At 43.8% G+C, this 144,179-nt stretch overlaps 5 protein-coding genes, 1 long non-coding RNA gene and 1 pseudogene across 9 annotated transcripts; 5 read left to right on the top strand and 2 right to left on the bottom strand.

Moving 5' to 3' along the window:
- Nucleotides 1-25,631: 25,631 nt before the first annotated feature.
- LOC135543757 (guanine nucleotide exchange factor DBS-like) lies at nt 25,632-32,061 on the bottom strand (annotated as a pseudogene).
- Nucleotides 32,062-75,374: 43,313 nt separating this feature from the next.
- Nucleotides 75,375-80,199, top strand: LOC135543756 (solute carrier family 35 member F4). The gene is made up of 7 exons (XM_064971110.1): nt 75,375-75,446; nt 75,661-75,941; nt 76,356-76,575; nt 77,600-77,725; nt 79,326-79,518; nt 79,695-79,784; nt 79,949-80,199. The coding sequence occupies exons 1-7, from the start codon at nt 75,375-75,377 to the stop codon at nt 80,197-80,199; spliced, it is 1,233 nt and encodes a 410-aa protein (XP_064827182.1).
- Nucleotides 80,200-80,694: 495 nt separating this feature from the next.
- On the bottom strand, nt 80,695-82,614 carry LOC135543866 (uncharacterized). 3 transcript variants are annotated; one of them, XR_010456261.1, is made up of 4 exons: nt 82,313-82,614; nt 81,881-82,001; nt 81,644-81,714; nt 80,695-81,530 (listed from the first exon to the last, which is right to left on the bottom strand). It is a non-coding gene; the product is annotated as an uncharacterized LOC135543866 (long non-coding RNA). The 3 variants fall into 3 exon arrangements; XR_010456260.1 differs by having other exon boundaries at nt 81,881-82,387; nt 82,481-82,614; XR_010456259.1 differs by having other exon boundaries at nt 81,881-82,614.
- Nucleotides 82,615-96,971: 14,357 nt separating this feature from the next.
- Nucleotides 96,972-99,285, top strand: LOC135544140 (protein ZNRD2-like). Its single transcript, XM_064971546.1, has 4 exons — nt 96,972-97,196; nt 97,677-97,828; nt 98,034-98,118; nt 98,429-99,285. The coding sequence occupies exons 1-4, from the start codon at nt 97,181-97,183 to the stop codon at nt 98,872-98,874; spliced, it is 699 nt and encodes a 232-aa protein (XP_064827618.1). The 5' UTR covers nt 96,972-97,180; the 3' UTR covers nt 98,875-99,285.
- An 82-nt stretch (nt 99,286-99,367) lies between these two features.
- On the top strand, nt 99,368-101,979 carry LOC135544141 (leucine repeat adapter protein 25-like). Its single transcript, XM_064971547.1, has 2 exons — nt 99,368-100,833; nt 101,176-101,979. The coding sequence occupies exons 1-2, from the start codon at nt 100,582-100,584 to the stop codon at nt 101,458-101,460; spliced, it is 537 nt and encodes a 178-aa protein (XP_064827619.1). The 5' UTR covers nt 99,368-100,581; the 3' UTR covers nt 101,461-101,979.
- Nucleotides 101,980-105,267: 3,288 nt separating this feature from the next.
- Nucleotides 105,268-136,180, top strand: LOC135544139 (EH domain-binding protein 1-like protein 1). The gene is given in 24 exon segments (XM_064971545.1): nt 105,268-105,967; nt 114,178-114,235; nt 114,365-114,460; nt 114,616-114,669; nt 114,798-114,976; nt 115,095-115,234; nt 119,293-119,349; nt 119,490-119,697; nt 120,435-120,926; nt 121,281-121,841; nt 122,687-124,972; nt 129,748-129,853; nt 129,855-130,094; nt 130,258-130,430; nt 130,667-130,715; nt 130,825-131,391; nt 131,544-131,568; nt 131,571-131,594; nt 131,756-131,817; nt 132,515-132,626; nt 132,784-132,883; nt 133,038-133,111; nt 133,444-133,558; nt 133,707-136,180. Coding segments are annotated over 24 exon segments (5,970 nt in total). The 5' UTR covers nt 105,268-105,863; the 3' UTR covers nt 133,795-136,180.
- Nucleotides 136,181-137,022: 842 nt separating this feature from the next.
- On the top strand, nt 137,023-142,603 carry LOC135544138 (ras-related protein Rab-1A-like). Of its 2 annotated transcripts, XM_064971544.1 has the most exons (7): nt 137,023-137,110; nt 137,322-137,407; nt 139,802-139,874; nt 140,001-140,096; nt 140,190-140,285; nt 140,381-140,512; nt 141,500-142,603. In XM_064971544.1, the coding sequence occupies exons 2-7, from the start codon at nt 137,394-137,396 to the stop codon at nt 141,692-141,694; spliced, it is 606 nt and encodes a 201-aa protein (XP_064827616.1). In that variant the 5' UTR covers nt 137,023-137,110; nt 137,322-137,393; the 3' UTR covers nt 141,695-142,603. The 2 variants fall into 2 exon arrangements, with proteins under 2 accessions (XP_064827616.1, XP_064827615.1); XM_064971543.1 differs by having other exon boundaries at nt 137,037-137,407.
- The last annotated feature ends 1,576 nt before the right edge of the window (nt 142,604-144,179 follow it).

The raw sequence follows: 144,179 nt of genomic DNA, 5'->3' as shown, positions 1-144,179 counted from the left end.
TTTCCACAGTCATTGGGAAAAGCTTCAAGGTAGAAACAATAGTCAGCTTCCAGAAACAATTTCCGATAATCCCATCTCAGGGCAGGGGCATTATTTTCCAATCCAATTCCAATCCTTTAGTCTACATATTGTATTTGCAAGATAGGCTATATCAGGGACACCGGCATCAAAGGGAAAGCTATGTTATGTGAAGCATGAGCATCACAAACTGATGGTAACTTCTCTCTGTTGAGTTGTCGCTCTTTATACTTGAATTACTCTCCAGTAGATGGAGCCAAATGAAAGTTATATAGGAGTGACCTCTACCACTCCCTCATAAAGTGGCTCAGAGTAGGAGTACTGATCAAGGACCAGTTTTACCTTTTTGATTAAGATTATATGGAAAGGGGGAATCTGATCCGAGATGCAACCCGACTATGAGACGCTTTATGAATACAGACCCAGAGCTCTCAGACGCTTTATGAATACAGACCCAGAGCTCTCAGACGCTTTATGAATACAGACCCAGAGCTCTGAGACGCTTTATGAATACAGACCCAGAGCTCTCAGACGCTTTATGAATACAGACCCAGAGCTCTGAGACGCTTTATGAATACAGACCCAGATCTCTCAGACGCTTTATGAATACAGACCCAGAGCTCTCAGACGCTTTATGAATACAGACCCAGATCTATGAGAAGCTTTATGAATACAGACCCAGAGCTCTCAGACGCTTTATGAATACAGACCCAGAGCTCTGAGACGCTTTATGAATACAGACCCAGAGCTCTCTGAATACAGACCCAGAGCTCTGAGACGCTTTATGAATACAGACCCAGAGCTCTGAGCTCTGAGACGCTTTATGAATACAGACCCAGGCCCAGAGCTCTGAGACGCTTTATGAATACAGACCCAGAGCTCAGAGCTTTATGAATACAGACCCAGAGCTCTTATGAATACATGAATACCCAGAGCTCTGAGACGCTTTATGAATACAGACCCAGAGCTTATGAATACAGACCCAGAGCTCTGAGACGCTTTATGAATACAGACCCAGAGCTCTGAGACTGAGACGCTTTATGAATACAGACCCAGAGCTCCCAGAGCTCTTTATGAATACAGACCCAGAGCTCGCTTTATGAATACAGACCCAGAGCTCTGAGACGCTTTATGAATACAGACCCAGAGCTCTGAGACGCTTTATGAATACAGACCCCCAGATCTGAATACAGACCCAGAGCTCTGAGACGCTTTATGAATACAGACCCAGAGCTCTGAGACGCTTTATGAATACAGACCCAGAGCTCTGAGACGCTTTATGAATACAGACCCAGATCTATGAGAAGCTTTATGAATAAGGGCCCAGAGCTCTGAGACGCTTTATGAATACAGACCCAGAGCTCTGAGACGCTTTATGAATACAGACCCAGATCTATGAGAAGCTTTATGAATAAGGGCCCAGAGCTCTCAGACGCTTTATGAATACAGACCCAGAGCTCTGAGACGCTTTATTAATACAGGCCCAGAGCTCTGAGACGCTTTATTAATACGGGCCCAGAGCTCTGAGACGCTTTATGAATAAGGGCCCAGAGCTCTGAGACGCTTTATTAATACGGGCCCAGAGCTCTGAGACGCTTTATTAATACGGGCCCAGAATTCTGAGATGCCTTATTAATATGGGCCCAGAGCTCTGAGACGCTTTATTAATACGGGCCCAGAGCTCTGAGATGCTTTATTAATACGGGCCCAGAGCTCTGAGACGCTTTATTAATACGGGCCCAGAATTCTGAGACGCTTTATTAATACGGGCCCAGAGCTCTGAGACGCTTTATTAATACAGACCCAGAGCTCTGAGATGCTTTATTAATATGGGCCCAGAGCTCTGAGACGCTTTATTAATACGGGCCCAGAATTCTGAGACGCTTTATTAATACAGGCCCAGAATTCTGAGACGCTTTATTAACACGGGCCCAGAGCTCTGAGACGCTTTATGAATACGGGCCCAGAGCTCTGAGACGCTTTATGAATACGGGCCCAGAGCTCTGAGACGCTTTATTAATACGGGCCCAGAGCTCTGAGACACTTTATTAATACGGGCCCAGAGCTATGAGATGCTTTATTAATACGGGCCCAGAGCTCTCAGATGCTTTATTAATACGGGCCCAGAGCTATGAGACGCTTTATTAATACGGGCCCAGAGCTCTGAGACGCTTTATTAATACGGGCCCAGAGCTCTGAGACGCTTTATTAATACGGGCCCAGAGCTCTGAGATGCTTTATTAATACGGGCCCAGAGCTCTGAGATGCTTTATTAATACGGGCCCAGAGCTCTGAGATGCTTTATTAATACAGGCCCAGAGCTATGCACACGTTCATATAATGTGTTACAAGACATCATCACTTAGTTCTTCTCCCATGAAGGAAAAAGAATCAAATCTGTTCTGGATGTTGGCAGTTTGTTGTGTCTTGCACGGGTCAACATCACATCAATAAAATCATCATCATCATCATCATCATCATCATCATCAGAAGCATATCTTTTTTTTGTGTGGAGTGCAGATTGTGAATGCAGTTGTGGTAGAATCTTTGTGTTTGCAACATTCAGAATCAGATCCATTTCTGAAAGATTCGACCAAATACTGTACATGGCAATACTTCTTTTCACAGCCCATTCAGCTATATTGCACAAGCGCACACATGCATGTAAGAGTAATAAAACTGAGTAATGTACTCTGTATACTGCAGTAATGGGGGGGCATGCAGGCTGGGGGTAGGGGACATAATAATCCTGGTAAATGACATCAACATGTCATTCAAAGGACAGCTTGAATTCAAGCAAAACCCAAAGCCCTATATCAAAAAGCCAAACCAGATGCAAACATAACCTTTTTGTTGACAAACCTTCAGGAGAGATTTCTCTTCCCATTCGGATGGCTTTCTTCAATCGACAGCAGAAGATTTTGTAACACGTATTATGGCAGGGGGACTCGATAATCACCACATCCACAGATGAGAAGCTAGAGTCCTGCAGCAACAGAACATAATCCAGGGTACTTAAGGCGACATCTCGCGCTGTGGTTATAGTAAAGCCTACCATAAAGTTAGTAGGAGTTCGATTGTGCACTACCAATACACACACTGTACACGCAGTGAGAAACTGACACATTATGGATGTCTATAAGCCTCTCACCGGAGACAGCAGAATATCCTGCAAGATAAAGGAACAACACCAATATTAATTATCTCTTGCCTGAGCATCTTTCTTCTGAATGTAATGTACACCACTTGGACTGCAACATGTGAAGTGGCACTGCCAGTACTGAGGATGAGTGAGTATGCTGTCAAGACATGTGTCGATGGAGCTCCTGTCATGTGAAAGTTTACTAGCAGGGCCTGTGGTGAAGGACATTGGACAGAGGGGTTTTAAGTACAAATGCTGGGTGGGGGTTGGGTGGCCCAAAATTGAATTTAAATGTCCTCAATAAAATCCTTGATTCCTCTCATACATTTTGCTTTGTCTTTGAGATGCAGTGCCTTCGGAATGTATTCATTGACTTTTTCCACATTTTGTTACGTTACAGCCTTATTCAAAAATTGATTAAAATGTTTTTTTCCCCCTCACCAATCTACATACAATACCCCATAATGACAAAGCAAAAACAGGATTTTAGACATTATTGCTAATTCATAAAAAATGGGAGTATCACATTTACATAAGTATTCAGACCCGTTACTCAGTACTTCGTTGAAGCACCTTTGAGTTTCCCCCATTCTTCTCTGCAGATCCTTTCAAAATATGTCAGGTTGGATGGGGATCGTCGCTGCACAGCTATTTTCAGGCTACTCAAGGAACTTCAGAGACTTGTCCAGAGCCACTACTGCTTTGTCTTGGCTGTGTGCTTAGGGTCGTTTCCCTGTTGGAAGGTGAACCTTCGCCCCAGTCTGAGGCACTGAGTGCTCTGGAGCAAGTTTTCATCAAGGATCTCCCTGCACTTTGCTCTGTTCATCTTTACCCCGATCCTGACTAGTCTCCCAGTCCCTTCCGCTGAAAAATATCCACACTGTAGGGATTGTGCCAAGTTTCATCCAGAAGTGACGCTTCGCATTCACAAAGAGTTCAATCTTTTTAAAAACATTTTCCATGGTCTGAGGGTCTTTAGGTGCCTTTTGGCCCAAGCGGGCTATTGTGTGCCTTTCACTGAGGATTGGCTTCCATCTGGCCACTCTACCATAAAGGCCTGATTGGTGTAGTGCTACAGAGATGGTTGTCCTTCTGGAAGGTTCTCCCATCTCCACAGAGGAACTCTAGAGATCTGTCAGAGTGATCATTGGGTTCTTGGTCACCTCCCTGAAAAATGCCCTTCTCCCCTGATTGCTCAGTTTGGCCGGGTGGCCAGCTCTCGGAAGAGTCTTGGTGGTTCCAAACTTCATCCATTTAAGAATGATGGAGGCCACTGTGTTCTGCATAGCTTTTTTTGGTACCCTTCCCCAGATCTGTGCCACGACACAATCCTATCTCGGAGCTCTACGGACAATTCCTTCGACCTCATGGCTTGGTTTTTGCTCTGACATGCACTGTCAATTGTGGGACCTTATATAGACAGGTGTGTGCCTTTCCAAATCATGTCCAATCAATTGAATTTACCACAGGTGGACTCCAAGTTGTAGAAACATCTCAAGGATGATCAATGGCAACTGGATGCACCTGAGCTCAATTTCAAGTCTCATAGCCAAGGATCTGAATACTTAGGTAATACTTAATAAGGTATCAGTTTATATATATATATATATATATATATATATATATATATATATATATATATATATATAAACTATATATATATATATATATATATATATATATACATTTGAAAAACTGTTTTTTTTCAACTGTTTTTGCTTTGTCATTATGGGGTACTGTGTGTAGATTACAGAGGATGTTTAAAAATATATATATTTTAGAATAAGGCTGTAAACTAACAAAATGTGGAAAGAGTCAAGGTGTCTGAATTTCTGCAGGCACTGTAAATGATCAGTTGGCATAAATGAATAAGGTGAAACTGTTTCAATCAGACAGAAAAATATATGTGTGTAGTTAAGTTATGGTAAGTTATTTTATCCCCAGCTTCCTACACTTTAATGCACATGATAAGCTGACAGGATGGCTATGTTAGTGTCCAGACATGATCGGTGTGCGTTGAGAGACAACAGTTTTGCAGCCCTAAGGCCAGCTGTGGCTATGGTCAGAGATAGAGCCCCATCTGCCGCCTAACAATCTAGAATAAGGTAGTTTGCACTGTCAATTAACTTGCCAGTCACTTGTTTTCGTGTCTACAGCATAGAACAGGGCATTAGCACAACAATGTCCAACAATGTCCAATATGGATGTTGAGCTGAAACATTACCACAGATACCTAAATGTTACTTTCCTCTAAGGAAAAGGCAATTAAAAGTTCCATCATCTCAACTTATAAATCCTCATGTTTATCAACCTTCCCGTGGCTTTATCTGCACTTTATTTAACCTCCTTAATTCACATGATTTAATAAACTTTAATTAGTTTATGTCTACACCAACTTAATCTGCTCCATAGTCTAAAAATTCAAGATCCTCTGGGATCCTTAGAAATTGGCTAAATGACATCTAACCTTTTACCAGAGGGGGGGGGGGGAGTGAAAGTGGGAGAGAGAGAAAGAGAGTGTATGAGAGACCCGTTATCCATCCTTACTGGATAACGGGTTTGATTTACCCTGAGTGTGAATAGCTACAATTACCTGGAGTCTCTGAGGTGCCTGCAGTGCCCACCATGATTAAATATATATTGTTAATTACATTTAGCCTATTATTAAAAGTTATGGCAATGTAATCTGATGGCATTATGTGCTTTTATTTTCCTAATTTCCTGAAATCATATGAATGAACTTTTTTCTTCTTCTAATGTATAACTGTGAGGTTATTATGAAAGCTCGCTGTACTCCCTGTAGTGAAACCAGTGAGAGCTCGCGGTCTACTTGCTCTTCTGTTTCTTGTCTGTTAAGGCACTTACAGTTGGCATAACAGACTGGGTGTCTCTCTCTCGTTTCACGCCCATACCGTCATATTCTCGCCACTGCTAAAATCCATGCACAGTAAATATTCTGTTTAGCCTACACTGTTCACATTTGTATCCAGTCATTTCCCCTGTTATTTGTATAATTGTATCGACTGTGTTTAGATAGCCTTATTAATAGTCAAAACCGTTGTGATATTAAATTATTGATGAGGGGACTGAATTAGTCTAATTAAAAGATAATTAACCGACATTATGTTAAACCCCTAAATTTCAGTTAAAGTGACGTATAAAGCGTTCCAAAAAGCTACATAAATTCTGTAATTTAAGTAGGCTACTTACTCACCTCTGGTTGCATGTTCCTTTTCCTCTTTAGTCACTTGTTTTGCCGTTTTCGGGCTCATGGAGATAGAGCCCTGTCTTGGGTTTAGAAATCCCACAATGAAACTTCAACTCAGCAGAACAACGCCACGCTAGTTCTCTTTCGAAATAGCAGATTCCATAAAGCGGTTCCAGTTCAGAAATCATCAGCTGGGGCTCTGTGGAACAAAAACACAAAGGGTATTCTATTTGACCGTAGGCTAGTCCTACTTGGTCGTTAAGCCTAAACAAAGCTGCTGACTTGATTTGTTGAGGGCGGTCATTTGGAAAACATAATTAAGCCTACCATTTGAATTCAGTGTCCAATAAAATAATTTAAAACTATATATTTTCAGCATTGTTATAAACAATATAAAACAGTTTAAAAGCATACTCTCAGATTCCACACCACCACGTTTTTGAAAGCAAAACTGCCATAACATAGAGAATCAGACAAATTGGTATAATTAGCTAGGTTTCCATCCAATTGGCGACAGATTTTTATGCGAATATTCAGACATATGCATATAGAAATATGCGCATTTCGCCACCAGTGGTGTGTTTCCACCAAACTGGCTTGCTGCGGGAAAAGAATCAGTGCGCGATGACATAGTGCACACAAAATGTATTTTTTCGCTACGTTTTCATGTACCTAATAAAAATCTAAAGTTCAATGTTCAACTTTGGTCTTGGTAGATGAGCTCCAGCCAACAGCTTGCCAATACAGTGCTGGCAGGCTGTGCAGTTAGGCAAGTGTACATGATGAGATGATTATGGATATCCTAATTGAATAGTGCATGTGCATGTATATTACTGTAAATATTGATCACATTCTCTGTCTATGATCATATATTTTGATACATTGAATGTTAATATTGTGAACCTATGTTATACATTTTTTTAACCTCCTGTTTCAGGAAGTGATGTCACTGAGTACTGCCCCTATATATAGGACCTTCCACCGCCACCTGGGATGTCGAATGAAGATCTAAGGGTCGAAACGTTGTAAATAAATATCACATGGGAGCATAAGCAGCAGTGTTCTGCGATTTCCTTTCTGTTTTCCATGAGTTTGCCTACAACTTCAGCGGAAAGTCACTGGATGTGCGTATGTTCTTCAGTTTTTGTACATCCTTATGGATAAGAGCATCATTTTATATGTCAAAAGACAGTCAAACATTGATCATGTCACCAGAATAAGACCCTCAGATATTTTTTGGAAAGAAGCATCAAGTTCATCACTGCATGTTCACCACCCTGAAAGTTCATCAATTTATTTCATCTGTAGCCTAATAAACTGCATTGTTTCCCGATTCGTAGTGGGAGGACCACACGCTCTATCATTGTGTGATTACAAGTTTACTTCAATATTGTGGCTATTATATTAATATTATCGCATAAAGGCCTTTCAACCGCCATTTCTCGCATAATGAATTGCATCGACACAAAGATCTTACTAGGTCGAACAAACAAATTATAGGTTGGCATTTATAAAATTGCACCAAAACGTTTTTCTTCTACATGGTATGGCTTAAAAATTGTTCACGTGGTTATTAGCTAAGGTTTCCATCCAATTGACGACAGATTTTCATGCGACTATTCTAAAACCCGCAGAAAAACAATATGCACATTTTCCCACAAATGTTCCATCAAATTGACTTCTTGCATGTATTAAAGTCTGCGTGATGACAGAGTGTACATAAAATAACGCTTGCGGTTAAATTCCAATGTATCGAAGTTCACTGGGTTTCCATCCTATTTTCAACTCAACTGATGGTTTTGTCACTAAAAATGTTGAGTTTTTTTAGCCAATGTGGCCACTCTGGTCTTGGCACGTGCGCTCTTGCCAACAGCTCGGATACAGTGAGGGGAGGTTACCCGCATTATGGACAAATGAGCGAGATTTATTTTCATTTTTCAAACGACCGCCAAGCATCGATCATCATGTCACGAGAAAAAAAATATTTGTGTTAAAGCAGTACCAACCTCAACACCGTGCATATTCACCACCCTGTGAAGTTCATCGTAATTTATTTGATCTGTAGCCTAATAAACTGTATTTTTTTCCAGAGTCGTAGTGGGAGGACCACAAAATATAATCGCGTGACTCCAAATGTACTTCTATGTGATGGTTTTTATATCAAAATGTACACAAATAACGCCTCTGCCACGCAACAACACATGTCCGGAACTGCAAATCTATGGAGAACGTTATCGGGGACTCAATCATTTAAATAATCTGAAATGCAATACATACTCCCTGTAGTTGCATTATTTCTCCCAATACAGGCATCAGCCTACTCCAACAATCATCATCAGAATCACCTTTATCATACTTCTTAGGTTGTTGTGATCAAAGATATCCTATTAAATTACTATTCTCATTCATAATTCTATGGGTGTGATTATCACGACTATCAATGCTGACGTAATCTAAGGTATTTAGTGGTAGGCCTACTTGGAAACATTTTATTCTGTTCATCTTGGCTTTCTTTTCTCCCGTGATCGTTATGGCTTTCTGAGTTCCATTTAGTTCTTATACTAATGAACTAATCAAGAGTACAGTCTAATTGGCTCAAAGCCTAACGACAGCCTACAAGATTTATGGCCGTGTAGATTGATGGAGGTTTTTTATATCTGTTATAAGTAAATGCTTGCCTGCTGTTGACAGTCAGTTGCTTCTGGCATAAGGCCAACTGACAGTGCCTACTACTCTGTGGAAGTTAAAAGAAACTCCCCTCAAACATATATATATATATATATTTCATTAGTCCATTGATGATAGTCACAATGTTTTGCAGCAGTCAAGTTTTCAAGATAATGAGCAAAGTGTTGTCTGTGATACATTTGACATTCTGTTAGCTGAGTAAAATTGCAGTGCATTCGGGATGTATTCAGACCTCTTCACTTTTTCCATTTTGTTACCTTACAGCCTTAAATAGTCCCCCCCTCAATCTACACACAATACATCATAATGACAAAGCAAAAACAGGCTTAGACATTTTTGCAAATGTATTAAATATAAAACGGAAATATCACATTTACATACAGTACCAGTCAAAAGATGACACACCTACTCATTCAAGGGTTTTTCTTTATGTTTACTATTTTCTACATTGTAGATTAATGGGGAAGAAATCAAAACTATGAAATAACACATGGAATCATGTAAGCAAAACAAGTGTTAAACAAATCAAAATATATTTTATATTCTTCAAACTAGCCACCCTTTGCCTTGATGGCCGCTTTGCACACACTTAGCATTCTCTCAACCAGCTTCACCTGGAATGATTTAGCAACAGTCTTGAAGGAGTATCCACATATGCTGAGCACTTGTTGGCTGCTTTTCCTTCGCTCTGTGGTCCAACTCATCCTAAACCGTCTCAATTGGGTTGAGGTCGGGTGATTGTGGAGGCCAAGTCATCTGATGCAGCACTCCATCACTCTCCTTGGTCAAATAGCTCTTACACAGCCTGGAGGTGTGTTGGGTCTTTGTCCTGTTGAAAAACAAATAATAGTCACACTAAGCGCAAACCAGATGGAATGGCATATTGCTGCAGAATGCTGTGGTAGCCATAAATCCCTGACATTATCACCAGCAAAGCACCATCACACCTCTTCCTCCATGTTTCACGTTGGGAAACACATTCGGAAATAATCCTTTCACATACTCTGCGTCTCACAAAGAACCAAAAATCTCCAATTTGGACTCATCAGACTAAAGGACATATTTCCACTGGTTTAATGTCCATTGCTTGTGTTTCTTGGCACAATCAAATCTCTTCTTCTTATTGGTGTCCTTTAGTAGTGGTTTATTTGCAGCAATTCGTCCATAAAGGCCTGATTCACGCAGTCTCCTCTGAACAGTTGATGTTGAGATGTGTCTGTTACTTGAACTCTGAAGCATTTATTTGGGCTACAATCTGAGGTGCAGTTAACTCTAATGAACTTATCCTCTGCAGCAGAGGTAACTCTGGGTTTTCCTTTCTTGTGTTGGTCCTCATGAGAGCCAGTTTCATCACTTACTGTTTTTTGTGACTGCACTTGAAGAAACTTTCAAAGTTCTTAATTCTCCACATCGACTGACCATGTCTTAAAGTAATGAGAGACTGTCATTTCTCTTTGCTTATTTGAGCTGTTCTTGCCATAATATGGATTTTGTATTTTACCAATAGGTCTTTTACCAATATCTTGTCACATCTCAACTGATTGGCTCAAACGCATTAAGAAGGAAAGAAATTTCACAAATTAACTTTTAACAAGGCACACCTCTTACTTGAAATGCATTACAGGTGACTACCTCATGAAGCTCGTTGAGAAAATGCCAAGTGTGCAAAGGGTGGCTACTTCAAAGAATCTCAAATGTGACCCGATTCAGTAAACTAGGTGTATGTCGCAAGTCACGACTTCACAGGAGAGTTGTTTGAATGTTAAAAAAAAATACAAAATCTTCAAAACGCGTTTTTTGGCAGAAATACCTTCTTGAACATGTAAGCTTTCATGTGCCTTAATTACAACTTGTATGCGGCCAGTAAATATGAATACATTTGTTAAATTGCGAGCAATGTTGGTTAAGCCACATAAAAAGTCAGCAACCTTCCCACTAGCCATGATTGGCTGAGATAATGAGTGGGCTGGACATGCAGAGAGATCAGTTCGGATTGGTCTGCCATATAGAAGACTTTTGTCTATTTGAGCTCGTCAGTCTGTGTTGGTAATCCTGTCGAACGCATCTTTAAAAAAATGTTTAGCTGCAGAAGTGTTGCTCTCCACTTCCTGGAGGACTACGTTTTGGAATCAGTGGAATTGGAGTATGATAGCTAAAGAGATGGGAAAACACCTGTTTCTGGATTACATCTTCTAACTAAGGGTATTTGTGGCATAAATCTGTGACAGGGAGACAAGTCCATCATGCATGATGATGTATATGGGTAAAATATTCTAGCTAGCTACATTTCAGGTATTACACATTTCAAATTTTAACAGAAAATGGTTTCATTTCAAGCTAAAGTGTACTGTTAGCTAGCGTTAGCTGGCTGTCTCCCTAGCTAAAGTTAGGTGGCTGGCTCGTTAGCTAAAGTGACGTGGATGTGTGTGATCTTACATGTTTACCTAGATAGGTTAATTGTTTACCTAGGTAGCTAGCTACATGTCTTAAGCTAAAGTGTACAACACCTGGTGAATATGGCTGGTGTCAGTAAATGTCAGGCAAAAAAGCTTAATGAAAATGTTGCCAGCTGAGCATGTTAGGCTGTTTTCATGTTATCAAGAGGTAAACAAATCATCGGCCAGAGCGTCAGGTGCGCGCTCTGAATGCAAGGGTATGGGTGGGGCTAAAGCTTAAGAGGGTGTGAACGATACTGAATGGGTGTAGACAAAGAAGAGCTCTCTCACTGAAACACTAAAATGACATTTTCTCAAAACAGTTTACAAGTTGATCAACTTTCAAAGCAGAATTACTTTCTCATTGTTCCTCAAATGCAGTGTTTGATATACCATTTCATAGCTCTACTTTTATCCAATGTAAAAAACACTTCATAAGACCGAATCCAGGTGGTGAGTCACAAATACAAAATATATTTTGATTTAACACTTTTTTTGGTTACCACATGATTCCATATGTGTTATTTCATAGTTTTGATGCCTCCACTATTATTCTACAATGTAAAAATAAAGAAAACCCCTTGAAGTAGGTCTGTCTAAACTTTTGACTGGCACTGTAAGTATTCAGACCCTTTACTCAGTACTTTGTTGAAGCACCTTTGGCAGCGATTACAGCATCGTCTTGGGGGCTACAAGCTTGGTACACCTGGATTTGGGGAGTTTCTCCCATTCTTCTCTGCAGATCCTCTCAAACTCTATCAGATTGGATGGGGAGCTGTCAGCTATATTCAGAAATGTTAGATCGGGTTCAAATCTGGCATCTAGCTGGGCAACTCAAGGACATTGAGAGACTTGTCCCGAATCCAGTCCTGTGATGTCTTGGCTGTGTGCTTAGGGGCCATTGTCCTGTTGGTAGGTGAACCTTTGCCCCAGTCTGAGGTCCTGAGTGCTCTGGAGAAGGTTTTCATCAAGGATCTCTCCTTACTTTGCTCCGTTCATCTTTCCCTCGATGCTGACTAGACTCCCAGTCCCTGCCGCTGAAAAACATCCCCACAGCATGATGCTGCTACCACCATGCTTCACAGTAGGGATGGTGCCAAGTTTCCTCCAGACGTGACACTTGGCTTTCAGACCAAAGAGTTCAATCTTGGTTTCATCAGACCAGATAATCTTGTTTCTCATGGTCAGAGTTCTTTGGGTGCCTTTTGGCGAACTCCAAGAGGGGTGTTGTGCCTTTTACTGAGGAGTGGCTTCTGTCTGGCCACTCTACCATATAGGCCTGATTGGTGGAGTGCTGCAAAGCTGGTTGTCCTTCTCCCATCTACACAGAGGAACTCTATAGCTCTGCTAGAGTGACCACCGGGTTCTTGGTCACCTCCCTGACCAATGCCCTTCTCCCCAGAATGCTCAGTTTGACCGGGTGGCCAGCTCTAGGAAGAGTCTTAGTGGTTCCTGTCACGGCTGTTGAAGGAGGAGGACCAAGGTGCAGCGTGGTGAGCGTACATATTCTTTATTTAAGATTTATTTAAGCCTTGTCCTTGGCCGAGGCACCCGATACACTGGGCCATGGAGGCGCACTGGAGGTCTCGAGCTAAGAGCCTGCGCAACCCGTCCTGGCTGGATGGTGACTTTGGCCCGGCACGTGTGGAGCGCAGGCACAGGACACACTGGGCTGTGCAGACGAGCTGGAGACACAGTGCGCAGAGCCGGCCCAGGATATCTTGGCCTGAGGAGACGCACTGGAGGTCTGGAGAGCAGGACTGGCACAATCCGTCCTGGCTGGATGCTCACCCTAGCCCGACAGATGCAGGGAGCTGGGATGTAGCGCACCGGGCTAAGAACACGTACTGGAGACACCGTGCGCTCCACCACATAACACGGTGCCTGACCAGTGACTCTGCCACACTCCCGTGTGCCCCCCCAAAACATTTTTTTGGGGCTGCCTCTCGGGCGTCCTTGCCAGCCGTGTTCCCTCATAACGTTGCCGCTCCGCTTTAGCTGCTGCCTTCGCCTTCCTCTCTGCTTCTGCATTCCTTCCCGGCCAGGACCACCTCCCACGTCCAGGATCCCTTGCCATTTAAAATGTCCTCCCATGTCTAGTCCTCCTTCTTACCACGCTGCTTGGTCCTTTGGTGGTGGGAAGTTCTGTCACGGCTGTTGAAGGAGGAGGACAAAAGGTGCAGCGTGGTGAGCGTACATATTCTTTTATTAATCAAAATGACGCCGAACAAAACAAATAACACTACAAACAAACCGTGAAGCTAAAGGCTATGTGCCCAAACAAAGTCAACTTCCCACAAAGACAGGTGGAAAAAAGGGCTACCTAAGTATGGTTCTCAATCAGAGACAACGATAGACAGCTGCCTCTGATTAAGAACCACACCCGGCCAAACACAAAGAAATAGAAATAAAGAAACAAGAATGCCCACCCTAGTCACACCCTGGGCTAACCAAAATAGAGAATAAAATCCTCTCTATGGCCAGGGCGTGACAATTCCAAACTTCTTCCATTTAAGAGTGAAGGAGGCCATTGTGTTCTTGGGGATCTTCAATGCTGTATATATTTTTTGTTATCCTTCCCCAGATCTGTGCCTTGACACAATCCTGTCTCGGGGCTCTACGGCCCATTCCTTCGACCTCATGGCTTGATTTTTGCTCTGACATGCACTGTCAACTGTGGGACCCTATATAGACAGGTGTGTGCCTTTCCAAATCATGTGCAATTAACTGAATTTACCACAGGTGGACTCCAAGTTGTAGAAACATCTCAAGGATGATCAATGGAAACAGGATGCACCTGAGCTCAATTTTGAGTCTCATAGCAAAGTGTCTAAATACTTATGTAAATAAGGTATTTCTGTTTATTTTTTTATAAATTTGCAAATATTTATCAAAACCTGTTTTCGCTTTGTCATTATGGGGAATAAGGCTGTAACATAACAAAATGCGGAACAAGTGAATGGATCTGAATACTTTCCGAATGCATTGTACGTAATGGTTTAGGATATTGTAGTGAAATATATGCATAATGCTTTTGTTGTGTGTTTGATTAAAATTCCCAATTGTTTTGATGTACATATTTTGTCGTGATGCTTTCACACTGCCTTTACTGCTGGCAGGGTTTGGGATTATAAAAAACTGGTCAGTTACTTTACCAGTAAATATATTGTAATCAGATTAGATGATTTTTTAAAACTAGATGATTACTACTTGGATAACTTTGAAATGATTTGGCCGGTGTTCCTTTAAGATGGGCCTATGAGAAATATAGTATGTGTGAATGCAAAAGATTACCTAGGCTATCCACAATTGACATTTTTGTTATTATATTGCAACAAGATTAAAGTATCTTTTCAATGTTAAGTGTTTTATTTTGTAAGTGCAAGGGAAACATTATTCATAATTGACACAATGAGTTTTCTTGTTCCCTTCCGGTGTAGCTCTGGGGTGAATTTACACTAAACTTATTCTACAAAAACAGCAAATCAAAGTTCCGACTCAGAGGGCCAAGCTTTCATAAACAGGAACCAAATGAATATTTAATCTCGCCATTGTCATTGCCAAGCCACAGTTATTCCTGTGTGAACATTGGCATTGCTGTGTGTATCATTGCTTGAATACAGCATTATCTGTGATCAATTTTACATTCTGTTAGCTGTGTAAAACTACAAAATGGTTTAGGACACTGTAATGAAATATATAGGACTAATGTGTTTATTTATGTTTGATTAATATTCCCAATAGTTTTAATGTACTATGTTTTGTCCTGACGCTTTCACACGGTCTTTACTACTGGCAGGGTTGGGGATTATAAATAACTGTAACTGTAATCAATTACTTTACCAGCATAACTATTGTAATCAGATTACAGATATTTTTGAAAAGCTAGATGATTACTACTTGGATTACTTTTAAATTCAGAAAGGTTTTTGCCTAAAAAATACATTATGACACTTTTCTGTTTTCTCAATATTATTCAATTCAGCATTGAAAATAGGTGCAAGTAGGCCTCCCGGGTCGCGCAGTGGTCTAGGGCACTGCATCTCAGTGCATCTCAGGCTCTGTCGGACCGCAGCCGGCCGCTACCGTCTGTGGGGCGATGCACAAGCGACTCCTGTGGCGGGCTGGGCGCAGTGTGTGCTAACCAGGTCGCCAGGTACACGGTGTTTCCTCCGACCAATTGGTGCGGCTGGCTTCTGGGTTGGATGCGCGCTGTGTTAAGAAGCAGTACAGCTTGGTTGAGTTGTGTTTCGGCTTTCGACCTTCGTCTCTCCCGAGCCCGTACGGGAGTTGTAGCGATGAGACAAGATAGTAACTACTAACAATTGGATACCATGAAATTGGGGAGAAAAGGGGGTAAAAAAAGAAAATATGTGCAAGTTTAAGTTTGTTCCGCATAGGTGAGTCTGACTATAAATCAGACACCACTATGATGACACACCAAATGCGTTTGATGAACCCTTTTTGTCTTCTTCCTCATAAGGGGAAAGTAATCCAAAAATAACATAAATCAATCAGAATACGTTACTGAGTTTGGGCAATCCAAAAGTTACGTTAGTGATTACAATTTTAGACAGGTAATTAGTACCTGTAACGGATTACATTTAGAAAGTACCTTGGCTGCTGGTAGAACCAAACCACCGCACTCACGTTGTGACTGTGTGTGATCTGTTGAGGCCTAGTGCCCTGGTTATTTTCTTATCCTCCAAAGGTCACTAAAACGCAGACAGAGAAAACAGCAGGACGGCTGGATATTGGGAAAGACATAATTAATGAGGCAAAACCTCCTCAGCCTGAGTCTTTAGTAAGGGACCAGGAGCTGCCAGCTTTGCCAGCTATGCAAATACTATTCCACTTAGTGCTATACTGATATACCCAGTGGGCTAGAGCAGTGGTTCCCAACAGAACACATTTTCAATGTAGCCCTGGACAAGCACACCTCATTCAACTCATTGAGGGCTTGATGATTAGTTGACAAGTTGAATTAGATGTGCTGTGTGTTCTATCTGGTGTAATGTCTCTGTCTCTGTGTGTTCTATCTGGTGTGATGTCTCTGTCTGTGTGTTCTATCTGGTGTGATGTCTCTGTCTGTGTGTTCTATCTGGTGTGATGTCTCTGTCTGTGTGTTCTATCTGGTGTGATGTCTCTGACTGTGTGTTCTATCTGGTGTGATGTCTCTGTCTGTGTGTTCTATCTGGTGTGATGTCTCTGTCTGTGTGTTCTATCTGGTGTGATGTCTCTGACTGTGTGTTCTATCTGATGTCTCTCTGTGTGTTCTATCTGTGATGTCTCTGACTGTGTGTTCTATCTGGTGTGATGTCTCTGATGTCTCTGACTGTGTGTTCTATCTGGTGTGATGTCTCTGTCTGTGTGTTCTATCTGGTGTGATGTCTCTGACTGTGTGTTCTATCTGGTGTGATGTCTCTGACTGTGTGTTCTATCTGTGTGATGTGATGTTCTATCTGGTGTGATGTCTCTGACTGTGTGTTCTATCTGGTGTGATGTCTCTGTCTGTGTGTTCTATCTGGTGTGATGTCTCTGACTGTGTGCCCTTCCAGACAGGGACCAGTGTCCAACCCGTGCCAGAATGGGGTGAAGTGTAAAGATGCCATGAGTGTTTATGTATGCTGGTGTCCACCTGACATCAAAAACTGTGATGTAGGTGAGCATTGTGGCCTTTTTTATTTCTTTTGAATACAGTGACAGACTTTTCATCCACTGGTCATTTGATAGGATTTGCAGATATTCCTGCTTTACCTAAAGATTTCATTGCATGTGTTTTTCTCCTAATCCCCTATGTTTTCATGGCTTCTCCCTACTCAGCGATGGCTAAGTAGTGTGACATCTACAATGGTGGCTGCTCCCACTTCTGTGTGGTGAAGGCCCAGCATGCAGTGTGTGTCTGTGCAGCAGGGTATGAACTGGTATGAACAAGTCCACCTGTGAACCAGAAGGTGCTGACTAATCCTACATATAATCAGTGCACTAAATTCCTGATAAAATTTATGAAGAACATCTATCTTTTATTTTCAACCTGCATAATGGTTTCACATCACAGGATGTTGGTGGCACCTACATTCAGGGAGAACGGGCTCATAGTAATGGCTGGAGCGGAATTGGAGGATGGTATCAAATACATCCATGGCTTCAATGTGTTTGATGCCATTCCCATTCACTCCATTCCAGACATTATTATGAGCCATCCTCCCCTCAGCAGCCTTCACATACTCTGATTCTCATTCCAAATTGGTTATCAACATTAGAATGATTTTCGATTCACTTTTCAGTTATAACACAAAGATATCTAACCATCCCTTCTGTATCTTTTGCCTGTGTGTCTGCCAGGGCTATTTCCCCGTGGTCTTCTTAGCCACGTTATATGCTCAACCCTGTCCTCCAGGACAATCATCACAGCTGTAAGTGTTGAGCAAACTCCACACTCCTACAATGACGCCCTCAACATCACTGTGGCTTCTCTTGCGGTCTGTGCTACCGCAACCCCCCCACCGCAGCAGCACCAGCAGCAACAGACACTTTTCCTCAGTGTTCGAGGACTTGCCCTCCTGGGCCTTCTTCCCAACACAGCCCACCATCCAGGAAGAGTCGTCCAGCGGACAGCGCATCGTTGGGGAGAATACAGTGGGCCCTGGGGAGATCCCCAGGCAGGTAGGACAGTCGAAGTGTGTGTGCGTGTGTGTTTGTTTGTGACTTTGTGTCTGTTTAGTGAGTGAGTGAGTGTAATTAAGCCCCTCCAGTCAATGTGTTAAGACTGCTGTTGTCTGTGCTAATCTCTGGGACTCTGCCAGGTGTCTCTGATGAGCAAGCTGACCGGGCAGAACTTCTGTGACGGCTCCCTCCTCAGAGCTGTGGGTCATTACTGCTGCCTACTGTCTGAGCGAGGGCAAGATTGGATCCTTCAATCAGAGTGGGTGAGTTAAACCAGGTAGGAGTGACACTGACTATTTTGTCTTTGTGCTTCACTCATTAAAATCATGTTTATCTGATCAGAATACAAAATACAAATAAAAACGCCACACACTGCTGTTCATCCTGCCAGGTGATTTTATTGACTCAATGTTTTGACCACAGGAGGTTGATGGCACATTAATTTGGGAGGACGGGCTCGTGGTAATGACTGGAATCTGTGAAATGGTATCAAATACTTTAAACACATGGTTTCCAGGTGTTTGATAAAACAACATGAGCTGGCGCACACCCAGAATAATAGTTTGTGTGGAGGTGCTGACTAACAGCGAATAAACTATAAACTATCAAAATGAAGAAAGGCTTACTGGATATCCTGTCTAAAAACATTGACCCCTAGTGGTCTGAATATTGACTTTGATCTCAGGCCCTTATGAACACATTCTCCTTTATGAACAAGACTTATAAATGTAAAAATGATTTTTTTTACAGCTTATTAGCGTACACCTAATATGTTCCCCCTGTTGATGATGATCATTATATATTAAGGTTGAACCAATATTACATGTAACAAAAATGAAATACAAAATTATTACGTGAAATTGAATGAAACAATAATGTATGTTGATGCTAATATGATGTACAATATTCCATTATGTTTCTATATGATAACAATAGCATAATATATTTAATATGCCATATACAATTTTTTAACTGTTTCACTAATTCATTTGAATTTACTTAATCATTATGACACACCCCTCACTACTGTCATTGGTTACACTAATTGCACTGTGTGTCCTCATAACCTGGTTCAAGTAGTCATGACATTACCCTGAGGAAGGCACAGTGATGCCGAAACGTTAAATTGCTGGGAGACTATACATGGAGTGTGCAACTTTCTTTATTTTGATGGTTTGCAGGTGTTTGATACCATTCCATTTACTCCATTCCAGTCATTATTATGAGCTGTTCTCCCCTTACCAGCCTCCACTGGTTTCGACCCTTAGGTCTTCATTAGTCATCCATTTACCTGTCTTCATTAGTCATCCATTTACTTGTCTTCATTAGTCATCCATTTACCTGTCTTCATTAGTCATCCATTTAATTAGTCACCCAATGATCGAACACCTACGGGACGAAATGTTGTCAATAAAATCACATGAACAGCAGTGTGCAGCATTTTCCTTTTTATTTTTCCTGAGTTGACCTATAACTCCAGCACCTGCAAAAAAGTACCTGGATGTGTGAATGTTCTTCAGATTTTGTATCTGATCACAACATCACTCTGCAGGGGAGCACAAAATGCAGGTCAGAGAGGAGACGGAGCTGTTGCTGAGTATCACGTGCACCCGTGATACGACAAGCCTGTACAACCACGACATAGCCCTGCTGAAGCTCCACACACCTGCAGTCCTCTCTAACTACAGCCTCCCCATCTGCCTGGGGCCCAAGGCTGAGATCCTGCTGAGAGAGGCCTCCAAATGGAGCAGGATGCACTTCCAGTGCCCCGAAGCCTCTTTCTTTAAAAAAAAACTTTTATTGAACTAGGCAAGTCAGTACAGACCTTGTATAGTAGTATCATTCAACATTTACTGGACTTCATTACACATAAAGGTTAATAAATAGTAAAGACTCTCCCATTTGCTTTTATTTGGTCAAATAATTTCATCCAAATAATATATGCACATAAATTCCTCTGTACATTTACATTAATCCCTAAAATGTGCATCATTTACATATAATCTGAAACATGCAGCAGTAGCGGCAACGACAACAACAGCGGCGGCGGCAACGACAACAACAGCGGCGGCAACAGTAACAGCGGCGGCGGTAACGACAACAGCGGGCGCGGTAACAGCGCGGCAACAGTGGTGGCGGCAACAACAGCGGCGGCGGCAACGACAACAACAGTGGCGGCGGCAACGACAACAACAGTGGCAGTGGCAACGGCGGCAACAGCGGCGGCGGCAACGGCGGCAACAGCGGCGGCGGCAACGACATCAACAGCGGCGGCGGCAACGGCGGCAACAGCGGCGGCGGCAACGACATCAACAGCGGCGGCGGCAACGGCGGCAACAGTGGCGGCGGCAACGACATCAACAGCGGCGGCGGCAACGGCGGCAACAGCGGCGGCGGCAACGACAACAACAGCGGCAACGACAACAACAGTGGCGGCGGCAACGGCAGCAACAGCGGCGGCGATAACAACACGACAACAGCGGTGGCGGCAATGGCGGCAACAGTGGCGGCAACGGCGGCAACAGCGGCGGCGGCAACAGCGGCGGCGGCAACAGCGGCGGCGGCAACGACAACAACAGCGGCGGCGGCAACGGCGGCAACAGTGGCGGCGGCAACGACAACAACAGCGGCGGCGGCAACGGCGGCAACAGCGGCGGCGGCAACGGCGGCAACAGCGGCGGCGGCAACAGCGGCAACAGTGTCGGCGGCAACGACAACAACAGCGGCAGCGGCAGCAACAACAGTGGGGATGGCGGCAATAACGGTAGCGGCGGTAGCAGTAGCGGTAGCAACAGAGGGAGCATCAGCGGTAGCAACAGCGGTAGCAACAGTGGCAGCGGGAGCAGCAGCGGTAGAGGGAGCAGCAGCAGTAGCGGTAGCAACAGAGGGAGCATCAGCGGTAGCGGGAGCAACAGTGGTAGCGGGAGCAACAGCGGTAGCGGGAGCAACAGCGGTAGCGGGAGCAGCAGCGGTAGCGGGAGCAGCAGAGGGAGCGACAACAGCAGCGGCGGTAATTACATAACATTACACGCGGCAACGCAGCGGAGCAGCAGAGGGAGCAGCAGCGGGAGCAGCGGGAGCAGCAGCTGTAGAGGGAGCAGCAGCGGCAGCGGGAGCAGCAGAGGGTGCAGTAGCGGTAGCGGGAGCAGCAGCGGGAGCAGCAGAGGGAGGAGCAGCAGCGGGAGCAGCAGCGGTAGTGGGAGCAGCAGCGGGAGCAGCAGAGGGAGCAGCAGCGGCAGTGGGAGCACCAGCGGCAGCGGGAACAGCAGCGGGAGCAGCAGAGGGAGCAGCAGCGGGAGCAGCAGAGGGAGCAGCAGCGGGAGCAGCAGAGGGAGCAGCAGCAGCGGTAGCGGGAGCAGCAGAGGGAGCAGCAGCGGGAGCAGCAGTGGTAGCGGGAGCAGCAGCGGTAGCGGGAGCAGCAGCGGCAACGGGAGAAGCAGGGGTAGCGGGAGCAGCAGCAGCAGCGGGAGCAGCAGAGGGAGCAGCAGCAGCGGTAGCGGGAGCACTTGCAGGAGCAGCAGCGGTAGCGGGAGCAGCAGAGGTAGCGGGAGCAGCAGCGGTAGCAGCAGCGGTAGCGAGAGCAGCAGCGGCAGCGGGAGCAGCAGCGGCAGCGGGAGCAGCAGCGGTAGCGGGAGCAGCAGAGGGAGCAGCAGAGCGATAGCGGGAGCAGCAGCAGCAGCGGGAGCAGCAGCGGTAGCGGGAGCAGCAGAGGGAGCAGCAGCGATAGCGGGAGCAGCAGCGGCAGCGGTAGCGGGAGCAGCAGAGGGAGCAGCAGCGATAGCGGGAGCAGCAGCGGTAGCTGCTGGGCATCAACTTCGACTCATCTGCCTTGGGCTGTTTGTGTACCTCCGATCCACTCTTCGGGCTACCCAAGAAGAAACGCAGGTAAAAAAGAGGCAAGAGATCGGGGATTCTGTTTTTTAATTTTTAATTTCACCTTTATTTAACCAGGTAGGCCAGTTGAGATCAAGTTCTAATTTACAACTGCGACCTGGTCAAGATAATGCAAAGCAGTGCGACAAAAACAACAACACAGAGTTACACATAAACAAAACGTACTGTCAATAACACAATAGAAACATCTATGTACAGTGTAGATGTAGAAGAGAAGGGAGGTAAGGCAATAAATAGGCCATAGAGGCGGAATAATTACAATTTAGCATTAATACTGGAGTGATAGATGTGCAGATGATGATGTGCAATTAGAGATACTGGGGTGCAAAAGGCCAAGAGGGTAAGTAATAATATGGGGATGAGGTTGTTGGGTGTACTATTTTCAGATTGTCTATGTACAGTATTGGGTAAGCTGCTTTGACAACTGATCCTTAAAGTTAGAGAGGGAGATATAAGACTCCAGCTTCAGTGATTTTTGCAATTCGTTCCAGTAATTGGCAGCAGAGAGGCGGCCAAAGGAAGTGTTGGCTTTGGGGATGACCAGTGAAATATACCTGCTGGAGCGTGTGCTACGGGTGGGTGTTGCTATAGTGACCAGTGAGCTGAGATAAGGTGAGGGGAAAAGTGTTGTATACTGGCTACGGCATCTCAAAATGGACAAACAGTACTATTGACGCTTTTTTCTAGTTTTTCAAGCGAAGGTCTTTTGAGGGAGTATGCATGTACACTTGTTTGGTTCGGCCAGCCGAGTTCGGCTAGGCGCTAGCCAAACTGAAGCATGATGAAGCCTTTTACACAACCCACAAGCAAGCATACGAGACACGAACTGTTCTTCATGGTCCTGTCCAGGAGACGGTACAGGTGCAGCAAGGTTCGGACAAACAGCTACTACCTCCTGACCATAAGGTTGTTAAATGGCTAACACCTACTGCTCTCTTTCTCTGACAGACTACCCAAACCGACTCTATGCCCATCCACAGGTCTCTACCCACTCAGACAACCTGCGCTGATGCTAAAATTATTATCGATTAGACTTGTTACTACTATTACACTGCTGTCCATGTTCTAATTTTTTCTGTCATATTTGAAGTGTACCTATGATGAAAATTACAGGCCTCTCTCATCTTTTTAAGTGGTAGAACTTGCACAATTGGTGGCTGACTAAATACTTTTTTGCCCCACTGTATATACTTGCATTCTCGTGTTTCTAACTCAATTGTATTTTGTATTGTATTTTCTTTTATTATTCATATCACTGTATTTTTGGGAGAGAGCTCTCAATGTAAGAATTTCACTGTTTTACCCCTGTTGCATCCTGTGCAATGGCAAATAAACTTTGAAACTTGCAGGACTCCTCCTCTCACATCAATGGTCAGACCACTGACACATCACCCCCTACTGGAACAAAACTGCAGTGTACATACAAATAAGCATTTGCAGGGTGATGCAGGAGTTCAACTGACCTCCTGCGTCATCCTGTGGTCATTTATGCAGAATAGTGAACGTAGCTTGGCGCAGTTTGCTTGCTTTTAGCTTTCACACTGAAATGTAAGATATTTACCATAGTAATTGGGGATAATGGGAGTTGTACAAAATTAGGTTGTTGTATCAAAAAGTGCACAAGGAAAATGTACAATAGCATGTTTTGGCACATAACCTGATACTGATACAGAATGTTCAAATCTGATATGGCCTCTCTCATGAAATATGATGGGTATACACAAATGTAAAAAAATATTGAGATTGATTGACTTGTACTGTAACAGAAGTAAAACAGTCCCTTTCTCAGTAAGTATTCATAGTGGACTAGAAACAGTTCATGCATCTCATCCACATGGGGATCCTATGGCTCTGATGATTTGCAGTTATTTGAGGTGATGCTGCCTGGGGTTGAAGAGCAGTTCTTTGTGATGTGATGCTGCCTGTGGTTGCAGAGCAGTTCTTTGATGTGATGCTGCCTGGGGTTGAAGAGCAGTTCTTTGAGGTGATGCTGCCTGGGGTTAAAGAGAAGTTCTTTGAGGTGATGCTGCCTGGGGTTGAAGAGCAGTTATTTGAGGTGATGCTGCCTGGAGTTGAAGAGCAGTTCTTTGAGGTGATGCTGCCTTGGGTTGAAGAGCAGTTCTTTGAGGTGATGCTGCCTGGGGTTGAAGAGCAGTTATTTGAGGTGATGCTGCCTGGGGTTGAAGAGCAGTTCTTTGTGATGTCATGCTGCATGGGGTTGAAGAGCAGTTCTTTGTGATGTGATGCTGCCTGGGGTTGAAGAGCAGTTCTTTGTGATGTGATGCTGCCTGGGGTTGAAGAGCAGTTATTTGTGAGGTGATGCTGCCTGGGGATGAAGAGCAGTTCTTTGAGGTGATGCTGCCTGGGGTTGAAGAGCAATTATTTGAGGTGATGCTGCCTGGGGTTGAAGAGCAGTTCTTTGAGATGATGCTGCCTGGGGTTGGAGAGCAGTTCTTTGAGGTGATTCTGCCTGGGGTTGAAGAGCAGTTCTTTGAGGTGATGCTGCCTGGGGATGAAGAGCAGTTCTTTGTGATGTGATGCTGCCTGGGGTTGAAGAGCAGTTATTTGAGGTGATGCTGTCTGGGGTTGAAGAGCAGTTCTTTGTGATGTGATGCTGACTGGGGTTGAAGAGCAGTTCTTTGTGATGTGATGCTGCCTGGGGTTGAAGAGCAGTTCTTTGAGGTGATGCTGCCTGGGGTTGAAGAGCGGTTCTTTGTGAGGTGATGCTGCCTGGGGTTGAAGAGCAGTTCTTTGTGATGTGATGCTGCCTGGGGTTGAAGAGCAGTTCTTTGAGGTGATGCTGCCTGGGGTTGGAGAGCAGTTCTTTGTGATGTGATGCTGCCTGGGGTTGTAGAGCAGTTCTTTGTGATGTGATGCTGCCTGGGGTTGGAGAGCAGTTATTTGTGATGTGATGCTGCCTGGGGTTGGAGAGCAGTTATTTGTGATGTGATGCTGCCTGGGGTTGGAGAGCAGTTATTTGTGATGTGATGCTGCCTGGGGTTGAAGAGTAGATTCGGTCCATTACCTTGTGCTTAGGTTGATGTGGGTAGGGTTATACCCTAACATTGCAGGGCAACACTTGCACCCTCTGGAGAAAATGTAGAAACATGTCCATGTTGTTTATTGTCATGGTATTAATATGGTCTCAATTATTTCATTGATGGAGATATAGTTCACCCTTCAGATCCTGTCATTTGATTGATGGCTGGTCTGTCTCCGGCAGCAGGTTTAAGGTTGATTGATGGCTGGTCTGTCTCCGGGCAGCAGGTTTAAAGTTGATTGATGACTGGTCTGTCTCCGGCAGCAGGTTTAAGGTTGATTGATGACTGGTCTGTCTCCGGCAGCAGGTTTAAGGTTGATTGACGACTGGTCTGTCTCCGGCAGCAGGTTTAAGGTTGATTGACGACTGGTCTGTCTCCGGGCAGCAGGTTTAAGGTTGATTGACGACTGGTCTGTCTCCGGGCAGCAGGTTTAAGGCCTCTAGAGACTCCAGGCAATATGAACATGGATGGGAATGATAGCAGCACGACGACAGTTGTGTTTTTGTGTCCGGACTGAGGATGGATGGCACATGGTTCATTCAGAGAGAGCTGATCTTCCTGGTTGTCTCATTTCCTGGAAGAGTAAGCAAAACATATAGGTTGTAAGATTATTGCGCAGGGATGAGGACATCTTATTCATCCATGCTAATATAACAGGAGCAGGGATCTCTAGTAGTGGTCCATGGGAACCCCTCACCTCCCTTCCTGCATGAGTGGTCTTGGCCACTCTCTCCCAGAATTCTGTGGAGGTTATCAGCTGAGACCCGCCCCTCATCACAACGACTGACATTCCTCACACCTGCAGAGAGAGAACCAGGAGTACTAGAGTAACAACGATTAACAGTAAGTGTGGTAGTGATATTAGTACTGGGCCTTCTCACCACTTCAAATCCAATTAAATTTGTCACATACACATGGTTAGCAGATGTTAATGCGAGTGTAGTGAAATACTTGTGCTTCTAGTTCCGACCATGCAGTAATATCTAACCTAACAAGTAATCTTACCTAACAATTTCACAACAACTACCTTATACACACAAGTGTAAAGGAATGAATAAGAATATATACATAAAAATATATAAGGATGAGCGATGGTACAGAACGGCATACGCAAGATGCAGTAGATGGTATCGAGTACAGTATATACATTTGAGATGAGAAATGTAGGGTCTTTTTTTACTTATTTATCTGTTATTTTACCAGGTAAGTTGACTGAGAACACATTCTCATTTGCAGCATCGACCTGGGGAATAGTAACAGGGGAGAGGTAGGGGGATGAATGAGACAATTGTAAACTGGGGATTATTAGGTGACCGTGATGGTTTGAGGGCCAGATTGGGAATTTAGCCAAGACACCGGGGTTAACACCCCTACTCTTACGATAAGTGCCATGGGATCTTTAATGACCTCAGAGAGTCAGGACACCCGTTTAACGTCCCATCCGAAAGACAGCACCCTACACAGGGCAGTGTCCCCAATCACTGCCCTGGGGCATTGGGATATTATTTTTTAGACCAGAGGGAAGAGTGCCTCCTACTGGCTCTCCAACATCACTTCCAGAAACTGACCAGGAACTGACCAAGAAGTGACCAGGACCGACCCCGCTTAGCTTCAGAAGCAAGCCAGCAGTGGTATGCAGGGTGGTATGTTTCTGGCATGTAAACATATTGGTATGTAAACATATTAAGTGGCATTGTTTAAAGTGGCTAGTGATACATTTTTTACATCAATTTTTCCATTAAAGTGGCTGGAGATGATTATGTTGGCAGCAGCCACTCAATGTTAGTGGTGGCTGTTTTACAGTCTGAGATAGAAGCTGTTTTTCGGTTTCTCTGTCCCTGCTTTGAAGTACCTGTACTGACCTTGCCTTCTGGATGATAGCAGGGGTGAACAGGCAGTGGCTCGGGTGGTTGTTGTTAATTATCAGGTAGAACAGTAAACCAGCAGGGTCTGGACCTCGTAGGGTCAGAGTTCAATACCCCTGCTCTAGATCACACCACAGAAACAATCCTGACATCACAGTCAGTAAGTTGAAGATGAGTTGAAACCAAGTTATGATGGAATTCCACAACAAACAAACCCACATGCTATGACGATTACAGTTGAAAGAATGTCCATGAAATTAGAATGGTCTCTTTGTTCACCATGCAAATTGTAAAATGGAAAGATGAGAGGAAATGAGATGACATGAGAGGACATGCAAAGAGCATCACCTGTCGTAGAGGGATGAGACAGAAGTCTTCTCTAAGAGTTGAATAGGGGGAATGTCTTCGGTGGGGAGGGGGAAAGGGAGGGGGGGCAGATTAAAGGGACTTTAAAACTCCCGGTAGTTTAACCAAACTACTGGCATGCAGACAGCATGCAGACAGACACCACAATAGAGGACATGGGGAACAAACACCCAAAATGGAAGATGACAGACAAGTAGATCCAAAGTAGAAATCTTGGTTGGTGAGTATTTTCCTGATCTCTGTGAGCCAGGCAATCTTGATCTGGACTGTCGGGGCCTGGGGAACACAATCACAGGGAACAGTACTGTGTGGGTCAGTGAGTCAAGAAGACCAGACAGAGACTACTTTGTCACTTGCCAAATCCCAGACTAGACAGAGCACAAGATAATCCAAATCAAATTATCACTGATCTGGCCCTCACCTGAACAACATACACCTCCTCTCTGCCACTGTACCAGAGCTCAAACTTTCCCACATCTCATTTGATGTTCTCTGTGATCCCAACAGCACTCATCTGCAGAGAAAACACAATTAACCATCGAAAGCATAATGATTGTCCCTCAATAAAATTGAACATGTGGGTTCATATGATAAGATCAGCAGTACTGGTAATGCCCTCCCAGAGTTACCTTCAGGCAGCGCTCAAAGCTGTAGAAGGGGGTGCGGTCGTGGTCCTCCCCATGCTCCTCACGGCGCTTGCCGAAGAGCAGAGTGTGCTCATGTAGGAGGAGGTGCTTCTGCATGGGCTTGAAGCTGGTCAGCTCCTTCAACCGCATGGGGCCCCTCTTATGGCTGATCCACACACTGAAGGAGCACTGCCTCAGCACCCGCCACAGGTCACTCAGCTGGCCCAGGGGACGCAGCCAGACACAACACAACCAAGCATGGTGGGATATGGTAGGACACAATTATTACAAAATTCACTTTGTAATAATTAGGAAAAATGATTCCTTCTCTCTAAGTCACTCATATGGTCTCTCACTCACTCACACCCTACCTCATACCTTGTGATGGTGGTCTGGTACATGGATTATTTGACAGACTTGAGGTGATCCCACATGGCCTCTGGTGCCCCCTGCAGCTCAAATATATACTCACTGTCCACACTGTGCTTCTATAGCTCCTGTTGGGAAAGACAGGAGCCCAGAGGTCCAATGTGTTACAAAGGCAATGTCACAATGTTAAAACTCATACATGAACCATCTATGTCAAGATGTTGTTGGCTGAGCCCAAGCCCGACTGTACCTTAAAAGGATTAACATTCAAAGGAAAGTTCAAACAGAAAAGTTTGAATACATTGGCCATGCTGTCAATCCAGGATGACTTCTGCCGTGTTCAAAACAACTGTAAACTTGGAACTGGTAAATCTCAGACTTCAGTGAGTTCAAGACAACTGGGAAAATAAGCTTTGAACAGTCATCCAACTCGGAAAACTCTGAATTCCAAGTCGGAAACTCGGGCCTCTTTCTAGATCTCCGACCTGAAGATCACTGACGTCATGATGCAACCTTGTTTTTTTCAGAGTTCCCAGTTGTCTTGAAAGCACCATAAATCGAGAGAATGACAGACTTTGATGACAAAGATTGATTGCAAAATTTGCCCACAAGGACAGCCGTACCACCTTCCTGTTCAAGTGAGCACAGCACAACAAGATTAGTCCAAAAATGGCTGCATCAATGATGTAATATGCCAGGAAGATATGTATACTGTAGCTAAGAAAGTATGTTGTGTAGTAAGCTGTGCCTCACCATAATCATTTGGTCCCTTTCCCCCTCATAACTTAGTCTACTGTTCTGAGTTGGTGGTGCACATGTAGACTATAGCCTGTTTTGGAGAAATGTAATCATTGAATATTGTAGGAGCTTTCATTGTCTGTTTATATGCCATTTATTTATCCTACGGTTCTGACTTGGTGTACAGGGAGAAAACTGCAAGAACGGCCCATGCTCTGAATTCTGTCGCTGTACATTTCAAAAGTGCTGAACAAATAGTTATATTGACTACATCCGTCCTAAGCTCACTCATTAATGTCTTAATCGAAATTATGGATTGCCTCTTATCCACCTATCGTCCCCTTATGCCATAGTTTGTACATCTAAATTGTCAGTAGAAACCACATTTGTTTAGGCAAGTCAGCCATGTCAGCTATGTTTTTTTTAAAGGCAGTAAATGAGGCTATATGAACTGTTTCGCTGCCAGACAAGCCTCTGCTGATAGCAGGTGTAGCAGTTGTAAGGATTCACTCCATTGTGCTGAATAGAAAGCTCTGATGTTGGGACAGCTTTATGTTGGCCCTAACAGTTTGTGGGGACCGTTTGTCACCATTATAGTGCAATTCATGTATTTGTTTGTGTTGTGTTGTGGCTTTGCTGGCATGCCCCACCGAGATTTACACGTTACAATCGTCACTGGACGGAAAGATTGAAGAAATGTCTCAAATTTATCCAGAAGACACACATTTGTCAAAACTATAACTTCAAATAAAAAATAAATAAACATTTTATCAATAGATGAAAGGGTATTTAAAAGCAGAAAGTAAGTAGGAGTACATCTCTGGTCAATAAAAAAGCTTGACAGTGCACTTAGAGAGTACCTGGATGAATGGCCAAGCAGAACACTGTCTCCATAGCAACTCAGATTGTGGCTTGTTCTGACAGTAGCGCTCAAACACCAGAAACTTTTCTTTCTGAAATGACAGAGAAATCTCAATAGCATGTCTGTAGATGGTTACAGTGGTCTCTGGCTGATGACCTCATACCACATGCTGACAGTGGGTCAGAGAGGGGTGATCACAAGCTTGCTCACCCGTTGTAGAAAGCAGGCTCCAACCCTCTCATGAGTTTCCAGGCACTCCTCCAAGTCCTGGAGGAAGGTCCTGCAGAAAGGAGGAGGGGCGGACATGGCAGGCTTAACTTCAATCAATACACTATTCACTGCAAAAAATTAGTCAGGGCTTGTGTGTGTGTGTGTGTGTGTGTGTGTGTGTGTGTGTGTGTGTGTGTGTGTGTGTGTGTGTGTGTGTGTGTGTGTGTGTGTGTGTGTGTGTGTGTGTGTGTGTGTCTGTGTGTGTCTGTGTCTGTGTGTGTGTGTGTGTGTGTGTGTGTGTGTGTGTGTGTGTGCGAGAGAGACAGAGAAAGAAAGAGTATATCTGTGTGTTTTGTGTGTACATCCTTGCCTGCTGTCGAATTTGTAGATCTCTGGCATATTTCCAAAAAGAACAGGGTTATCCATCTCCGCTCTATAACCCTAGAGAAATGGAGACTGGGTTTTTATCCTGTACTCTTTGGGATGGTTTGTGTGTCTGTGCAACTGTCAAATGAAACACCTTACCAGCAAGAGAAAAAGCAGCTACTCAACATAGATCCTCTCTGTCTCAATAAACTCTTTCATTATGTGTCTGAAGACACAGAGCACAGTCAGCAAGATGCACAGAGAGAAAGAGCGAGTCAGATAAGCACCAGTAATGTGAATTGCTTTATTAAATTAAATGATGTGACCCTGATGAAACATTCTAGACAGATAAGAGACAGATAAACAGATGTTGAAACCAAACTGGAGTCGGACTGTACATGCAGGCTAATGTTGAGTGGGGTGGGATGCTGTTTCACCGTTTCAGCTGGTCTGGGCTCTCCTCTCCCCTCTGGCTGTAGGAGAGACAGTCGCGGTTCTCCTCATGATCATGCAGCACCTCTATCTGGAGAGGAGAGACCGGAGAGGACACAAGTATTGTGTCAGCATGGAGTTTAGTCAACATGACAAGCTGATGAATGATAAACCTCTCTAGAGCACATAGACCATGTGGAGGACAGACAAAAATATGTTATACCACATTGGAAAAAATGCTAATACTATTCACATCAAAATAAAATAAAATCAAATTTATTTGTCACATACACATGGATAGCAGATGTTAATGCGAGTGTAGAGAAATGCTTGTGCTTCTAGTTCCGACCATGCAGTAATAACTAACAAGTAATCTAACCATTTCTCAACAACTACCTTATACACACAAGTGTAAAGGAATGAATAAGAATATGTACATAAAAATATATGGATCAATGATGGCCGAACTGCATAGGCAAGATACAATAGATGGTATAGAGTACAGTATATACATATGAGATGAGTAATGTAGGGTATGTAAATATTATATAAAGTGGCATTGTTTAAAGTGACTAGTGATACATTTATTACATCTATTTTTTAATCATTAAAGTGGCTAGAGATTTGAAATGTAAAGCTGGGACATTCTAGGAATACTTCATTAATGCAGTAGATGTTACAGAACTTTTTGATCTTCATGTGTAATAACCCAACTCTCACCATTGTAGGGCTTTTCCGAGCTGCCCTCTTTGCCAGGTAAGAGTTCAAAAGAGAACCTTGAGTTGAGAACCGGGTTTAAATCTCGACCTGCGACATGAAGACACACAGAATGATTATAAAAGAAATACTAAATACTTCACCTGACCTGAGGGAGACAGGCTGCTGAATGTCCACTATTATTCTTGAAAACCTTTTCTAATACCTAATAATCAGATTGTGAGAAGTCACTGTACATTTACATCCAGCGTCCCTTAGGCCTGGGTAAGAGTTGTAATTATAGTAACGTACTGTGGTTGAGGGAGAAGAGGGGGGATTTTCTTCGGGGAGAGTGCTCAGGCCGAGGGGCCCCTAGCTGGATGGGCCTCACGTAAATGTCAGCCAGCTTCCTCAAAAATTGATGTCTGTTGTGGATCATTCAATGCTTGGCAGACAGCATCTCAATGGCCCCCCAAACTGAGTCTGAGTGAGTGAGTGAGTGAGTGAGTGAGTGAGTGAGTGAGTGAGTGAGTGAGTGAGTGAAAGATAGGAGATGTTACTGATAGAAATCGATAGACCGACAGTATTTGATCTGCATGATAGATCTACAGTATTTGATCTGCATGATAGACCTACAGTATTTGATCTGCATGATAGACCTACAGTATTTGATCTGCATGATAGATCTACAGTATTTGATCTGCATGATAGACCTACAGTATTTGATCTGCATGATAGACCTACAGTATTTGATCTGCATGATAGATCTACAGTATTTGATCTGCATGATAGACCGACAGTATTTGATCTGCATGATAGACCTACAGTATTTGATCTGCATGATAGATCGACAGTATTTGATCTGCATGATAGACCTACAGTATTTGATCTGCATGATAGATCTACAGTATTTGATCTGCATGATAGATCTACAGTATTTGATCTGCATGATAGACCTACAGTATTTGATCTGCATGATAGATCTACAGTATTTGATCTGCATGATAGACCTACAGTATTTGATCTGCATGATAGACCGACAGTATTTGATCTGCATGATAGATCTACAGTATTTGATCTGCATGATAGATCTACAGTATTTGATCTGCATGATAGACCTACGGTATTTGATCTGCATGATAGATCTACAGTATTTGATCTGCATGATAGACCTACGGTATTTGATCTGCATGATAGATCTACAGTATTTGATCTGCATGATAGATCTACAGTATTTGATCTGCATGATAGACCTACAGTATTTGATCTGCATGACAGACCGACAGTATTTGATCTGCATGATAGACCTACAGTATTTGATCTGCATGATAGACCTACAGTATTTGATCTGCATGATGGAGACATTTGGGAAGAGCTGGCAACAGTAGGTTGATGATAATGATGGTACAAGCTTGTGTTGGTAATAGTAGTTGCATTGTAGTAATGATGATATAAATATGTCATGTTTGCCTTGTTGGCAGTTACCGGATGTTATCGTCATACAAAAGAGCTTTGGGATGAAATGATAGTGATAATGGGATGATAGACACAAGGCGGTATTAGATGCAGACAAATGATCCAAGATGTTTATTAACATCTAAAATTGGCAAGAGAATGATCTGCATGCAATAGATCAAAACCAGTTCCGAGTTTGATCTGCATGATAGACCTACAGTATTTGATCTGCATGACAGACCGACAGTATTTGATCTGCATGATAGACCAGAATACAGTATTTGATCTGCATGATAGACAAAGGTCAAAACCAGAAGGACTATTTGATCTGCATGATGGAGACATTTGGGAAGAGCTGGCACAGAGGACAGGAGGGATAAATACACTGGGGAAAATACGACACCTGGTGTTGGAGACAATCACAAGGACAGGTGAAACAGATAGTTGACAGGTTGTGATAATGGGATGAAATGATAAATAATGAGATGTTTGCCTTGCTTGGGCCAGTTGGAAAAGAATGTGATATCCAAGCAAAAAAGAGCTTTGGGATGAAATGATAGTGATAATGGGATGAAATGGTACTGTAAGGGCACAAGGCGAGACCTAGATGCAGACAAATGGTTAGAGTCCAAGATGTTTAGCACAATGACTGTTACACAAGGGAGTGGACATGGAGAATGGTGTGTGGACAGGCAAAAGGTCAAAACCAGTTGTGAGTTCCAGAGGTATGTGTGTGGCGTGCGGCCGTGCGTCGAGGTCGTGGGTTTTCAGGCAGACCTGTGTCAGGTAGTGGGACCATGGGAATGGAGTTTCTGTAGTGGGACCAAAACAGGCAAAGGTCAAAACCAGGAGGACTAGTGGGAAAAGAGTGTGGGCAGTTTCTGTAGTGGGAAACCATGCGTGGGCTGTTTGAATGGGATCATGACCTGTGCTCAGGTAGAGTGGGACCAGGAAACACGTGGGCTGGATAGTGGGAATGACCTGTGCGTGGGCTGTTTGTGTAAGTGGGACCATGACCTGTGCGTGGGCTGTTTGTGTAGTGGGACCATGACCTGTGCGTGGGCTGTTTGGAGTGGGAATGACCTGTGCGTGGGCTGTTTGTGTAGTGGGACCATGACCTGAGCGTGGGCTGAATAGTGCACATATGAGAGTCAGAAGATGAGGCCACAGACACAGAAGGTTTTTACGGCCCCTGGGATGATCTTGATTTATTATTAAAGTAGAAAAGCCGGCAGAAGATCTTTTACACGCACAAAAATGGAGCATGTAATGAGCATCATCACGCGCACAGTTAACTTTATCAGAGCCCAAGAGGTTTGAATCACAGTTCAAGGCATTTCTGACGGAGTTAAAACGGAGCATGGTGATTTGCCTTATCACACAGAGGTGCGATGGCTAAGCCAGGGAAAGGTGGAAAACACAGAACACTGAGGAGATTTGTCTGTTCTGGACATACAAAGGGAAAGACACAACACAACTCCGAGAGGGAAATGTTTCTGTGTGAAATGGCTTTTCTGTTTGACATTACAGTCATCTGAATGCAATGAAGGTACAGGTGCAAATAATAATCGGGATCATGTCATCTCTGATAAAACATAAGGCTGACTCTGTCAAAAAGCAAAATGAGCCACTTTCCCAGTGACCAAAAAGAACAACCCTCTACCAGTGCCTCCCGAGCGCACAGTTGGCTGATAAAATAGGTATGTGGAGACAATCACAATTTGCTGACAGGTGAAACAATCAGGTTGGAAGTGACAGGTTCAGTGATAATGGGATGAAATGATCCAGATTGATAATGCAATGATGATACTGATGGCTTGGAGCCAGACTGGGTGGAAAATGACTGATATCCAGGCTGCTCAAAAAACTATGGAGCACATACCAGGGACTTTTTTTTTGATGAACCTGAACGGAGGATCACACAGGGCTTTGGCTCAGACCTCCACCACTGTGATCTTCCTGGAGTTGCCCAACATTGATGAATCCTGGAAAAGATGCTGACACCACCAAGTATCACCCTCAACCTTGAACATTACTGTGCAAACATATTTAGTTTTTACCAGCTGAAAAGTTAAAGAAGTTTTCACTGCATGACTTAAAAAAGGTTGTTTTGGGAGCATGATACACTGACTTTATTTTACACAATGCATTATATTTTAAAAATATTTCAGAGAGGGATGATAGAAAATTGCTATTATTGTTTGTGTGTGTGTGTGTGTAGCCCACTTTTGCTAAAATAGAAAGGCTAATTTGCTACATAGAAAAATTATTGTTTTTTGCTTTAAATTTAGTTTGTAAAATAGAAAATATAGGCTACTGATGGTGCCTTGAATACCGGTTTCTTTCATTTAATGTTCATGTTATGGGATTTTTATATAAAGGAAATTTGTCTTTTGTGTCTGTTGAAAATTAAAGATTACTGACAGAGCCATAAGAAAATATTGCTTTATTTATCTGATCATATTGGAATATATTTGTTAGGTTTTCAGTAGGTTCAATTGGGTTCACTAGACTATATGTGTCATTTAAAAATTTTTCAATGAACATGGGAACAGTCCGGCCTCGGCTTGTAGTTTTTTATTTGGACCTCCGACCATTTGACTTTGACACTGTTTGGTGTAGTGGGACCATGACCTGTGCTCGGGTGTCCAGTAACTCCAGTGTTTTCAGTAGCTGTTCTGTCTGGACCACAGTCCCGCCCACTGCAGTGACCTCCTTCTCCTGACCAATCAGCTGGTCCAAGGTCTCCTCAATTTGAACAACAGCAAAAAGGACGTTACTACTTTTAACACTAAATGTTATTTCTGCTTGTTGTAGTTGTGCCAGAAGTCTGAGGGAAACAGATGGAACACAAGCTACAGGTGAACACTTAAATCTTTCAAAACCAGAATTCCTCCAGCACCGCATGACTGCTATAATGAAGATAACCTGAGATCAAAATATACTACACACCAATGTTAAGACACACTTTATTATTATTTTTAAAGTACACCTGAAGAATGAAATTATTGTTATGTTGTGTCATTAATATGTGAAAACCAATAAATAAATACAAATAGATATAATACAAGTTTATTGCACCTCTGTAGTGTATGCCAGTCCTGTTAGATATCTCTGTTCTCCTGGCCATCAGCCTCTAGGTTGGAGAGCAGGTGACGGCCCTCCCTCATCACTGACCTGATGTCGTCCTGCAAATAATTGTTATTTCACAAAGTCACAGGATCTCTTGCCTCTGTATCGCTACCTTTTCCTCTCAGGTAGCCCGGAAATTGGGTTGGAATTACAGAGAGCCTCAGGCAGATAAGTCGAAAGAGAAGCAGGAATTGGGGTGAGTAACTTCCGATCTGATGTTCAAGAGTTCTCAAATCAAATCAAATCAAATTGTATTTGTCACATACACATGGTTAGCAGATGTTAATGTGAGTGTAGTGAAATGCTTGTGCTTCTAGTTCCGACAATGCAGTAATAATCAACGAGTAATCTAACCTAACAATTCCACAACTACTACCTTATACACACAAGTGTAAAGGGATAAAGAATATGTACATAACGATATATGAATGAGTGATGGTACAGAACGGCATAGGCAAGATGCAGTAGATGGTATAGAGTACAGTATATACATATGAGATGAGTAATGTAGGGTATATAAACATAAAGTGGCATTGTTTAAAGTGGCTAGTGATACATGTATTACATAAAGATGGCAAGATGCAGTAGGTGGTATAGAGTACAGTATATACCAAATGAGATGAGTAATGTAGGGTATATAAACATAAAGTGGCATTGTTTAAAGTGGCTAGTGATACATGTAATACATAAGATGGCAAGATGCAGTAGATGACATAGAGTACAGTATATACATATACATATGAGATGAGTAGTGTAGGGTATGTAAACATTATATTAAGTGGCATTGTTTAAAGTGGCTAGTGATACATTTTTTACATCAATTTCCATTATTAAAGTGGCTGGAGTTGAGTCAGTATGTTGGCAGCAACTGGGCTATATCCTTTACCGTCACAGCAAATCTCTCAATAGTCTGAAGAGGGAGACAAACAGTAATGCATTTATGATTTACATTGCAAATCTAGGCTGCCTTGCTGTGTAATTGTGTACACGTTGTTGATGTGGACAGTATTCCAAAACACCAGGTCTGCCTGTAATCGCTGTGTTGCTGTAGGTGACTGTCCACAGCCCGGTACGTCCTGTGCCATGTCCCCGCACTTGCCGTGCGAAGGTTGTCATCTGTCCAGGACACGTTGTGCCAGCTTTACGCTCCAGACCTCCAGTGCGCCTCCACGGCCCAGAACGTCCTGTGCCGGTTCTACACACCGTGTCTCCAGTGCGCCTCCACAGCCCAGAACGTCCTGTGCCAGCCCCCCGCACTTGCCGTGTGAAGGTTGTCATCTGTCTAGGACACATTGTGCCAGCTCTACGCTCCAGACCTCCAGTGCGTCTCCCCAGCCTGGTACGCCCTGTGCCAGCTCCAGACCTCCAGTGCGTCTCCCCAGCCTGGTACGCTCTGTGCCAGCTCCAGGCCTCCAGTGCGTCTCCCCAGCCTGGTACGCTCTGTGCCAGCTCCAGACCTCCAGTGCGTCTCCCCAGCCTGGTACGCCCTGTGCCAGCTCCAGGCCTCCAGTGCGTCTCCCCAGCCTGGTACGCTCTGTGCCAGCTCCACGCACCAGGCCTCCAGTGCGTCTCCCCAGCCTGGTACGCCCTGTGCCAGCTCTACGCTCCAGACCTCCAGTGCGTCTCCCCAGCCTGGTACGCCCTGTGCCAGCTCCAGGCCTCCAGTGCGTCTCCCCAGCCTGGTACGCCTGTGCCAGCTCCACGCACCAGGCCTCCAGTGCGTCTCCCCAGCCTGGTACGCCCTGTGCCAGCTCCAGGCCTCCAGTGCGTCTCCCCAGCCTGGTACGCTCTGTGCCAGCTCTACGCTCCAGGCCTCCAGTGCGTCTCCCCAGCCTGGTACGCTCTGTGCCAGCTCCAGGCCTCCAGTGCGTCTCCCCAGCCTGGTACGCTCTGTGCCAGCTCCAGACCTCCAGTGCGTCTCCCCAGCCTGGTACGCTCTGTGCCAGCTCCAGGCCTCCAGTGCGTCTCCCCAGCCTGGTACGCTCTGTGCCAGCTCCACGCACCAGGCCTCCAGTGCGTCTCCCCAGCCTGGTACGCTCTGTGCCAGCTCCAGGCCTCCAGGCGTCTCCCCAGCCTGGTACGCTCTGTGCCAGCTCCAGGCCTCCAGTGCCTCCCCAGCCTGGTACGCCTGTGCCAGCTCCAGGCCTCCAGTGCGTCTCCCCAGCCTGGTACGCTCTGTGCCAGCTCCAGACCTCCAGTGCGTCTCCCCAGCCTGGTACGCTCTGTGCCAGCTCCACGCACCAGGCCTCCAGTGAGGGTTCCTAGTCCGGAGCCTCCTGCGAGGGTTCCCAGTCCGGAGCCTCCTGCGAGGGTTCCCAGTCCGGAGCCTCCGGCGATGATCCACGGTCCGGTTCCTCCGGCGACGATCCACGGCCTGGTTCCTCCGGCAATGATCCCCGCCACAGAGTCGCTACCGAAGCGGGCGGATCCGCGAGCGGAGTGGGGTATACGTCCCGCACTGGGGCCTCCACCGAGGCTAGATGCCCACCCGGACTCTCCCCTATAGAGTCAGGTTTTGCGGCGGGAGTCCGCACCTTTGGGGGGGGGGGGGGTACTGTCACGCCCTGACCTTAGAGATCCTTTATTCTCTATTTTGGTTAGGTCGGGGTGTGACTAGGGTGGGCATTCTAGTTTCTTTATTTTTTGGTTGGCTTGGTATGGTTCCCAATCAGAGCCAGCTGTCTATCGTTGTCTCTGATTGGGGATCATACTTAGGCAGCCTTTTCCCACCTGTTGGTTGTGGGATCTTGTTTGTGTATAGTTGCCTTGAGCACTGCATAGCTTGACGTTCATTTTGTTCTTTATTGTTTTTTGCCGGTTCACGTAATGAAGATGAACCCAAACCACGTTGCATTTTGGTCCGATTCTTACAATGTTCGTGACAGTGACACTGTGGGACTGCATGTTTACCGTACGAAGGACAATCCAGTCACTATGGCAGTTCTCCAGAGTTCCACCAAACTCTGAGGTCAGCTGGTTCTCATCGATGCAGCGAAGCATGTCTGCAACTGAGCTGAACATGAACACCTGTGGAGGAACGCAGAGTCGCAGACCAAGGGGTACAACATAGAACCACCATGACAACCAGATTCAATAATAGTCACTCATCATCACATTACACTACCATGTCAAAGACATAGATTGTGGGTAATAGAGCCTAACAGACCCTCTAAAGTCTTTATGTTATGTCAGACTGTTGAAGCAACTAGTCCAACGTCCACAATGATCATCCCATACTGTCCCTTAACCACATTATACACTATATTGGTATTTGGTGTTTCATCTTCACATAAACATGAACTGTATTGACCCTCTTTGATTAGATAGCACATGAATGTTTAAATAGCACATGAATCTAGTGGGTCCAATTTGACTGGCATGTTCTCATTCTGTCTTCTGGAATTTAAGTTCAAGTTCATTATAAAGCACTAACAAAACAAGTATTACAAGTCATGTTTCTATATGATGAAAAAAATGAACAAATGATAGAGAAAGAATAGAAGAGATCTGGGCCAAATAGAGAAAGATTAGGGGAGATCTGGGACAAATGGAGAAAGAAGAGATATGGGTCAAATAGAGAAAGAAGAGATCTGGGCCAAGTAGAGAAAGAATAGAATAGATCTGGGTCAAAGAGAAAGATTAGGGGAGATCTGGGCCAAATAGAGAACGATTGAGGGTGATCTGGGACAAATAGAGAAAGATTAGAAGAGATCTGGGTCAAATAGAGGAAGAATAGCAGATCTGGGTCAAATAGAGAAAGAATTTAAGAGTTCTGGGTCAAATAGAGAAAGAATATGAGAGATCTGGTTCAAATAGAGAAGGAATATGAGAGATCTGGGTTAGAATATATCTCTAGAATAGCAGAGAAACACAAAACCATCACAGTGTACTGTAGGAACGCCAACAGGTCCTTAGAATCATACCATATACTGTAGAAACTACAATGTCCTACTGCATCAGCAGTAGAGGTCCTTAGACCCTTACTATATACTGTAGAAACTACAATGTCCTACTGCAACAGCAGTAGAGGTCCTTAGACCCTTACTATATACTGTAGAAACTACAATGTCCTACTGCAACAGCAGTAGAGGTCCTTAGAATCTTACTATATACTGTAGCAACTACAACATCCTACTGCAACCTACATCCTACTCTTTAGTTCAGTTGTAAGAGCATGGCGCTTCAATGCCCGGACAGTGGGTTTGATTCCCAAGACCACCTGTGCTTAAAAATGTATGCACATGAGTGTAAGTCGCTTTGCATAAAAGTGTCTGCTAAATGGCATATATTATCATTAACATTATTATTCATTATTATATCCTGCTGATACTACTGAGCTAGTTGTTGTTCTCTAACGGACTCTTCTCATATGTGTGAGGCAAATCCATGTAAGACTCAGAACTTTAAGGACTGGAAGTGAATAAGACTGGTCTTCACTAATAAAACTTTGTATAGGTTAAGATGGAGATGTACTTCCATCAATGGAGGCTGTTGAGGGGAGGATGGCTCAAAATAATGCCTAGAACGGAGTGACTGGAATGGTATCAAACTTATGAAAAACATGTTTCTGATACCATTCCATTTACTCCATTCCAGTCATTATTATGAGCTGTTCTCCCCTTAGCAGCCTCCACTGACTTCCATCTACAGGCCACTGTGATCCAAGAGGCAGCTTTGAGCAGTCATGTGAATGCAAATAGATATAGGGCTAAGTCAATATGTTTGTCTGCAGGAAAGATGATCAATGAAACACGCCAGCCGACACCAAGCTCATCAGCTTACCCAAGATTCCACTGATGATAACCTTCTACAACTTACACTAGGCTATATATTACATTTCAATGCCTAAAGAGCTGTTTCAACTAATATTACTGATCTTATCAGGCAATATGTATTATACACACCCTTCCCACTGGGCAAAAACTGGTTTAATCAACGTTGTTTCCATGTAATTTCAACCAAAAATGCAACGTGGTGACATTGAATCAACATGGAAAACTGATTGGATTTGCAAAAAGTCATCAATGTAAGGAAATCTTGTATTTCTTTAATCTAACTTTTAACCTAAAGCAATTGACAGTGTTTTCAGTTGATTTCACATTAGTTGACAACTCAACCAAATGTAAATAAAAACTAGAAGTTTAACTGACGTCTGTGTCCAGTGGGTTTTGTCATTGAAATGTCTAACCCCTCGCATTTCTAAGCACATGTATACAACACGTGTAAACTAGTTTTTCATTCACGCTTACTGGAACACACACAAATTCAAGTGTTATCTTGCATCTGGGTATACCTAATGTCACATGCGATTAGTGCACATCCCTGGCAAGGATTCTTCTCACCGCTCTGCTGCAATAGACATCCTTTTCCTAATTTGGGGAAACATTTTTTTTAAATTGCCTATTTCTATCGTAAACATTGTACGGGGCTGTCCCCTAAAATGATTGGCCTCCGCCATGGTTTTAGATTGGGCTTTTTAGAGGATATCGCCCCTTTCTCGCCGCCTAGCTCACAACTTCCTCCATTAGTAGAGCGCGGGACTCTTAGCAGTAGTGAGCTGTCGCAGCATCACACTGCAGTGTCCGTGTTGGTAGCTAGGCAGGGCTGTAACACTGCAGTGTCCGTGTTGGTAGCTAGGCAGGACTGTAACACTGCAGTGTCCGTGTTGGTAGTTAGGCAGGGCTGTAACACTGCAGTGTCCGTGTTGGTAGCTAGGCAGGGCTGTAACACTGCAGTGTCCGTGTTGGTAGCTAGGCAGGGCTGTAACACTGCAGTGTCCGTGTTGGTTGCTAGGCAGGGCTGTAACACTGCAGTGTCCGTGTTGGTAGTTAGGCAGGGCTGTAACACTGCAGTGTCCGTGTTGGTAGCTAGGCAGGGCTGTAACACTGCAGTGTCCGTGTTGGTAGCTAGGCAGGGCTGTAACACTGCAGTGTCCGTGTTGGTTGCTAGGCAGGGCTGTAACACTGCAGTGTCCGTGTTGGTAGTTAGGCAGGGCTGTAACACTGCAGTGTCCGTGTTGGTAGCTAGGCAGGGCTGTAACACTGCAGTGTCCGTGTTGGTAGCTAGGCAGGGCTGTAACACTGCAGTGTCCGTGTTGGTAGTTAGGCAGGGCTGTAACACTGCAGTGTCCGTGTTGGTAGCTAGGCAGGGCTGTAACACTGCAGTGTCCGTGTTGGTAGCTAGGCAGGGCTGTAACACTGCAGTGTCCGTGTTGGTTGCTAGGCAGGGCTGTAACACTGCAGTGTCCGTGTTGGTAGCTAGGCAGGGCTGTAACACTGCAGTGTCCGTGTTGGTAGCTAGGCAGGGCTGTAACACTGCAGTGTCCGTGTTGGTAGCTAGGCAGCGCTGTAGGACCGCAACACCTTGCACGCCTTGTGCCCCCGAATAGGGGCATGTCACTGTCACACGCTTTATGCTTCAACTGCCAAATGTAATTAAATATATACAATTATATCGTTAATTATTTTCTATTACAAAAATATGTGTTTCTATGCCATGCTGTGTGAGCAATGTTTTTGGTCTTTGTGGGTTTCATAAATAGGCATATAGGCTATGGATGACATACAGAGCAGTTTTCATAGCCTAGTAAAATAAAAGTTGATTCAAAAGGTTAAGCTAGAGTATTATACATTGCACTCATATTATATCAAATTCCTTCAACAATCTGCTTGATTATGTGTGTCTGTCTGTCTGTCTGTCTGTCTGTCTGTCTGTCTGTCTGTCTGTCTGTCTGTCTGTCTGTCTGTCTGTCTGTCTGTCTGTCTGTCTGTGTATGAGAGAGAGAGAAAGAAAGAAAGAAAGAGAGATAGAGGGAGAGAGAGAGAGGGGGGGAAGAGATAGAAGGGGACAGAGATATGGAAGAGAGAGGGGGTGGGGGGAGGAAGGAAGGAAGGAAGGAAGGAAGGAAGGAAGGAAGGAAGGAAGGAAGGAAGGAAGGAAGGAAGGAAGGAAGGAAGGAAGGAAGGAGAAAAAAGCTGAAAACAGTTTAGACCACTACTTTGATTTAGAAAATGTACAAAGACATGTTACAAACCACATTTAGAGGCCCACGAGCATTTCACAGAGAATATATAGCCTACCACTATACCATAATGATTTACACACATAACATAACATTTCACAGAGAATATCTAGCTTACCACTATACCATAATGATTTACACACATAACATAATGGGCCATGTTTGGCTCCAAGTATGGATCCTGAACATGATCTTCATCCCAATCTGTCATCTCATTTAAACATATAATTTAATTGTTAACCAATCAACTTAAACTCAAATACATTCTGTTATTCGTTTAACGGGGCACTTCAGAATCCCTTCATGCATGGTCTTTCCCCCCAAATGCTAATTGACAAATATCTCTCACTTTTCATTTGTTTTGGAATTCAGAGGGGCTGGTCTGACACTTTTAACTTTCCTCCACTTGAATTAATGTCCCATGGCCATCATGAATAATTAAACCATTCATTCTTCAGTAAATAGACACATTCATCTCAGGTTATTGATCCTCCTGTCCTCTCTATCTCTCTGTAAATGTTTTTCTTTAGGATTGTCCCAGTATTTATAGCATTGCAATGTCATTTTCTAACACAGTCGCTATTGGGTCTATGGATTGGGATCTGTGCAGCTCCATTCACCTTTCTTCTGTATTGATTGGTTAGGCCTGCAGTCATGTTAACAAGGAAAGCTTGTTGGTTCCTCTCTTCCACAGTCACTCCCCGCAGCTGGTCTAGGCATGTAGTCAGGGACATCCTTTGCAACTACGGGATAGAGCTCACTTGAGGGACAGAACAACCTGTTATTGTTTCCAATCAACTTTGCTTCTGAGGAACTTGGTCACACGGCATAAGACAAAGAGCCTCTGAGAGTGACCACATTTCTTCAGTCCATCATGTTCTTTTATTGTCTTCCAATGGCACAGCTGTGCAGAGATATGAAGAGAACAGAGGCTGGCTTGGTAGAGAAAGGAGTAACAGATCTGGCTTTGTCACTTGTTTGTGCGCTATGACCTCACACACCCAATACACATAGCCACAAGAAGAAAACAATCAGCTTATGATGCCCGATCTACCTGGGAGGGGTGGAACCAACAATGACTAAGCAGTTTTGGGTTTCTATATAAACCCCTTGTGTTTCTGTATTATTTGGGTTCTCAAATGACCAGCTCCATTATTGCAACAATTAATCGATATTGAAGAATGATTGTTTGAAGAAAGAGCAATGTCTCTCCTTATTGGTTAGAATTTCCACCACAGCAGACCCCAGACCTCACAACCATGAAGGGCAATGGGTTCTATAACTGATTCAAGTATTTTTAGCCAGATCCTAATTGATAAATCAAATTTTATGTTCCTTTTGATGGCATAGAAGACCCTTCTTGCCTTGTCTCTCAGGTCGTTCACAACTTTGTGGAAGTTCCCTGTGACGCTGATGTTTAGGCCGAGGTATGTATAGTTTTTGTTTGCTCTAGGGCAACAGTGTCTAGATGGAATTTGTGATGAACAATGAAAATGTGTGTTTTTGCCAATTTTAATGGCACACTCGTTGTTTGTGTACATGGATTTTATCATGTTGTATGTTTTCCCCCAACACCACTTTCCATCAATTTGTATGGTGGACCCTCATTACAAATTGAGTTGAATTCAACAAAGCATGAGAACACTTTGCCTTTGGTTTGGTTTGTTTGTTTGTCAATTAGGGTCTCTCTCTCTCTTTCTCTCATTCTCTTTCTCTCTCTTTCACACACACAACACTGGAACTGGTGTATGAACTGAAACATTTCTCCTAATGCAATGTGATATACAGTCAGTAACATTAATGCCCTGGGGAATAGCAAGTAACAATGTTTGGTAATGCGTGACTTTTTGCACAAGGGAGGGCTTTATAAATGTATCGAATGCAGTGTTTCAACCTATGCAACGTCAAAGAGGACCATCGTAATTACTGATAGAGAAAGCAATGATGCGTGCAAAACCTGTCACCCATGATAAAACAAAGTGCACTATGGTAAACTGTATCTAACGGCTTGAGTGAACTGGTAGCATTAATGTAGATGATGTCGCCATATTGGGCCAGAATGAACGTCGACTGTATGACCTTCATTCTAGTGAGAGGCATAACCTGTACAGAATACAAATATTCCTAAACATGCACGCTGTTTACAGCAAGGAACTAATACTGCAAAAAAACAAAATTCAAATCAATGAAATTTTTGTCCTGAAAACAATGTGTTTAGTTTGGGGGAAATCCAAACCAACACATTTCTGTGTACCACTCTCCATATTTTCAAGCATATTTTTTCTGCAAATTTTAAATAATACCCAAGTTCTCGAGACTAAAACAATCCTTTTGTCGCTTCTGACTGAGCCAAACAACTAAATGTATTTGTTAAAACATATATGATAACAGTATTGGGCCTCTGACCAATCAGAGTATCATGATAAGCTTCTATTTTGTCAAAACCTGTAGGTTTTTCCGTATTTTTGTTCACTCAAAGTTTTTTGGACTGAAGCACAACGTCCTTTTGGAATTGATTTGGTCCCTTTCACTATCATTTCACACTTTCAAACCTCATGATATCAATATCCTCGTCGATAGATGGATGACTGAATTCAGTGCTGGTAATATGAGAGGGTGGGGAAAGTTAAGTAACCTATATAGTCTGTGATGATTTTGTGATATGAAAAAGGTACAATGCTTCTCTAACCAAACCGCAGCTAGCAGAGTTTCAGCAACAAGGATAGTGGTGGAAATCCTGTGGTGTGACGTTCAGAACCACATGAAATTGGACAGCGAGTGACTGTGAGGCAGTGCAGAGCTGTGACGGCTGTTGGAATGAGTGGAGGACCAAGGTGCAGTGTGGCACGTGTTCATGATGGTTATTGTAACCTGAACACTGAAACAAAAACAAAAGTGGAACAAAACGCAACAGTTCTGTCAGGTACTCACACAAAACAGAAAACAAGTACCCACAAAACCCATGTGGGCAAGAGCTACCTAAGTATGGTTCTCAATCAGAGACAACGACAGACAGCTGTCCCTGATTGAGAACCATACCCGGCCAAAGAGTCACACCCTGGCCTAACCAAAATAGAGAATAAAAAGCCTCTCTATGGCCAGGGCGTCCAAGGTGCGGACTCCGGCCGCAAAACCTGACACTAAAGGGGAGGATCCGGGTGGGCCTTCCTACAGCGACGACTCTGGCAGCTCCGGAGTGAAGGGCAACTCTGGCAGCTCCCGAGTGAAGGGCGACTCTGGCAGCTCCGGACTGACGGGCGGCTCTGGCAGCTCCGGACTGACGGGCGGCTCTGGCAGCTCCAGACAGGAGGGAGGTTCTGGCAGCTCTGTACCGGGCAGCTCCGGACAGGAGGGAGGCGCAGCTCCGGACAGAGGGGAGGGTCTGGCAGCTGGACAGCTCCAGACAGGAGGGAGGTTCTGGCAGCTCCGTACAGGAGGGCGGCTCTGGCAGCTCCGGACAGGAGGTCGGCTCTGGCAGCTCCGGACAGGAGGGAGGCTCTGGCAGCTCCGGACAGAGGGGAGGGTCTGGCAGCTCCGGACAGGAGGGAGGCTCTGGCAGCTCCGTACAGGAGGGCGGCTCTGGCAGCTCCGGACAGGAGGGCGGCTCTGGCAGCTCCGGACAGGAGGGCGGCTCTGGCAGCTCCGGACAGGAGGGAGGCTCTGGCAGCTCCGGACAGGAGGGAGTCTCTGGCAGCTCCGGACAGGAGGGAGGCTCTGGCAGCTCCGGACAGGAGGGAGGCTCTGGCAGCTCTGGACAGGATGGAGACTTGGTTCTGGGAGCAGGCACAGGACTCACCAGGCTGGGGAGACATACAGGCAGCTTCTTCCTTGGCCAAGGCACCGGATACACAGGGCCGTGGAGGCGCACTGGCAGTCTCGACCACACAGCTGCCACCCCCCCGTTCTGGCTGGATGCCAGCTTCCACCCGGCAAATGCGGGACGCTGGCACTGAGCACACCGGCCTGTGAATACTCGGCCGAGACACAGTGCGCATCACCCCATAGCACGGGACCTGACCTGTCACCTGCTCGCCCCGGTAAGCACAGGGAGCGGGCTCAGGTCTCCAACCTGACTCCGCCACACTCCCCTTGTGCCCCCCAAATACATTTTTGGGGCTGCCTCTCGGGCTTCCTTGCCAGCCGTGTTCCCTCAAATCGCTGGCTCCCTTTTCCTCCTGCCTCCACTCTCCTGGCTGCATGGCATGTGGGCAAGAGCTACCTAAGTATGGTTCCCCATCAGAGACAACGACAGACAGCTGTCCCTGATTGAGAACCATACCTGGCCAAAAACAAAGAAATACAAAAACATAGGAAAAAGAACATAGAACGCCCACCCTAGTCCCACCCTGGCCTAACCAAAATAGAGAATATAAAGCCTCTCTATGGCCAGGGCGTGACAAGAGCATCCACTCCACAACAACCTCAGCTTTGTAAATAATAGGGACTACATCTGTAAAAGAGAAAAATTTCTCAAGGTACAGTACTATGGTTAAGTGTCTTGCTCAAGGGCCACATCAACAGATTTTACACCTAGCCTGCTCAGGGATTCGAACCAACGATCTTTACTTACTGGTCCAATGGTCTTGCTTGCCCTTGCCAAGCCAGTGGACTTATTTAGAATGCAGGATGCCAGCTTTCTGACCTCGTCGAGCCAAACATCTCTACCAGTCCTCCTGTCTGACACGGTGCCTTACAGAGAGAGAGAGAATTAAATGTTCTTCATGTCTGATCAGGACTTGTGGCGTTCTGGAAGCAAGGTTTCCCAGTCCCCAGGTGTCTTGTCTATCTATAGCAGTCTGAATTGATTAAGCGATAAATCTCCCTCAATCTGTCTGCCGTCTCACTTAGTCTGTAATTGGATTGTGTTGCGGATTAGAGTTGGATTCTAAGAGACTCCCAGTTAAACTCACAGGGGAATCTTTTGAGAGGTTGGCTATGATGGGGCACGTCAGAGAAGCATCAGAAAGGCATCCTACACTCTTAAAACAAAAAGGTGCTATCTTGTTCCTAAAAGTGTTATTCAGCTGTCCCCATAGCAGAACCCTTTGAAGAACTCTTTTTGGTACCAGGAAAAAATTTTTTGGTTCCAGGTAGAGCCTTTTGGGTTACATGTAAAAACCATTGTCACAGAGGGCTCTACATGTAACCCAAAAGGGTTCTACCTGGAAACAAACTGGGTTCTATCTGGAAGCAAAAGGGTTCTCCTATGGGGACAGACGTTTGGAACCCTTTTTTCTAATAGTGTACCGACTGGCATTGCACTCTCTGGCATTGCAAATGTATTGAGACTGTGGCAGTTGATGTTGCCCACAATGCCTATGATCAAACACGGATATTTACAAACTCCACAAATACTTGGAAACTCCAGGGCTACTTGTACACTTAGTATTGGAAATAATAGCTACGCTATAGAATAATATCTGGCACCACTTTCTAGGCATTCTTAGTTTGGCTGATACCAAACTTGTGTTATACCATGTGGGCTATATCAACCAGCCTAAGTCATCCAGGGTATGTTTAAGCAATAAGGTATGAGGGGGTGTGGTATATGGCCAATATACCACAGCTAAGGGCTGTTCTTATGCATGATGCAACGCAGAGTCCCTGGATACAGTCCTTAGCCGTGGTATATTGGCCATGTACCACAAACCCCTGAGGTGCCTTATTGCTGTTATAAACTGCTTACCAGCGTAGTTAGAGCAGTAAAAATACATGTTTTGTCATACCTGTGGTATACGGTCTGATATACCATGGCCTTTAGCCAATCAGCATTCAGAGCTCGAACCACCTGATTTATAATTGAAAATAGAACATGTCACATCTTACTGTATATGTAACTCATCTAAACTGACTTCCAGATCCACATGACATCAATACTACGAAAACTTCACGTCTCATATGAGCACATAGACCTGATTGAGTTTGGGGCCTTTCACAGAGGTTGTTAGGATGATTTAGTGGAACTCCTTGAATCATATTCCTGGTTCTTCTGAATGGAGAGGACAGGTGTTAGGATCCCTAATCCAATGAGATGAGATGAGAAGGTTTCCAGGAGTCAAATGTTGGCCCATTATAGCTGTTAGAGTTGAGCTCAAACTTTGTGTGTGTGTGACAGAGAGACAGAGAAGGGATATGGCAGTATTTTAAAGGTTTGGGGGAGAATAACATGGTAAGTGAATGGTATATAGCTGGATGTTATGACAATGAAGTGCGCACCAAATCTGTACTCATTAACCACTTTTGACTCCAGAACAACTATTTAAGACATAGCTTAACCGTAAGGGGATTACCTTAATTACAAAGAACTTTACTATAGCAGTATCCGCTCCCACGACTACAGGTATAGATGTCCTATAACGTCACCTGAAATCAGAAACAAATCAAGGCAAGGCCAGGAGGTTGTGCCCTTGTGAGACCTAGGAGAACTAAACAGGATAACCAGATAAGGTAGAGAACAGCAGCTTTGATGCATGCTTTTTTCGAAGAACCCTAAATATTGGAGACTTAGCACACTCTGTTCAAAGATGGACAATAAAACTCAAAACTAGCAATGAAAATTGACTGGCAAATAGGTGACATTCATTTTCAAGCAGAAATATCTTCATAAACATTATTTCGTCCTCATTCAAACATAGCTTTCAATGTCTTTCAACGCTGTCACTTCAACACGACTGAAACTTAATGGTCTTGGTGTGTGAATAACAGGAGCGAGTTTTAAAGTTATCTCAATCGACTTATGTTTTAATTGGTTTCCAACAAAGGTGTTAGCCTTGGTGCCTGGGTAATTATTGGTGTTAGGGTTAGTGGTAGGGATGCATCTGCCGGAGTGCAGTTATTTAAGGACCAAGATAGTTAGATTGAGGATGGTCATAGGGAGACTATGTCACATTTTTGTGAAAAATAAATACAATACCATATTTCCTTCCATAATTCACAATAGTTTATTAAATGATTCAGAATTAAAAACACATTTATTCAAATTGCAAAATGTGAGGAATTTAATTTGTCAAGTGTGGAAATTGCAATTGCTAAAACATGCAAAAACTGTTCATTGTAAGAACCTTAATATAATTTCCCCTTATTACAGTAACATCACCAGGTGATGTGTCCATGGGTCACTTTTCAAGTAATTCCATGGAACATCTGTTAAAGTACGTAGACCTGCATGTCCTTGCAGGGAGGGAGTGGTCTGATATGGGACCAACATTTGAGCAAGGTACCAGTTTCTCTTTGCTTCAGTGTCTCATAAGTGGAAGTCCACACTTGTGTAACAGTATTACTTTAGACTGTCCCCTCGCCCATACCCGGGCGCGAACCAGGGACCCGTTCCGTAACAATTTGCTATGTATGATGTCTTGTTAGCATGTCATAAGGATCCAGATATACAGTTGAAGTCAAAAGTTTACATACACCTTAGCCAAATACATTTAAACTCAGAGTAAAAATTCCCTGTCTTTGGTCAATTAGGATCACCACTTTATTTTAAGAATGTGAAATGTCAGAAAAATAGAGAGAATTATTTATTTAAACTTTCATTTATTTCGTCACATTCCCACTGGGTCAGAGGTTTACATACACTCAATTAGTATTTGGTAGCATTGCCTTTAAATTGTTTAACTTGGGTCAAACATTTCGGGTAGCCTTCCACAAGCTTCCCACAATAAGTTAGGTGAATTTTGGCCCATTTCTCCTGACAGAGTTGGTGTAACTGAGTCAGGTTTGTATGGCTTTCTAAAGGATTGAGGTCAGGGCTTTGTGATGGCCACTCTAATACCTTGACTTTGTTGTCCTTAAGCCATTTTGCCACAACTTTAGAAGTATGCTTGGGGTCATTGTCCATTTGGAAGATCCATTATTTAACCAGGTAGGCCAATTAAGAACAAGTTCTCATTTACAACTGCTACCTGGCCAAGATAAAGCAAAGCAGTGCGACAAAAATAACAACACAGAGTTACACATGGGATAAACAAATGTACAGTCAATAACACGACAGAAAAATCTGTATGCAGTGTGTGCAAATGAAGTAAGGAGGTAAGGTAATGAATAGGCCAAAATTGGTGAAGTAATTACAATTTAGCAAATTAACACTGGAGTGATAGATGTGCAGATGAGGATGTGCAAGTAGAAATACTGGTGTGCAAAAGAGCAGAAAAATAAAATCAAATCAAATTTTATTTGTCACATACACATGGTTAGCAGATGTTAATGCGAGTGTAGCGAAATGCTTGTACTTCTAGTTCCGACAATGCAGTAATAACCAACAAGTAATCTAACTAACAATTCCTAAACTACTGTCTTATACACAGTGTAAGGGGATAAAGAATATGTACATAAGGATATATGAATGCGTGATGGTACAGAGCAGCATAGGCAAGATACAGTAGATGGTATCGAGTACAGTATATACATATGAGATGAGTATGTAAACAAAGTGGCATAGTTAAAGTGGCTAGTGATATATGTATTACATAAGGATGCAGTCGATGATATAGAGTACAGTATATACGTATGCATATGAGATGAATAATGTAGGGTAAGTAACATTATATAAGGTAGCATTGTTTAAAGTGGCTAGTGATATATTTACATAATTTCCCATCAATTCCCATTATTAAAGTGGCTGGAGTTGAGTCATTGTTAGTGTGTTGGCAGCAGCTGCTCAATGTTAGTGGTGGCTGTTTAACAGTCTGATGGCCTTGAGATAGAAGCTGTTTTTCAGTCTCTCGGTCCCAGCTTTGATGCACCTGTACTGACCTCGCCTTCTGGATGATAGCGGGGTGAACAGGCAGTGGCTCGGGTGGTTGATGTCCTTGATGATCTTTATGGCCTTCCTGTAACATCGGGTGGTGTAGGTGTCCTGGAGGGCAGGTAGTTTGCCCCGGTGATGCGTTGTGCAGACCTCACTACCCTCTGGAGAGCCTTACGGTTGAGGGCGGAGCAGTTGCCGTACCAGGCGGTGATACAGCCCGCCAGGATGCTCTCGATTGTGCATCTGTAGAAGTTTGTGAGTGCTTTTGGTGACAAGCCGAATTTCTTAAGCCTCCTGAGGTTGAAGAGGCGCTGCTGCGCCTTCTTCACGATGCTGTCTGTGTGAGTGGACCAATTCAGTTTGTCTGTGATGTGTATGCCGAGGAACTTAAAACTTGCTACTCTCTCCACTACTGTTCCATCGATGTGGATAGGGGGTGTTCCCTCTGCTGTTTCCTGAAGTCCACAATCATCTCCTTAGTTTTGTTGACGTTGAGTGTGAGGTTATTTTCCTGACACCACACTCCGAGGGCCCTCACCTCCTCCCTGTAGGCCGTCTGTCGTTGTTGGTAGTCAAGCCAACCACTGTTGTGTCGTCCGCAACTTGATGATTGAGTTGAGGCGTGCGTGGCCACGCAGTCGTGGGTGAACAGGGAGTACAGGAGAGGGCTCAGAACGCACCCTTGTGGGGCCCCAGTGTTGAGGATCAGCGGGGGAGGAGACCCGCTGTTACCTTCCTCACCACCTGGGGCGGCCCGTCAGGAAGTCCAGTACCCATTTGCACAGGGCGGGGTCAAGACCCAGGGTCTCGAGCTTGATGACGAGCTTGGAGGGTACTATGGTGTTGAATGCCGAGCTGTAGTCGATGAACAGCATTCTCACATAGGTATTCCTCTTGTCCAGATGGGTTAGGGCAGTGTGCAGTGTGGATGAGATTGCTTCGTCTGTGGACCTATTTGAGCGGTAAGCAAATTGGAGTGGGTCTAGGGTGTCAGGTAGGGTGGAGGTGATATGGTCCTTGACTAGTCTCTCAAAGCACTTCATGATGACGGAAGTGAGTGCTACGGGGCGGTAGTCGTTTAGCTTAGTTACCTTAGCTTTCTTGGGAACAGGAACAATGGTGGCCCTCTTGAAGCATGTGGGAACAGCAGACGGGTATAGGGATTGATTGAATATGTCCATAAACACACCAGCCAGCTGGTCTGCGCATGCTCTGATGGCGCGGCTGGTGATGCCTTCTGGGCCTGCAGCCTTGCGAGGGTTAACACGTTTAAATGTTTTACTCACCTCGGCTGCAGTGAAGGAGAGACCGCATGTTTCCGTTGCAGGCCGTGTCAGTGGCACTGTATTGTCCTCAAAGCGGGCAAAAAAGTTATTTAGTCTGCCTAGGAGCAAGACATCCTGGTCCGTGACTGGGCTGGATTTCTTCCTGTAGTCCGTGATTGACTGTAGACCCTGCCACATACCTCTTGTGTCTGAGCCGTTGAATTGAGATTCTACTTTGTCTCTGTACTGACGCTTAGCTTGTTTGATAGCCTTGCGGAGGGAATAGCTGCTCTGTTTGTATTCGGTCATGTTACCAGACACCTTGCCCTGATTAAAAGCAATGGTTCGCGCTTTCAGTTTCACGCGAATGCTGCCATCAATCCACGGTTTCTGGTTAGGGAATGTTTTAATCGTTGCTATGGGAACGACATCTTCAACGCACGTTCTAATGAACTCGCACACCGAATCAGCGTATTCGTCAATGTTGTTATCTGACGCAATACGAAACATGTCCCAGTCCACGTGATGGAAGCAGTCTTGGAGTGTGGAGTCAGCTTGGTCGGACCAGCATTGGACAGACCTCAGCGTGGGAGCTTCTTGTTTCAGTTTCTGTCTGTAGGCAGCGATCAGCAAAATGGAGTTGTGGTCAGCTTTTCCGAAAGGGGGGCGGGGCAGGGCCTTATATGCGTCGCGGAAGTTAGAGTAACAGTGATCCAAGGTTTTTCCAACCCTGGTTGCGCAATCGATATGCTGATAAAATTTAGGGAGTCTTGTTTTCAGATTAGCCTTGTTAAAATCCCCAGCTACAATGAATGCAGCCTCCGGATAAATGGTTTCCAGTTTGCAAAGAGTTAAATAAAGTTCGTTCAGAGCCATCGATGTGTCTGCTTGGGGGGGGGATATATACGGCTGTGATTATAATCAAAGAGAATTCTCTTGGTAGATAATGCGGTCTACATTTGATTGTGAGGAATTCTAAATCAGGTGAACAGAAGGATTTGAGTTCCTGTATGTGTCTTTCATCGCACCATGTCTCGTTAGCCATAAGGCATACGCCCCCACCCCTCTTCTTACCAGAAAGGTGCTTGTTTCTGTCGGCGCGATGCGTGGAGAAACCCGTTGGCTGCACCGCTTCGGATAGCGTCTCTCCAGTGAGCCATGTTTCCGTGAAGCACAGAACGTTAGTCTCTGATGTCCCTCTGGAATGCTACCCTTGCTCGGATTTCATCAACCTTGTTGTCAAGAGACTGGACATTGGCAAGAAGAATGCTAGGGAGTGGTGCACGGTGTGCCCGTCTCCGGAGTCTGACCAGAAGACCACCTCGTTTCCCTCGTTTTCGGAGTCGTTTTTTTGGGTCGCTGCATGCGATCCATTCCGTTGTCCTGTTTGTAAGGCAGAACACAGGATCCGCGTCGCGAAAAACATATTCTTGGTCGTACTGATGGTGAGTTGACGCTGATCTTATATTCAGTAGTTCTTCTCGACTGTATGTAATGAAACCTAAGATGACCTGGGGTACTAATGTAAGAAATAACACGTAAAAAAAACACAAAACTGCATAGTTTCCTAGGAACGCGAAGCGAGGCAGCCATCTCTGTCGGCGCCGGAAGTAGAAGCACAAACAAATATGGGGATGAGGTAGGTAGTTGGTTGGATGGGCTATTAACAGATGTGCTGTATACAGCTGCAGGAATCGGTAAGCTGCTCTAACAGCTGATGCTTAAAGTTAGTGAGGGAGATATACGTTTCCAACTTCAGTGATTTTTGCAATTCGTTCCAGTCATTGGCAGCAGAGAACTGGAAGAAAAGGCGGCCAAAGGGGGTGTTGGCTTTGGGGATGACCAGTGAAATATACCTCTTGGAGCGCGTGCTACAGGTGGGTGTTGCTATGGTGACCAGTGAGCTGAGGTAAGGTAGAGCTTTACCTAGCAGAGACTTATAGATGACCTGGAGCCAATGGGTTTGGCAACGAATGTGTAGCGAGGACCAGCCAACGAGAGCATACAGTTCGCAATGGTGGGTAGTATATGGGGCTTTGGTGACAAAACACATGGCTCTGTGATAGACTGCATCCAATTTTCTGAGTAGAGTGTTGGAGGCTATTTTGTGAATGACATCGCCGAAGTCAAGGATCGTTAGGATAGTCAGTTTTACGAGGGTATGTTTGACAGCATGAGTGAAGGAGGCTTTGTTACGAAGTAGGAAGCCGATTCTAGATTTCATTTTGGATTGGAGATGCTTAATATGAGTCTGGAAGGAGAATTTACAGTCTAGCCAGACACCCAAGTATTTATAGTTGTCTACATATTCTAAGTCAGAACCGTCCAGAGTAGTGATGCTAGTGGGGCAGGCGGGTGCGGGCAGCGATCGGTTGAAGAGCATTCATTTAGTTTTACTAGCATTTAAGAGCAGTTGGAGGCCACGGAAGGAGTGTTGTATGGCATTGAAGCTCGTTTGGAGGTCTGTTAACCCAGTGTGCAAAGAAAGGCCAGATTTATACAAAATGCTGTTGTCTGTGTAGAGGTGGGTAAAAGAATCACCCGCAGCAAGAGCAACATCATTGATGTATACAGAGAAAAGAGTCGGCCCAAGAATTTAACTATGTGGCACCCCCACAGAGACTGCCAGAGGTCCGAACAGCAAGCCCTCCGATTTTACACACTGAACTCTATCTGAGAAGTATCTGAACCAGGCAAGGCAGTCATTAGAGAAACCAAGGCTGTTGAGTCTGTCGATAGGAATACGGCGATTGACAGAGTCGAAAGCCTTAACCAGGTTGATTTTTGTTTATTTATTTCACCTTTATTTAACCAGGTAGGCAAGTTGAGAACAAGTTCTCATTTACAATTGCGACCTGGCATGAAGATGAAGATAACTGCACAGTACTGTCTTTTATCGATGGCAGTTATGATCTTTTTTAGGACCTTGAGCGTGGCTGAGGTGCATCTGTGACCATGCCGGAAACCGGATTGCATAGCGGAGAAGGTACGTTGGGATTTGAAATGGTCGGTGATCTGTTTGTTCACTTGGCTTTCGAAGACTTTAGAAAGGCAGGGCAGGATGGATATAGGTCTACAACAGTTTGGGTCTAGAGTGTCTCCGCTTTTGAAGAGGGGGATGACCAAGGCCACTTTCCAATCTTTAGGAATCTCAGACGATACGAAAGAGAGGTTGAACAGACTAGTAATAGGGGTTGCAACAATGGAGGAGGATAATTATAGGAAGAGAGGGTCCAGATTGTCTAGCCCAGCTAATTCGTAGGGATCCAGATTTTGCAGCTCTTTCAGAACATCGGCTGTCTGGATTTGAGTGAAGCAGAAGCAGGGGGGCTTGGGTCAGTTGCTTCAGGGGGTGCAGAGATGTTGGCCGGGGTTGGGATAGCCAGGTGGAAAGCATGGCTGGTCGTAGAAAATGCTTCTTAACATTTTCGATTATCGTGGATTCATCGGTGGTGACAGTGTTTCCTATCCTCAGTGCAGTGGGCAGCTGGGAGTAGGTGCTCTTATTCTCCATGGGCTTTACAGTGTCCCAAAACCTTTTGTAATTAGTGCTGCAGGATTCAAATTTCTGTTTGAAAAAGCTAGCCTTTGCTTTCCTAACTGACTGTGTATATTGGTTCCTGACTTCCCTGAAAAGTTACATATCGCGGGGACAATTCGAGGCTAGTGCAGTACGCCACAGGATGTTTTGTGCTGGTCAAGGGCAGTCAAGTCTGGAGTGAACCAAGGGCTATATCTGTTCTAAGTTCTACATTTTTTGAAAGGGGCATGCTTATTTAAGATGGTGAGGGAAACACTTTTAAAGAACAACCAGGCATCCTCTACTGACGGGATGAGGTCAATATCCTTCCAGGATCCCCGGGCCAGGTTGATTAGAAAGGCCTGCTCGCAGAAGTGTTTTAGGGAGCATTTGACAGTGATGAGGGGTGGTTGTTTGACTGCGGACCCATAACGGACGCAGGCAATGAGGCAGTGATTGCTGAAATCTTGGTTGAAAACAGCAGAGTTGTATTTAGAAGAAAAGTTGGTCAGGACGATATCTATGAGGCTGCCCATGTTTACAGATTTGGGATTGTACCTGGTAGGTTCCTTGATAATTTGTGTGAGATTAAGGGCATCTATCTTAGATTGTAGGACGGCCGGGGTGTTAAGCATATCCCAGTTTAGGTCACCTAACAGTATGAACTCTGACGATAGATGGGGGGCAATCAACTCACATATGGTGTCCAGGGCACAGCTGGGAGCAAAGAGGGTCTATAACAAGCGGCCGATGTCTTGAGATGGTGCTTAAATATATCCACATAATTTCCCTACCTCATGAATCCATCTATTTTGTGAAATGCACCTGTCCCTCCTGCAGCAAATCACCCCCATGCTTCACGGTCGGGATGGTGTTCTTCGGCTTGCAAGCCTCCCCTTTTTTCCTCCAAACATAACGATGGTCATTATGGCCAAACAGTTCTATTTTTGTTTCATCAGACCAGAGGACAGTTCTCCAAAATGTACGATCTTTGTCCCCATGTGCATTTGCAAACCGTAGGCTGGATTTCTTATGGCGGTTTTGGAGCAGTGGCTTCTTCCTTGAATGAGCAGCCTTTCAGGTTATGTCGATATAGGACTTGTTTTACTGTAGATATAGATACTTTGTACCTGTTTCCTCCATTATCTTCACAAGGGCTTTTGCTGTTGTTCTGGGATTGATTTTCACTTTTCGCACCAAAGTATGTTCATCTCTAGGAGATAAAACGCATCTCCTTCCTGAATGGTATGACAGCTGCATGGTCCCATGGTGTTTATACTTGCGTACTATTGTTTGTACAGATGAACGTGGTACCTTCAGGCGTTTGGAAATTGCTCCCAATGGTCTACATTTTTTTCTGAGGTCTTGGCTGATTTCTTTTGATTTTCCATGATGTCAAGAAAAGAGGCACTGAGTTTGAAGGTAGGTCTTGAAATACATCCACAGGTACACCACCAATTGACTCAAATTATGTGAATTAGCCTATCAGAAGCTTCTAAAGACATAATTTTCTGGAATTTTCTAAGCTGTATAAAGAAAGGTACTGTCAACTTAGTGTATGTAAACTTCTGACCCACTGGAATTGTGATCCAGTGAATTATAAGTGAAATAATCTGTCTGTAAACAATTGTTGGAAAAATTACTTGTGTCATGCACAAAGTAGATGTCCTAACTGACTTGCCAAAACTATAGTTTGTTAACAAGACATTTGTGGAGTGGTTGAAAAACAAGTTTTAATGACTCCAACCTAAATGTATGTAAACTTCCGACTTCAACTGTGTAGAGAGACATGATATAAACCTTATAATGAGACACTAGCTAAGTTTCCATTAACTTGTCCAGTGATTTCTTGTCGACATTTAGAAAGTTAGCATGGAAAGTAGATTGCCTGCCAATTGCCTGCCATGGTGCGTTTCCATTAAACTGTGATGTGTCGATAAATACAGCTGGATGTAATGACGTCACAAGTAATGCCTAACACTTTTTCTCAAAAACCTAGTTGAGTATGTTGAATAAAGTGGTTGAAGTGTTTCTATTATCCATTTAGGCAAATTGTGCATTAATAAAGTGGCCACAGCCTGTATGCCATCCCATAAATTTGTTTCATGTCTCAGGTAGCCTGCAAAAGCCAGCATGGATAGAATGCAAGAGGTGACCTAATATTTTTATAATAATTCCTAATTGCCTACTTATGGCCATGGTCCGTGCCATTGTAGGCACGTAGGCCTAGTAGAGATCAGAAACAATTTGATTTTGAAAAATACATATTCTTGATGCTCCAGGACACATCATAAGCAATTCTTATCTTGCATAAAAACATTGTTTTTATAGTTTAATAAATGTATTTAGTTTTCATTCGAAAAAACAGCATTTCCATCACGATATATCTCAATAACGAAATGTCTACCAAAACCAACCCACTCTTGTTGAACTGATACTTGTTTTTGATCTGCTGTTCTCTTACATCTGCCATTTCCATGAAAAATGTTGCAATGATTTTTATGCGACATTGCTTTTGTCAATGGAAAACAGCCAAATATCCTGGACTACTGTTATTATTATCCTGGACTACTGTTATTATTATCCTGGACTACTGTTATTATTATCCTGGACTACTGTTATTATTATCCTGGACTACTGTTATTATTATCCTGGACTACTGTTATTATTATCCTGGACTACTGTTATTATTATCCTGGACTACTGTTATTATTATCCTGGACTAGTGTTATTATTATCCTGGACTACTGTTATTATTATCCTGGACTACTGTTATTATTATCCTGGACTACTGTTATTATTATCCTGGACTACTGTTATTATTATCCTGGACTACTGTTATTATTATCCTGGACTACTGTTATTATTATCCTGGACTACTGTTATTATTATCCTGGACTACTGTTATTATTATCCTGGACTACTGTTATTATTATCCTGGACTACTATGACAGGGTCAGACAGGTTGCCCTGGCAATTAACATGATTGTAAAGTCTGCTGAAGCTGAGTGCTGGGGCCTCTGAACCAAATCTGGGTTGCGACAGTCATCAATCAGGACCTTGATGGACGACCTGACAGTCACTACAGTCAATGCCAGGATACAATTCTGTTCTGCAAGGACTGGAGAAGCTTCAAGTCTAGAAAGTTGAATTCCATGGTGCTGAAGAAGGGCAAGGTCGTGGAAAGATTACACTTCAACATTGCAGGAAAGCCGATCCCAACCATCTCGGAAAAGCCACTGAAGAGCTTTGGCAAGATCTTCAACAGCAGCCTGAATAACTCAACATCAGTTCAAAAGTCTTGTCAAGAGCTGGAGAGTTGGCTGAGCGCGGTAGATCGGTCTGGACTGCCTGGCAGGTTTAAGGTGTGGATGTATCAGCACGGTATCCTTCCGAGGATACCCTGGGCTCTGCTTATCTACAACGTCCCCATCTCCACTGTCGAGAACTTGGAGAGGAAAGTCAGCAGCTATCTCCGGAGGTGGCTGCGGTTGCCATGGAGTCTGAGCAGCATCGCCCTCTACGGGAACAAGAACATTGTCAAGACAACTGTGAGACCAGACATCACTCTGGTCTCAGAGTCCACAAAGACCATTATCATTCTGGAACTGACAGTCCCTTGGGAAGAACGTCTAGAGGAGGCGTACAAGAAGAAGAGGGCCAAGTACAAGGGACTGGTCATCGACTGCTGGAAGCAGGGTTGGAAGGCACATGCCTATCGAAGTAAGCTGCATGGATTTTGCTGGGCAATCCCTACACAGAGCCTACAGCACACTCAGCATCACTGGAGAGCCATCACCAGCACCAACGAGGCAGCTGAAATAGCCACTTGGATGCAAGTCGAGGTCTGATCAACCTTGGCTGGGTTGCCTGGGCGAGGGCGTCTGATGTTGAAAGACCTAAAACACCCATTGAACCCAGTTCACTTATGATGTGTCCAGGAGCATCAAGAAGAAGTATTCCTCTAATAACAATACATTGTAAGGTTGATAAATTATAGCAAGTAATAAAGCATTATAACTGGAGGCTTTAGGCAAAGTGTTACGGAGATGTGAACATCAACATTGGTTAAAAAAAGTACATATTTTTGTTCATGCAACTTCAAGCCTGAGCAGATATTGTTAGATGAACACGGTACTGCACTAAGCTGATATTGTTAGATGAACACAGTACAGCACTAAGCTGATATTGTTAGATGAACACAGTACAGCACTAAGCTGATATTGTTAGATGAACACAGTACAGCACTAAGCTGATATTGTTAGATGAACACAGTACAGCACTAAACTGATATTCTTAGATGAACACAGTACAGCACTAAGCTGATATTCTTAGATGAACACAGTACAGCACTAAGCTGATATTGTTAGATGAACACAGTACAGCACTAAGCTGATATTGTTAGATGAACACAGTACAGCACTAAGCTGATATTGTTAGATGAACACAGTACAGCACTAAGCTGATATTGTTAGATGAACATGGTACAGCACTAAGCTGATATTGTTAGATGAACACAGTACAGCACTAAACTGATATTAGATTAACACAATATTGAAGTTAATTCAGCTAAACTAGTAATGTAACCAACATATAAGATATGTTAAGCAAGCTGAAAATATACACTACCGTTCAAAAGTTTGGGGTCAAATAGAAATGTCCTTGTTTTCTACGAAAACATACATGAAATGAGTTACAAAATTAATAGGAAATATAATCAAGACGTTGACAAGGTTATAAATAATGATTTTTAATAAAAATAATAATTGTGTCCTTCAAACTTTGCTTTCGTTAAAGAATCCTCCATTTGCAGCAACTACATCCTTGCAGAGCTTTGGCATTGTAGTTGTCAATTTGTTGAGGTAATCTGAAGAGATTTCACCCCATGCTTCCTGAAGCACCTCCCACAAGTTGGATTGGCTTGATGGGCACTTCTTACGTACCATACGGTCAAGCTGCTCCCACAACAGCTCAATAGGGTTGAGATCCGGTGACCGTGCTGGCCACTCCATTATAGACAGAATACCAGGTGACTGCTTCTTCCCTAAGTAGTTCTTGCATAGTTTGGAGCTGTGCTCTGGGTCATTGTCCTGTTGTAGGAGGAAATTGGCTCCAATTAAGCACCATCCACAGGGTATGGCATGGCGCTGCAAACTGGAGTGATAGCCTTCCTTCTGCAAGATCCCCTTTACCCTGTACAAATCTCCCACTTTACCACCACCAAAGCACCCTCTGACCATCACATTGCCTCCACCATGCTTGACAGATGGCGTCAAGCACTCCTCAAGGATCTTTTCATTTGTTCTGTGTCTCACGAATGTTCTTCTTTGTGATCTGAACACCTCAAACTTAGATTAGTCTTTCCATAAGACTTTTTTCCAATCTTCCTCTGACCAGTGTCTGTGTTCTTTTGCCCATCTTAATATTTTATTTTTATTGGCCAATCTGAGATATTGCTTTTTCTTTGCAACTCTGCCGAGAAGGCCAGCATCCTGAAGTAGCCTCTTCACTGTTGACGTTGAGACTGGTGTTTTGCGAGTATTATTTAATGAAGCTGCCAGTTGAGGACTTGTGAGGCGTCTGTTTTTCAAGCTAGACACTCTAATGTACTTGTCCTCTTGCTCAGTTATGCACCGGGGCGTCCCACTCCTCTTTCTATTCTGGTTAGAGCCAGTTTGCACTGTTCTGTGAAGGGAGTAGTACACAGCTTTCTACGAGATCTTCAGTTTCTTGGCAATTTCTCGCATGGAATAGTCTTCATTTCTCAGAACAAGAATAGACTGACGAGTTTCAGAAGAAATTCTTTGTTTCTGGCCATTTTGAGCCTGTAATCGATGCCACAAATGCTGATACTCCACATACTCAACTCGTCTAAAGAAGGCCAGTTTTATTGCTTCTTATTGCTTCAGTTTTCAGCTGTGCTAACATAATTGTAAAAGGGGTTTCTAATGATCATTTAGCCTTTTAAAATTGTAAACTTGGATTAGCCATTGGAACACAGGAGTGATGGTTGCTAATAATGGGCCTCTGTATGCCTATGTAGATATTCCATTAAAAATCAGCCGTTTCCAGCTACAATAGTCATTTACAACATTAACAATGTCTACACACTATTTCTGATCATTTTGATGTTATTTCAATGGACAAACTATGTGCTTTTCTTTCAAAAACAAGGACATTTGTAAGTGACCCCAAACTTGTGATTTTTTCACACTCAAAGATGAAAAGTTTTGTTAATTTACAAAGTATTGTAGGCAATTACCAAGGTAGGCCTCTTTCCTATAGAGTGCAATACCCTGTGAGTATTAGACGTTCAGCAATACTCTAAGCCACGGGACCAACAACAGGCTTTAGAGAATCACTGTTGTTTTATACTTAACATAGATCAAGGTCATGTCTCTGTCCCTGGGAGTACTTTACTGTGCATTGTACGTTTTAAATCAGTTGGCTGTGGTATTTTTAAACCATATGTTGTCAAAAAAAGGTGTTTGCTTATTGAATAATTGGATTGAGAGACAGACAACAGCATCTTAAACAAGAAAGTTAAGTCGGGGGAGGGGTCAGAGGTCCGGCTATAAAGAGTGATGTCAACAGTCAGACTGCACTCTAACCACAGAACACTAGGGATTTGAATGTCAGTGGAACACTGATAGCTTTAAGAAAGGTAAGGCATCACCATTCTTTTTGCTTCACAGCTTTGTAGTTTTGTAGTAGGAGGGATGACAGAAGGGACAAAGCCTTACTCTGTGAATAGCAGAAGTACATTATAACAAACGTCCTAACTGCAAATAGGTAGAATCATTTAAACTTTCAATGCCTTCACAGTTTTCAACTGGCTTTAAACCAGTATTGATGCTGTCTAAACCGCTGTAATATAGTTGAAAATATGTTGGTACATGTTTCAACTTGTAGCAAACCAATTATTGCACTTCAATGAACATTACGCACTGTCTAATTGGGAGCCTCAAATGTTATTGTAGCATGGAATAGCTCAATCCTGACTTCGTAAACACTTAGGTCTTTCCTGTCTGGCCTGTTAATACCCATGTCAGTCAGATTTAGTAGGGGATAGTAAAAGGTATTAAGTGAATTACATTGTAAGGATTATTTTTGTCACTCAGGTCAATGATAGAAAAGTAACATAGCATCCCTCCTGTAATTGCAGTAAAATGTACAACACTCAGGCATATAGCTACTCAATCTAATTCATTGATATCTGATACTGGAAATGGCAGTGGGTTAAATCCCTGGTAGCCTACTGGCAGTGTCTGGTAGCCTACTGGCAGTGTCTGGAAGCCTACTGGCAGTGTCCGGTAGCCTACTGGCAGTGTCCGGTAGCCTACTGGCAGTGTCCGGTAGCCTACTGGCAGTGTCTGGTAGCCTGCTGGCAGTGTCCGGTAGCCTACTGACAGAGTCTGGTAGCATACTGGCAGTGTCCGGAGCCTACTGGCAGTGTCTGGTAGCCTACTGGCAGTGTCCGGTAGCCAACTGGCAGTGATCAGTAGCCTACTGGCAGTGTCCGGTAGCCAACTGGCAGTGATCGGTAGCCTACTTGCAGTGTCCGGTAGCCTACTGGCAGTGTCTGGTAGCCTACTGGCAGTGTCCGGTAGCCTACTGGCAGTGTCCGGTAGCTTACTGGCAGTGTCTGGTAGCCTACTGGCAGTGTCCGGTAGCCTACTGGCAGTGTCCGGTAGCCTACTGGCAGTGTCTGGTAGCCTACTGGCAGTGTCCGGTAGCCTACTGGCAGTGTCTGGTAGCTACTGGCAGTGTCTGGTAGCCTACTGGCAGTGTCGGCCTACTGGCAGTGTCTGGTTACTGGCAGTGTCTGGTAGCCTACTGGCAGTGTCTGGTAGCCAACTGGCAGTGTCTGGTAGCCTACTGGATGTGTCTGGTAGCCTACTGGCAGTGTCCGGTAGCCTACTGGCAGTGTCCGGTAGCCTACTGGCAGTGTCGGTAGCCTACTGGCAGTGTCCGGTAGACTACTAGCAGTGTTTCTGGTAGCCAACTGACAGTGTCTGGTAGCCTACTAGCAGTGTCTGGTCGCCTACTGGCAGTGTCTGGTCGCCTACTGCCAGTGCCTGGTCGCCTACTGGCAGTGTCTGGTCGCCTACTGCCAGTGCCTGGTAGGCTACAGGCAGTGTCTGGTCGCCTACTGGATGTGTCTGGTTGCCTACTGGCAGTGTCTGGTAGCCTACTGGCAGTGTCTGGTCGCCTACTGGCAGTGTCTGGTAGGCTACAGGCAGTGTCTGGTCGCCTACTGGATGTGTCTGGTTGCCTACTGGCAGTGTCTGGTAGCCTACTGGCAGCGTCTGGTCGCCTACTGGCAGTGTCTGGTAGCCAACTGGCAGTGTCTGGTCGCCTACTGGCAGTGTCTGGTCACCTACTGGCAGTGTTTCTAGTAGCCAACTGGCAGTGTCTGATAGCCTACTAGCAGTGTCTGGCAGTGTCGGATCGCCTACTGGCAGTGTCTGGCAGTGTCTGGTCGCCTACTGCCAGTGCCTAGCCAACTGCCAGTGCCTACTAGCAGTGTTTCTGGTAGCCCTGGTAACCTACTCGCCTACTGGCAGTGTCTGTGCCTGGTCGCCTACTGGCAGTGTCTGGTCGCCTACTGCCAGTGCCTGGTAGGCTACAGGCAGTGTCTGGTCGCCTACTGGATGTGTCTGGTCGCCTACTGGCAGTGTCTTGTAGCCTACTGGCAGTGTCTGGTCGCCTACTGGCAGTGCCTGGTCGCCTACTGGCAGTGTCTGGTCGCCTACTGCCAGTGCCTGTTAGGCTACAGGCAGTGTCTGGTCGCCTACTGGATGTGTCTGGTCGCCTACTGGCAGTGTCTGGTAGCCTACTGGCAGTGTCCGGTAGCCTACTGGCAGTGTCTGGTCGCCTACTGGCAGTGTCTGGTCGCCTACTGGCAGTGTCTGGTAGCCTACTAGCAGTGTTTCTGGTAGCCAACTGGCAGTGTCTGGTAGCCTACTAGCAGTGTCTGGTCGCCTACTGGCAGTGTCGGATCGCCTTCTGGCAGTGTCTGGTTGCCTACTGGCAGTGTCTGGTCGCCTACTGGCAGTGTGTGGTCGCCTACTGGCAGTGTGTGGTCGCCTACTGGCAGTGTCTACCATCTGTAGGAGAAATGTGCTGCTATTACATTGTGGAACAGATCTCTCTGATAAAGACAGCTGACTGCTGACAATCCAATCTCAACTTCTTACTACTGAAATATAGTCAACTACTACCTGTAAACTCTACAGGTAGTCCCTGTAACACTTTCCAAATGCAACTCAAGAAGGCCGCTCTCCATGGTCATCAATACCATGGTTTCTGTGGAGGTTGCTGAGGGGAGGACCAAACCATGTGTTTGATGCATTTGATACCATTTCCCTCATTCCGCTCCGGCCATTACAATGAGCCAATCCTCCCTAATTAAGATGCCACCAACCTCCTGTGCGTGGCGTATCCATTTGGGATACTTCTGGAAGCACTATCCAGGAATCCACTGCAATTGATTGAATACCGGTCTTGTATTGAGATCTGGAACATGGACAGCAACATTGTTGAGGATTGAAAGTGATACAGTCCCAAAATACAAACAAGAGAAATGTCAATAGTGAATTTAAACTTATTTTACGGGTTAGACTAAAATGAGAAAATTCTTATTATTCCTTTTATGAGTATTGATACTGTTATGATCTCATTTTATTATCTTCATCTATCCGCTGTAAATGTTTCAGGAAAATAAGACACCTTGTGACCCTGTGACCTTGTGAATGCTTTTGGGAAACCTTGGTCAATATGTGTAATCCACCAGGGACGTGAGGATGAAACCCCTTCGTTTAGAATAGAGTATTACATAAGAATGTGCTACCTTGTAAATCCTGCCCAGGTTATGTTTAGCTACTGTTAGGGTCTCTGTGCCTCTGCAGTCTATTAGATGAGTGTTGTCAATAGCAGCAGTACTTTGAAAAGCTAAACCCCAGCCAAGATTTGGCTCAGGACAACTAACAGTGATGCTGTAATCTCATTCCACCAGATTATTCCCTGTCACTCAACACAGATACAGCATCCTTTCATCCGTAACTCATTGGTGAATCAGGGGTTATGCCTGATTGTGATTGAGATTCACTTCTTGTTGTCATTTTCATGAACTCACACGTTATGTTTTTTTTTGTCTTCCACAGAAAAAAATCCTGAAATTGCTGAAAAATGTCTAAGTAAGCCCCCACCTGATTTTCAATCAGACTACATGTTGATAGCATTGCAATGTTATTGAATGTCATACATGGTCTATATTACTATTACAATGTTACAAGTAAAACTTTGTTTTGTTTGTTCGGCCAATGTAATTGGCTGTTTGCAAGTGTTTCAGACCATTTGAGGACACCATGCCCCAAAGATCCTCTTAATCTGTGAGAGCACAGAGGCAGATGGTTCTGTTGAATGAACCTGTTCTCTCACCCACAACATCACACTTTGACTATCAAAGGTGTCACAGAGTAGATGTCCTTAGATGCACCTCCTCATCTTCACTGTGCTTTAGAAGCACACATGGGAAGAATTCCAAACGTTTTCTACTGACAGGTAGCAGCATTCCTCTATTTTATATACACTCTTAGAAAAAGGGTTCCAAAGGGGTTCTTCACCTGTCCCCCATATGAGAACCTGTTTTGGTTACATGGAGAATTCTCTGTGGAAAGGGTTCTACATAGAAACCGAAAGGGTTCTACCTGGAACCAATAAGGGTTCTTCAAAGGGTCATCCTATGGGGCCAGCCGAAGATCCCTTTTAGGTTCTAGATAGCACCTTTTCTTCTAAGTGTGTACCTATCTACCTCATGTAGGCCTACCTGTTACAACACTACTTGATGGTATCTGTTAAATGGTGCAGAATAAGAAAATGTATCTAACAAAAACGTCAAGAAATCCCTTTAATACTCAGAGGACTGCTGACTATGTCAGGAAATAACATGGGTCGTCTCCAACACTATTAATACCATGAAGTGTTATCATTCACAAAGGATTTGTCCGTTTGTTAGTGACATTAGCCTTACGTCAGGGTTTTCATCTCCCATAAGGAGAGCATTGTTTCCTCTGTAGGTTGTAAATGATCAAAATAAAGAGAGTAGCACACTCCATATATAAACTCCATATATAAACTCCATATATAAACTCCCAGTCATTTATTGGGTATTTACCAACGTTCCGGCATCACTGTGCCTTCTTCTGTAGGTTTTAACAGCATGGGTTGAGTTGCCTGAGTTGAGTTGCCATAAGGTGCTAGTGAAAGTCAATAATAGGTTTCCCTGAGGACTACTGAGAGGAGGACTCCAGTCAGTTCAACAGGATCCGAGAGAGAGGCAGGCAAGGCTTTGACTTGAGTGCCCTTGAATACCACAAGCACTACGTGGTGAATGGTCACTCATTCAGGGGGGCTTACAGCCCGAGTCAAACCCAGCCAGTTAGCTAATATTACACTCAAGGGTTAATTCCTCAGATCTGCTCATGTAAGACAATGTACGACCCTGGCTGATACCTGCTGCCCTCAGTATGGTCTGACAAACACATCTCCAAACTCTCAGGATTAGGAAGCATTTTGGACAAAACATGTCAGTTATCATCATTTTGTATCAATAATATGTTTATATCGGGTTGTGTCATTATAATTTGCATACCTTCACACATTTGATTGACTGTTTATTGATAATTTGTCTTCTGATAAACCTTTGTTTTTTCACTACTTGAAATTAACATTGAGTGTTTGGTTACTAAAGTAAGACAGAGAAATGTTTTAAACACTGCTGACCGTTTAGTATGATATTTTCTCAGGGTGTACAAGAAAACCTCTGGGAATGGCGCAGTAAGTGAAAACCTTTTCTGTCACTCTAATACTTGCCCCATAGAAATACCGACCATCACCTATTTGTGATAAGTGTGATAGAGCTCCAGAAACATTCTGTTTGACCATATTTTTCTTCCTGTCTTCAGCTTACCCTTTACCTGGGAAAGAGAGACTACGTCGACCATGTTCAGAATGTGGACCCCATCGGTAACTCTTACTTTTACACTTGGCACTTCTGTATCGTAAGTTTAGACATTTGTGTTGAGGGGAAAATCTCTAACATCTCTCCCCATCGTTGTTACAGAGGGAGTGGTGAAAATTGATCCTGCAGACCTTGGAGGCAAGAAAGGTACACATTATTTTACAAAACTATTCTTTACAGATAAGTTACTAATGTTAGTAGTCCTGTGGAATGTCTATACACTGGCTAATGTTTATCCTGGTCTCTAGTGTTTATCCTGGTCTCTAGTGTTTATCCTGGTCTCTAGTGATTATCCTGGTCTCTAGTGTTTATCCTGGTCTCTAGTGTTTATCCTGGTCTCTAGTGATTATCCTGGTCTCTAGTGTTTATCCTGGTTTCTAATGTTTATCCTGGTCTCTAGTGATTATCCTGGTTTCTAGTGTTTATCCTGGTCTGTAGTGTTTTATTCAGGTCTCTAGTGTTTTTCCTGGTCTCTAGTGTTTATCCTGGTTTCTAATGTTAATCCTGGTCTCTAGTGTTTATCCTGGTCTCTAGTGTTTTTCCTGGTCTCTAGTGTTTTTCCTGGTCTCTAGTGTTTATCCTGGTTTCTAATGTTAATCCTGGTCTCTAGTGTTTATCCTGGTCTCTAGTGATTATCCTGGTCTCTAGTGTTTATCCTGGTCTCTAGTGTTTATCCTGGTCTCTAATGTTTATCCTGGTCTCTAGTGTTTATTCAGGTCTCTAATGTTTATCCTGGTCTCTAGTGTTTATCCTGGTCTCTAATGTTTATCCTGGTACCTAGTGTTTATTCTGGTCTCTATTGTTTATCCTGGTCTCTAGTGTTTGTTCTGGTCTCTAATGTTTATCCTTGTCTCTAGTGTTTGTGCAGCTGGCCTGTGCTTTCCGTTATGGCCGTGAGGACCTGGATGTCATTGGACTGTCCTTCAGGAAAGACATCTGGTTCCAGCACCTCCAGTTGTACCCTGCTGCTGACCACAAACCCACCCTCACTCCCATGCATGACTGCCTGCTCAAGAAGGCAGGAGAGCAGGGCCATGCCTTCACTTTCGACATTCCCGTAAACCTTCCCTGCTCTGTCACACTCCAGCCAGGACCAGATGATGCTGGAAAGGTAGGCACTTGCCTTGCTATTTATATATATATATATATTTTTACCCCAGATATATTAAATTCAATGATTCATGATATTTACATTGGCCTTTTGTGTATACCTAGGCTTGCGGTGTGGACTTTGAAGTGAAGACCTACATTTCAGATGTGGCAGACCCAGAAGAGAAACTTGACAAGAAGTGAGTGGTTGTCCAAATACTTGTCTTCTTTTATTGAAATACTTTACACAATAAGACATGGAAATTCTAGATCTACATGTAAAAACAATTGTTTCTTTCTGACACTTTTTCCCCTCCCTCCCTCCCTCCCTCCCTCCCTCCCTCCCTCCCTCCCTCCCTCCCTCCCTCCCTCCCTCCCTCCCTCCCTCCCTCCCTCCCTCCCTTTGCCACTTTTCCCTCCATCTTTGTAGAGACACTGCCCGTCTGATCGTCCGTAAGATCCAGTTTGCTCCAGATGCAACTGGTGCTCCTGGTCCCAAGGCTGACATCTGCAAGAGCTTCATGATGTCTGACAAGCCTGTCCACCTGGAGGCCTCTCTGGATAAGGAGGTGAGTTAAACAGAAATCCTCACCGGCTTCTACAGCGCATATACTGTAGCAGCTATATTAGAATACATAACAAAAAGGGGTTGCAAACAGTGAATTGTTTTTCTTATATTGATATCAGATCTATTACCATGGAGATCCGATCAATGTCAACGTCAAAGTCAAGAATGAAACCACCAAAACTGTGACAAAAATTAAAGTCACAGGTAAGTCTATCACCGCTGACTCTGAATGGTAGAACTAACATACTATACTTAAGTTTATAACAGTGGGCTCTTTCCTCCAGTTGACCAGACGACAGATGTGGTGCTCTACTCCGCGGACAAATACACCAAAACCGTACTTTGTCAAGAGTTTGGGTGAGTAGACAGAAACCAACCCTCTCCTCATCATCTTCTAAGAAGTGCTCTTCTCCTGATCCACTAACATCTCCAACCTTCTCTTACAGAGAGACAATAGATGCCAATAGCACATTTGATAAATCCCTCACCATCATCCCCCTACTGGCCGACAACAAGGAGAAGCGCGGTCTGGCGCTGGACGGCAGACTGAAGGATGAGGACACAAACCTAGCCTCCAACACTATGTGAGTGGCAGTCTACATTAGTTTTCACATTCAAATCTAGACACAAACAACCTGAGTCCATCTCTGTCTTCTCCTTTCTCCTCATCAGTATGAGAGACGGTATGGATAAAGAAGTGCTGGGAATCTTGGTCTCCTACAAAATCAAGGTCAACTTGATGGTGTCTTCAGGAGGGTAAGTGTTAGATTAAATACATGTTTGCCTGTAAGCCAATGCCATGTTTTACATTGAAATTGAGGACAATATTAAATGCGAACCAATTATGTTCTTCACTCCCATTCAGCTTGTTGGGAGGTCTCACAGCCAGTGACGTACAGGTGGAGCTCCCCTTGATCCTCATGAACCCCAAACCCCAAGGTAAAGTAATAGTGTTACCTAATGAATAATAGGATTTACCATATCTAATAAACTGTCAAAGTAGAACTGATGTGATGAGGGTGCAATGTCTTTCTCTCTACTCATTCAAGGTTGCTATTCAATGTCACTAATGTAATCTTTCAACTCTTTTCCCTTCTACAAAATCAACCCCATTACATGAGCAGATGTGTAAGTAAAACATTATAGGATATCATTTTTAAATACATATTAGTGGCATACACCACAGTGTTCAGCTCTAATGAAACATAGTCTGTGTTATGCACATTTTAAAGTCATTTTGAACTGCCTCGTGACCTTGTGCTATTTTCCTGTTTCCTTTATGATCTGCAGAGGTCTCCCGGTGGGAGAGTAAAGGTGAGCTTCTATCCGTCAGACTTATCGACCCTAATGTACAGTAGACATAAATTTGATGTGAAGTGCCCGTTCATTGGAGGGCTGTTGAACTCTGGTCTTTATATAGAGGTCAGGCTTTGCCATTACTATCACCAGTATTGGAATAGTGCTGGCATAAAGGCACCTGCGGTTGTATTTCAATGAAGTTCAAACAACTGTAGATCAGATGATCCCGTGACTGAATCGAATGTTTCTAATTAGGACATTACTTCAGCACAAGAGTTCACTGCCTCAGTTCATGTGCCATCATTCACTGTAGTCATCTGTGACAGTTACCCAGCAGCCATATTTATTGTATGTGTTTTGTGAATCCCCAGAACGCATGTTACCCTTGAGGCTGAGTACATTCCCCCAGCAGAAGAAAGACGAGGAATGTGGGACTGCAAAGTTCAATGGAGCAAAGCTGTTGATGGCTGTCCAGATTGAAAGGCTGACGACCAAAGCAAAGAAGAGACTGGAATACCTCATAGGAAGAACCATCAATAAAAAACGATAACAGCTTTATATGATGTTGATATCTTTCAATATTATATTTTAGTGTTGTATTTTAGTGGTTTTCTCAATGTGAGCCTGTAGTACCTGTACTGTAATGTAGATATCCAGCCATGCGTATGAGTCACATCATTTCAAACGTAGCTTAATTAACCATTTACTCTGTACTTCTCACATAAAACCAAGGGGGATTAATGAACACATTCAGTATAAAGGGGTTTATTGGTTTGCGGATAAAACTCTCACCTAAACTACTCCATCAAACAGGGAGTCTGGTAGTACTCAGTTTATCATATTCAAAGAATTGTGTTTTTCTGTGGTATGTATGCATGTTTTGGACTGATAAGTCATTGAACCAAATAAAAACAACTCGTATACTTCTAAGACTGGGATTTCATCCATTCACTGCAGTGCATTGAGGGAACTGTCCATGGTGCTGAACTGGCATCAGGTAACGGCACGTCTTCATAGCAAAACATGTTTTATAATTAAGCAATAAGGCCTGAAGAGGTGTGGTACATGGCCATTGTACCATGGCTAAGGGCAGTTCTTCTGCACAACACAATGCCTGGATACTGCCCTTAGCCATGGTATATTGGCCATATACCACAAACCCCCGAGGTGCCTTACTGCTATTATAAACTGCTTACCAATGTAATTAGAGCAGTAAAAATAAATGTGGTATACCGGTGGTATACTGGTGGTATACTGTCTAATATACCACAGCTTGGCAATGTTGACAATCAGCATTCCTGGGCTCAAACCACCCAGTAAAAATGTCTGATATACTACGGCTGTCAGCCAATCAGCATTCAGGGCTCAAACCACCTAGTAAAAATGTCTGATATACTACGGCTGTCAGCCAATCAGCATTCAGGGCTCAAACCACCCAGTTTATAGTGTTCTCTACATCAGACACACCAAAACCACGTAAATATGTCAACGCTTTACTGCACTGAAAAATGACAGGTATACAGTATTCCACGTCACTTACACACATTCAGAGGGCAATATGTAAACACGTCTCACTAAACACACATTTGCAGTTCTGTTAGTGCCTTCAAGCAACCTCCTGGTATTAGATGGTCTGTGAGCAGGGGGAGTAATCATAGTAATCACAGGTCATTCTGGGTTGGCTGAGTTTAAGCAACTTAATTCTCCATACACATCAAAGGCTTACCACCCAGAGCCCATGGCTGTAGAAGGACTCAGTGTCCAGAGGAGAGCCGACACTGGAGATGGCCATGAAAAAACAAACAGCCAAAGTGTTTCCCTCGCCCATCACTGGTCCTGCTGTCTTTCTGCTGCCCACTCCACAGGGTAAGTAGCTTTCTTATAGTTTTAGGCATGAATCTAACGTTATGTGCATTCATTTATGTGTAAGTCAGCTGTGACAAATCACAGTGACATGTAATACTGCATATTAAGATATTATCTATCCATTTCAGTGCTTGTAGATAATGTCATATACAGTTGAAGTCGGAAGTTTACATACAGTTACGTTGGAGACATTAAAACTCGTTTTTCAACCACTCCACACATGTCTTGTTCACAAACTATAGTTTTGGCAAGTCGGTTAGGACATCTACTTGCATGCATGACACAAGTCATTTTTCCAATAATTGTTTACAGACAGATTTGTTCACTTATAATTCACTGTATCACAATTCCAGTGAGTCAGAAGTTTACATACACTAAGTTGACCATGCCTTTAAACAGCTTGGAAAATTCCAGAAAACGATGTCATGGCTTTAGAAGCTTCTGATACGCTAATTGACATCATTTGAGTCAATTGGAGGTGTACCTGTGGATGGATTTCAAGGCCTACCTTCAAACTCAGTGCCTCTTTGCTTGACACCATGGGACCATGCAGCTGTCATACCATTCACGAAGGAGACATGTTCTGTCTCCTAGAGACAGATGCTAGAGAAAGCAGGTACAAAAGTATCTATATCCACAGTAAAACGAGTCCAATATCGACATAACCTGAAAGGCCGCTCAGCAAGGAAGAAGCCACTGCTCCAAAACCGCCATAAAAAAGCCAGGCTATGGTTTGCAACTGAACATGGGGAAAAATATTGTACCTTTTGGAGAAATGTCCTCTGGTCTGATGAAACAAAAATAGAACTGTTTGGCCATAATGACCATCGTTATGTTTGGTTTGCAAGCCGAAGAACACCATCCCAATCATGAAGCATGGGGGTGGCAGCATCATGTTGTGTGGGTGCTTTGCTGCAGGAGGGACTGGTGCACTTCACAAAGTAGATGGCATCATGGGGAAAGGAAAATTATGTGGATATATTGAAGCAACATCTCAAGACATCAGTTCAAGCTTGGTCACAAATGGGTTTTCCAACTGGACAGTGAACCCAAGCATACTTCCAAAGTTGTGGCAAAATGGCTTAAGGACAACAAAATCAAGGTATTGGAGTGGCCATCGCAAAGCCCTGACCTCAATCCTATAGAAAATTTGTGGATAGAACTGAAAAAGTGTGTGCGAGCAAGGACGCCGACAAACCTGCTCAGTTACACCAGCTCGGTCAGGAGGAGTGGGCCAAAATTCACCGAACTTATTGTGGGAAGTTTGTGGAAGGCTACTCAAAACGTTTGACCCAAGTTAAACAATTTGAAGGCAATGCTACCAAATACTAATTGAGTGTATGTAAACTTCTGACCCACTGGGAATGTGATGAAAGAAATAAAAGCTGAAATAAATGATTCCCTCTACTATTATTTGGACATTTCACTTTCTTAAAATAAAGTGGTGATCCTCACTGACCTAAGACAGGGATTTTTTACTACGATTAAATGTCAGGAATTGTGAAAAACTGAGTTTAAATGTATTTGGCTAAGGTGTATGTAAACTTCTGACTTCAACTGTATATTTCTTCAGTATGAGAAAAGCACTGACACCTCAGGTTCTGGGAATTAATTCAATGATTTCTTGAAAATCCACCAAAAATAGGCAACTTGGGAGTAAAATTATAATATGGGCTATATTCTTCTATTACCCTTTCACATATGAGAATTATATCTTTATGCATCTATTATGTTATTGTTTTTTTGCCTTTGCCATATAGAGCATGCTGAAAAACAGAGGGGACGCCAGCCCGCGGCTGAAGATGGGCAGGATGGAGGGCAGGGTGGAGGGCAGGGTGGGGGCAGGGTGGAGGGCAGGGTGGAGGGCAGGGGGGGGCAGGGTGGAGGGCAGGGTGGGGGGCAGGGTGGGGGGCAGGGTGGAGGGCAGGGTGGGGGGCAGGGTGGGGGGGGGCAGGGTGGGGAAGGGTGGGCAGGGTGGGGGGGCAGGGGTGGAGGGGGGCAGGGGTGGGGCAGGGTGGGGGGAAGGGTGGAGGGAAGGGTGGAGACCAGGCAGAAGAGTGTGTGGAGAAGAGAGAGGACAGTAAGAGCCGTTGTGCCCGCTGCCCGCTGAGAGCCATGTGTCGAGCTGTGTGGGGGCTGGTCCTTGGGTGCTGTGTGGCCCTGGCGTGGGCAGTGGGCACACACAGTGCCAAGCAGTCTCTGGAGCAGCTCCATGCCCCCTTCTTCACTATTTGGTTCTGCAGTACATGGAACCTCCTCCTCTTCCCCCTTTACTACCTGGGACACCTGCTAGGGGCAGAGCAGAGACAGTGGCCCACAGCCTGCTTCAGGTGAAACAACAGCTAAAGAGTCCTCTGACAAGCAGGCGTTGGGCCCATTTCAGGTTGAGAGAAGGTTGACAGGGCTATGTGTGGCAGGAAGTCATGATCACCTCTTGTTTTTGTTATTACACTCATCTAGATTGATTCTCTATTTTGGATAGAGTGTAATATAAGGATTTACAGTAACTTTAGATTTGTCAATTTACTAAATGAATGGTTTTCTTTTTAGGGAATATAGAAAACCTATTGCCACAAACCCTCTGTATCAGACAAGATATTTAAGACAAGCTGCTTTGTGCTTTAATCTGCATGAGGTTAGCAGCCAAACAAACATCTTAAAAACAACCCTGCTGTTTATCCAGAGGATTGGTAGAGAGGTTGACCAGGTCACCAGGCGCCTGCCTCTGTCTTCCTGTGTCCCAGGCAGTGCAGTGGCTTCCTGGTGGAGGAGGACATGACAGTGAGAGTGCTCCTGAAGGGTGCAGCACCGTTCTCCGTGCTGTGGAGTCTCTCAGGCTACCTGTACCTGCTGGCTCTTTGTCGCATTTCAGCGGGAGACGCTAGCGCCATTCTCTGCTGTAGCCAGGGCTTCATCTTCCTCCTGTCCTGGATCGGACTCAACGACCGGTTCATGGGTGTACGGGTAAGAACATCTCCTCTGTAAGTTCTGGATAAAGGGGGAAGGGGGTGGATGGACAGTGCAACACAAAGCATCTACCAATGTAGATACTCATTTAAGCATCCAGATACTCACATCAAAGCTTCCATAAAAAAAATTCTCAAATGTATAGATTTCCCTTGAGAGAGCGGTGCTTGTCGTTTAATTCAAAGGAAACGGTACTGTATTGAACGACCAGTTGAGGAACGTTGTGATTATGGCAGCCCAGAGAGCGATTGTGTATGGTGTGCTGCACAAGTTTTGAGATGTATAATGGTCAAACCCATATTGATCAGGCCACACCCCCCCACCAAACAGGAGGGTCACATTTTATTTGGATAGTCCGGATTTTCCATCAGTAGATGGTCTACAGATGGTCATACTGTCAACAAACTATCTGTTGATCAGCAACTGCTTGCTAAGACTATGGTTATGGTTAGGTTTAGAATACGGTTTAGGGTAAGGGTTAAGTTTAGGGTAAGGGTTAAGTTAGGGTAAGGGTTAGGGTAAGGGTTAAGTTTAGGGTAAGGGTTAAGTTAGGGTAAGGGTTAAGTTAGGGTAATGGTTAAGTTAGGGTAAGGGTTAAGTTTAGGGTTAGGGTTAGAGCTAGCATTTGGGTTAGTACATTGACAGTTGAAATGTTATTGTAGAGTCTGTAGATACAGTAGTCTGTAGAGCATCTACAAATGGACTATCCAAGTCAAGTGTTACCAACCGGAGGGCAAACACACCTCAAAAAGCTGTTAGAGAACGGTGCGGGAAACGGGTCGTTCAGTACAAACCGTCACACAATGTAGCAAATGTTCAACCGAACTGAATGCACCCCAGCCAAGCTCTCACATGGTAATTGTTGACCAACAACGTATGTGGGGTTTGACTTTGATGAGTTTGAGTCAATTGATTAATGTGTACCTAACCTTTTAACCTGTTTATGGCTGAACAAATCAAAGTGTTCCTTTGTCATTAGTGTTGAGCTGTGATGTCTTCCTGTGTCTTTTTTCTCTATCAGATAGTGGCTGTAATTCTCTCCATCACAGGAATCGTCATGATGGCGTATGCTGACGGTTTCCATAGCGACTCAATCACAGGGGTGGCCCTGGCAGTAGGCTCAGCTTCAACCACTGCCCTGTACAAGGTCATCGGCATTAAAGTCCTACTCCATTCTCTGTTTCACTTCATTAATCGCATGATTTACTTAACAAAAGGCACATCTCATTAGGTGGTCCAGGTGTCCTCATGAAATGGCACGAGGCAGACCTTTCCTCTTGTATTCTCTGTTGCTCCCGCAAGCAAGCAGGGAGACTGATGACATCAGAGGGCACCATCAGACCAACTCCTTCATTGGCCAACGCCTTGAAGTTTGCAGTTGTGTCGAAAAAACACTATTTCGCACAAACATATTTTTTTACTCTTAAGTGTGTCTACGTTACTGTATATACAGATTAAGTCGGAAGTTTACATACACTTAGGTTGGAGTCATTAAAACTAGTTTTTCAACCACTCCACAAATGTCTTGTTAACAAACTATAGTTTTGGCAAGTCGGTTAGGACATCTACTTTGTGCATGACACAAGTCATTTTTTCAGCAATTGTTTACAGACAGATTATTTCACTTATAACTCACAGTATCACAATTCCAGTGGATCAGAAGTTTACATACACTAAGTTGACCATGTCTTTAAACAGCATGGAATATTCCAGAAATGATGTCATGGCTTTAGAAGCTTCTGATTAACATAATTTGAGTCAATTGGAGGTGCACCTGTGGATGAATTTCAAGGCCTACCTTCAAACTCAGTGCCTCTTTGCTTGACAACATGGGAAATTCTAAGGAAATCATCCAAGGTTCATCCTTGGAAGCAATTTCCAAACGCCTTAAGGTACCGCGTTCATCTGTACAAACAATGGCACGCAAGTATAAACACCATGGGACCACGCAGCCGTCATACTGCTCAGGAAGGAGACATGTTCTGTCTCCTAGCGATGAACGTACTTTGGTGCGAAAAGTGCAAATCAATCCCAGAACAACAGGAAAGGACCTTGTGAAGATGCTGGAGAAAACAGGTACAATAATATCTATATCCACAGTAAAGCGAGTCATATATCGACATAACCTGAAAGGCTGCTCAGCAAGGAAGAAGCCACTGCTCCAAAACTGCCATAAGAAATCCAGCCTACGGTTTGCAACTGCACATGGGGACAAAGATCGTACTTTTTGAGAAATGTCCTCTGGTCTGATGAAACAAAAATAGAACTGTTTGGCCATAATGACCATTATTATATTTGGAGGAAAAAAGGGGAGGCTTGCAAGCCGAAGAACAACATTCCAACCATCCCAAAGTGGGAGGGGGGGGGGGCAGCATCATGCTGTACCAAATACTAATTGAGTGTATGTAAACTCCTGACCCACTGGGAATGTGATGAAATAAATAAAACCTCAAATAAATCATTCTCTCTATTATTCTGACATTTCACATTCTTAAAATAAAGCGGTGATCCCCACTCATCCTCAGATTTTTACTCTGATTAAATGTCAGGAATTGTGAAAAACTGAGTTTAAATGTATTTGGCTAAGGTATATGTGAACTTCTGACTTCAACTGTATTGTTTTTCAACAGAAAACGTTTAAAAATAGCTGGAGTTTGTCTGTAGGTCTCCTTCCTAAATCAAGATGTTAACTGTTGTGGTGGGCAGACATAAGCACAAAGTATTTACTTGTGTTTTTATTCTTCAAGGTGTTGTTTAGAAAGCGAGTGGGAGAGGTGCATCCGGGTACTGCCAGTGTTCTGCTGTCCTGTGTGGGGCTATGCTGCTGTGTCCTCCACTCCTGGGTGTGTGTGATACTCTACCTCACACATGTGGAGTACTGGCCTCCAATCCAGTACATCCCCTGGGACGCATTGTGCGTGATGGCCTCCCTGCTCCTTGGTAACACTCCCCCGCTAATTTCTGTACAGATATTCTATTTTTATTTAACTAGGCAAGTCAGCTAACAAATTCATATTTACAATGACGGCCTACACGTCCAGATATTAAATTAGTTCATTTGAATAACTCTGTTTTTAACATTTCCTTCACTCTTGTCCCTCCTCTCTCACCATCAGCTTTCAATGTCTTGGTGAATCTAGGAAGTGTGCTTGCCTACCCCTCCCTTATTTCTCTTGGAATGTTACTGAGCATCCCAGCTAATTCAGGTACCGAAAGAACAATGATATTTATCTGCTTATAAAACTCCAAATGATAAATCAAGCTAAACAACTGTGTCGTGAGAGATCTTCATACAGGTTTTCCTGAAGTCATTGTGGGAATCTCAAACAGCATTCCACTATACCTGACCCCCTACTGTATCTCTCTGCAGCAGTGGATTTCTATGTCGCTGCAGCCCCCCAGCTCAGCCAGGTCAGAGTGGCTGCAGCAGCTATCATCGGGGTGGGCTACCTCTTACTGCTGCTCCCTGGAAACTGGGATGATAGTGTTGTCCACTGGATAGAGGGTCTGTGGCAAGGAGGATGGAAAGAGGACAGTGTGGTTGGAGAAGATGGAGGAGCTGATGGAGGAGAAATTGCAAAGCCCAAGCCCAAACCAGCAGGCATTGCTGCCATAACATGATGCTCTTTGGTTTTACATGACAGAACTTGGTGTCAAAAGTCTCTCAACCAAAACCAGGGATGCAACTTTGGTTTTAGAAGTGGGGGGGAATAACTTGGTGGGGGGTCTGGGGGTCCTCCCATTTTTGGGGGCATATAAAGCAAATTTCCTGCATTTCTGCACAATCTAATATGACCCATTGCCCTTTCAAGCCATCTCTATTTAGAACAACATAAAGAAAGCAAAAATGACCAGTCATCAAGCTAGGTAAGAGATCCTTATTAAATATGTTTAAGTGATTGATAAGACTGAACTAGATCAATGGTAATTCAATAATCAATATTGTGCTGCACCTTGAACGAATAGCCTAAAAAACTAACAACTCTTACAAATAAAGTACAAAGACTTTTGATTGTCTTTATTCCATTTCAGCCAGACCGCCCAGCCAGCCCGAGCCACCTGCACGCCCCACCCCCATCAGTCTAGTCAATAACTCAACTCTCTCCCCAACAAAACTTACTTCCCATCTTTTTTTTATGTCTCAAGGAAAGGTTTGAAAACAAAAGTGTTGTAAAAACACACATACACATTAACACATAGAAACAGTACACCCTAAATAAAATCATTAATATCATATGCGTAATAGTACTGTAGCTCTTTTTATCTGCACACAATATAGCTGGGTCACCCCATCCTGCCCCTAGGGGTCCACGGCCCTGCAGCCCCCAACCCAACACACCCCACTCAGCTTTAAGATTTTAGTGAAACATTCATTATTGGTTTCAGGTGTGTTAGGCCAAGGTCAGAGTGACAACCAACAGTACAGCAGACCCCCAAGGCCAGGACTGAGGAATGAGCAGCCCAGCAGCTAGGGATTTCCTAAATAGTTATCTCCCCTGACATGAGCATGTTTTCAATAAAGACTCCCTTTGTCATACTGTATTCCATATAAGGTATCCATACTTTATGAAAGTTGCACAGTATACCCTTAGTCTAGTAATACATACTAGTGTGTCTAGTGTATCTAGTGATACATAACTTGACATTTCTTCCATGGGGCGGCGCACAATTGGCTCAGCGTCATCTGGGTTAGGGAGGGTTTGGCCAGCAGGTATATCCTTGTCTCATCACGCACTAGCGACTCCTGTGGCGGGCCAGGCACAGTACATGCTGACCAGGTCTCCAGGTGTTTCCTCCGACACATTGGTGTGTCTGGCTTCTGGGTTGGATGTGCGTTGTGTCAAGAAGCAGTGCGGCTCGGTCGGGTTGTGTTTCGGAGGACGCATGGCTCTCGACCTTTGCCTCTCCCGAGTCCGTACGGGAGTTGCAGCGACGAGACAAGACTGTAACTACTACCAATTGGGGAGAAAAAAGCGGTAAAAAAAATAGTTTCAATCTTTGAAGTTTCTTGCTTGCCCAGTGTTTGCTACACTGAAAAAATAGTGTTGTATCTGCAAGAATTCACCTCAGCTCCATCCCAGACTTCCCTGGCTGCTTGACTCTGTCACCATCTTTTCTCAGATGTGCTCAGAAATACTAAGAGGCATGACAAAGACTTACATTGGTGTACATTTCTACATTATATTGTCCATGATTTTAATCAATGGTTCAACAATTGAAATTCCCAGATCCCAGACTAGCCAACTCAAGATGGAACTTTTATATTCATTCACTGATTGTTATAATATACTGCAAAATTCACCTGAGCTCTGTAGACTGGTCTTCCCTGGTTGTCTGACCCTGCTGGGACACCTGTCATCATCTGATCCTGCTTGATGTGTACTGTAGTGTTGTGTACTGACTGCACCATGAAGCCTGTATAGCTGCTTATATCGTGTCAGTGTGAAAGGAAGGGAATTAGCTAGGGAAACTGCCAGATAAATCATGTTACATTGCTATACTGACTAATAAAAACTCTGGGTTTAATCATTTGATTCAGGTCTAGTGTGATTGAGGCAAAAATAATAGCTAATGTTAGTGAGCTAGCTAGCTGTCAGTTTTCCTAGCCAACTTTTGGCTAGCTCTGCTAGCTAATGGTACAATGGTACATCATCAAATTTACATATGTTGAAACAGGACAAAACAAAGGCAACAAAACATTTCCATACACACAACAGCTGTTAGATACTGCTACCTGACAGATACAGCAGCTAGAGGCTAGCTAGAGCTGAACTGGCTGTGGTAGCTGCTAGCAGTTCATTCACTTCAGCTGAGAGGGGATGAAAAATTTGCTAATGTTAGTTACACTACTAGCTCAGCACAGGGAATCATTTGTTATTTTTTTCTGTCAAACAGCAGTTACCTTGCCAGCTAGATCAGTTAACTAAAGAGAAGCCCTGTTTCTGCTCTCCTTGCTTTTATAACTCGGAGAAAACGCGCAACATAAACAGCAGCTGCTTCTGTTCAGAAGTTTAGCCTTCACACAGCCTGTCCGCAAGCTCTGTGGTTTCTGTGTGGTCCTAAATCCAGCTCAAACCGGAAAATTGCCTACCTGACTGCTCTGAGGCGTTTACACGGTCCTAAAGCACACCTAAGCTAAGTTCTGTATCACCGTGCAATGATAAAACTGGGAAGGACCAAAAATGCAATTTCAGAATTTTGCGGGGTCATGTCCGCCAAGCCCCAGTGAATATTCCGCCCCTGACCAAAATAATGAATTGTCTTGTGTCTTTCGGAGCTAAAGTGCCAGATGACCATAGGCCTGTATATTAAAATATTGTGGATGTTTTTCTACGAGGCGTACTCGGTACCCCAAGGGCATGAGATATGTGTTAGATATACTCTGTATTTGAGGCTATCTGTATTTCGTTATGCAGAAAACAAAAGTTAGTTCTCTTTTACTTTACTGATTAATTCTTCATATTTAAAAATATTTTATATTTTTCTTTGTAATTGTTTTTTGCAAACAAACTTATAAATACAAACAACAACTTACAAGACACACAAACAATGACTACATCTCATCTGCCCAGACACTCATCCCCATACCCCATCACAATCTTGGTTCCAATAGTTTATATTTTTTTCTACGAGATTGTCAGTTGGATAGGCTCTGTGCAAGGTTTTTTAAATCTTACCTATCATATGAACATCTTTTTCTGACTCAAATAGGATTCCCTCAAGATTTCTCTGATGTCCAAAAGATTTCAAATCGAAATGACGTCATATGTAACTTTTAATGTATTTGAAACTATCTACATTGGTCAGTCCAACAATTATTGTTTTATTCTGTGATGGAAATAAATGTATTTCCTGTTACAAAATTCATTTACGGTTTCTATGCATTTTGTTTTCCATGTGGGCCAATTTACCGATGAATGTTTAACAGCTATCTAAGGATTGTTCCATAAGGTTGTGTTTCTAGGGAGTGATATTGGTTCTTGTAAAATACGTTTAATTTTCTTCCATATCGTTATAGTGCTCTTAACTAGGAAGTTGTTAATGTTCTTAGCTTTATCATTTGAAAATAGACTCGTAAAAAGATTTTGGGATGAGCATGTGCATCTTCAATATGTACCCATTGTTCCTCTTTAGTGCATTTAACTATATATCGCAAGGCTTGGGTGGCGAGTTGATACAATTCCAAGTCTGGAAGGTTAAAACCACCCTCAGACTTACAAAAAATATGAAACTTTCCTTTTTATTATATTAATTTTATTTGCCCATATAAAGTATTTGGTTATTACCAAGAAGAAATAGTAAAACTTTGGCAGCCATGCCTTTCTAACGAGATGTATTCTACCTGTAAGATTTCTTGAAACTAAATAGACGACATATTATTTTAGTGTTACGATGCTTTTGGGAAACTCAGCCCTGGATGCCCAGATAGCTAGCAACGCACGGTTACATGCACACAATAATAATATTATTGTGGATAGCCAGATTAAAATACAATTTCGTTTAAAACGTTTACATGCTTTGCAATAATAACTATTTCCCGAATAATACTGTTTACATGGACAGATCTGAAATCAAGTTCCTGATTGGACTTTTGATAAATGCAGAAAATTAAAAATCAAAATAAAAGTTCTACCTCAGTGACCACGTTATTTTTGACAAGTATATTTGATTCTGAGTTCGGACATATAACGTTTGGATGTGAAAACTATTTCTAAGATGCATACTTTCAGTTTTTCCGAACTAATGAAAGTCACCCAGTAAAGTACTACTTGAGTAAAAGTCTAAGAGTATTTGGTTTTAAATATACTTAAGTATCAAAGGTAAATGTAAAATCAAATCAAATTGTATTTATCACATGCGCAGAATACAACAACCTTACAGTGAAATGCTTACTTACAAGCACTTAACCAACAATTCAATTTTAAGAAAATCCCTAAAAAAGTAAGAGATAAGAATAATAAATAATTAAAGAGCAGCAGTAAATAACAATAGAGGGGCTATGTACAGGGGGTACCATTTCAGAGTCAATGTGCAGGGGGCACCAGTGTCTAGGTAATTGAGGTAATTATGTACATGTAAGTAGAGTTATTAAAGTGGCTATGCATAGATAGTAACAGAGAGTAGCAGCAGCGTGGGGTGGGGGCGGCAATGCAAATGGTCTGGGTAGCCATTTGATTAGCTGTTCAGGAGTCTTATGGCTTGGGGGTAGAAGCTGTTTAGAAGCCGCTTCGAGTTAGACTTGGCGCTCCGGTACCACTTGCCGTGCAGTAGCAGAGAGAACAGTCTATTGTCAGGACCCGGTTACGAACCTGGGTCTCCGGAGTGAGAAACAGTCACTTAACCAACTGAGCCACGAATAGTCAGCAGAGCCCAGAAGATGAGGCAGACAGCAGTACTTAGGACGGTGTATTTAATAAAGTAAAAAGGAGAAGTCCTTAAATACAAAAATGGCAAATCCAAAAGGTGGTAGGAATAGCACAAAAAAGCCTCAAGAGATACTCAAAAACAAAAACAGAATTCCACAAGAGCATCCACCGGAATCGACAAGAATACACAGAACACTAGGGCTGGGTGCTAACATACAAACACAGAGCACAGAACTGAGGGAAACTAAGGGTTTAAATACAATCAGGGGAAAAACGAGGCACAGGTGCAAATAATAATGGGGAACAAGGGAAAAAACATAAGGTCAAAAAGCACAATGGGGACATCTAGTGACCAAAACCCGGAACAACCCTGGCCAAATCCTGACAGAATTCCCCCCCTAGGAACAGCTCCTGACGTTCCTACCAGCTCTCTCAGGGTGGAGGGCCCTGAACTGACGAATGAGGTCAGGGTCCAGGATGTCTTTGGCAGGAACCCAGGAGCGCTCCTCGGGACCGTAGCCTTCCCAGTCCACCAGATACTGCCAGGACCGCTGCACCCGGCGGGAATCCAGTATCCGATGGACGGTATAAGCCGGCTGGCCTCCAATGACACGAGGCGGAGGGGAGGTCTGTCTGCCGGGACAAGGGGAGAAAAAACAACAGGTTTTAACAATGAAATGTGAAATGTGGGATTAATCTTAAGGGATCTGGGTAAGTGTAGGCGATAAGAAACTGGGTTAACTCTCCTGGCAACCTTGAAGGGACCGATGTATTTTTGGGACAGCTTGCGAGACTCCACCCGTAGAGGTAAGTCTCTTGTGGAGAGCCAGACTCTCTGGCCGGGGCGCAGGGTAGGCCCGGGACGGCACGTCTGTTGGCTTGTTGTTGGTACCTCTGTGCATAAGATTAAGACGGGTCTTCCTCCACATAAGCCGACAGCGTCTGATGAACTTCAAGGCTGAAGGCACTCTGACTTCTGCCTCCTGGTCTGGGAACAATGGAGGAGCATAGCCAAACTGACACTCGTGCGGGGACATACCAGTGGAGGAGGAACGCAAGGTGTTGTGCGCGTATTCGGCCCAAACAATAAAGGATGACCATGTGGACGGGTTGTCACGAGTCATACATCGGAGGGTGGTTTCCAGCTCTTGATTCATCCTCTCTGTTTGGCCGTTGGACTCCGGATGGTACCCTGAAGATAGACTGGCAGAAGCCCCCATGAGTTGGCAGAAGGCCTTCCAAAACCTTGAGGCGAACTGGGGACCTCTGTCAGAAACCATATCTTGAGGAATGCCGAAGACTCGGAACACATGATTAATTACCAACTCAGCCGTTTCCTTGGCAGAAGGTAACTTAGTCAGAGGGACGAACCGCCGCCTTTGAAAACCTGTCGATTATGACTAGGATAGTAGTATTGCCATGGGATGGAGGAAGTCCAGTAATAAAGTCCAATGAGATATGGGACCAGGGTCTGTGGGGAACAGGTAAAGGGTGAAGGAGTCCTTGTGGGCGGAGGTGAGAAGATTTGCCCTGGCAGCACACAGGACAGGCATTGACGAAAGTGGCAACGTCTTCTCTTATGGTAGGCCACCAGAACTTACGCTGGATGAACTCCAAGGTGCGACCTGCCCGGATGACAGGTGAGGCGAGAGGAGTGCCCCACAGAAGGACCTGAGTCCTCACTGCCTTGGGACAAACAACCGATTGGCAGGACCTCCTTTCGGGTCCGGTTCGCTAGCTTGAGCACGTCTCACGGTGCCACGAGATCGGAGCCACAATCTTAGCAGCAGGAAGGACAGGCATGTCCGTGTCATCTCGAATGGCAGGAGCGTAGACTCGGGACAGGGCATCCAGTTTGAGATTCTTCGACCCGGGCCGATAGGTGAGGATAAACTGGAATCGATTGAAGAAAAGAGACCATCTAGCTTGTCTAGAGTTCAAGCCTGCTGGATATACTCCAGATTTTTGTGGTCCGTGCACTTGAAACGGGTGAGAAGGGCCAGTGTCTCCATTCCTTCAATGCCATCTTAACCGCTAGGAGTTCACGATCATCGTAGTTCCTCTCTCGGGGTAAGCCGGTGTGAGAAGAAAGCGCACGGATGAAGCTTCTTGTCTTCACCCCTCTGAGACAGGACAGCTCCAACACCAACCTCTGATGCGTCTACCTCCACCACAAATGGTTCATCCGTAGTCGGTAGTATCAGGATGGGAGCAGAGAGAACGCGCTGCTTGAGTCCTTGGAAGGCCGTCTCAGCTTCTCTTCCCCACAAAAACCTTGCATTGCCACCCTTGGTTAAAGCTGAGAGGGGCTGCCACCAAGCTGAAGTTCTTGATGAACTTGCGGTAGAAGTTTGTGAAGCCCAGGAAATGCTGAACTTCCTTAACGGATTTGGGGGTGGGCCAATCCGCTACCGCCCCTACCTTCCTGGGGTCCATTTGGACTCAACCGGGTCCCAGGAATTGTACTCGGGATGAATGGATTTTCCGGCTTAACGTACAGATGGCTGTCCAGGAGGCGTTTGAGTACTTGTCTGACATGCTTAGTGTGTTCTTGAAGGGAGCTCGAAAAGATGAGGATGTCATCCAAGTAAACGAACACAAATATGTTAAGCATATCCCTAAGCACATCGTTTATGAGCGCTTGGAACACCGCTGGGGCGTTGGTCAGGCCGAAGGGCATCACCAAGTATTCATAGTGACCAGTAGGCGTGTTGAAAGCGGTCTTCCACTCGTCACCAGGTCTGATCCGCACAAGATGGTATGCGTTGCAGGTCAAGCTTAGTGAAAACAACTGCTTCCTGGAGCAGCTCGAAGGCTGTGGCCATAAGGGGTAGCGGGTGTTACGGACGGTTATGGCATTGAGTCCCCGGTAGTCAATGCAAGGACGTAATCCACCGTCTTTCTTGGCCACAAAGAAAAACCCTGCTCCCGCCGGGGAGGTGGATGGACGCATGAGGCCTGCTTCCAGAGCGTCCTTGATGTAGGTATCCATAGCAGCTCGTTCGGGTGGAGATAGGGAAAAGATCCGACCCCTGGGGGGCAAGTGCCCGGAAACAGGTCGATGGGGCAATCGTAAGGTCTATGGGGTGGTAGCATGGTGGCCCTCTGTTTGCTAAACACCAGTTTGAGGTCATGGTAACACTCGGGAACTCGGGTCAGGTCGATGGATTCTAAAGACTCGGGAGTAGAACTCGGGGAATTCTGGAAAATACAAGTAGCTTGGCACGTAGGACCCCACTGCTTGATAGTGCCCACAGACCAGTCGATGTGAGGGTTATGGTTGTGAAGCCAGGGGTATCCAAGGACGAGAGGGAACTCGGAACAGGAGATCAAATGAAAGTTCATCAATTCCTGGTGTTGTGAAACTGAAAGTCGCAAGGAGGCAGTGACATGAGTGACAAGTCCAGATCCCAAAGGGCTTCCATCCAATGTAGTGACCCTCATGGGTTCACTTAGAGGTTCAGAGGGAACGCCATTCTCCTTCGCCCAGACACCATCCATGAAGTTACCTGCGGCTCCAGATACCAAGGCTTGAAGGTGAAGCTTGTGGTTGTCCCAGGAGAGGGTGACTGGAATGAGCAGACGGGAGTTGGACGGATGGGAGGAGGTTATGTTTCCCGTTACAGTTCCCCCGGTCTGTACGGGACAGAGCGTTTCCCTGGAGCCCGGGACACGTGGAACGGAAATGGCCCGGTTTGCCGCAATATAGACAGCGTCGCTCCCTCATCCGGCGGTCTCTCTCAGCCTGGGAGATGCGTCCAATCTGCATGGGTTCCGATGGAGCCAGCGAGGATAAAGGTGGGGACTCGGAGCTGGGACTGATAGGGGCTAGAGGTCTACGGTTGAGTTCTCTCTCTCTCAGACGCTGGTCAATGCGTGAGGCCAACTTGATCAGGGACTCGAGATTGTCCGGTGGTTCCCAGTGGCCAGTTCATCTTGGATAGTGTCGGAAAGGCCTTTCAGAAAGCACACCGTGAGCGCCTCGTTGTTCCAGCCACTTGCTGCTGCCACCGTGCGGAACTGGATGGCATAGTCCGTCACGCTGCGCCCACCTTGGTGGAGAGTCAGGAGCTGTTTGGCTGAGTCAGAACCACTGCTTGGGCCTTGAAACACTCGTTTGAATTCCTCAGCAAAGGCAGAGGAGCTGGCACAGCAGGAACTATGGGCATCCCACACAGCAGTAGCCCAGGCCAGGGCTTTTTCCGACAGCAGGGTGATGATATAAGCGATCTTAGATCGGTCGGTGGGAAACGACGAGGGTTGTAGCTCAAAGGAGAGAGAACATTGGGTGAGAAACCCTTTACAAGCACTTGGATCACCTGAGAACCGTTGGGGAGGTGAGGTTCAGCCAGGGGTTAACTGCCATGGGTACGTGAATCTGAGGTACTGGGACGGGAACTGTTGCCGGGGTAAGAGATCAGATATTTGCTTAATGGAAGTTTCCGACAGAAGATGACAATGTCTAGCCATTGCCTCTTGCTGAACCAGGGCGGCTTCGTTGCGTTGGACAGTCTCCTGGTGGTGGGACAGCATGGCAAAAAGGTCCTGGGAACTGGCTGCCTCTGGGTTCATTTTTGGCTCGGTGTTTCTGTCAGGACCCGGTTACGAACCTGGGTCTCCGGAGTGAGAAACAGTCACTTAACTTCTTGAAACTCTCCATCCCGGATCCGGGATCGTGACTAAAGCCTCAGGCTCATTAGCATAACGCAACGTTAACGATTTCTGAAAATCGCAAATAATTAACAACACTGTCATCTCAGATTTTCAAAATATGCTTTTGAACCATAGAAATTGACTAATTTGTGTAAGAGTATGCAAAGCTAGCATAGCATTTTGTGTAGCATGTAGCACGCAACATTTTCACAAAAACCAGATAACCAAATAAATAAAATCATTTACCTTTGAAGAGCTTCTGATGTTTTCAATGAGGAGACTCTCAGTCACATACCAAATGCGTCTGTGTGTAGGAGAAATCGTTCCGTTTTCTACATTGCGTCTGGCTACCGAAACAAACCGAAAATGCAGTCACCTACAACGTAAAACTTTTTCCGGATTAACTACATAATATCGACCGAAACATGGCAAACGTTGTTTGGAATCAGTCCTCAAGGTGTTTTTTCACATATCTCTTCATTGACATGCAGTTCGTGGAAGCTTGCTTTACTCTCTGTATCGTATGGAAAAATACTGGCAGGTGACTTTTGCGCACCAATTTCGGCGCAGTACACCGGGCGGACACATGGTAAATGTGGTCTGTTATGGTCAATCTTCCAATGATCTGCCTACAAATACGTCACAATGCTGCAGACACCTTGGGCGACAGAAAGGGCAGACTTACTCCTCTCGCGTTCACAGCCATATAAGGAGACCATGGAAAACAGAGCCTCAAAAATCCTTGTCATTTCCTGGATGCCATCTCATCTTGGTTTTGCCTGAAGCTCACGTTATGCACAGAGAAGATCTTTGTATTTCTGGACACGTCAGAGTGTTTTCTTTCGAACGGTAGCAATTATATGCATAGTCGAGCATCTTTTTGTGACAAAATATCTTGTTTAAAACGAACGTTTTCATCCAAAAATGAAATAGCGCCCCCGTTTTTAGTCAGCAGAACCCAGAAGATGAGGACGGTGTATTTAATAAAGTATATGAGCAGAAATAGCGCCCCCATAGATGCGACTGAGCCACGAATAGTCAGCAGAACCCAGAAGATGAGGCAGACACAGCAGTACTTAAGACGGTGTATTTAATAAAGTATACCAAGCAATGCTTTGCTCTCGATTGTGCAAATGTAGAACCTTTTGAGGATCTGAGGACCCATGCCAAATCTTTTCAGTCTCCTGAGGGGGAATAGGTTTTCACGACTGTCTTGGTGTGCTTGGACCATGTTAGTTTGTTGGTGATGTAGATGCCAAGGAACTTGAAGCTCTCAACCTGCTCCACTACAGCCCTGTCAATGAGAATGGGGGCGTGCTCGGTCCTCATTTTCCTGTAGTCCACAATCATCTCCTTTGTCTTGATCATGTTGAGGGAGAGGTTGTTGTTCTTGCACCACACGGTCAGGTCTCTGACCTGCTCCGTATAGGCTGTCTCATTGTTGTCCATGATCAGGCCTACCACTGTTGTGTCATCAGCAAACTTAATGATGGTGTTGAAGTAGTACCTGTCCGTGCAGTCATGAGTGAACAGGGAGTACAGGAGGGGACTGAGCACGCACCTCTGAGGGGCCCCCGTGTTTAGAATCAGCATGGCGGATGTGTTGTTACCTACCCTTAACACCCGGGGGCGGCCCATCAGGAAATCCAGGATCCAGTTGCAGTGGGAGGTGTTGATGAGCTTTGAGGGCACCATGGTGTTGAATGCTGAGCTGTAGTCGATGAATAGCATTCTCATATAGGTGTTCCTTTTGTCCATGGTGTTGATGTGAGCCATGACCAGCCTTTCAAAGCATTTCATGGCTCCAGACGTGAGTGCTACGGGTCGGTAGTCATTTCGAAAGTTTACCTTATTGTTCTTGGGCATAGGGACTATGGTGGTCTACTTGAAACATGTTGGTATTACGGACTCAGTCAGGGAGAGATTGAAAATGTCAGTGAAGACACTTGCCTGTTTTCAGCGCATGCTCAAAGTACACGTCCTGGTAATGTCTGGCCCTGTGGCCTTGTGAATGTTGACCTGTTTAAAGGTCTTACTCACATCGGCTGCGGAGAGAGTGTGATCACATAGTCTTCTGGAACAGCTGATGCTCTCATGCGTGTTTCAGTGTTCTTTCGAAGCGAGCATAGAAGTTATTTAGCTTGTCTGGTAGGGGTCACTGGGGACTCATCTGTTCTTCCCTTTGTAGTCTGTAATAGTTTACAACCCTGCCTCATCCGACGAGTGTCAGAGTCGCTGTAGTACGATTCAATCTTATTCCTGTATTGACGCTTTGCCTGTTTGGTGGTTCGTCGGAGGGCATAGCGGGATTTCTTATAAGCTTCCGGGTTAGAGTCCCGCTCCTTGAAAGCAGCTGCTCTAGCCTTTAGCTCAGTGCAAATGTTGCCTGTAATCCATGTTTTCTGGTTGGGGTTGTACTTTTTAATTTAGGGACAACGGGCACACTCGATGACACTTATTTGAAGCCAGTGACTGATGTGGTGTACTCCTCAATGCCATCGGAAGAATCCTGGAACATATTCCAGTCTGTGCTAGCAAAACAGGACTGTAGTTTAGCATCTGCTAAACTGTGCTTCCTGCTTTAATTGTTGTTTGTAAGCAGGAATCAGGAGGATAGAGTAATGGTCAGATTTGCCAAATGGAGGGCGAGGGACAGCTTTGTATGCATTCTGTGTAATAGCTCAAATTTAGTTCAGTATCAAAAGTAAAATAATTAATCATTTTCAATTCCTGATATTAAGCAAACTAGATGACACAATTTCCTTTTTTTCTTTTTATTATTTAGGGATAGTTAGGGGCACACTCAGCATTTAAGCATTTACATTTTTTGCCAGATGTCAAGTTCTCTTGAAAATGCTAGTAAATGTCAGGGAAAAAAAATGTAAAATACAAGATTTTATCTAGTGAAGTAAAAGTTGTCAAAAAATAAATAGGAAAGTACAGATACACAACAAACGACTTAATAAGTAGTACTATAAAGTATTTTTACTTAAGTACTTTACACCACTGTGTGCATGTAAACGTAGGCTACTCAATGAAACTGCCATGAGGTGAATTGTAAGTGGCTTCCTTCAGCTCATTTGATCTTGTTTTTGATACCATGTCTTGTTTTGTGGTGTTTTGACTGATGTTACATCTGTGCTAATATGGCTCAAATGCGCTAGTTAGCTAGCTAGCTAACCAGAAACTGTAATAATGTATTTGAGAGACAAGTGCTCATTTTTCAAATGTATTTATCTTTTCAATAAACATTGGAGACGAAATACAGAAAACCTGTTTTTGACAACCTAAATTAACCAACTAACCCACCCATCTATTGGTGGTGCAGTTAAACATTCTAATGCCTTGGGCTAAATCAGGGCCACACAGAGGGTTTCTGGGTAGCCTTGAGCAAATCTACTTTGAAAAAAATATACACCTTAAGCTATGGGCTTTAAAAATAAGATACCTGTACAATGTCAGATATAGAGCTGAAATGTATTCAATATTAAGTTTGCATCCCAATATTACACTTTATATACATCACAGAAAAGGGAAATATGCCAAAACCATTTGACAGAGAAACACCGGATTGCCGGCAAAAAGTGTATTAATTATGAAATTATGAAAGCTATTAATAATGTTACACCCATGAGGCCACTAGAGGGCACGTTGGTCATTCCACTGCAGGAAATGGATCTATGACAACAACTAGCCATCACATATTGGGTCAATCTTCAAGGTCATAAGGTTACACAACCTACAAAAAAGATGCTACTAGACTGCTGGGAACATGAACGAAATCTGAATAGATGTTTTGGGTGGATGGGCAAAGGCATGGCGAGAGATTGTGATTGTTTTGGGAGGAGTTTAGCCCCTCTGTGGTTCTTCCTGCTATCCCACCTTGGTTGCTCCCTCAGCCAGTGATCTAGGGTAGCTTGAGACGGTAAGAGATGAGAGAGTAAGAACTGAGAGAGTAAGAGCTGAGACGCTAAGAGCTGAGACGGTAAGAGCTGTTGAGGAAGGAGTGGATTCATTTGTAAGTGAACATTTAAGAACTCAGTACTATCCTTTCTTTAATATATTCACAGATGGATCTAAGGACCCTAAATCAGGAAGGACAGGTGCAGCTTTTAGTATTACTGAGTTTAAAGTGGCTGTGACAAAAAGAGCAATGGATAATTTATCCGTATACACAATGGAGTTGCTGGCCATACTCTTGGCTGCAGAGTGGGTGGAGGAGGTGAGGCCAGACAGGGTCTGCTCTGCTCTGACTCCTGTGCAGCACTCAATTGTGTATCGGAGCAGACAGGATGTATTGTATGAGGATTTGCAGTGCTTGTATAGGGTGAGACAAATAGTGGTATTTGTGATGTTCCTCTGGGTACCAGCTCATGTGGGAGTAGAGGGGAATGAGGAGGTGGATGTTATCACCAAGCAGGCTCTCAAACATCCAAATGTTGAAATGGAGCTGTCAATCAGTAAAGCAGACGCCAAGGGGTTAATAAGAACAGTGGTTAAAAACAAATGATAAGAGTTTTGGAAAAAGGATGGAAAGGGAAGACAACTGGACCTAAGGAAGGATTTTGATACTGTTAACCATGAGATTCTCATCACAAAATTGTCCAAGTTCAATTTTTCCCCTGATGCCTTGAGTTGGATGAAATCATGCCTTGAACGCAGAACTCAGTGTTACAGAGTGAGGAATGAGCTGTCGCCCACCCTTAGCTATGATGTGGGCATGCCCCAAGGGTCAATACTGGGGCCCCTCCTGTTCAGCCTGTACATTAATTATCTGCCTTCTGTCTGTACTGGGTCTGAAGTTCAAATGTATGCAGATGATACAGTGATATATGTGCATGCAAAGAGCAAACAACAAGCTGCACAAGACCTCACTACTGTAATGGTCCAGGTTACAAAGTGGCTCAGTGACTCGTGTTTGCATCTCAATGTGAAAAAAAACTGTTTGCATGTTCTTCACAAAGAGGACAACAGATGCTACTAAGCCAGATGTCTATGTGTCAGGGGCAAAGCTCCAGGTGGTATCTGATTTTAAGTACCTTGGCATCATACTTGATTCCAACCTCTCTTTTAAAAAGCATGTGAAAAAGGTAATTCAAATAACAAAATTCAACCTAGCTAATTTCCGATTTATACTAAAGTGTTTGACTACAGAGATAGCAAAACTGTACTTCAAATCTATGATACTCCCCCACTTAACATACTGCTTGACTAGTTGGGCCCAAGCTTGCTGTACAACATTAAGACCTATTCAGTCTGTCTACAAACAGGCTCTCAAAGTGCTTGATGGGAAGCCCAATACCCATCATCACTGTTACATCCTCAGAAAGCATGAGCTCCTGAGTTGGGAAAATCTTGTGCAATACACCGATGCATGTCTTGTATTCAAGATCCTAAATAGCCTGGCTCCCCCTCCACTCAGTATTTTTGTTAAACAGAAAACCCAAACATATGGCAGCAGATCCACAAGGTCTGCCATGAGAGGTGACTGTATAGTTCCCTTAAGGAAAAGCACCTTTATTAAATCAGTTTTCTCTGTGAGAGCTTCCCATGTCTGGAATACACTGCCGTCAGACACACTTAACTGCACCACATATCACACTTTCAAAAACTGCTTGAAGACATGGCTAAAGGGCAATCAGATTTGTGAACATAATCCCTAGCTGTGTGTTACCGCTTTCCATGTTGTCTGTTGTCTGTAGCTTGTGAGGTGTGGAAACACTTTGTTGCTTTTATGAGTTTTGTCTTGCTGCTTTTTGTTCTATGTTGCTATGGCTGTATGCTACGTCTTACTTATCCAATGTTGCTCTGTCTGTATGCTATGTCTTGCTTGTCCTATGTTGCTATTGTCTATATTGTAATTGTTTTTAATAACCTGCCCAGGGACTGTGGTTGAAAATTAGCCGGCTTGTTAATACTGGCACATTTACTGAAATGTTACTGTGCACTGTCCCTGTAAAAATAAAATAAACTCTAACTATATAAGATCCAGGAAAATGTGGGGGCAGGGAGGTCCTCAGGTTGAGAGAGAAGGGTAATTAAAAGGCTGAGACACACAAGGCTCAACAGTACATAGGAATTGGTGGGAAAACATCCGACTGGGAGGTGTGGTCATTGTCAGGAGGAGATGGAGACAGTGGAACATGTTCTATTTCAGTGGCAGAAATATGGGAGGGAAAGGGAGAGATTGTTATTAGATTTAAGGAGTAATGGGGTTGAAGAGCCAAGGGGATGTAGTATTTAATTGTGTTTTTCTTTATGGAGACGAGAATAATGGGTAGGATTTAGACCTTCCCTGTCTCTGGTCCACACTCCAGTCAGTTGGTTGTGGTAATGAACCTTAAAGTTGGTTTCCATATAAAATCCACAGATGAAGAAGAAGAAGATCGCGAGACTTTCGGGGACGCTTGCAAAGCAGACCAGGCTGAGGTTTGAGAAGTCAATAAGAGAAGTGAAACATTATTCTTTAGCGGTAAATTTTCTCGAAATCTAAAGGCACAACCTAGGTTCGAGACAATGTATTGTGTAGTTGAACATGTTATTACTCCAACCTCGTAAAAGTGACAAACCGACACGTTTTAATTTTTGTAAAAAACAACTTTATATTAAAGGAGTGCCGTTGATTTGATGGTCTGCACATGCGCAATCCGAAAGATTAGACCCGATGACGTTTCTGCGCATGAGTTAAAGTAGCCAACGTCGCCATGACATCCCCTACAAGGATGATCTTCATACTGTACCACAGAAAGAACAATGAGACAGATATTTCAACGGATGTATAAATGTGAAGCATCCGCTTGGCGTTTCCACTCACTACCAAATATGGAAGTAGTGAGAGGAAGCCTATTTGCCGGCAGTGGGAGAATATTCTGCTAATTTTCTCATTTATGAAACATTTGATTTCAATACAGGTTTCCTACAAGGGTGATCTTCATACTGTACCACAGAAAGAGCAATGAGACAGATATTTCAACGGATGTATAAATGTGAAGCATCCGCTTGGCGTTTCCACTCACTACCAAATATGGAAGTAGTGAGAGGAAGCCAATTTGCCGGCAGTGGGAGAACATTCTGCTAATTTTCTCATTTATGAAACATTTGATTTCAATATAGGTTTCTGTTCCCAAAACTAGAATATGTTACAAACAGAGTTGACTATGTTTTGTAGACTTTAGCCTTTGCCGAAGTAAAAAAAAAAAAAAAAGCGTTGTTTAGGAGTGCAAAGGCGAATTGAGTTATTGCATACGCGCATTTCACAGAGTAGGCGTTCCCTAACGGAATATATGCTAGAACGCGCCAATAGGATGTTGCTTGCTCGTGTTTCTCCGCCCACCTCCTGGTTTGTTCTGCCCACCGTGACGCGTTTGTTCCCGTTTAAAACGACGGGCTGAGGTCTATCTTGGTTTAGTTATAAAAATATATATTTGACTAGACTGTCTCTGAGCTAGCTAGCTATAGTCTTCCACTACGGCAGGTGGCAGTAGCAAACCTATAAAGGTTACATTTCAAACGTAGTACACGCATGTGTACATACATTTTTTGTAAAGCAACGGCGTGCAGCAACCAGGGATAGCAGTGGAATCATGGCACTGAATGCAGGTAAATAAACCAGCTGCTTTCTTTAAATGCTTATGTTTTATTTTGATAGGCTATCTCAAAAGTTTATTTTGCTAATTGTCTTTCAGAATGCCAGACTCTGACGTTTTTGGGAATTAAAGTTTTGACCGGAAGCCCAGTTTGACAGCTAGCTTGGACAGCTAAACCAGCTACAGTAACGTTAGCTGGCTAATTGGCTAACGTTAGCCAACTAGTTGGTCTACCGGTGTCTCCAGTTTAGTTAGCGCAAACTGACGTCGCATAATACTTGCTTGCTAACTAGTTATTGTTGGCTCACTATCAAACGTTAGATTATCATCACCTAGCTAGCTGATAGATTAACCAAAATCGACTAATACAACGCGTTAAATGACCGTACTGTCAGTTTGATAAACTAGCTAGCTGCAAGCCAGCCGTGTCCATATGACTGAGTTCTAATAGTTTAAATGTCGGTTTCCTCACCCTCCACGGTTTTCTTGTCAGACGACGATGACTTCGAGTGGACACCCCCTTCAGAATCGGAGATGAAGGTTATTCATGCTCAGCGGGAACGACAGGACAAAATAAGCAAGCTCATGGGTGCCTACCTCCTCAAAGGCTACAAAATGTTAGGAGAATGCTGTGAGCAATGTGGGGTGAGTGGGGGGTAATCCAGGCCATCCCAGTTTATATATTTGTAACATTTTATATATTTACTGAGTGAGATCTATAGCTAAATATATTTACTCTGTAATGCTTTTTAAAACTAAAGGGATTGATTCGTCTTGTCTTTGGAGATTAATGAACGTCTAAGTAGTATTTGGGCTTGAGTTTAATAATTGGTTGTTTGTACCTGTCCAGACGATTCTCCTTCAGGACAAGCAGAAGAAGAACTACTGTGTTGCATGTCAGGAACTGGACTCTGATGTAGACAAGGACAACCGAGGTAAGAGTCTGTGCAGGGCTAGGTTCATTTATGTTATGACTGGGGGGGGAAAAGTAGCCTGACAACTTTTCATCCTGATTTTAATTTAGCTGCTTTATTGATCACTCCATACAAAGAAAACACTTGTGGGTGTGATGTTTGGCTGGAGTAATGTGGATCGGTAGACAGGCTAGGAAATTAGTTTCCTGAGCTAACTCTGGGCCCTGCTTATGACTAATCTAATATTAGTTTGCAACTGAACAAATAATTGTCTTGCTCCAACTAAACTGTTCTTCTCCTTTCCTTATCTTTACTGTCCTCTCACACTCAGCCCTAAATGCCCAGGCTGCCCTGTCACAGGTCAGAGAGAGACAGCTAGCCTCTCAGCCTGACCGTCTGGACAATGGAGCCCCCTCCAGTGACACCCCCCTCTCCATCACAGGGCAGCCCCGACCAGAGCACTGCGAGGGCGCTGCGTCAGGACTGAGAGGGCCCCTACCTCCACCAGCCAACCCCTCCCCTGCACTCACCGTGACCCCTAGCTTCCTCCCTACATCCACCCCATCCATACAGCCAGTCCAGGTGGCAGCCCCCATAGTAGCCCCTGCACCTCACCCAGCCCTGTCTAGTGCTGAGGATGCAGTGCTGCACAAGCTGCGGTGGGCTACACAGGAGCTCCAGCACTCAGCCTCAGTAGAGGCTAGTATCCAGCTGTGCAGCCTCATCCGCAGCTGCGCAGAGTCACTGCGCAGCCTGAAAGAGCTTCACCAATCATGAGACTGAACTGATGGCATTTCTAAAAACAGAAACAAGGCATAAACACATGCTCACATAAGCAACACTGGAAGTTGTAGCAGCTTGATTCCCTTGCAAAGGTTTTTGTGTCAAATATGAACAGCTTCGCCTCTGGCAGTAAAGGTTCATGTAATTAACTTGGACAACTGTCTGTGTATGCATAGTTTGTATTTTGATTGCCTGACCTGGAGTGTAACATTTGTATAAACATTGCTGTTACTTTTCATTTGAAGTCTTCTCTGGATTCATGGTGAAGTTGACACAAACTTGCATGGGGAGAATGGGCACCTCTGAGTGGTTTATTTCTTTAAACTGCATATAGTTGAGTGGGGTTTGACTGGTTGATATTAATGTACATCACTTGTTTATAAAAATCTGAATTTATCCACATTATTCCTACTTTCTGTCCTTATTACTTCATTTTTAAACAAGTGGCCTTTGTTTTATGTGGCATACTACCATATAGTGACAGAATGGCCATGTAATTTTATGGTGTTGTAGCAATCTATTTATACTAGAAGATGATATTTGTAATATTCACTAGTGGGAATTTCCTACTTTTTAACATAGTGTTGGTGCAACTAAGGATGTTTTGATAAGAGACTTGATGGATGCATAATGATATTTGCTGTGATGTAGTACTGAACGAATTTCAGTGTGTTTGTAATGGTGGATATTTTTTTGATTTGGGAGTTGTAGTATACATATTTAAGGCAACAAATACAATACAAATGCCCCACGAATTGAGGTATCACGTGTGACTAACACATTTCCCGCCTTGTGTCAGTCAGTGTAATTTTGTAAATGCCGGAATTCTATGAAAAGATGCACCATTCACCCAAGTGAAGTCGAAATCGTGCTAGTGCTGTCTGACATCACGTGTAACGAAAGTAGGAATGTACTGATGGAGACAGATCCATAGTTCACTCCCCGATTTAATTGTGGGGACAATTGGAATATTCAGTATTTCTGGATGGCAAGATTTGGGTGGGAGTTTTCAGTGGTTTTGTCTTGAGGTTAGGCATTTGGAAATGGGTTAAGGTAAAGATTTTGGTATTGCTAGAATGAAATAAAACACCGACCTCGTTTCGGAATTATCGTTATAAAGGACGTACTGTTTCCTCTCTCCCCAAATATAGTGTGTTTTGGAAGCGGTGCAGCGCCTCGGTCTCGCTGCGATGAAGTGGGACGGGGAGGGGATATTATCCAGGGCGAGGTTGGCAGTTGAGACAGGAACGCGTCGTGGGAAACAAAGCAAGGACATCAGACATGAATTCATCCTGGTAACATTTGCATAGGCTTCCGTTATGTTTTCATTGTCAAAGCAGTTTTTCATCCACTCGACGATGGATGCTGTGTGCATGGCGCCTCTATTGTGCTACTGAGGACTCGTTGGAAATACAATAATCGGACTGAAGGTGACGCAACGTATTTTTTTATTGAAACTATACATTCCCTCTACATTTGCGACTTGTCCTGTTAAACGCTCATCGGTGGATTGCTGATTTGAGACGACTAGGCTATAGCCGACTTTTTCGAAATGATCACAAACTGTACTTGATAGTGGACTAACGTTATTGAATCCGTATGTTCTTTATGATTTCGTATTTCTGGCAGTTATATGATAGCATATAAGACGCGTGGAAGTAAACATATATATATATATATACATTGATACAGAGGTAGAAAATGAACGGTTTCCAGACCAGTCCTCCTGAATGTCCAGACAGCGTCTGTTCAATCGAAGGACTACCCCCTTTGCCAAAAGGCCTCAGCGGCATCCTGAACTCCAGTGGTGGCTCATGGAGGGACATCAAAAAAGTCTACAGTAAACTGACACGCATTCAGGCCGACATTAGCGAGTCTACAGTGATCGACTCTCTCGGCCGCAGCAAGCCTCCAAGTCTGGACGCAGGACTCGCAGTGCTGCGCGAAGAAATGGTTGGACATTATTTTGCAATCAGTTGATTTAATTGTATTATTTATCGTAAGAAATGTAAAAAAAACATACTGAAATTTGATAAACAACAAAAGCAAATTAAAAACAGAAATACATACAATATTTTGATAATTTCTCACAGCTTTTTGTCTTTGATTATTGTCAGCAAATAACACATATCTAGAGAACATCCTGAAATAATAGGGTTATTTTATTTAATCAGCTGCTATTTCTGCTCAATTTACCTACATGTGTTATTGTTAATTTGTATTAAATTGACAACGTTTATATAGTTAATGTATGAGATTATTGACACAATTATCCTTTCCTGTTGTGTGTCCAAGGTGGGCCTCAGACAGTTGGACATGTCTCTGCACTGTCAGCTGTGGTCTCTCTATGAGTCCATCCAGGAGTACAAGGGAGCCTTTCAGGACATCTCCAACTCTCTGCTGTCAGAGAGCTGCATCACTACAGAAAATAGTTACTCTGAGGAAGAGGATGATTATGAAGAGGAGGAGAACGATGGTGATAATGTACCTCAGAATGTACCTGGCACTTCACTGACTCTCCAGTCAACTCAAAACTCTCGGGACCAATGGATCAAAGAGTCTTTCCACATTTCCTTATAAACCAACTAATATTTTTCCTGTATTTACATAATATAATCTGTTTCCTGTTCTGTATAGCTGTTTTATTATTTATTATACTTGTACCCAGCTAGCTAGGTTATTGGCAGAATAACATTTTTATACTGGTGCCCTATTGATGAACCGTCTCCATCACACAAGGAGCTGACATTTTCAACAAAACCTTGTTACTATACGATCCTTCGTTAAAGAGACCTTGCTTGTTGATTTGGACTAATTGTGCGTATCTTGAAAACACAAGCCAATTAAGCCATATTTCAAATACCTGATGATATATACATGCTTGTAAATGCCTTGTAAATTACTCCATCAGAGTAAAACAGATTTTTCTCGAAATATAATTTTCTTCTCTATAATTTTAAGATTGAATGTAATCTTAGATACGTAGTCACATACACACAATGTCAGTATTTCTATTTTTTTGTTTGTTGTGATGGGAAGTTTATGTATTGAGCTTTTTTAATATCTTGGCATAAAAATAAAAAATGCTATGGACAGTAACCATGTCTTTTAAGTCAAATCTACACTACTTCAATGGTCCGTTAATGGGTCCAGCTCAACTGTAATATATTTGTTTGGAAAGGGGTTATTGACATACTCTAACCACTAGATGGCAACATTTGTTGTGACAGATATCAGCATCTGTTCCACATGTAGAAAACCTGAAAAATCTTGTTTCCCAAGGTGAAGTCAGAAAGCCCTTTAGTTCCAAAAACTACTTTTGTTCTTGTGTTTCTGGCTCACGGCAGAGTATGCATTTTGATAACCATGGTAGTGTGCCTTTTTGATAACTGTGGAAGTGAGCCTTTTTGATAACCATGGAAGTGTGCCTTTTTGATAACCATGGAAGTGTGCCTTTTTGCATCTAACTATTACTTACAGTATATCACAGGAGAAGTTATGTGGATGCCATTGATATCATTGTTTAGCCCTTTAAAGTTATATGACTGTACTTTTGCATGTTTTTGATTCCTGAGAGCACCACTCTGACTGTCTGGCCATTATAAACAAACCATTCCAGCCACACATGGACTTATTAGGTAATGATCCCTGTTCTCTCCCCAGGGTAGGAGGAGGAGTCCAGAACACAGTAGCTGTAAAACATTCAACTACCATCATAATGCATTCCTTACTAACGGAATTAGCCCTGAACATCTAGTGTTTCTACTTATTTAGTGGTTGAAATAGAATTTGAATAAAACATAAAAGTTTTGTTTAAACTTGAAACACCATAATGTTTTGTGTAAAGGAAGGTTAGAGGAATACAACCAGGACATCCCAGGTCATTTATCTTGCTAGCTTGCCATTATATTTAGTATAAAGGAAAGTTGTGTGACAACACATCAACATCAAGTAATAATAGCAGAGGCGTATACCAGTAGGCCGGGCTTATTTTTGTCTCCACATAGTTCCTTCCATTCTCTGCCACACTTCCATATATATTACATAGACATTATGCCAGCATAACTAGAATGGAATAACTTCTGTAATTACAGTCTAATAAGTATATTAGTACACACAGAGTCAGCATGTTTTCTTTTAAGACAGAATCAAAAGTAATAGCAGCAAATACTAAGGTCAAAAAGGTGCTATCTAGAACCTAAAATAGTTATTAGGCTGTCCCCATAGCAAAACCCTTTGAAGAACCCTTTTTGTTTCCAGGTACAACCCTTTTGGTTCAATGTAGAACCCTTTAAACAGAGGGTTCTACATGGAACCCAAAATAGTTTTACCTGGGACCAAAAAGGGTTCTCGTATGGGGACAGTTGACCTTTTGGAACCCTTTTTTCTAAGTGTGTACTGCTTAACACAGTAAATGGTGACAGGAATTACATGAATAGATCAACTCTACCCTTGAGCAAGCTACGTTACAGATCCACTACGTTACAGATCCACTAGCCACCAGGAAATGACTAATTGAAAACAGGAAGCCCCATACATGCCTCAGACATCCATGATCATTTTCCAAATAGCCACAGAGCAAGGCCACTTTACTGCAACCTTTGATTGTATTTTCGTAATAACGGTCTCTGAAATATTTTTACCATTGGTGGTCAGTTCCCATTTCAATAATTTTATGTACTATTCATATAGCAACAGAAGATGAAAACAGAGGTGAGAGCTTTTACATTCCTACTACATCACTGTCAGACTGATAAATGACAAGACATTACTTCCATCCACTCAGCTGACAGCAGGATCTGTATCATCACGATGATGATGATGCCCTAACATAAACCAGATACTTTGAAAGAGGGCAAATATTTTCCAGAGTGGTATAACTTCTAAGTTAATTTTTATCACTATGATTGGATTTGTTTGGTATTTATTTGTACTGTTAAATAGGCTATCTGTGTTGATGTCATCAGACATGTCATCAATAAGGCTAGCCTTTGCCTTCTTTGATCTTAAGAGGAGAAGGGCCTCAATCAATAGCCTAACGATGATGGATCAAATTAAAACAATCCATTGTTCACTCTTAGCGGAATCCCAAAGTTACTAAGCACTTATTTTCTATAAACCATGATAAGGGAGATATTCAATGTGATCTTTCAAGTAATACAGAACATTAAAACAGATGAGAGCTTTTACATTCCTTGTAGAAAGTCCCATGTATTTCTATAAATAGGCCACACACAGCTGCTGGACGTAGGGGTGCTGAGGGTGCTGTAGCACCCCCTAAAAAATATCAATTCAATTTAAAAAATGAAGTAGTGCACTAGGCCTTTACTAGTCCTGTATTAGCTGACCGATTTAACCACTTGTAGCGTGAGCATGAAAACCAATGTAATGTGGCTTCAACTCAGTTTATGATAGTTAACCTACAGTCTGAGCAAAGATAAATTAGACAAGTCCTCTGCTCATTTCAGGTCTTTACCTGGCCTTATGACTCTCAGACACTGATAGTGATGTGTTTGCTGCTTGAGTCAAGATAAATAACATGTTGACTCATGACTTACACATCCGCTGCTGCCTGGCAGAACACTCACTCTGTCTCAGTGAACAAGGTGGGGTTGAGTTAGGAAACTCTTGGTTCTAGCCAGCTGTCTACTTCACTGATCTCTTCCCTGAATACTGTAAAACATTATTAGTGTAGTTCCATATGTTAAGTAATGACGTTCTGAACATAATCAGGCTCAATAAATGTATATAACTCCTAGTCATAACATGCCTTGTTTTTTTATAGCCTGTGATCGATTGTGCATCCTCTCTGTCAATGTTGTTATAAGACTATTGCAAAGAGGAAAGAAGAGGTACACAGCTGCTGTGTTCCACGTGTAGACTGTACCACACTTCTCTGTCCCCAGCTGCCTCTGTCCACCCACCCCTCCCTCTTCTCCTTCCAAAAATATACTCCTCGCAACTATGGAAAATCCCTATGCATGGCTACTTCGAATACCCGTTGGGACAGGACATCTCTCTTCATGGAAAATCATGCATCATCTTATTGCCCAATGTGCGTTTGGTCCAAATTGAATCACAAACCGTTTAGATCAGTAAGGAAATTAAAGGATGTTCTTAAAATGTAAATCAAATATTAGGATAAAAGTGTCAAAATAGGCAAGAGCACTTGACAAATGGATACAATGTATACTGCAGAGAACAGTGCCAATAATAGTTTGAGTGAACAATTCAGGACAAAGTATTAATTTTGAATATACTTCAGAAAAGTTGGATAATGTGTCATCTGACTCGTTAACGGTCATCATACTGACAGTGACATCGTACCATGGACGGAATCCAAAGTCTGAAATGTTATTGTTTACTGGTATACGGATAGGCAAAAAGAAGATAAAAGACAGGGAATTTTGCATAGTGCCGCGTCATCAATGCTTTGCAACCGCTCCCCTTCTTTATCTGCAGGCTACAGACTCAACAAATGATACCACTTGGAGAGTTTATTTCACTGTCAGTATAACGTAGCCTAAAATGTGTTATGGTGGCTTTATTGGACAGTTTTATTTCCTTGGCTGGGCGAAGGACAGCTATTATATACCTGGATGAATTGTCGACACTGTCGTTTAACTCGAGAATGCATATTGTGGACTAGCAGTTGCGTTTAGGATATTTGTTTTTCCTTATTCTGACCATGTGGAAGTGTTGAAATGCGCACGACAGTGGATTCGGTTCCGCTTATAAATACTGTATTTAATAATTACGGTAGTTCCGTGCTACATGTTTTTTTTATTCAATGCGTTTAGTTGATGGCGACAGTTTTATGTGACTCAACTCAACTTCTTCACCTGCGGCTGTTCCTTTTGAACACGGTCAGCTTGAAGACAACGGTTTTACACACCACGAACTGTCATTGAACAACCATCCCGAAAGAAGTTACAAGAGAGTGGAACTTACTTTCTAAAACTTTGTAATACCTCAACCAAATTATGACTTCGGTTTGGAAAAGATTACAACGCGTTGGCAAGAAAGCTTCAAAATTCCAGTTTGTGGCGTCTTATCAAGAACTAGTGTTGGAATGCACGAAGAAATGGTAGGTTATGTCATTTATTTAGGTTAAACGAACTAATTTTCACAACATCCCATTGACCCACGTTATCTCTCTGCTCCCGTGAAGGGCGTTTCTCATTGTAATATTTCTACTTTAATGTTAGGTTTGCGCAGCCTACCACCATGGACACTGCTTTAGGCATCCTTGTCAAGAACCTATTCCATTTATTTGATCCAAACCATAACGGACCGTATTCCATTTCCGTACTAGTGACAACAGAGTTACAGGAAGAGCGCAGAATGCGGTTAGTTCGTTGTTTCCTCTGAAACAGTAATATGAATAAGAGAAGCGCGTGAGCTGTCGTCACTAGCTACCACAACCACAAAGTCGTAATGATGGATAAACTCTGCCTGTTTCTCCAATTGTTATATTTAAATTATTATTTTAAACCTAACATTTAACCTTAACCACATTGCTACCATTGCCATAAATGAAGACCAATGTTTTTTTTACTCTATAGACAATTTTGTGGCTGTGAAATCGAATTGAGCCTCTACATTTCCGCGTGTATTGTAATTATAGTAGGCTATGAGCACAGGATAAACACTATTTTCACGCCACTTGATACCAACGAGACTTTTTCGTAACTGCTTAGAACTTACGCAACAGTTCAGGAGAATTAACGTAGCAGGTTAGGAGGCAGAGGTTAAGGTTAGAAAAATATATAGGGTTTTCAAAAATACTCTCCTAACTTGCTACGAAGATCACTTAGTATCGAAGTGGCTTGAAAAGACTGTGTCCCATAGGCACAGGTCTACTGTAGATGTAATGCACAGAATAGGCATCAATACTCCTCCCACAAGCCTACCTCATCACTGTCAGACTGATAAATAACAGACATTACTCAGTTCACTCAGCTGACAGGAGAATCTCTATCATGATGATGATGATGATGCCCTGTCATGACCAGATACTGGGAAACAGGGCAAATGTTTTCAAGAGTGATATCACGTCTAACTTCATTTGTTTAACTATGATTGGATTTGTTGGTATTTATTTGTACTGTTAATTAGGCTATCTGTGTTGATGTCATCATACATGTCATCAATTAGGCTAGCCTTTGCCTAGTTTGATCTTAAGAGGAGAAGGGCCTCATAATTGATTCAATTAAAACAATGCTTCCTTCACTCTTAGCGAAATACAAAAGTTACTACATACTTATTTTCTGTCAACCATAATAAGGGAGATCTTTCAATGTGATCTTTCAAGATTGTTCAATGAGTGTCTGAGTTGCACCACAGTAGACTACACAATAATGTCATTTGTAAACAGGCCTGCCAGCCATGCCATGTCCTTGCGTATTCTGTCATGTTCCAACAGAGCTATACCATGTGCTATTGTGTACTGTTACAGTAGTGTGACTATATCATTCTTTCTTAGCAGATAAGATTTAAACTTGGACTAAAACACAGACCATTTGAAATCTGACACAACGTCCGCACATTGAACCCTGGAGTGTTGAGCCCCATCAGGGTGATGGATCAATTCAAATCACATTTTATTTACTGCATGTGCCCGAATACAACAGGTCTAGACTTTATCATGAAACGCTTATTTACGAGCCCTTTCCCAGTAATGCAGAGTTAATATGAAAAAAACAAAGGAAATATTAACACAATAAAATAACAATTACAGGCGTACCGAGTCAATGTGCAGGGGTACAAGGTAGTTTTGTATTTGTATTTTGTGTTTATTATGGTTCTGTCACGTTCTGACCTTAGTTCCTTTGTTTTGTCTTTTGTTTTAGAATGGTCAGGGTGTGAGTTGGGTGACTTGTCTATGTTAGTTTGTCTATGATTTTCTATTTCTGTGTTTGGCCTGGTATGGTTCTCAATCAGAGGCAGCTGTCAATCGTTGTCCCTGATTGAGAACCATATTTAGGTAGCCTGTTTTCCATTGTGTTTTGTGGGTGGTTGTTTCCTGTTTAGTGTTTTTGTTTCACCTTTCAGGACTGTTTGTGTGTCGTGTTTGTTGTTTTGTCTAGTGTTGCATATTTCATTAAATAATATGAACACTTACCACGCTGCAACTTGGTCCTCTCCTTCCCCAGACGACAAGCATTACAGGTTCCCCATTAGTTAGGCAGCAGCTCCTCTTCCTGGGGTTTATTATGGTTCCCCATTAGTTAGGCAGCAGCTACACTTCCTGGGGTTTATTATGGTTCCCCATTAGTTAGGCAGCAGCTACTCTTCCTGGGGTCCAGCAAAATTAAGAATGTTATGCAATTTTTAAAACATTACAATACATTCATGACAGAATTCACAACAATCTAAGTGTGTGCCCTCAGGCCCATATTCCACTACCACATATCTACAACACAAAATCCAATGTATACGTGTGTGTATCATGTGTGTGTATGCATCTGTCTCTGCCTATGTTTGTGTTGCTTCACAGTGAGCCTCCTGTAGTCTGTTCTGGACTTGGGGACTGTGAGGAGACATTTAGTGGCATGTGTTGTGGGGTATGCATGGGTGTCTAAGCTGTGTGCTAGTAGATTAAACAGATAGCTCGGGACTTTCAACATGTCAATACCTCTCACAAATACAAGTAATCTCTTCTCTACTTTGAGTCAGGAGAGATTGACATATATATTATTCATGTTTGCTCTCTGTGTACATCCAAGGGCCAGCTGTGCTGCCCTGTTCTGAGCCAACTGAAATTGTCCTAAGTCCCTCTTTGTGGTGCCTGACCACACGACTGAACAGTAGTCCAGGTGCGACTAAACTAGAGCCTGTAGGACCTGCCCTGTTGATAGTGCTGTTAAGAAGGTAGAGTAGCGCTTTATTATGGACAGATTTTAGTGAATGATTTGTCCCAAATACAATGCTTTTAGTTTTTGAAAAGTTTTTGAAATATTTAGGGCTAACTTATTCCTAACTTATTCCTGAAACTAACTGTAGCTCTTTGTTAATTGTTGCAGTCATTTCAGTTGCTGTAGCAGCTGACGTGTATAGTGTTGAGTCATCCGCATACAGAGACAAACTGGCATTACTCAAAGCCAGTGGCATGTCATTAAAGCCCTTCTTACATCAGCTGATATCTGATGTAAGATAGAAAAAAAGGTAATCAAATTTCAAATCAAATTTATTTATATAGCCCTTCGTACATCAGCTGATATCTCAAAGTGATGTACAGAAACCCAGCCTAAAACCCCAAACAGCAAGCAATGCAGGTGTAGAAAAACAGTGGCTAGGAAAAACTCCCTAGAAAGGCCAAAACCTAGGAAGAAACCTAGAGAGGAACCAGGCTATGTGGGGTGGCCAGTCCTCTTCTGGCTGTGCCCGGGTGGAGATTATAACAGAACATGGCCAAGATGTTCAAATGTTCATAAATGACCAGCATGGTCAAATAATAATAATCACAGGCAGAACAGTTGAAACTGGAGCAGCAGCACAGCCAGGTGGACTGGGGACAGCAAGGAGTCATCATGCCCGGTAGTCCTGAGGCATGGTCCTCCGAGAGAGAGAAAGAAATAGAGAATTAGAGAGAGCATACATAAATTCACATAGGACACCGGATAGGACAGGAGAAGTACTCCAGATATAACAAACTGACCCTAGCCCCCCGACACATAAACTACTGCAGCATAAATACTGGAGGCTGAGACAGGAGGGGTCAGGAGACACTGTGGCCACATCCGATGACACCCCCGGACAGGGCCAAACAGGAAGGATATAACCCCACCCACTTTGCCAAAGCACAGCCCCCACACCACTAGAGGGATATCTTCAACCACCAACTTACCATCCTGAGACAAGGCCGAGTATAGCCCACAAAGATCTCCGCCACGGCACAACCCAAGAGGGGGCGCCAACCCAGACAGGAAGATCACATCAGTGACTCAACCCATTCAAGTGACGCACCCCTCCTAGGGACGGTATGAAAGAGCCCTAGTAAGCCAGTGACTCAGCCCCTGTAATAGGGTTAGAGGCAGAGAATCCCAGTGGAAAGAGGAGAACCGGCCAGGCAGACAGCAAGGGCGGTTTGTTGCTCCAGAGCCTTTCCGTTCACCTTCCCACTCCTGGGCCAGACGACACTCAATCATATGACCCACTGAAGAGATGAGTCTTCAGTAAAGACTTAAAGGTTGAGACCGAGTTTGTGTCTCTCACATTGTTAGGCAGGCCATTCCATAAAAATGTAGCTCTAGAGGAGAAAGCCCTGCCTCCAGCTGTTTGCTTAGAAATTCTAGGGACAATTAGGAGGCCTGCGTCTTGTGATCGTAGCGTACGTGTAGGTATGTACGGCAGGACCAAATCAGAGAGATAAGCCCTTGCCTTGACAGGAAGCCAGTGTAGGGAGGCTAGCACTGGAGTAATATGATCAAATGTTTTGGTTCTAGTCAGGATTCTAGCAGCCGTATTTAGCACTAACTGAAGTTTATTTAGTGGTTTATCCGGGTTGCCGGAAAGTAGAGAATTGCAGTAGTCTAACCTAGAAGTGACAAAAGCATGGATTAATTTTTCTGCGTCATTTTTGGACCGAAAGTTTCTGATTTTTGCAATGTTACGTAGATGGAAAAAAGCTGTCCTTGAAACAGTCTTGATATGTTCTTCAAAAGAGAGATCAGGGTCCAGAGTAAAGCCGAGGTCCTTCACAGTTTTATTTGAAACGACTGTACAACCATTAAGATTAATTGTCAGATTCAACAGAAGATCTCTTTGTTTCTTGGGACCTAGAACAAGCATCTCTGTTTTGTCCGAGTTTAAAAGTAGAACGTTTGCAGCCATCCACTTCCTTATGTCTGAAACACATGCTTCTAGCGAGGGCAATTTTGGGGCTTCACCATGTTTCATTGAAATGTATAGCTGTGCGTCATCCGCATAGCAGTGAAAGTTAACATTATGTTTTCGAATGACATCCCCAAGAGGTAAAATATATAGTGAAAACAATAGTGGTCCTAAAACGGAACCTTGAGGAACACCGACATTTACAGTTGATTTGTCAGAGGACAATCCATTCACAGAGACAAACTGATATCTTTCCCAACAGATAAGATCTAAACCAGACCAGAACTTGTCCGTGTAGACCAATTTGGGTTTCCAATCTCTCCAAAAGAATGTGGTGATCGATGGTATCAAAAGCAGCACTAAGGTCTAGGAGCACGAGGACAGATGCAGAGCCTCGGTCTGATGCCATTAAAAGGTCATTTAACACATTCACAAGTGCAGTCTCAGTGCTATGATGGGGTCTAAAACCAGACTGAAGCATTTCGTATACATTGTTTGTCTTCAGGAAGGCAGTGAGTTGCTGTGCAACAGCCTTTTCTACAATTTTTGAGAGGAATGGAAGAGTCGATATAGGCCGATAGTTTTTTATATTTTCTTTGTCAACGTTTGGCTTTTTCAAGAGAGGCTTTATTACTGCCACTTTTAGTGAGTTTGGTACACATCCGGTGGATAGAGAGACGTTTATTATGTTCAACATAGGAGGGCCAAGCACAGGAAGCAGCTCTTTCAGTAGTTTAGTTGGAATAGGGTCCAGTATGCAGCTTGAAGGTTTAGAGGCCATGATTATTTTCATCATTGTGTCAAGAGATATAGTACTAAACACTTGAGTGTGTCTCTCTTGATCCTAGGTCCTGGCAGAGTTGTGCAGACTCAGGACAACTGAGCTTTGAAGGAATACGCAGATTTAAAGAAAAGTCCTTAATTTGCTTTCTAATAATCATGATCTTTTCCTCAAAGAAGTTCATGAATTTATTACTGCTGAAGTGATTGCCATCCTCTCTTGGGGAATGCTGCTTTTTAGTTAGCTTTGCGACAGTATTAAAAAGGAATTTTGGATTGTTCTTATTTTCCTCAATTAAGTTGGAAAAATAGGATGATCGAGCAGCAGTAAGGGCTCTTCGATACTGCATGGTACTGTCTTTCCAAGCTAGTCGGAAGACTTCCAGTTTGGTGTGGCGCCAATTCCGTTCCAATTTTCTGGAAGCTTCAGAGCCCGGATATTTTCTGTATACCAGGGAGCTAGTTTCTTATGAGAAATGTTTTTAGTTTTTAGGGGTGCAACTCCATCTAGGGTATTGTGCAAGGTTAAATTGAGTTCCTCAATTAGGTGGTTAACTGATTTTTGTCCTCTGGCGTCCTTGGGTAGACAGAGGGAGTCTGGAAGGACATCAAGGAATCTTTGTATTGTCTGTGAATTTATATTGTCTGTTGCCTGGCCTGCACCCTATTTCATTGTGGAGCTAGAGGAGTTAGAGCCCTGTCTATGTTGGTAGATAAGATGAGAGCACCCCTCCAGCTAGGATGGAGTCCATCACTCCTCAGCAGGTCAGGCTTGGTCCTGTTTGTGGGTGAGTCCCAGAAAGAGGGCCAATTATCTACAAATTCTATCTTTTGGGAGGGGCAGAAAACAGTTTTCAACCAGCGATTGAGTTGTGAGACTGCTGTAGAGCTCATCACTCCCCCTAGCTAGGAGGGGCCAGAGACAATTACTCGATGCCGACACATCTTTCTAGCTGATTTACACGCTGAAGCTATGTTGCGCTTGGTGATCTCTGACTGTTTCATCCTAACATCGTTGGTGCCGATGTGGGTAACAATATCTCTATACTCTCTACACTCGCCAGTTTTAGCATTAGCCAGCACCATCTTCAGATTAGCCTTAACGTCGGTAGCCCTGCCCCCTGGTAAACAGTGTATGATCGCTGGATGATTTGTTTTAAGTCTAATACTGCGGGTGTCCATCTCATGTTTAGTAATAAGCTGTTCTAACATGAGAACCAATGAGGGGGAGTTTTTTGTTGTAGAGAAAGCCTCACTACTGGTTGCAGCTGTCAGGGTCAAAGTCTTCAGTCTCAACAAATGATCAGTCTTGCCTCTGGTTGAGTTTATGACAGCTGGAGCATGACAAAGTGGCCTGATTTTGGTGTGAGTCATATTGGCCTCTGGTAACTCAGGAAGGAGTATGGGTGTGCTTTCTCCTGTTGTAATGGGTTTGCCTGTCCCAGTATGTCAGTCTATTTCTGTGCCCTATGATACCACAATGTTTTAAAAACAACCCCCTCCCCACCCAAACATGCCATTTGGCTCCCTTCTGCGCTGTTGCTCTAACAATCCTGAGAAAGAACTGAATTTTCCCCTGCTTTCTATGTTCTCCTAAACAGGCTGTATTAGCCCAATGACTCTCTATGTCAGCAAGGAGTCCCCTGCACTAGAGGAACTTCAATGCAATTTAGATAGATCCTACAATAGTAATATATTAAACAGGGCCTGCATTTCACGTGCATTACAATTTACAAGCAATATTAGTGAGCAGACAGCTCAACTGTATTCCAGAATAACATGATATAGTTGTAATAAAGTGGGAGGGTCTTGTTGAAACATAAACAATCAGGATGGGAGAGTCTTCAGACTGTAGATTAAAAGAGATTGAGCAAAATGTGGGTCCTTCCTCTTGTGAGGCACTCCACCCCCAGAGGCCTCAAGAAAGCAGTGCCATTGGCCTTAATGCAGCTTCCTTCCATTATTCCTGTGTTGCAGAAGCCCGAGCTTCTCCATCTAACAAACAACAAGAGGCAAACCAAGGGTTGGAAACTTCTCCCAGTCAGTGGAGACCGAACAACACTTGTATAATATTACACATTGAGGACCGGTAGAATAGCAATATATCTGACAAACAGTCAAACATTTGTGTAGGCCTATGACATATTTCATGAATGCATTATATAATGTAAAATATATTCCGAGATTTACTTTAGACACACACACACACACACACACACACACACACACACACACAGACACACACACAGACACACACAGACACAGACACACACACACACACATGCTGTGTCTCTTCCAGCCTTTGGGTTGTATGTATTGGGTTCCAGCTGATTGTCTGCTATCCACCCTCTTCGTCATCTGTTGTGGAGTAGAACATCTGTTAGGGCATGATTCCCTTGCGTTGTTCAGTTTGTGTAAAACAAACTGTTTCTTTGGAGTTAAACCACCAGGGATGACACTGACTGGGGAAGCAGTCCCGTTCTTCTCAGAAAATTGTTTCATAACAAATAACAGAGAACTTGTGTGTTGGTGTTTGTATTAGTGTTTTTGTGGAAATTATTACATTGAAAGGGCAAAAAGATAACTTATGCTGAATTATGTAAGGACTAAAATAATCTACAAAACAATTTATTGCATTTCTCACTGTTTCTTGTCTCATTGTCCCTTTTTGTTTGATTTTAGGCAACCAGATAAAGTCAGGGTGGTTTGGACCAGAAGAAATAGGCGTATGTGCTCTAAGGTAAATACTCACCCAGTTTTACTTACCTCAAATCAGCACATTTCTTATCCCACCAGGATGGCAGGGATGCATTTCCATAATTTGTATCATGTTTTGATGTAGTCTTGTTGTCTTGATCTCTCTCTTTAGCTTCATGGCTGGCAGCCGGGCATCAAGAACCCCTACAGGGGGATGGTGGTTTGGCCCGTACCTGAAAACGTGGATATCTCCCTCACACTCTTCAGGGTAAATATCATCCCATGGGTATTCATGAGTACACTACACCATAGATATTTGCTTCTGTGATAAATAATCTTTAGACATTTCTAATGTAAATTGACAACGTACAACAACATGTGTCCTTTTCCCCTGTCATTTCCATCTCTGTGCTTACCCACTAGGATCCCCATTCTGATGTGTTTGAAGACAAAGACTGGACATTTGTCATTGAGAGTGTGAGTGTACTTTCTGCCTCTATCTAATACAATATCTCATAGCATTGAAATATAGAAGTTCTTTAAATATCATCTGATGGTACCACTAAAGCCCACTGATGAATGTATCCCTGCTGCTTGCCTTGCAGGAGACAAAGGGTCAACGTAAGGTCTTGGCTGCAGTGGACGTGAATATGAAGAAGTTTGCCAGTGCCACTCCCACTCAGCAAGACCTGACATTGAAGCTGAAGCCCCTGTCTGTCAAGGTGCTGGAGGCCACTCTGAAGCTCTCCCTGTCCTGTGTGTTTCTCAGAGAGGGGAAAGCCACGTGAGTCCATCCCATAATATCCCACTAATGATAGATTCATAATTACCACTACAGTAATAACATCAGTAATGACTTCATTATGTATTTTAGATGACAATGCTGTGTTACTCTCCCACAGTGACGAAGACATGCAGAGCCTGGCCAGTCTGATGAGTGTCAAACCCACAGACATCGGTAACCTTGACGACTTCAACGAGAGTGATGAGGAGGAAGACAGGAGGTCTAGTGCTGGAGCTAGCATTAGCAAAGCTGCCGCAGGTACACTTCAATTATACACTCATACATACATTGTCAGATAAAACCTTACCTTCTTTGATGCTTTCTGTTGTTCATCTCTCTATTTGATGCTTTCCTTTCTCTCCAATAAATAATGGCATCCCCACTCTATCGTTTCATTTTTTTAAAGTCTATCTCCTGTCCCTTCTTTTTAATTATCATTGCTTTCTTTCACCGCTTTCTCTGCCAGCTCCTCTCCCTCCTGCTTGCCCGGTGCCTCCCCCAGGAAGGAGGCATGCACCACTAAAGAAACCCCCTGTCATAGATACCCTGCCTCTCTTCCCCTGGTTCTGTTCTTCATCTTGTTCTGGCCTAGAGCTGATGGATGCACCAGTTCCATTAGTTCCACCAGTTCCATCAGTTCTATCAGTTCCATCAATTCCCCCAGTTCCATCAGTTCCCCCAGTTCCATCAGTTCTACCAATTCCACCAGTTCCAGCAGTTCCATTAGTTCCCCCAGTTCCATCAGTTCCACCAGTTCCACCAGTTCCATCAGTTCCATCAGTTCCACCAGTTCCACCAGTTCCATTAGTTCCCCCAGTTCCATCAGTTCCACCAGTTCCACCAGTTCCATCAGTTCCACCAGTTCCACCAGTTCCATCAGTTTCACCAGTTCCATCAGTTCCACCAGTTCCATCAGTTCCCCCAGTTCCACCAGTTCCACCAGTTCCATCAGTTCCACCAGTTCCATTAGTTCCCCCAGTTCCATCAGTTCCACCAGTTCCATTAGTTCCCCCAGTTCCACCAGTTCCATTAGTTCCACAAGTTCCACCAGTTCCATTAGTTCCACCAGTTCCCCCAGTTCCATCAGTTCCACCAGTTCCACCAGTTCCATTAGTTCCATCAGTTCCACCAGTTCCCCCAGTTCCACCAGTTCCATCAGTTCCGTCAGTTCCCCCAGTTCCCCCAGTTCCACCAGTTCCATTAGTTCCATCAGTTCCACCAGTTCCATTAGTTCCCCCAGTTCCACCAGTTCCATTAGTTCCATCAGTTCCATCAGTTCCCTCAGTTCCACCAGTTCCATTAGTTCCACCAGTTCCCCCAGTTCCATCAGTTCCCTCAGTTCCACCAGTTCCATTAGTTCCCCCAGTTCCATCAGTTCCCCCAGTTCCATTAGTTCCACCAGTTCCATCAGTTCCACCAGTTCCATCAGTTCCACCAGTTCCATCAGTTCCACCAGTTCCATCAGTTCCACCAGTTCTATCAGTTCTATCAGCCTCTGTGCCATTAGTGTCCCTAGGAGCCCCAGCTCCCTCAGTGCCAGTCTTTACCCACTAACAACCACTGCTCAAAATCTTCCATCCCAGCTGCAGCTCAGGTACCTCCAGCCAGGCAGATAGACTGAATGATGCTGCCTTGACAAGTGGTTACTGAAGCTTCACTTCTTTCTCACTCTGCATGATGGTACTCCCTGATTTACCTATGAATTGCTTTGAATTATTTTCAACATAAGTATCCCCCAGCAAGAGCATGCTGTAGGTTTGTCTGGCTTGTCGAATGAGAGTGATTTTGAGCAACATAGAAATGATTAGTAGCATCAACCAGGGGCACTTTTGAACCTGTTTGCTTTCGTTTAAGACTTCCAGTGTTACTGTAAGATAACAGAAATGTTCTCTGCATTATTAACAGGAAATTGTGGTTTAGAAAAAGTAAAAGTAACATCAGTGCACGTCTTAAGGCATGCCTTGTAGTATCCCTCTGTCCACCAGGTCATCGCTCTCACTCATTGGTTTCTGCTATTTATCTTCCCTCTTTCCACCAGGTCATCGCTCTCACTCATTGGTTTCTGCTATTTATCTTCCCTCTGTCCACCAGGTCATCGCTCTCACTCATTGGTTTCTGCTATTTATCTTCCCTCTTTCCACCAGGTCATCGCTCTCACTCATTGGTTTCTGCTATTTATCTTCCCTCTGTCCACCAGGTCATCGCTCTCACTCATTGGTTTCTGCTATTTATCTTCCCTCTGTCCACCAGGTCATCGCTCTCACTCATTGGTTTCTGCTATTTATCTTCCCTCTGTCCACCAGGTCATCGCTCTCACTCATTGGTTTCTGCTATTTATCTTCCCTCTGTCCACCAGGTCATCGCTCTCACTCATTGGTTTCTGCTATTTATCTTCCCTCTTTCCACCAGGTCATCGCGCTCACTCATTGGTTTCTGCTATTTATCTTCCCTCTGTCCACCAGGTCATCGCTCTCACTCATTGGTTTCTGCTATTTATCTTCCCTCTTTCCACCAGGTCATCGCTCTCACTCATTGGTTTCTGCTATTTATCTTCCCTCTGTCCACCAGGTCATCGCTCTCACTCATTGGTTTCTGCTATTTATCTTCCCTCTTTCCACCAGGTCATCGCTCTCACTCATTGGTTTCTGCTATTTATCTTCCCTCTTTCCACCAGGTCATCGCTCTCACTCATTGGTTTCTGCTATTAATCTTCCCTCTTTTCCCTTTCCTTTCCTTGTTGCTGCTAGTACCTGGGTCTTTTCTCAGTAGTCTCCCAGGGGCTCTGAGTGGCCCTGCAGTGGACTTGAAGCCTCGGGGTGTTAGCATCTCTCTCTCTTTAAGTTTGACTCATAGAGGTTTGAGTGTCTGATGCTGTAGTTTTTCTTACACTATCATATTTCTGTCCTCTCCTGTCCTTTATGACTGATGCCCCCCCCACCCCCCTCTTCCTCTACTGCAGCTCGCTCAAATGTCTTCAGACCTCAGATTGTATCAACTTATCAGCGTCCCTCCTCCCCCTCTATCTTTTCCGCTGCTGCTTCTCCTCAAGATAAAAACACTTTTACTGCCCTATCCCAGCCAGACCCACCGCTCCCAAAACCCCAGCTCCCAAACCCTGAGCCAGGTAGCCAAAGCTGATAACTTTGTGTTACTTCTGTAGTTATAGCTTGTGTAGCTTGTTTCTCTTTGGTTGTATTATATTGGAGCGTGAGACAAGCTGACTTGCTGCTATGTCTTCACTCTTAATTCTGGTTGCTGAACTAATTATAGCATTTTTCTCTTCTCCCTTCCTTTGTTTACCTACAATCTTTGACTTACAATTCTCTTTCTCTTTCTCTCTCTCACTCCCTCTCGCTCTCCCTCTTTCTCGCTCCCTCTTTCTCGCTCCCTCTCTCTCTCTCTCTCGCTCTCTCTCTCATCCCACCCCCACTCTCTCTCTGTCGATCCCCTTCATCACCTCTCTTCTCTCAGTCTGGCAGAGGGAGTGGGGGAGGCCAAGGCCTGTGTCAGGCCCCTCTGGCCTGTCCCCCTCCTATTTCTGTCCCTCTCCCAGAGATGCCATGGCCCCTGTCCCCCCTGTACCCCTGTTGACTAGCCTAGACCTGGATGCCCTGTGTAACCCTCACTCTCCTCCCCTTTCCATCCCCTTCCCTAAGTCCTCACCTCCTGTCAAATGTCTTTTCTCTCACAACCCTCCAACTCCTCACCCTAACACCCACCATAAACTTGCCCTAGTTGTTGCCACTCTCTCTTACCCTCTACCCAAGCCTGTCCCTCTGATTCCTGCTACTGTCCCTGCCTCAGCTGTTCTCACTGCCTCCCAGTCAGGTACTGAACTAACAGGTCTCACAGCATGAAAACCATTAGGACATGGGAGGGCAACTAGCTCCAAGACGTCAGCCTAGTTTCATCAATAAAACCATTCTGGACAGTTTGTCCCTTGCCCGACACTACCTGTTGGCAAAGTACTGAGACAACCACAATATTCCACGGCCAAATTTTAGCTTTAACTAAATTCATTTCAATGCCTGTGAGCAGGGCTGAAGGCACAGTACCAATGAAGTGGTGTACTTAGTTAAGAATATATCCTGCACAAAGTACCTGTTGTCTGTAGACAGAATGACACATTCTGTTGCATATGTAATGGAGTAAAACGTTCTGTTACTGCTGCCAGTAAAATATCAGTTCTAACAACACTTACATACTGTATAAATCATGTTATGCACTGTTGAGTGCCATAATTGTACACACTGAAATAACATAATATTGTACGTGATCCCCATGACATGATGTGTGTATGTGTGCGTGTTTTACAGAGATACAGAGGGAGTTGAAGACTCTCACAGAAGAGGTCTACCACAGTCCTACTCTTGGTGAGACATTCTGCCATGTTCTCACTATATTTATACTATCAGTCTAATGTGCAAACTATACTAACCCCCGATCACACCCCCTCTTGCCTTATTGCTTAATTATAGCATAATCTATATGTTTTACTCCCTGATTGCTCTAGGTCCGAAACTGTCAGAGCAGCAGACGGCATCCGTGTCCAGTGAGACTGTTCCCCTGGCTCTGAGAGGGGACGAGTCTCCTCACTCCCCCAGGACTGTTGGCGCCATCAGGATCACGAACCAACAAGCCTCTGCTGAGAAAGCTGTGGGGTTGAAAGATGCCAGTACTATTAAAACTGCGGGGTTGAAAGATGCCTGTACTATTAAAGGGTGAGTTCCTAGTGATGGTACACCGTACGTACAGCCACCTCACAGCTTGGACCTCACACGTTGATTTTTAAATGGAGTTGTTGCTGTCTTGTTGCTGTGTGATGTAGTAGGCAGTGGTATTCAAAGTCGGGGTCTAGTGGGGTCACTGGGGAACTGCAGCGGTGTCGGCAAAATGAACAAATAGTAAGAGTACAGATTATTGTATGGGACAATATCCAAACGTTTTTGAGAAAGATTATTTGAAAAATAATAATGAATTGAAAGTTATTTGTTGGTGTAAAAATGGCCTTTTTCGTCTCTATTGATTGCTATAATTTTTGGCCTAACCATAAAATGGATGCCAATGGATATAAACGTTTTATGGAGTGAAAGGAACCATTGCCATGATTTCAGCTTTACAGCAATAGTGCAGAGACATGCTGTAATCTGACCTCCTGCTTGATGGATCCCTGTTGATTCATAAAGGACAGAAATAGGCCTATGTATGGCCTCAAACAGGGAGGATTGGTAAAGAGTGGCATGCATGTCTCTAGTGTCTGGTATTTATACCCATAATTACTCACCCCCTCCCCTTTGTCTTGTTACACCTACTTTCATTTCACCTTCTATAAAGCACAACCCTCCCTAACACTACTGGTTCATGACCCTGCCAATGTGTGTGACCTGCCTGCTGTGTTCCCCGCAACCTCCCTGCTCTCAGCATCTGAGCTCTGACACCAAGTATCTTTGTTCCTCAGTTCTGGGCAAGATGGCAACCCAGCAACTGGTGTTCCTGGCCCTATTCACACAGAAGTCTCAGCAGAGCTTATTCCAGCACTCCCTCCTCCATGGCCTTTCTCTAGCCCAGAGACAGAAGCACCAGAAAGCACTACCCATAAAGAGCCTTCTACCAACATCCTGGGAGCTTTTAGTGCTGATAACATGCCATTGGCTGAAAAGAAGCCTGACTTTAAACAGAAATCCAATGAGACCAAAGAAGTGCCTTCTCAACCTGCCAAACCAGAGGACAACTCTGCCTCAACCCCGGGTGAAAAACATTTTAGTGCAGACAAGCCGCCATTGGCTGAGCTCAACCTTGATGACATAATCATAGAGACGCCTGATCCGTCAGTCATGGCCGGTAACTTATTTTTGGAGGACAATGCAGATGAAGAAACATCAAAAGTGGGCGCAGTCAAGAGGTCACCATTCAGCCCCTTGATGACTGGAATGGATCATCAGGATGGAAGGTAAGTGTGACATTCCGTAGGCAAGCACACACTAACACTGTGCTGCAGTTTCATCCTTTTTCCTCATCCTCATGTGATGATGTATAATAACATGTCATCCTTACAAGCCTAAACACTATACTGGGCTATTTTACAGACACTATTTGTGTGTTTATTGAAAGCTCCTCTTTGTTTCTCCTTAACACAAAAAATATGTTTACCATTGCAAGTGTACTCACACACATGCACATATACACACACACACACACACACACACACACACATGGACGCGCATGCACACACACACGCGTGCACTTCTGAGAATAATATCTCCATTGATGCTCAGACCCTTAACATCAATGTCCCTTTCCACAGTGTTGAACGGACAGCTGATCCAGAGTCAACTGGAGTGCCAACATCAATGGAGCTTCACGTAGAGCATGGCCCAGTTAACACAAAGACACTTCCAGAGATTGGAAACATCACGTGTGGAGATGCAGCTGAGAAGCACGCCAAAGGCCTAGAGCAGCCCGTTGATAAGAAGCACGGGAAACAGAGCCCAGTGCCTCATTCACCTTGTTTATATGACCTCAACAGGTCAGATGAAGACAAGGAAATTTTGAAAAACATGGCTGCTCTGAAGGCAGGTCCTCCCAGCAAAAACAAGGAAATGAAAATGCCAATCAAAGCGAAAAGGCCGTCATGGACTGAGGAGGTTATGGGCTCCAAAGAGAATGATAAGAAACAGATGGACCATCAACCCCGGGATGAGAAGGCCTCCTTATCACAAGCTGATGAGCACAAATCAGCCACTCTAGAAGTTCAAGTGAACAAGAATATAGAGGAGTCACATAGTTCTGAATGGAACGCAGCGAAAGAGGAAGCGGGCGTTTTGGAAGAACACAGAAGAGATGCTAACTGTGTTCTGAAAGAGCGGTGAGTGAGAGCACATCTTATTAGCATTTTCCTCTCTATGAAATGTCCTTTAACCTTGTCAACCTTTCTATTGTCTAACTCTCATTTCCTCTGTCACACTCCATGTCCTGTTCCATGTCACCTTCTGTTTCTCTTTCAGTTCTTCTGACCATGTGTCATCAAAACAGAAACATTTCCCTTGTCAGGCAGTGTCAGTGTAGATAAAACCATAGAAGTAGATGTACTATCAAACAGTAGTTATTCCATTTCTATGGGTAAAATCATGGATGCTACTCCAGTAAGCCTAGAGACACCCAAAATGCCTCATCCCCCGCAATATGAAGTCGGTGAACCTATGATCCAATTGAGATTCACATTATACACCATAGCTGAGGATGCAATGGAGAATGTAGAACTGCCAGAGAAGACAGGCCCACAGCCTCAGCCTCCAACAGTGGCCCTGGAGCAGCCAGTGGTTCCACTCTGGAAGGCCCTGGAGGAGAAAGCTAATGATCAGGAACCAGAGCAGGACTCTGGAGAAGTGATGATCAAAGATGAAGTCCTCAGGGAGGAACAGGGGGAAGTAGATGAGAACATGTTAGTGCCAGATGTAGAATCACTGGAGACAGGGTAAGTGTGGAAGGAAGGGAGGCATCTCGGTAACACTGAGAGTAATTGATGACTACAGGGATACCCCAGTTCAAGTTTACCATATATGTGTGAATTATGGTCTGGTGGTAATCCTTGGCAATAGTTCAAATGTAAGACAATGCCTGGCCCTGTCCTACAGTTATTTTGAGTGTCTGATCTGTAAGTATTCACTGTGTCATAATACTGATGTCCTTCACGTATGTTTGCCCTCTCAGCTCAGACAACGATGTTAAACCAGAAGCTGCTATTATCAGAGTTGAGGGTCACAAGCAAATCATCTCAGATGAATCAGAGCTGGTCCAGATGCCAGCTTCCCCAGAGCCCACTACACAGTCTTCAGCTTTCCCAGAGCCCACTGCCCAGTATTCTGCTTCCCCAGAGCCCACTACACAGTCTTCAGCTACCCCAGAGCCCACTGCCCAGTATTCAGCTACCCCAGAGCCCACTACCCAGTCTTCAGCTACCCCAAAGCCCACTACCCAGTCTTCAGCTTCCCCAGAGCCCACTCCACAGTCTTCAGCTACCCCAGAGCCCACTACACAGTCTTCAGCTACCCCAGAGCCCACTGCCCAGTATTCTGCTACCCCAGAGCCCACTGCCCAGTCTTCAGCTACCCCAGAGCCCACTTCCCAGTCTTCAGCTACCCCAGAGCCCACTACCCAGTCTTCTGCTACCCCAAAGCCCACTATCCAGTCTTCTGCTACCTCAGAGCCCACTACCCAGTCTTCTGCTACCCCAGACCCCACACTGACCCAGTCTTCAGCTACCCCAGAGCCCACTACCCAGTCTTCTGCTACCCCAAAGCCCACTATCCAGTCTTCTGCTACCTCAGAGCCCACTACCCAGTCTTCTGCTACTCCAGACCCCACATTGACCCAGTCTTCTGCTACTCCAGAGCCCACTACCCAGTCTTCAGCTACCCCAGAGCCCACTACCCAGTCTTCTGCTACCCCAAAGCCCACTATCCAGTCTTCTGGTACCTCAGAACCTACTACCCAGTCTTCTGCTACCCCAGAGCCCACTACCCAGTCTTCAGCTACCCCAGAGCCCACTACCCAGTCTTCTGCTACCCCAAAGCCCACTACCCAGTCTTCTGCTAACCCAGAGCCCACTACCCAGTCTTCAGCTACCCCAGAGCCCACTACCCAGTCTTCTGCTACCCCAAAGCCCACTACCCAGTCTTCTGCTACTCCAGAGCCCACTACCCAGTCTTCAGCTACCCCAGAGCCCACTACCCAGTCTTCTGCTACCCCAAAGCCCACTATCCAGTCTTCTGGTACCTCAGAACCTACTACCCAGTCTTCTGCTACCCCAGAGCCCACTACCCAGTCTTCAGCTTCCCCAGAGCCCACTATCCAGTCTTCTGCTACCTCAGAGCCCACTACCCAGTCTTCTGCTAACCCAGAGCCCACTACCCAGTCGTCAGCTACCCCAGAGCACACTGCCCAGTATTATTCTACCCCAGAGCCCACTGCCCAGTATTCTTCTACCCCAGAGCCCACTGCCCAGTCTTCAGCTACCACAGAGCCCACTACCCAGTCTTCAGCTAACCCAGAGCCCACTACCCAGTCTTCTGCTAACCCAGAGCCCACTACCCAGTCTTCAGCTACCCCAGAGCCCACTACCCAGTCTTCTGATACCCCAGAGCCCACACTGACCCAGTCTTCTGCTACCTCAGAGCTCACTACCCAGTCTTCTGCTACCCCAGAGCCCACTACCCAGTCTTCAACTACCCCAGAGCCCACTACCCAGTCTTCAGCTACCCCAGAGCCCACTACCCAGTCTTCTGCTACCCCAGAGCCCACTACCCAGTCTTCTGCTACCCCAGAGCCCACTACCCAGTCTTCTGCTACCCCAGAGCCCACTACCCAGTCTTCAGCTACCCCAGAGCCCAATACCCAGTCTTCAGCTTCCCCAGAGCCCACTACCCAGTCTTCTGCTACCCCAGAGCCCACTACCCAGTCTTCTGCTACCCCAAAGCCCACTACCCAGTCTTCTGCTACCCCAGAGCCCACTACCCAGTCTTCTGCTACCCTAGAGCCCACTACCCAGTCTTCTGCTACCCCAGAGCTCACTACCCAGTCTTCTGCTACCCCAGAGCCCACTACCCAGTCTTCTGCTACCCCAGAGCCCACTACCCAGTCTTCTGAATCACTTAGAAAACAGATGATTGAAGAGGAAAATGGTAAAGAAAGTGTACCGTCAATATCGACTACACCCCTCCTGGATCTCCCCGCGAAGGCTGTCGGTAGCTTCACCATGGAGCGCACATTGCTGTTTGACACGCCTGTGTCAGTGGAAGGAGAGATTTCTCCAGCTGGAGAGTCAGATGTTAAGAAGAAAGAGGGGCCGTGCGATATGAAGCGTCCCCCCAGTAGGGAGGCTGTAACTGAGGCAGAAAGGCCTCTGTGGGCTACTTTAGAGGAGGAAACTAAGGAGAAGGGGACAGAGGGAGTAGGCATGAGCACATTGGAGCCAACAAAGAATACCTTGCAAACAGGGTAAGTTACTGGGGGTTGAACACATCACAGCATGGCATAAAGTGTCTGTGAGGCACATTTACACTAGACATGCATAATTGTGGTGGTGTTGACATTTTAAAAATGTTTTAATGCTCGCCAACAAGTGCCAATAACACTGTGTTTAAGCTATAACTTTTCTGGAGACTAGTAATTTTCCCCATATTAGAAGTCATTACCTATGGATCATGACTCTATGGATTCCAGTCCTTCTGTTGGTTTCAGATTAGTGTCCAATCAAGTGTGTCATTTCATATCTGTATCCGTGGCAGCCCATCTAGACAGGTGTCTGTAACAGAGATCTACATTACTGAGTACCTATAGGACATTTTCCTCCCATCTCCCTCCAAGTAAAATAGAGAAACAGACATTTACTTTCACTGTGACAGTTCAGGAGCCTTTGACACACCATCGACTGAGGAGGCCCAATTCACCCTTCTAAGAAAAATAGATTGTATCTGGAAAAATGTGCTGTTGTCCACACTGAGTGTGAGGAAGGTGCAAGTCAGCCAGATTCTTCCAAGGACACCCCAACAATGAGCAGCAGGTAGATCCAGTGTCGAAGAAGAGCGCTGAGAGAACATCGGAGGTGTTGGAAGATGAGCAGGTTTTGGACAGGCTGGAGCAGATTCCTGTAGCTGTACAGGAGGAGGGTCTTGATGTTGATGTCTTCATGAGATTATTAGTGGGTGCCCTGTACAGTTTAGTCATTTAGCAGATGCTCTTATCAAGATGCTCTTATCCAGCGACGGTGGGTTTGTGCCCATAGGCGACGTTGTTGCCGGTGATGTCTGGTGAGGACCTGCCTTACAACAGGCCTACAAGCCCTCAGTCCAGTCTCTCTCAGCCTATTGCGGACAGTCTGTGCGTTCCTGGTGTAACTCGGCCAGTTGTTGTTGTCATCCTGTACCTGTCTCGCAGGTGTGATGTTCGGATGTACCGATTCTGTGCAGGTGTTGTTACACGTGGTCTGCCACTGTGAGGACGATCAGCTGTCTATTCTGTCTCCAAGTGGCGCTGTGTTAAGCGTCTCACAGTACGGACATGGCAATTTATTGCCTTGGCCACATCTGCAGTCCTCATGCCTCCTTGCAGCATGCCTAAGACATGTCACGCAGATGAGCAGGGACCCCGGGCATCTTTCTTTTGGTGTTTGTCAGAGTCAGTAGAAAGACCTCTTTAGTGTCCTAAGTTTTTATAACTTTGACATTAATTGCCCTACCGTCTGTAAGCTGTTAGTGTCTTAGCAACTGTTCCACAAATGCATGTTCATGAATTGTTTATGGTTCATTGAACAAGCATGAGAACAGTGTTTAAACCCTTTACAATGAAGATCTGTGAAGTTATTTGGATATTTACAAATTATCTTTGAAAGACAGGGCCCTGAAAAAGGGACATTTATTTTTTTTTGCAATGTAGTAAGTAGTTGTAAAGTTGCTAATTAGCTAAAAAAATCTCTCTACAAGAAGAGACTGGCAGGATAAGCTTATAGTGGAGACTTTGCGTTTAGCTACTATGGCGCAAGAGATGGTTAAAGGACCCAACCAACAAAATTGAGCAAGAGGCCAAACCACTGAAGGAGACCACCAAACTACATAAAGACACGACCAAACCTCGGAAAGAGATCATCAAACCACACAAAGAGACTGGCAAACCACTGAAAGAGATCACAGAACAACTGAATGAGATCACAGAACAACCGAATGAGATCACAGAACCACTAATAGAGATCACATAACCACTAAAGGTCACAGAACCACTGGAGGAGATCACAGAACCATTGAAGGAGATCACAGAACCACTGAATTAAATCACAAAACCACTGAAGGAGATCACAGACCACTGACGGAGATCACAGAACCCCTGAAAGAGAAGACTGTGGGTAAACCAGGGTAAACCAGAGAGGGATGTGTTACCACTTCTAGAATACAAAAAGGATTAAAAAGCTGTACAGAAGATTTCCCACCACCGAGAGAAGCAGAGCTGGAGGAAATAGCTTATGAAGAGTGCTTGGAAGAAAATAAAGACGAAGCCACCCCATCGTTAATGGCGCTAAAGCCTGTAAGGAGACGATCCAGTGTTCATCCCTGACAGCAATTCAGATGAGTTGGAGTTTGAGATGGGCAAGAGGATATGGGCACAGTGTGGCTAGCAGAGTTTTACATACAGTAAATGGAGGGTAAGTGCCTAAGCTCCTGTCGCTCTCTGCACTACTTTCCTGCATGGTTTAATGAGGCAGATTTTATTCATGCCATAGGAATGGAGCTCTGTCAAGTTTTGACTGGGTTTGTGTCTTCAGACATTTGGAATGGTACAGTATAATCTTTATGCTGAGTGATCTTGTGAAGATTTCTTGTAAAGTTATTTGTCATGAACTTATATCTTTGTGCGTAAAGTCTACTACCATGCCTGAGGAGAGAGTTGAATTGTTGGATGTTAGTGCTGAATGAGCATGTGAACTGAACCCAATGAAATGTTGTTCAGGGAATGTAACTGGACGTTACCTGATAGTGAGCTTGCCGTGTTGATGTTTACTGTTGACCGTTGTCTTTTGTCTGTGACATTGTTGAGGATCGTGTGGTCGTCTGCATTTTGGGGAATTTATTGAATTGCTATTGTAGCCATGCCAGATGGCTAACATTGATATCTCTGTTTCACAGTCCAGGGGTGTTATCTTCTTCACCACCTGCTGAACATGAGGACACACGCCCTGATGGTTTGTCCATACAGCAGGCCATGTCAGTGTTCTCCCCTCCTGCAGAACCTTTTGCCAGGACCATTGAACTGAAACCACTTCCCTGTCATCGCAGCAAAAATAAAAATATTTCTCTTCCAGTGCCTCTTCAGGAAGTAGGCCCAGAAAGAGTTAGTCAAGACACGGCACCTGTTGCCAGTTGCCTTACTCCACCAAAACAAAAGAATGCTGTCCCTCCACCAGATAATACAAGTAATGAGGCAATGGCCCAAGAGAGCAGCACAGATAGCTTAACAAAGGAGACCCTTAACACTGATGCTTAAGGAAGACATTCCAAAACCACTCATCCTCGCCATGGAAACAACTTCTTCAGATAGCATTCTGGTGACAGTCAAGGAGAAGGGAGCCAATGACCAGCATTGACCAGGAGGATGACAATGAGAAAGTTGTCTCTGTCAACTCAGTGGTCCCATAGCCTCTACCACCCTCTCAACCTGGAACATCTACTACATGTCCCAAGGACCCTCACATAAGCCCTGCAGAACCCCCCAAAGATGACCTAAGCCTCATAAAGGAGGAAAAGTTGCTACTGGCTAATATTAGTCAGAAGAAGAGACATCAGATGTACCTGTGCCTGCCCCTTGTGTCAGAAAACGCCTGATCCCCTTCTTGGATGAGGAAGACCTCTCTCTGAACCCAGAAGATCACCCAGGGTCCGAGGCCAGTGAGGAGCAAGAGACTCCATCACCAGTAATCCCCCAGGAAGTCAGTCTAGACAGTCCTGAGTCAAACCACCTAGACCTAGATGGAAGGAAAGGTCAGCAGGAAATCATTTGTGAGCACTCTACCATAGCCACCTCCTCATCAAATAGTAACTCATCAGAGACTATTACTGACACTAGTCATGGACAGGTCCTGGAGGACCTGGTGGCAACCACTGAGAGTATGACATCAAACTCCACTGTGAACTTGACAATCCACCGAGGACAGAAACAGGGACAGATGGGGTACCTGTTGACAGAGGACTTGAAATGGACAATGGCCCGCTCTCTACCTTTCTCTGTGCCACTGCCCAAGAGGAGTGCTTGTTATTGACTGAATTAGCAGAGACAGTCTCCCATAAGAATGTGACTGAATTAGGGGTTGAGGAGGAAGAGAAGGGCCTTGAGATAGAACAGGATACCACTCTTTGCACTGTAGATTCATCAGTGGATCAACAGTAAGTTGGCAGAACAATTTGAAGTTAATCAGATCGTGTCATCTGGCTCTTGTAACTACTTGCACAGTTAAATAATATTCACATTAATCTGTGCTTAACTTTAAACAGTTTTTGTTTGTTTTGCAGGATATTCAGTAAGCTCCAAAAAATTGGGACAGTTACAATTTTGTTGTTGTTTTTGCTCTGTGCACTAGCACTTTACATTGGAAATTATACAATAACTGTGCAGACATTCAGGTGTTTTTCATCCATATCAGGTGAACTGTTTAGAAATTAAAGCACTTTTTGGACATTATTGGGACAAATTCACTTATGTGTATTAAAGTAGTAAAAAGTGAAGTATTTGGTCCCATATTCCCAGCACCCAATGACTACATAAAGCTTGTGACTCTACAAATGAGTTGGATGCATTTGCTGTTTGTTTTGGATGTGTTTCAGATGATTTTGTGCCCAGTAGAAATGAATGGTAAATAATGTGTCCTTTTGTAGTCACTTTTTATTGTAGATAAGAATAGAAAATGCTTCTAAACACTACATTCGTGTGGATGCTACCATGATTATGGATAATCCTGAATGAATTGTGAATAATGATGAGTGAGAAAGTTATAGATGCACAAATGTCATACCCCCAAGACATGTTAACCTCTCACCATTACCAATAACAGGGGAGGTGAGCATTTTGGGCGGGTATGATATTTGTACGTCATTTCAAATCCGTACTGCTGAAGTACAGAGCCAAAACAACAACAAAAATGTTTGTCTTTCCCAAACATTTTGGAGGGTATAACTGAAACTTGCCTTTGCTGTCCCATCGTCTTATTTCTCCTATTTCTGTCTCTATAGATCTGAGGCGGCTGAGGGGGGAAGTCCAGTGACCTGGCTGTCCCAACAAGATGCTCTAAGAAAGCTTCTCAGCCATCCTCACCAGACACCACAACCCAGGGTAACATATCCAGGGTAACATCCAGGGTAACTCAGGCAGTGAAGAGCCACAGTCCAATGGACAGACCCCAGCAGATAAGGAGGTCCTTTATGGTCAAGCGTCAGATACGGTTGTTCCTCCTCGACGCAGCAAGAAGAAACACCTTTCCTTTCCTGTGGTCTTCCAGGAAGTTTCCCCAGAGGCCTCCACTCTCCCTGCGGACAAGGACGAAGCTCATGGGAAGGATGTGTTCGTCCTCAGCCAGGAGGTACATTTGATTTTCATATTTATTTATTTTTACAAGTGAATATAAACAGTTAATTATATTTAAAACACAGCTGAACATTGAATATGTTAATGAGAATGTCATCTATAACAGGTCTCCCCTCTCTGTTCCTCTCTCTCTTTTCTCTCCTTCACACCCTGCTCAGATGCCTGGTCCTCTGCCCAGTCCTGGTCTCGTGTCCTCCAGCAGATCTTTACTGGAGTGGTGCCAGGTGGCTACACAGGGTTATAAGGGAGTGAAGGTCACTAATTTTAACACCTCCTGGCGTAATGGTCTGGCTTTCTGTTCCATCCTACACCACTTCTATCCCGACAAGATGTAAGCACTTGATCACTAATCAGATAAATCATCCACAATATTCGATCCTAGTCTGAAGGTGAAATGTCGAGCAACTTTATTAGTAGTCCACGCATGTACTTTAAACCCACCCATACAGCTGAATGTAGGAGAGGTAGAATTATTCCATCTCCTTACAGGAAATAGGGTAGAAGTTCTCACAAAATAGTAGAAAATGTCCTCTCTGTCCTTCTATTAACTACTGGTGTTTTTCTTAGAGCTTTTGAGGCACTGGAACCCAACGATATCAAGTTAAACAACAAGAAGGTGAAAACGTCAATGAGCTTATTGATGACATATTTACATAATTATACATAATGTCTATAAGGAACACAGAAGTCATTGTTTTTTGTCCTGACTATTCCCTCTCCCACAGGCCTTTGATGGCTTCGCTGCGCTGGGCATCTCCCGACTGCTGGAGCCCTCAGACATGGTGCTACTCTCTGTGCCAGACCGCCTGATCATCATGACTTACCTGAGTCAGATCCGCACCCACTTTACGGGGCAGGAGCTGAGTGTTCTTCAGATAGAGCACAACAGCAGCCAGTCCAGCTATGCAGTGACTGAGCCCAGTGAGGGTTCTGATGTGGATGCTGCTGCTCGCTTCTGTGCCCGCAAGTTACAGGAAGGTAGCATCTCCCTGGAGGACGGTGCTACAGAACAGGCTTCTAAGCCCAATGGGAGCCTAGTGCCACCCCCCTGGACTAAACGGGTGACAAAAGTGGAAGAGAAGGGAAGCGGAGCTGGGGATTTGGATGGGGGAACGGGAGAGACACAGACACCCGTGCCTCCACCCAGGTCACACACCTCTGCAGCCAAATCAGGATTTGGTCACGTAAGAGACGCCGACCTGGTGAAGAAAAGGCGCTTGCGGCTGAAGAGTGAGTCCATGGATGAAGGGGATGTGGTGGAGCAGCAGAGTAGCACATCTAAGAGCACAGAGGTACATGCTGAATACTTTCCCAGCTTTTAAAACGGTTTTCTTGTATTTGAACAGAGATTGATGTTCAATTAATGTGCGAATGTTTTGCTATTTAAACCAGGCCATGTTTCTCTTTACCTATCATGTCTATTGTGTTTGTGTCTCCTGTCCAGTCAGCTGAAAGTGTATCAGACAGAGAAGGAAGAATGTCTCCTCAGAATCCGGTAGGAGGTTTACCGGGAGATTTTTACCTGAACTGAATGAGCAGACAACAGAAAAGGACAATGCGTAAAGCATGATATGAAATACTCTGCATACTCTGAGTTTTTTCTATTGTTGTTGTAAATATATTAATATGCAGTCTCGCTGTTTGGTCTGTATGTAGAGTCAAGGAGCCCAGCACAAGTCCAGGAGTCCAGTGTCCCAAGCCAGGAGGAGGATACTCTGGTCAGTTCAAACCTTTGCCTTGACTTCACATTATTACCCACTTGACTGTTTATATTTGTTTTTCTCTTTTGGTTTAGGCCACCTTCTCTCTCTCTCTGTTTAGCTTAAAGGCCCAGTACAGTCAAACATCTGATTTGCTGTGTTTTATATACACTGAGTCTACAAAACATTATGAACACCTGCTCTTTCCATGATGTAGACTGACCAGATGAATCCAGGTGAAAGCTATGATCCCTTATTGATGTTACATGTTAAATCAACTTCAATCAATGAAGGGGAGGAGACAGGTTAAATAAGGATTTTTAAGCCTTGAGACAATTGAGAAATGAATTGTGTATGTGTGCCATTCAGAGAGTGAATGGGCAAGACAAAATATTTAAGTGCCTTTGAACGGGGTATGGTAGTTGGTGCCAAGCACACCGGTTTGAGTGTGTCAAGAACTGCAACGCTGCTGGGTTTTTCACACTCAACTGTTTCCCATGTGTATCAAGAATGGTCCACCACCCTGGACATCGAGCCAACTTGACACTGTGGGAAGCATTGGAGTCAACATGGATTTCTCTTCACCTTTATTCCTGTTTCACCCTCTAATCTCCTGATTGTTTTCTCTTTGTCGTCTATGTTCATCTGTGCGTCTGTCCTTGCATGTCCGTTTTGGCAATGTGTGTCGCTGTATCTTCATGGTCCGCGTCTGCAGGACACCAGTCAGTATGTGCTGAGTGAGCTGCAAGCCCTGGAGACTGAACAGAAGCATATTGACAACCGAGCAGGCGTCGTGGAGAGGAGACTCAGAAGACTGATGGAATCAAGTGAGAAACAGAACAATATAAAAAAAGTGGCTGTAAACCTAACAGGAAGTGCCAGGCTTACCTTTACGTGTGCTTATCAAAGGCCACAGATGACTTTTCTCAGTAGATATAACAGGGTCTAACCTCTGAGGTGCCATGTGTTGTGTCCTTGCTCCAGGTAGCGACCGTGACGAGGAAGAGAAACTGATCCAGGAGTGGTTCACTCTGGTCAACAAGAAGAACGCCCTGATCAGGAGACAGGATCATCTGGAGCTGCTGTAAGACACAACACACCACTCACACATCTATTATTCTTAAGAATACGTAACATGATTTTATTACTAGGAAATGGTTTGAACTGAAATGCGCCATATTATGTTCTGTGTGTGTGCCCAGCAGACGGCAGCTAATTGAATGTATTCTATTTAACAGGCAGGAAGAGCAGGACTTGGAGAAACGATTTGAACTACTGAATAGAGAACTTAGAGCCATGATGGCCAATGAAGGTTAGTGAGTCCAATGCATAAACACAACCTTGTTTACATTGAACACAACCAGTGAGACGACTGTAGACCTATAGCAGTTGTGTGTGTATATATAATGACTATGATATCGTCTCTCATCCCTGAAAACAACAGAAAGGCCCACACACTTAATATGCTCCAAATTACCACCTTTATTGACAATGTTTTGGTCCAGATCTGACCTGAAGAAGATCCTTGTGGTTTGAAACGTTGTCATATTCGGTGTGTGAGCTTTTCTGTTATAATACTACATTTTTTAAGGACGTGCATATGACCACAAATGTTCTATCTTGCCTCATCCCCCTTCTCTTCAGAGTGGCAGAAGACTAAGGCCCAGCAGCACCGGGAGGAGCTCCTACTGCAGGAACTGGTCTCTCTGGTCAACCAGCGGGACGAGCTGGTCAGGGACTTGGACGCCAAGGAGAGAGGGTGAGTCTAGCCCATCTGTTTGTTATACAGCCATGCTTATGCAGTGTGACACACTAAGTATGCACACACATAAGCACACATATTCTACACACGTTTTAAACGATGCACTACTGTGTGGTTGTTTATACGTGTGTTTGTGTGTCCTCAGTGCCGTTGAGGAGGATGAGCGTTTGGAGCGGGGGCTGGAGCTTAGACGCAGGAACTTCAGCAACAAAGACAAGTGTGTGCTGCAGTGAGAGTAGGGACGACAATGACAAATAGCGCAGTGCCTTAAATACCAACCCATCTAGAACTAAACCTCCTCAATCTCTGCTTCAAACCAAGCTCTCAGTCACTCAGCAACCTAAAATATGAAACACTCCTAGACAAACATGTCACCACTTCAACAAATCCTTAACTGGGATTTTGGGACTGATCGTTAATAAACTATTATACCCCCGGGGGTGCTGGGGCTGTGTGCCTTCCCTTTTGGAGATACTTGAAGAAATAAATCCCTCTGTACCTTGAGGTAAGAGACTCTGGGAAGGTCGCCCATCCATGGAGTACTTTTGTTTGAGAAACGAGGACCTTTCCAATTCAGTCTGACAATGTGCCTTACTCTGTCATTCAATAGACAGAAAGCCCACTGTACAAACAGATGTGTTGCGTACTTTTAGACTGCCATGAAGCTAAGAGGTTCAGATGTATAGGCCATAATGTTTACTTTTATGTCTATAAACATCTCACTGATCTCATCAACAATATAAGAGAACTTTGCCTGAATGCTTTGATGGAACTGGCTATGAAATGAACGGTCTGGTGTTTAGACACAAAATAAATCAGTCCTCTGTGTATACAGAAGGGTTTGATAACATCAGGCCTCTTTGTATACAGGAGTGTTTGGTAACAGCAGGCCTCTGTGTATACAGGAGTGTTTGGTAACATCAGCTCTGTGTATACAGGAGGGTTTGGTAACATCAGGCCTCTTTGTATACAGGAGTGTTTGGTAACAGCAGGCCTCTGTGTATACAGGAGTGTTTGGTAACATCAGCTCTGTGTATACAATAGTGTTTGGTAACATCAGCTCTGTGTACACAGGAGGGTTTGGTAACATTAGGCCTCTGTGTATACAGGAGGGTTTGGTAACATCAGGCCTCTGTGTATACAGGAGTGTTTGGTAACATCAGATCTGTGTATACAGGAGGGTTTGGTAACATCAGCTCTGTGTATACAGGAGGGTTTGGTAACATCAGCTCTGTGTACACAGGAGGGTTTGGTAACATCAGGCCTCTGTGTATACAGGAGGGTTTGGTAACATCAGGCCTCTGTGTATACAGGAGGGTTTGGTAACATCAGGCCCCTGTGTATACAGGAGGGTTTGGTAACATGAGGCCTCTGTGTATACAGGAGGGTTTGGTAACATCAGCTCTGTGTATACAGGAGGGTTTGGTAACATCAGGCCTCTGTGTATACAGAAGGGTTTGGTAACATCAGCTCTGTGTATACAGGAGGGTTTGGTAACATCAGCTCTGTGTATACAGGAGGGTTTGGTAACATCAGGCCTCTGTGTATACAGGAGGGTTTGGTAACATCAGCTCTGTGTTTACAGGAGGGTTTGGTAACATCAGGCCTCTGTGTATACAGGAGGGTTTGGTAACATCAGCTCTGTGTATACAGGAGGGTTTGGTAACATCAGCTCTGTGTATACAGGAGGGTTTGGTAACATCAGCTCTTTGTATACAGGAGGGTTTGGTAACATCAGCTCTGTGTATACAGGAGGGTTTGGTAACAGCAGCTCTGTGTTTTACTTTGGACCCAGATGTTTGATGAAAGACTCAAGTTTATGAGAGTATCATGTCTTGATGACTTCTGGTGATGACTTGTAATTGTGTTTTATCAATCTTTCTATTATTTATGGATTGGACATGTGCATGAGAAATGTTTGGGTTAGGTGTGTCATATTACAAGTGGCATGAACAGTCAGATCAAAACAGAAATGAAAGAAAAAGAGAATAGTGAATAAAGGTGAAACTAGTTGTAGACAGAAGCTAGTAGTCCTACTTGGAAAACATACATACCATCCTGTATATAATACTGTATTATTCTGAGTCTCCCAAGTGGTGCAGCGGTCTAAGGCACTGCATCTCAGTGCTAAAGGTGTCACTACAGACCCTGGTTCAATTCCAGGCTGTGTCACACCTGGCTGTGATTGGGTGGCACACAATTTCCCAGTGTTGTCTGAGTTAGGGTTTGGCAGGGGTCATTATAAATAAGAATTTGTTTCTTAAGACTTGCCTAGTTAAAACAAATTTAAATTAATTACCTGGCACTGCATGTTTTTGAAAGATCTGTCAAATTGTCTAGTAATAATAGAGTCAACATTTACCAATGGCTTGTTCGATGTTATGTGCTATTTATCATAGATGATGATTACTATTATTCATGGGGTTATTAATATTATTTTCTTCTATTTTTTTCAACTATTTCAATTTTTGTTTTGTTTTCTGCATTGTTGGAAAGGGCCCTTAAGTAAGCGTTTCATTGTTAGTCAACACTTCTTTCTTTTGTTACGAAGCATGTGACATTTTGAGGGGGGGGGTAGATCTGAAAATGTAATGATGTGACAATAAAGTATTACTTTGACCAAGCCTCTTTTTTAAAAAGGATACGCAATGTTTTGTTTAAACCTGTGAGTGATACATGATACATTTTAAGAGTTTGTTTGAATATGTTTTCTCTAATTTGTTGTCATATTAAATTATGTGGTACTTCTTCACTTTTTCGTGGATAGATGTCATTGTGTTCGGAACATATCTATTATCTTGATCTTGCACTATTATTTATTACGTTTGTGCATGAAGAATAAATACGCCTCCTTTGGTGGATCAGAAAATGTGTATTGTAAGGAAAGAAAGTGTAATTGAACAATTAGCTGCCTACCGTAATGTAGGCATATTATTATCATGTATTTATTTTCAGAGTTTCAATGAGTTGTATAAATGTCTCTGAGAACTCTGCTGAATTCTCTCAATTGAAGGTGAGCTAAATTAACCTAAGCTACTTAACGTTACTTGCTCGGAATTTGAAGTTGTTATATTATCATTAGTAGTCTATTATCAGGTCAAATCATATGCTTATTATTCATAATTTCTCAAATATTTATTAGCTAATCATTCAGTCGAATACGCTATGCTACAGCCATTGAATCTGTCTTTGAACGTTAATAATGGCTAGCTCGGTCCACGACATGTTATTATATTTTAGAAATTTTGAAACATGGCAAATATTATTAATCAGTGACTGAAGTTTCGCGCTACCTGATATTCACTTCCGGACTTGGAGAGCGCTCAAAGCGTTTTAGAACGCCCCTCTGAATAAAGGGGCGTGGTTTTGGCTTAACTGCAATGGGGAAAAGAAAGACGCAGCTGGCCAGAGGAACGTTCAGAAGGACTTTGGCTGAACTACATTTTCCAATCTGTGTAGGAAAACTATTTAACGTCATCACTCACTGACACATGCGCAAAAGGCTAGGGATGAGGACGAGTAAGCAACAAGTAAAGCGAGAACAACAAGGTAAACAAAGCTGTTTACCTAGCAACACTAATTCTAGCTAAATTGGTTAGTCACCGAACACTTGAGTTACTTACCTAACCAACAAGCTATACAAAACATTTTGGCTCGTGAAATTGCAGAACCATTTGCATAAACTAATGTTAGCTAATTTATTTTCTGTACAATAACGTTAGCTAGCTACAACAACAAGTCTTCTTTCCTACAACGATAGCAACGCAGCTAGCTACCAAGAAGATGAGTGTGTGACCCAGACAGGGCCAAGAAAACACAGATTTCGGACACCATGAATCCTGAATAGTGAGTAAAGTTGATGTTTAGGTGTTTTTGTTAGCTCCATATCTAATAACACCGATGATGTAACAAACATTTTGTTGTATTCTTTATTCCAAGTACAAATGACATATCAGGCACAAATATTCGTTATACAAATGACCAACAATCAACCATTTATATCACTACAGTACGTCAAACACGTCTACCGCAAAACAAAATACACAAGTAAAACAAGTGCCCTTAAATACATAGCTAGTTACAGTAGCTAACTGCACACACAAAAACAGATGTTTTTCTGAGTGAAAACAAATGTAGCTAGCTAACTAGCTACTGTTAGCTTGCTAACGTTAAATCACAAATCGCTGTGTCATCTTTTGTTTACGTACTAGCTCGCTCTGTGCCTTACATCTGCCATCATATCGGGTTGTTTTGGTACAATGTTGTCATGATCATAGCAAAAGCAATGCTGACAAAACAATGTATAATATTGTTTATCTAGTTAGTTGTTTCTTGCAACGTTCTATATTTAAGCAATAATGCCCGAGGAGGTGTGTTGTGTATATATTGCCAATAAACCACGGCTAACACGGAACCCAAACCGGCTGGGCGCGTGCGCTATCGTGCATTAATTTATTTTGTAATGACATTAATTTGGCAACAGGTCTAAAACCATTGAACCTGTATGGCTAGTTAGCTTGCACTTGCTAGCTAATTTGCCCTATTTAGCTAGCTTGCTGTTGATAGTTCATTTTTCCTGGGATATAAACATTGAGTTGTTATTTTACCTGAAATGCACAAGGTCCTCTACTCCGACAATTAATCCACACATAAAACGACCAGCCGGATCGTTTCTAGTTCTCTACTGTATTTATTTTGCTCCTTTGCACCCCAGTATTTCTACTTTGCACACTCATCTACTGTCAAATCTACCATTCCAGTGTTTTAATTGCTATATTGTATTTACTTTGCCACCATGGCCTATTTATTGCCTTTACCTCCCTTATCTCACTTCATTTTCTCACATTGTATATAGACTTATTTTTCTACTGTATTATTGACTGTATGTTTGTTTTACTCCATGTGTAACTCTGTGTTGTGTCAAACTGCTTTGCTTTATTTTGGCCAGGTTGCAGTTGTAAATGAGAACTTGTTCTCAACTTGCCTACCTGGTTAAATAAATACAATCTCTCCTCCTTCCAGGCTTTTTCATCTTTAAACTTATATGGTGATTGGCATCTACACTTTAATAGTATTACCACGACAACTGGAAAATAATTGATGTTCATTTGATGAATTTATTCATAGTATTTTATCCTTCCACAAGATGTAGTCCTGAAACAAATCTAGGGTTGCTACCAAGCCGGCTGGTCGTTCGTTCTATTGGTTCGGTTGCCAGAGCTGCGACCCAGTCGGTCAGTCTTTTTGTTCTGTATCTATGGACGTGACCCAGTCGTTCATTCTAAATGTTACATTGCCGTACGTTCTTATCCCTTGCTAGCTAGACAACTACTGTATTTAGTCACGTCAAACAGTGCAGACAGAATAACAACAGTAGCTGCATTTGTTTAAGCTGTTTTCTAGTGACATTTATTTGGATACATCTATAACAATGAGCTAAGGATGCACAATTTCGCCTGGTGTAGAAAACGTGCTCTCTCTTCAGGACACTGTTGTTCAGAGGAGCTAGCCAACAACACAGCTAACATAATCACTGAAGCTGGAAAGACTGCAAACTAGCTGCACTTCGTTTCGATTGACCTTGTTTCAATTGACATTACCTTGTATATATCCATAAAAATTATGCCAGCTGATTCATGATTTTGACTGGCTGAGAAATGCTGCCTGCCTCTCTCTCGTCCCGACCCCTAAAGGTTCAGTACTCTGGGACAGTTGGAGATCGATTTTTAATATTGAAACAATGTTGCAAATGTCAGAGAGACTGTGACAGCAAGGTTTATACAAATCTCCGCTGTTAAACTAAATGTTAGTCTGAAATAAGTGTGAGATAATGTCTAGATGCTTTTTCTAGTGGAGATCAAGTTTATGACTTTCCTGCTTGGGCTGATGAGACAGTGGATTGCGCAGTTAGATGGAACAGAGTAAATAGGCATTTTAACGTCATAGATTTAGCTGGTAGTAATTTGTGGATTAGGCACCGGCTGAAATGCACTTTTAACCAATCAGCATTCAGGGCTCGACCCACCAAGTTTGTAATTGACATTTTCCTCTTTGACATTTCTTTGCACACCCTTACAACTGTAGCTATAATAACATAGCTAATTTCAGATGGAAATGGCAGCATTGCATATGAACTTAGCCTAACTCCCCAGAGACCCAGATGAAAGTCAATGCTGGGGGCTTGATTGAATAGATTTGTTGGTTTGTTATTTAATGTTCTCTAACCTGGTTTCCCCCTAGTGACTACCTGTTCAAGCTGCTTCTGATTGGTGATTCAGGGGTGGGAAAGTCTTGCCTCCTGCTTCGATTTGCGGTAAGAACTATCAGTGTTCAGTGTTACTGTCATTTTGATCAGTCTTCAGCTTTACATCATTTGGATGGATACTGTGTGTCCATTTGTTGATTAAAGCTATGTTTTATTTTTTATTATGCATTTCAGGATGACACCTACACGGAAAGTTTCATAAGCACCATCGGCGTGGACTTCAAAATCCGAACTATTGAATTGGATGGCCGGACCATCAAACTACAGATTGTGAGTTGAGTCAGCAGCTCTGGCAGCTGTCCTGGGAAGTTTAATTGCACTTTCATGTAGTGCGTTGACTTATATATTTTAAATTGTCTTTAGTGGGACACTGCTGGTCAGGAGCGGTTTCGCACCATCACCTCCAGCTATTACAGAGGAGCCCATGGTATCATCGTTGTCTATGATGTAACAGATCAGGTTAGTGACGCCCCTCTACAAAGAACATTAATTAACATCTATGAGTCAACCTGCATTTATTGACAACACGTAACTGAGGTATTTTCTCTTTCTAGGAGTCTTACAACAATATAAAGCAGTGGCTGCAGGAGATTGGCCGCTATGCCAGCGAGAATGTCAACAAGCTGCTGGTGGGTAACAAGTGTGACCTCACCACCAAGAAGGTAGTAGACTACACGACAGCCAAGGTGAGTCCTCAGGAATCGTGGACTCTCATACAGATTAACCACAGTATTTGGGTATATTATACTCTGTAGCCTTAGTTTGTTGTAGTTTACATCAGGGCCTAAAATGTACTTTTTGTCTACCAGCCACTGTGGCAGGTAAATTAAGAAAATACACCAGCCACTCAAATATTTTCAGCAGTCAATTTTTTGGGGGGGCCATAAACATACAAAAAACAGATCACCATGCTTTAATGTTTCTAAAACAAGAAATGTAAGAAGTAATGTGGTATATTGCTCAATTTAATTAATTTTTTTGTGACGTGAGTCTTTTAAATCAAAATATCAGACTCAATTTTTTATCTGCCCCTTTAAGGGCGGGACATTACCGTGGTAACAGGAAATGAGTAGTGTCGTGTGTCTGAGATTTTTTGATCTGACTATAGAGCGTGTCTTCACTATCGGTTGAAGCAGCAGACTCAAACTAACATTGAAAAACAACTGAGCTTGAGGACTAAGTCTCACTTTGTAGATTTGTTTAGGGTAAATTAGACCAGCCTGTATGCCTGTGCACAGCGCCTCAAAATGAATCTATCAGCACTTCACTCAGTGTGTGCACAGCTCCCCTGTAAGGCAATGTTGCTGTGTGAGGAGGGGTATAGGATTCTTATTTCTTTGTGCGATTAGCAGCTATTAAACAAAACGCAGAAATACTTTGAAAACAGCGACTGCTGCATTTTTCATACTTTACTTGTTACTTTACTTTACACTATTTTTGAATGTAACGCTCGCATTGTAGAACCCTGCAAATTGACCACTTGCCAGCATGGCTGGGGAAATAGACATTCTTACCCACTAGTACCTAAATCTACCTACGTTTGGCGGGTCTTCATGTTATGCCCTGGTCGACATGCTCAATTATCAACCCTTGGGACACACTATTACTTGCAATTGAAGCACCCTACTACTGCAGTCAGACTGGTGATTGACCATCTCACTCTCCTCAAACAGGAATTTGCTGACTCCCTATCCATCCCCTTCCTGGAGACCAGTGCGAAGGACGCAACTAACGTGGAGCAATCCTTCATGACCATGGCGGCTGAGATTAAGAAGCGCATGGGGCCCGGGGCCACGGCAGGAGGAGAGAAGCACAACCTGAAGATTGACAGCACTCCAGTGAGGCAGTCTGGGGGAGGATGCTGTTAGGATGGTCCTGCCCTCTCCTCTCACCCCCAGAGGCCCATGAGTAGAGTAACAGTATTGGGTTGAAGTTGGGGTACTTCTGACAGAACAGGAAAATATGGTGGCGGGATCTTCAAGAACTGGTTGACATTTTTTACCTCTTGATCAATGCCCATAATTGAGTGGGTAAGAAAGTTTTGTGCTGAAGGAATAGTACCCACTCAAATATAAAAAAAAAAAAGAAAAAAAAATTACGATATGCACAGAAGTGGAAATATCTTAATAAAAAAATGTGATAAGGCATAACTGATGATTGTAACTAAATCCAGCACTTTCTGTCTCTCATATGTATCACATAATTGTTTTTATCACACACACACACACATATATCTATATGTATGTATGTGATTGAAAGAAATCATGGATGTTCTTTCAACTATGGTTGAATATATTACTTAAGTAATAAGGCCTATGGAGGTGTGGTATATGGCCAATATACCACGGCTAAGGGCTGTTCTTATGCACGAGGCAACGCGGAGTGCCTGGACACAGCCCTCAGCCATGGTATATTGGCCATAAATCATTGGGCCCGTGCACACAAACATGATATAGGGCTGCTGTTGAGGAAAAGGAGAGGACATGGTGAAGTCAAAACAGTTTTCGCAACCTGGGGACCACGTGGTAAATGGAAACCTGCCATCATGGTGTCCACATCTTTAATGTCTGATTTAATCATTGCTATATGATACTATTATTACAAGGTGGTTTTATTACTGTGATGTTTGTTTGTTTCTGATTTTCTGTTTTCTAATCTAGAATGTGTATAATCAATTACGTTGTTGTTACCTAATGATTGAGTGCATAACCAAAGGCTGACAGCATTTGGTTCTTTTTGGAGTGGAAGCTGGCTATAAACAGGAGGGAATTAAGGCATATCCAATACATGAGCATTTCATTTGACCTCACATCAATTCAGAATGCTGCTGTACCATCACAGCTTTACATGTTCCCTACAGTATATGGGCAACCTCTGGTTGGTGTCTGACAACTTCCCTTTCATTATTACAGTACTAGCCAGGGGCGGCTCTAGCAGATGCTCGTATCCAGATCAAATACACACATAACATATTTAATTGACAGAGGTATTGAACTGCCCATTGTTCAACACAGCAAGCAATTAAGGTTAAGTGCCTTGCTCAAGGGCACATTGACAGATTATTCACTTAGTCGGTTCAGGAATTCCAACAAGCAACTTTGAGGTTACTGGGCGGACGCTCCTAACCGCTAGGCGACCTGCTGCCTATAGGGCCCTGGTCCAAAGTATTGCACTTAATAGTGTGCCACCCTGCAGCAAAACAATATAGGCCCCCTCTTACAGTGAAGCGAAAATTGTACTTTTTAAAGTTCATTTTCTGTCATTCTACATGTTTTGCCATGGGACTTTGAGAAAATGTAGCAGTTTTAAAGCACGTTTTCTGCTATTCTACATATTTTGCCATGGGATGGAGAGAGATTTTTGCAGTTTCAAAGCTAATTTCCTGTCATTCTACACATTTTGTAATGACATGCCATGTTAATATGGTCTGAGTGTGAATAACGAAATCAATGGGGGCCCCCTGGAGGTCAGGTTCCCTGCACACTTGTCCGGTCATGATTATTACAAGTTTAGATAGTCTAGCCAGCTAACTACCAATCTAACAATTGTTAGCTGGCATGGCTAATTGATTGACTGTCAGTGAGAGACATAACAAGAGAAAAAGTAAGGATGCACAAGCAAATGTTTAAATTTCACCTGGTGTTTTCTACTATTGTTACTCTCAAAAGTAAATTGAGAGTAACTGACTGAGTTCCTGATTTAAAAATATAAATTTGGTCGTGGAGGCCCTAAGCAACCACGTCGCTTATGCCTGGAACCGGCCCTGTTACTAGCTCAACCATGCCATTAATCTCCATGATCCAGCATTAAAGGAAGGTTAGATTTTGGTATGTGTTGAAATGAATTTTTTGGAGAGTATGGCACACATAGTCTACCCCAGTTAGGCTTTGTTTGATTGTATTGTTTGAATGTTTGCTTCAATTTTAACTGCAGATGTCTATGCTAATGATCATTATAGAGGGAGAGCGAGACAGAGGACCGAAGAGATAACACCAGCATCTCAAATTGTATGGGGATTACAACAAGAGAAACTTTTGCTGTCCTGAATAAATACTGTAGAACTGGGTCTGGCTGGGAATTCCACATGCCTTTAAGCATAACCATTGATATCCTTTGCCTTTTTGATAAAGGTGTTATTTGTGGTTGGATGGTAAGCAACATACCAGGGGAAGGTAGCAGAGTTTTTAATTGAGTAAAATCTGTTTGTTAGCGGACCGATCAGGCTTCCTTAATCTATACACTAAAAGTATGTGGACACCCCTTCAAATTTGTAGATTCGGCTATTTCAGCCACACCCATTGCTGTCAGCTGTATAAAATCAAGCACCCAGCCATGCAATCTCCATAGACAAAC

The sequence above is a fragment of the Oncorhynchus masou genome, chromosome 8 (genome assembly GCF_036934945.1).
Source record: "Oncorhynchus masou masou isolate Uvic2021 chromosome 8, UVic_Omas_1.1, whole genome shotgun sequence".
Taxonomy (NCBI): Eukaryota; Metazoa; Chordata; class Actinopteri; order Salmoniformes; family Salmonidae; genus Oncorhynchus; species Oncorhynchus masou.
The sequence above is the reverse complement of the archived record's forward strand: the minus strand, read 5'-3'. Positions and strand labels throughout refer to the sequence as shown.

Coding starts and splice junctions, on each gene's coding strand:
- LOC135543756 (XM_064971110.1), top strand. CDS start 75,375: ATGCTGAAAAACAGAGGGGACGCCAGCCCGCGGCTGAAGATGGGCAGG. Junction 75,447..75,660: donor AGGGCAGGGTGGAGGGCAGG/GTGGGGGCAGGG, acceptor GGTGGAGACCAG/GCAGAAGAGTGTGTGGAGAA. Junction 75,942..76,355: donor TGGCCCACAGCCTGCTTCAG/GTGAAACAACAG, acceptor CCTGTGTCCCAG/GCAGTGCAGTGGCTTCCTGG.
- LOC135544140 (XM_064971546.1), top strand. Junction 97,829..98,033: donor AATGCTGTGAGCAATGTGGG/GTGAGTGGGGGG, acceptor GTACCTGTCCAG/ACGATTCTCCTTCAGGACAA. Junction 98,119..98,428: donor TGTAGACAAGGACAACCGAG/GTAAGAGTCTGT, acceptor TCTCACACTCAG/CCCTAAATGCCCAGGCTGCC.
- LOC135544141 (XM_064971547.1), top strand. CDS start 100,582: ATGAACGGTTTCCAGACCAGTCCTCCTGAATGTCCAGACAGCGTCTGT. Junction 100,834..101,175: donor CAGTGCTGCGCGAAGAAATG/GTTGGACATTAT, acceptor TGTGTGTCCAAG/GTGGGCCTCAGACAGTTGGA.
- LOC135544138 (XM_064971544.1), top strand. Junction 139,875..140,000: donor GCCTCCTGCTTCGATTTGCG/GTAAGAACTATC, acceptor TATGCATTTCAG/GATGACACCTACACGGAAAG. Junction 140,513..141,499: donor TAGACTACACGACAGCCAAG/GTGAGTCCTCAG, acceptor CTCCTCAAACAG/GAATTTGCTGACTCCCTATC.